General features: G+C 50.1%; 4 protein-coding genes and 3 long non-coding RNA genes across 14 annotated transcripts; 2 read left to right on the forward strand and 5 right to left on the reverse strand.

Moving 5' to 3' along the window:
- The first annotated feature begins 41,645 nt into the window (after positions 1 to 41,645).
- Positions 41,646 to 48,105, forward strand: LOC138104435 (uncharacterized). 2 transcript variants are annotated; one of them, XR_011148069.1, is made up of 3 exons: positions 41,646 to 42,027; positions 42,880 to 46,806; positions 47,401 to 48,105. It is a non-coding gene; the product is annotated as an uncharacterized lncRNA (long non-coding RNA). The 2 variants fall into 2 exon arrangements; XR_011148070.1 differs by lacking the exon at positions 41,646 to 42,027 and adding an exon at positions 42,654 to 42,765.
- A 2,780-nt stretch (positions 48,106 to 50,885) lies between these two features.
- LOC138104439 (semaphorin-3D-like) lies at positions 50,886 to 90,194 on the reverse strand. Of its 7 annotated transcripts, XR_011148076.1 has the most exons (9): positions 76,152 to 77,375; positions 75,583 to 75,743; positions 67,058 to 67,120; positions 65,292 to 65,411; positions 63,720 to 63,828; positions 56,538 to 60,913; positions 54,007 to 54,133; positions 51,737 to 52,030; positions 50,886 to 51,095 (listed from the first exon to the last, which is right to left on the reverse strand). XR_011148076.1 is itself a non-coding variant. In XM_069003729.1 (6 exons), the coding sequence occupies exons 1-6, from the start codon at positions 90,050 to 90,052 to the stop codon at positions 59,309 to 59,311; spliced, it is 558 nt and encodes a 185-aa protein (XP_068859830.1). In that variant the 5' UTR covers positions 90,053 to 90,194; the 3' UTR covers positions 58,582 to 59,308. The 7 variants fall into 7 exon arrangements, 2 of the variants coding, with proteins under 2 accessions (XP_068859830.1, XP_068859829.1); XR_011148078.1 differs by lacking the exons at positions 75,583 to 75,743; positions 76,152 to 77,375 and adding an exon at positions 73,726 to 74,804; XR_011148077.1 differs by lacking the exons at positions 75,583 to 75,743; positions 76,152 to 77,375 and adding an exon at positions 72,240 to 72,561.
- Positions 79,939 to 82,955, reverse strand: LOC138104800 (uncharacterized). The gene has a single exon (XM_069003991.1). The coding sequence runs from the start codon at positions 82,892 to 82,894 to the stop codon at positions 80,645 to 80,647; it is 2,250 nt and encodes a 749-aa protein (XP_068860092.1). The 5' UTR covers positions 82,895 to 82,955; the 3' UTR covers positions 79,939 to 80,644.
- Positions 90,195 to 97,694: 7,500 nt separating the features above from the next.
- LOC138104436 (uncharacterized) lies at positions 97,695 to 101,528 on the reverse strand. Its single transcript, XR_011148071.1, has 2 exons — positions 101,384 to 101,528; positions 97,695 to 100,460 (listed from the first exon to the last, which is right to left on the reverse strand). It is a non-coding gene; the product is annotated as an uncharacterized lncRNA (long non-coding RNA).
- Positions 101,529 to 103,191: 1,663 nt separating this feature from the next.
- On the reverse strand, positions 103,192 to 105,980 carry LOC138104801 (zinc finger CCHC domain-containing protein 10-like). The gene is made up of 2 exons (XM_069003992.1): positions 105,723 to 105,980; positions 103,192 to 104,195 (listed from the first exon to the last, which is right to left on the reverse strand). Exons 1-2 carry the CDS (start codon positions 105,812 to 105,814, stop codon positions 103,967 to 103,969), a joined length of 321 nt encoding a protein of 106 aa, XP_068860093.1. The 5' UTR covers positions 105,815 to 105,980; the 3' UTR covers positions 103,192 to 103,966.
- A 10,772-nt stretch (positions 105,981 to 116,752) lies between these two features.
- On the reverse strand, positions 116,753 to 118,347 carry LOC138104802 (uncharacterized). Its single transcript, XR_011148297.1, has 3 exons — positions 118,092 to 118,347; positions 117,884 to 117,968; positions 116,753 to 116,813 (listed from the first exon to the last, which is right to left on the reverse strand). It is a non-coding gene; the product is annotated as an uncharacterized lncRNA (long non-coding RNA).
- Positions 118,348 to 120,565: 2,218 nt separating this feature from the next.
- Positions 120,566 to 126,476, forward strand: LOC138104495 (thyroid hormone receptor alpha-like). Its single transcript, XM_069003792.1, has 6 exons — positions 120,566 to 120,618; positions 121,855 to 121,916; positions 123,627 to 123,727; positions 123,797 to 123,926; positions 124,285 to 124,484; positions 126,098 to 126,476. Exons 1-6 carry the CDS (start codon positions 120,566 to 120,568, stop codon positions 126,101 to 126,103), a joined length of 552 nt encoding a protein of 183 aa, XP_068859893.1. The 3' UTR covers positions 126,104 to 126,476.
- The last annotated feature ends 13,574 nt before the right edge of the window (positions 126,477 to 140,050 follow it).

The raw sequence follows: 140,050 nt of genomic DNA on the forward strand, positions 1-140,050 counted from the left end.
CTTCTCCCACAACACCGTTCCAGGGGAAAGCTGATGAAAGGGTGAAGATGCAGAGGAGCAAGTGCTGTAAACCCCCCTGGCACTCTGACAGAGCAGACCTTGCCATACTCCCAGCAGATCTCTTGGAGAAAGTGTGGGATGGCAAGGTTTTCCAGGAAAGCAAAAGGAGGGCAGAGATGAGGGAATAGGCTTCCAGTTATTCCTTTAGCTGAAAGCGTGGGGGAATTGAGAGGGGCCACAAGAACTGTTTGTGTAGGAAAATGGGAGTTTGGGGGCTGAATCGGAGTTTCTCTCTGGGGCATTTTTGAGGGAAAAGCTGAGGTGCTGTTTAAGGGAGGGAATGCACATTTTTGGGGTGGAAAAGGTTTAATCAATATTGTAGAGGAAGTAAAATGTTGGGGGTAAAAGTGGATGCAATCTGGAGGGGACAGAATGAATATTTTGAAGGCAAAATGGGGAACTCCGTAGTGGACAGAGGGGGAACATTTTGGAGGCAACACTTGACAAACTCTCTGGGGTGGAGAACGAAGACATTGAGGGAAAAATGAGGTGGTGAGCAGTGGGCACGTAGGGAAGGTTGTGGGGGTAAATCTTGAGAAAAGCCCCGTGGTATTCAAGAAATTCTTGGAATCAGGACGGAGGAATTCAGCGGTGGAAAACCAGGGGAATTTTGCGGGGGTAAAACTTTAAAAGATCTAAGAGTTGAGAGTGAGTGTTTTTAGGTGAAAAGGATGTCTTGTTGAAGTTGGGCATCTGGATTGCGGCATTTATGGATCAGAGGGTGTGTTTCCAGAAAGTAGAAGATAAAGAAGACTCCCAAAGCCTCGGTAGCTGTGTTAAGAAATCCCTGCCAGGGAAGAAAGGTACCTAAACCTCCTAGAAGTAGGGACTAATTAGCATGGGAAGGGAAAAACCCAGCCCAGTGGGAGAGAGCAGGCCGGGTAAGGGAAGAGAAGGATGCCCTTAAGAAGAAGCAGGGAAGGGGAATTTCTCGGTTTGCTCAAATGTATCAAAAAGTTTGGAATCTGGGTCTGTGTGGAGGCCGGGATTTTCTCGGCCACATCCAGAGCCCAGCACTAGGAATAAAGTAATTCCAGGCTTTACAACGCCAAAAATGCAGTACCAGAGAGTTCTGTTGTCCCGAGGACTTGGGGGATATTTGGCAAAAATTTCTGGGGGCCCAGGCTGGACCGAGCTTTTCACACTCCCCGGATTCACGGGATCGGGGATTCCAGTGTGCCCTGCACGGGTTTTTCAGGGAAGTCCCAAATCCGTGTGAGCACGAAGCAGAATCCCCTGGGAGCTGAAGGCAACGGGATATTTCTTGGGAATTTTGAAAGATTAGGTGAGTCCTCAGTGTTAGGTTGGAATGAACGCAAATTGTCCGGGAGTTGCTGGTTTAGGGATGGCCGGGTCTGGATTTGGATTTGTGGGCACCGAGCGTTCCTTGTGTCAGCTTTAGGTCTGGGTTGGTGGGAATTGTCGGAGAAAAGAGAAGGGAATTGCAATGCAGAGCTCCATTCCTGGAGAAAGGATCAGGATGGGAGAGGAAAGGCTGTGGAGCTGCTGGGAGCTCCTGGAGACCAAAAGGATCTGAGGTCCGGAGGCAAAAGCTGTGGAACAAAGGCTGAAAAGGGTGCGGGGTGGGGCGGGAGGGGGAGGAGGGCACCGCGGGGGGTGGGGGGAAAGAGGGAAAGGATCCCTGCTCCGGGAATCCAGCAGGGACCAGGAGAGGATCATTTTCCATCCACTGCTCTCAGTGGAATCCTAATAAGGAAGGTCGAAGGAAAGTGATTCATTTGTTTGTTCTTAGGTTTGGAATGAAAGGTGCTCTTCCAGAGGGGAATATTCACCTGTTAAAATTCTGTTGGATCCAGGAAAAGAGGGAGGCAGCAGCTGGGGAATGAACGGGTGGATTTTTGGTGGATACAGACAAAGGCATGGGCAGGGGCACTTAGGTAAAATACACTTCATGGGCAGCACCAGGAAAAGCCTCAACTGCCCTTTTTTTCCAAGCTCTGACATTCCAGAGGAGTAAGCAGCGGTCAGCACATCGCTCTCTAGAATTCCTTGGATGGCCAGTGCTTTGTTGGGAAGAGGTGACATTTGGAAAGGAACAAATCTGGGGATATAATTCCTGATAGTGAGGCCCTGGTTTTGATATCCTTCCAGCACCCGAACGCAACAGAGGGAATGCTGGAGGAGGAGGTGGAAAACGCTGTCGCTCCGTTGGTGGAATTCCTGGGAAATGGAAAGCAGCAGAAGCAGCAAGAACAGAGTTGGAAGCAGGCTCCAGCCGGGTAAGGCAGACACCAAATCCTTTGGAATTAGAACTGGGCAGGGGTGGGAAGAATTAATTCTTCAATTTGTAGCCCATGGATTCCTGAGCAGGATCCTGGCAGGGAAGACTGCAGGGATCGGCCTGGGGACTGTTCCCGGCTGGGGGCAGCGAGGCTTGGAATTGGCTGGAGGGAAGAAAGGGGGATCCTTTGAGCACAAGGATCAGCTGTGAAATGTGGAGATGGCATCAGACAATTCCTTGGGAGGGTTCGGTTCCTGGGCCAAATGGATCTCCTGCCTGTGAAGGAGCTCAGAGATCTGGGAAGAGCCCAACCAGCGCAGGGAAAGGACTGGCAGATAAAACTGCTGGGGAACGGTGGGGAAAAGCATCCGAACAGGGGGCCTCGTTTTGTACAGGAATGGTACAAAAAATTTTCCGAAAGAGCAGGAATCCCATGGGATTTACATATTCCTTGGAGACCACATTCCAGTGGGAAGTCTGAGAGACGGTAACAAAACCTAAAAACGCAATTGAGCCCAATCTGCCCAAAGCCTCCAATGGCCACATTCCCTGGGATTGCTGAGGAATTCAGCCGAGCTCCAAGCAGAAGGTGAGCCCCTATGGAATCCTTTCTGGGAGACCCTATCCAGCTGGGACTCTTCCTGGAGAAGGCCATGGGATATGGGTTATCCCAGGTCCAGAGAATATGTAATTTCCTGGGGAAAAACACTTGGATCACTGCATCACTTATTGTTTTAGGCTCACCAGTCACCCGGGCTATCCAAGTCCGTCCTCCCCAGCGGGGAGAGCGGGAGCATGTCCGGACATGGAGAATTTCTGGGAGAGCCCGGGAGAAGGAAGAAGGCTCCAGCTTCACAGATCTGTGTCATAACCCATCCTGTCGGCCGCTCCTGTTTAAACCTGGTGGATTGGGCCTCTTGGATTCAACCTGAGCAGCGCTAATTGCTGGGAATGAAGCAGCCTTTGGTACTTCTTTTCCACGAAACCTCTCCACCCTGCCCTTCAATCCTGTTGCAAACAGGGGAAAAACCTAAAACTCCGTTTTTCCCCCCCTCTCCCCTTCACTTTGCCTCCTCTTTTCTTGCAGGCTTTGGGCTATCCAGGCTTGGATGTGGATTAGGCAGAGCACCCTGTAAGCTCAGCTCCAGGTGGGATTGCAGCGGTGTTGGAAGCACCAGGGATTCTCCCAAGGTTTGGTGTGAGGAGCTGCATCTTGGGAGGGGCTGGGATTTTGTGCACTTTTGGGGTTTTTTTTTCCTGTTTGCCTTTTGGGCCGGCTCAGAGAAAAAGCTGAAAACCGAAGAAGCTGAGGGGGGTTCCCAAATTCCTTTCCAGCCCTTCAGAGGAGGCACAAAGCCACGTGCAGCTGAGGAAAGGGATGTGAGGAGAATGGCAATAATGGAGCCTCGGGACTCTGCACTTCATTCTTTTCACGTGTTTGGAGGTGCAGGAAATGCCAAACCCCACAGGAATTCTGTGTCTGTAACATTGGGTGCAACCTCTTGAAACCCAAGTGCTGAGAGTGGGGTTTTCCCAAGGGTAAATCCCGATGTGACATGGCAAAGCTTCAGTGAGGATTTCCAGGCTTGACTGCACAGCTTTTGGGAAAGCTCAGGAGCCAAACAATATCAGATTTCTATGGGATTTGGATCAAACGTGGCGTTTAAATGTGGGACAGCTCAGCTCCCCGGGTGAGAAAGGGCTTGGAGTAGCCAAGCTGAGCCATTTTTGAGAATTCCAAGCATTGTGTCCTTACGCTCCTTAATACAGCGTTTAAATAATTGATACAGAATGGAGACAGTATCAGGGGGATTTGTTAGCCTGGCAGGGATGTTTTTTCACCTGGCAGTGTGTTGGAATAGTCAAGACTCCTTATGTCAGAATTAATTGGTCTTCCTTCTTTTCCTTTCTTTCCTTTCTAGATTGTGGCTGAGTGGGAAGAATGTTTGGGGTAAAGAAACGAAATGCCCGAGGGAAGCTTCGTGTTCCTGTGGGGCTGCTTTAGGTACGTGCAGGTTCTGAGCTGCACCGCGACTTGAGGCTCCCACAGAAGCCTTCCGAAGCTGGAAGGGCTGGGAAAGAGAATTCCAGGAGAGGTGTGGGAAGCGCTTTCTGCCAGGTCTGGGCAGTGTTTAGCCAGCTTTAGTTAAGTTCCTTTTGCACAGGTTTCGTGTTGCTTTGATGGTGAAGTCACCAAACCCTGAAGTTTGCTAAATTACCCCTGAAAAGCTTTAATGAACCAATGCTGAGGGAACTGGGGATTGGATATCTGGGATCTTATGGCCCTTTGAGGCCATGTTGGGTTTACCCCCTGATTTTGGTGCCAAGGGAAACTCCCAAGTTAAGAATAATCCAAATATGAAGCACTTCTCACAAAACTCAGCTTTGCAAACCTTTATTTGGGCTAAAAAATAAGAGATGGGAATGCCCTTGGCAGAAAAGCAGCTGTGAGGCCCAGCAGGCTTCAAATGCCTGTCAGCAGGAGCTCCAGGAGAAATGGCTGCTGGCTCCGGGCATCCTGGGCTTCCCAGGCAGATTTTGTACTGGATTGCAAGGCAGTTTTCCTGCCTCTGGGGGGTGGCACCTGCATCCCACTGGAAAGGGAAAAATGTGGAGAGAGCGCCAAGCGGGAAGGCGGTTGCTGATGTGTGTCCTTGGATTGCAGTTCCTCCCGGTGGGTCTGTGCTGCTGGAAGTACAAAGGAGATCAGTCCTGGAGTACGTGTGGGTTCGCCGGTGGGGCTTGGGAGAGACGCTGGACGTGAAATTCCAGGGAAGTTCCCCTTGCTGGAGTGAGAAGCAGTGGAAGCAGTTTGCTGTCTGCTTCTTCATCCCCTTCACCTCGGTCCCCTGGGGCTCCAGGTAATCCCCTCTCACCTTTGCTTTTCCAAGGGTCTCTAAATGAGGGCTTGAGCTTTGGTGTTGCTCCCTTTTACAGGGAAGATCTGTTCCAGGAAAGGTCTCCTGGTCTGGACTGATGGCGTTGCAGGAAGAGCAGGAAACCCCACAGCTCCTGTGGCTCCCTCATCTGATTTTGCTGCAGGCCGCAAGGCTCATTCCCAAGTGTCATCCCCTGGCTCCGTGACTCGGTGAGGTTGTGTTCCCCCAAAGGCCAGGGGCCGCTTTGTGTTGCAGTTCACGAAAGTCCAGCTCGGTGGTGCTGGGTTTGGTTTTTGTGTGCCATGAAGGCACTAAAACTTCCCCTCCTTCACTGGCACAGCCCTGGAGTGGGAGCAGATTCCCCTTATCCCGGAGTTATCCCGCTCCTGCCCTGGATCCCTGTGGTGCCGTGTGTTCTCCAAGCTCACAGCACTGCTGGCTCTAAACAAGAAAAACAATCCCTGTTCCTTCTCTTCTCCGTCCTTGATGTTCCCAGGCCCTGCATCTCCCTGGCTATTCCCTGTGTGAGTCTTCATCTGCATCCCACCTTATCCTGATCAAATAAGGGCCTGAGATGTGTTTAGCAGCAAATGCATTCTTGTAAAGAAAGCCAAGTGCAAAGAGCATCCAGATGCAGGGAAGTCTTTAGAAAAGCACTCCGGACGTGCAAATGAGGGATGTGTCTTCCTGCATCTCCCGTTGTTTTTCTCTGTCAGGTTTTGGAGGGGTTTCTCTCCGTGATTTCCTGCGATCCAGGTGCGTCCCTTCTTTTGTCCAAATCCAGTGCCAGAGGATTGAACAGCTGACGAGGGGGGTCTGGGATGAAGACGGTTCTGCTAAAATGAGGGAAACAATGCTGGAAGATAAATGAGCATCTTTTTAATGCTTGGAATAAAAGCGCTGGAGAAGGGCACTTTTTATTTGATATGGTGTCATTCTCCTTTTTTTTCCAAGGATAATACTCTGCGGTGAGCAATCAGAGCAGAAATATGAAATGCAGGAGTCTTGCATTCCACAGTGAGATTAACTTCGCTTTTCTGCTCTCTTTCAGGACAGGAGCAACCACTGAACTCGTCCTATCTTTGGCACCAAGAGCTTTGGATGTTGGAGCAGCCAAAGCCAGCTTGGGCCCCCCTTGTCCTGCCCGTGGTGTGGATGAGTGACAGGCTCCTCTTCTCCTCTGTGCTGGGATGAACTGCCTAGGGAATGCTATTTCTGACAGCCCGGTCCTAGCCATGGCTGCTGGAAAAAGGCACAGGTGAAGAGGCAACCTGCCGGAGTTCCTTGGGGATGATAGAATTGTGGTGTTTGGCTGTGCCCAGAGGGGCAGGTTGGGCATTATTTGTGTGTCTGAGGACTGGTTTGGGTGTCGGGGAGCCCAGGAAGCTGAACTCTCAGTGCATTCCCAGCTCTCCCAGGGGTGGGAGCTGGTGCAGGGCTGGGTGACAGCCTCTGGTTGGGCTCGGGGCAGGCACTGGCCCCGGCACAGACACGGGGTGGTTTGGGGACGCTTGGGGAGCAATGGGAGGAAAATGAGGGATGGTGCTGGGCAGAGCGATCAGCCTGTGCTCGTGTCAGTGCAGCTGTGCAGGGCACTGGGATCTGGGTAAAACTCCAGCTCTCCTGGTGTTCAGGAATGCAAGGTCTGAGGGACTGGATTTACCTGGGGCTTTCCAGGCCAGCAGGAACAAGAGGAAATGTGGTGCCAGAGCTGCGTCTGTGTGTGTCTGTCTGCCTGCGAGAAGAGTGCGTGTGTGGAATGCTTCTAACCTTGTGGGTGTGAGTTTTGCCTTTCAGGCTTTTCAGCTACTTTTTAAACTTAGAGTAAAAACAACCCAGCTCTGCTGTCTGGGGTTTTTTTCCCTCCCAGCTGGGTTTTTTTATCTGGGCCCCGGCCGCTCTGTGAGGTGACGTTCATCGCCAGGGGTTGGGTGCTGACCGTGCCGGGGCTGGGCATTTGTCAGGCGCGATGATTTTGGGGCTCCCGGGAACCGCCTTCCCATGGGGTGCTCTCGAGACGAGAGCGAGGGTGGGTTTGTGTGGAAGCTGAAGGAGGCGGGTGGTGGATGAGTGTTTTGTTCTCTGTCTGCTGCTGTTGTTTTGGGTTTCCTGGACCAATAAGATGTCATACATTTTCCAGAAATAGAACAATTGTTAGGTTGTACTGCGATGGGGTTGGCTTGTGTTGCTCTGGATTCGTGTTTGCCGCTGCACTTGCACGTATTGCTCTGGATGTCACTTGGACTTTGACCAGTGTGCAGATGGATTGGATTTGTACTTGTGCTTGTGCACATTGTTGTTTCCACTTGCTTTGCTGAAGTGTAACTAAAAAACCCTCATTCAATAAAGTTGAAGAAACCCTAATAAACCCCCCTCCCCCCTTTGGTTGCTCTCTTCCTTTGGTGTGCTTTAGTAAGTTTTTTGCCATATTTCTTGCTTTGCTGCTCTGCTTTGCTTTACTTTTTAGTCTATTCCTCACTTGACTTTTTCCAACTCTTTCTCTTTTTCTCACTGTTTAACTCTTTCTGGATGTCTCTGTCACTCTAGTTCTCAGTTGCTCTTTTTCTCTTCAACACTACTTCTCTTTTAAACTCCATTTCTTTTTCTCTCAAACCCGATTCTTCTCTTTCTCTATTCCTTTTTCTCTCTATTTTTCTTTCTTTCTTTCTCTCTGACTTGCTTTCTGCCTTGCTTTCTTTCTGCCTTTCCCTTTCTCTGACTTTCTCTCTTTCTCTCTCTGACTTTCTCTCTTTCTCTGACTTTGACTTTCGAACTACCTTTCTCACCTTCCCTCCTTTGTTCATTTTTACCTTTCTACCTTAGTTTGTTTCTGTAGCAGCTTGGAAAAAAACAGAGACCATTCTTTCTTCAGGCACAATCTGCCCCAGGCTTTGTGTTGCTCTTTTGGGCAAGTTTGAAGAGAGTTTTGGGAATGGGCACAGGGCAAGACCAAACAGATCCATGCCCACACACTTGTCAGGGCAGACTTTCTGCCCCTTTTAGGCCACTGCCTCAAACATGAAAGCTCCCAGCTTTCTGGGAGGTGAAGGAAAAGCATTCCCACCTGCTGCTTCTACCTGGAGTCATGGCCTGGTCTGCATCTTTCCCAAGAGAGCAGAAGGCCCTTCTCGAAGTGAAGATCAATGGAACAAGTTGCTCTTCTCCACAGGGCTCTCCTTAAGGCTGGAATGGCTGCTGCCAGCCTCTGCACTTTCTGCCTCTCCAACTTTCTACCTTTGTTCATTTCTACCTTTTTGACTTTCTACCTTTGTTTGTTTCTAACTTGCTAGATTTGTCCCTTTCTGCCTCTGTTTGCTTCTAACTTTGAAACTTTCTACCTTTGTTTTTCTCCCCATTTTTACCTTTCTGCCTTTGTTGGTTTCTAACACTCTACATTTCTAACTTTGTGCCTTTCTAAATGTATTTTTTGCTTTCTAACTTTTACCTTTCTAACCTTGTTTCTAACCTTCTTAGAGTGGAGGCTCCTCTGGCCTCAGGCCCAGAGGGAAGCCAAAGCCTTAGGTTTGAATTGAAACCTTTGGACAAGCTGGCATCCATGAAGCCACAGCAAAGTGCAATAGAAATACGGATTTTTAACTTTTAGTAGAAATAGATGCCAAGTGCCTTAATCATGAAAAAGCTGTAGCAGAGATCTTCAGCACGGCTCTTGCTGCAGCAGTGTTACCTTTTCACAGAATTCTTTACTTTAGACAAAATCTAGATTGAATGGCACTGTTGCCATTTTTTAGATGGAGTGTTCACATAAACACTAAGAGCTGATAGAAACTGTAGATGCAAATCTGTGTAACACAGATGTAACACTTGTGTGAGGCTTACGACTGTTAGAATTAGACCAGGGTGGGTTAAGAAAAAGAAAACTAGAATCGTGTGTGAATCTTACTGGTCAATTAACAAATATAATCCACACTTCTGTAAGCAAAAAATATAGTGTATGGAGCATATAGAAGCAGCTGGTTTTGCCTGCTGCTGCTGCTTGGCTTTATCATGTAACCCCATTCAAACTCTGCCTTCAAGACAGCTGTGAGACTGTGAAATCAAGAACTTAGCAGAACAGCAGCCTCCTCTGCTCTTTCACCCTGGTCTGAGAAGGAAGGGTACCCTGTCAAAAGCTCAACACTCGCCTTTCTGACTTTGTCTCTAAATGTCTACCTAACTTTGTTTCTAATTTTTTTTTGTTTCTACCTTTGTTTTTAACTTTCAACCTTTCTACCTTTAGAAATTTGTTCGTTTCTTGTATTGTACCTCTTTGTTTGTTTCTAAATTTCTGCCGTTGTAACTTTTTTTCTAACTTTTTACTGTTTAAATTTCATTTGTTTTTAACTTTTTACCATTCCTCCCAGGGAGGGATGTGTGCAGAATACCAAAACCTGCTAAGGTCTTCATTTTGACATCTATAGACAAAGGCGATGGATTTAGATGTAGATTCATTTTGAAATAAGCCAGCCCTCTCTGTCTACTCTGTTGCATATAGGAATATAAGAAGCTGGGACTAGAGATGAGCAAGTTTTGAGCATAACGAGGCGGCGTTTTTCTGTAGGAAGGGAAGAAGCGAGTGCCTGGCGCCAGGAGCCGAGAGGCTCGGGCTGCAGGAGCTGCAGAGCGCCCTGAGCCGGCTTTTGCCTCTGCTCTGTCCGTGCCCCGCAGCGCGGCCCGGCCCCGGGCTGAGCTGGGCGGCGCTGCTGCCGCCTGGTGGCGAGAGCGCGGCACTGCCGGCCCCGGCACGGCGCCCCGGCGCTGCTGCCGCCCGGGGCCGGGGGAGCCGAGAGGGCGGCGGCCTCGGTGGCTGCCGAGCGTGGCAAGGGCAAGGAGCGAGCGGGGCCGCGTCTGGCAGCGGAGGGGAGGGGCGAAGGACGGTTCGGAGCGCCAAGGGACACGGGCGTGCATGAGCGGGGCCAGAGCGCTGCAAAGGAGCGGGCGCCGTGCGGGGCGGTGACCGCGACGAATGACAGCGCGGGGGGCGGCCCGGCGGGGCCGGTTTTGCCGGGCAGCAGAGGCGCGGTCGCAGCGCGACACAGGGCGGGGAGCAGCGGGCGAGCAGGGTCGGAATAGAGCCGCCCGCGTGCCGCTCTCAAGGGGGCGGCTCGGAAAGGAAGGCGCAGTTCGGCGCTTTCGGGACGGCGTAAGTGGCGTTTTTATTCGAACCTGCCAGGACCTTGCAGAGGGTGGATGACACTTCCGCCACACTCAAGATGGCGGACGCACTAGGCCCCTAAGAGAGGTGTCCCTGCCGATGCCTGCCGCCGGTCGCGGGGCCGTCGCCCGCCTCCGGCGCCGGTGACCCCACCACCCGTGTCCTCGCACCGGGGACCACCGCGGAAAATCGCGCGGAAAGCGCGGGGCCGGCGTCGGAGTCCGGGCTGGATTCAGGCAGCTGAATAGACAGAAGCCCTTGTGAGGGGCGGGGGCCTTGTGCGTACCACACTAAAGATGGCGGCTCGACCGGAAGTGGCTTCTGCCAGCACCCAAGATGGCGGCGAAACCGGAAGTTAGATCATCGCCACACTAAAGATGGCGGTCGTTTACGCTGTTTTCTGACCTTCTCAAGATGGTGGCAGGGAAGGCCCCCTCTAGCTGCGTCTATTCGGCTGCCTGAACGCGACGCCGACACCAACGCCAGCCCAGCGCTTGCACGCAATTTTCTGAGGCGTTTCCCGCTATGCGGACACCGACTGTGGGGTCAGCGGCGCCTGGGGTAGGCGGGAGCATTCAGGCAGCCGAATAGACGGAGCGGGGTCCTCCACCGCCGCCATCTTGAGAAGGTCGCATCGCCACATTGGTGTGGTCCCGGTAATTTCCGCCCTTCTTCGCCCGACGCGGCAATGGCGGGGAGTCCGGGGAGCAGCGCTGCCGGGCCGGGGGCACCGGGGCGGGTGCTGCGGGCTCGGAGGTGAGCGGGGAACGGGGACAGTCCCGAGCGGACGGTGGGGGCCGCGGGGGATCGGTATTCCGGCCCAGGGATGGGTGTCCCGGGACAGGGGTGGGGGTCCCGGCCCAGGGATGGGTTGCTGGACTATCTAATAAGATTATATAACGATCATACAAGGAGAACTATGTAAAAAATCCTCCCTTGTTACCCTTCTCCCAGCCCCGCTGTGTTTTCAGGATCCTGGGGGCAGAGTTTGTGTCTGGACAAGGCTCTCGGGCACAGGGTAGGATTCTTGGGGTGCAGGACCAGGATTTGGACTCGATGCTCCCTGCGGGTCCCTTCCAGCCCAGGGAATGCTGCGATCCTGTGCCTCTGGGGGTGAAATAAAGGGGATCGCTGGGGTTTTTGCCCGCTGTGTTCACGGCCCCGCCGGCTCCGGGCGGGTTAAAGGCGCAGCTGCCCCGAGACAGCGGGACCGGCCGGGGCTGCTCGCTCCCGGTGCTGCCGCCTTGTGGGGAGAGCCCGGAACTGCAGCCCGGAACGGCGCTGGACACGGGATCGGCGTGGAACAGCAGCCCAGGGAATGCTGAGGCACCCCAGGGAATGCTGAGGCAGCCCAGGGAATGCTGAGGCACCCCAGGGAATGCTGAGGCGTCCCAGGGAATGCTGAGGTGTCCCAGAGAGGGCTGAGGCGTCCCCTGCCCGGGGCACTCGGCAGCAAATCCCTGATGTTGAGCGGAAAAAGGAAGGTTCTGGGTTAGTGGGAGGAGGTTTCTGGAATGGAGTTGGGACAGGTGCTGATCCACGCAAGGAATCACGGGGTGGTTTGGCTTGGAAGAGCCACCAAGATCATTTATGCTCTGTTTGTTGTCCGATTCCGCAGCAAAGAACATCCAGAACTGGCACCTCACCCTCACGGACAGCAGGAATGTCTTCGATAGTTCTTGTTTTGGAATGGGAAGGGCCATTGGGAGCTCTGGCAGGACCAGGTAAGAACAGAAATGGGATCATTCTGGCTGCTGCTGGAGGTGGTTTTCTGCTTTCAGGCTGTTCTTCTGATTGATCCTTTCACAGCACTGTTCTAGGGCACGTTTGAGGGTAATTCCAGGAATTTCAAACCAGATGAAAACTGGTGGGGAAAAAGTGTGAACCCGATCCATTTCTGGTAATTCCAAGCTTCTCCCACAACACCGTTCCAGGGGAAAGGTGATGAAAGGGTGAAGATGCAGAGGAGCAAGTGCTGTAAACCCCCCTGGCACTCTGACAGAGCAGACCTTGCCGTACTCCCAGCAGATCTCTTGGAGAAAGTGTGGGATGGCAAGGTTTTCCAGGAAAGCAAAAGGAGGGCAGAGATGAGGGAATAGGCTTCCAGTTATTCCTTTAGCTGAAAGCCTGGGGGAATTGAGAGGGGCCACAAGAACTGTTTGTGTAGGAAAATGGGAGTTTGGGGGCTGAATCGGAGTTTCTCTCTGGGGCATTTTTGAGGGAAAAGCTGAGGTGCTGTTTAAGGGAGGGAATGCACATTTTTGGGGTGGAAAAGGTTTAATCAATATTGTAGAGGAAGTAAAATGTTGGGGGTAAAAGTGGATGCAATCTGGAGGGGACAGAAGGAATATTTTGAAGGCAAAATGGGGAACTCAGTAGTGGACAGAGGGGGAACATTTTGGAGGCAACACTTGACAAACTCTCTGGGGTGGAGAACGAAGACATTGAGGGAAAAATGAGGTGGTGAGCAGTGGGCACGTAGGGAAGGTTGTGGGGGTAAATCTTGAGAAAAGCCCCGTGGTATTCAAGAAATTCTTGGAATCAGGACGGAGGAATTCAGCGGTGGAAAACCAGGGGAATTTTGCGGGGGTAAAACTTTAAAAGATCTAAGAGTTGAGAGTGAGTGTTTTTAGGTGAAAAGGATGTCTTGTTGAAGTTGGGCATCTGGATTGCGGCATTTATGGATCAGAGGGTGTGTTTCCAGAAAGTAGAAGATAAAGAAGACTCCCAAAGCCTCGGTAGCTGTGTTAAGAAATCCCTGCCAGGGAAGAAAGGTACCTAAAGCTCCTAGAAGTAGGGACTAATTAGCATGGGAAGGGAAAAACCCAGCCCAGTGGGAGAGAGCAGGCCGGGTAAGGGAAGAGAAGGATGCCCTTAAGAAGAAGCAGGGAAGGGGAATTTCTCGGTTTGCTCAAATGTATCAAAAAGTTTGGAATCTGGGTCTGTGTGGAGGCCGGGATTTTCTCGGCCACATCCAGAGCCCAGCACTAGGAATAAAGTAATTCCAGGCTTTACAACGCCAAAAATGCAGTACCAGAGAGTTCTGTTGTCCCGAGGACTTGGGGGATATTTGGCAAAAATTTCTGGGGGCCCAGGCTGGACCGAGCTTTTCACACTCCCCGGATTCACGGGATCGGGGATTCCAGCGTGCCCTGCACGGGTTTTTCAGGGAAGTCCCAAATCCGTGTGAGCACGAAGCAGAATCCCCTGGGAGCTGAAGGCAACGGGATATTTCTTGGGAATTTTGAAGGATTAGGTGAGTCCTCAGTGTTAGGTTGGAATGAACGCAAATTGTCCGGGAGTTGCTGGTTTAGGGATGGCCAGGTCTGGATTTGGATTTGTGGGCACCGAGCGTTCCTTGTGTCAGCTTTAGGTCTGGGTTGGTGGGAATTGTCGGAGAAAAGAGAAGGGAATTGCAATGCAGAGCTCCATTCCTGGAGAAAGGATCAGGATGGGAGAGGAAAGGCTGTGGAGCTGCTGGGAGCTCCTGGAGACCAAAAGGATCTGAGGTCCGGAGGCAAAAGCTGTGGAACAAAGGCTGAAAAGGGTGCGGGGTGGGGCGGGAGGGGGAGGAGGGCACCGCGGGGGGTGGGGGGAAAGAGGGAAAGGATCCCTGCTCCGGGAATCCAGCAGGGACCAGGAGAGGATCATTTTCCATCCACTGCTCTCAGTGGAATCCTAATAAGGAAGGTCGAAGGAAAGTGATTCATTTGTTTGTTCTTAGGTTTGGAATGAAAGGTGCTCTTCCAGAGGGGAATATTCACCTGTTAAAATTCTGTTGGATCCAGGAAAAGAGGGAGGCAGCAGCTGGGGAATGAACGGGTGGATTTTTGGTGGATACAGACAAAGGCATGGGCAGGGGCACTTAGGTAAAATACACTTCATGGGCAGCACCAGGAAAAGCCTCAACTGCCCTTTTTTTCCAAGCTCTGACATTCCAGAGGAGTAAGCAGCGGTCAGCACATCGCTCTCTAGAATTCCTTGGATGGCCAGTGCTTTGTTGGGAAGAGGTGACATTTGGAAAGGAACAAATCCGGGGATATAATTCCTGATAGTGAGGCCCAGGTTTTGATATCCTTCCAGCACCCGAACGCAACAGAGGGAATGCTGGAGGAGGAGGTGGAAAACGCTGTCGCTCCGTTGGTGGAATTCCTGGGAAATGGAAAGCAGCAGAAGCAGCAAGAACAGAGTTGGAAGCAGGCTCCAGCCGGGTAAGGCAGACACCAAATCCTTTGGAATTAGAACTGGGCAGGGGTGGGAAGAATTAATTCTTCAGTTTGTAGCCCATGGATTCCTGAGCAGGATCCTGGCAGGGAAGACTGCAGGGATCGGCCTGGGGACTGTTCCCAGCTGGGGGCAGCGAGGCTTGGAATTGGCTGGAGGGAAGAAAGAGGGATCCTTTGAGCACAAGGATCAGCTGTGAAATGTGGAGATGGCATCAGACAATTCCTCGGGAGGGTTCGGTTCCTGGGCCAAATGGATCTCCTGCCTTGTGAAGGAGCTCAGAGATCTGGGAAGAGCCCAACCAGCACAGGGAATGCACTGGCAGATAAAACTGCTGGGGAACGGTGGGGAGAAGCATCCGAACAGGGGGCCTCGTTTTGTACAGGAATGGTACAAAAAATTGTCCGAAAGAGCAGGAATCCAATGGGATTTACATATTCCTTGGAGACCACATTCCAGTGGGAAGTCTGAGAGACGGTAACAAAACCTAAAAACGCAATTGAGCCCAATCTGCCCAAAGCCTCCAATGGCCACATTCCCTGGGATTGCTGAGGAATTCAGCCGAGCTCCAAGCAGAAGGTGAGCCCCTATGGAATCCTTTCTGGGAGACCCTATCCAGCTGGGACTCTTCCTGGAGAAGGCCATGGGATATGGGTTATCCCAGGTCCAGAGAATATGTCATTTCCTTGTGAAAAACACTTGGATCACTGCATCACTTATTGTTTTAGGCTCACCAGTCACCCGGGCTATCCAAGTCCGTCCTCCCCAGCAGGGAGAGCGGGAGCGCGTCCGGACATGGAGAATTTCTGGGAGAGCCCGGGAGAAGGAAGAAGGCTCCAGCTTCACAGATCTGTGTCATAACCCATCCTGTCGGCCGCTCCTGTTTAAACCTGGTGGATTGGGCCTCTTGGATTCAACCTGAGCAGCGCTAATTGCTGGGAATGAAGCAGCCTTTGGTACTTCTTTTCCACAAAACCTCTCCATCCTGCCCTTCAATCCTGTTGCAAACAGGGGAAAAACCTGAAACTCTGATTTTTTCCCCCTCACTCCTTTTCACTTTGCCTCCTCTTTTCTTGCAGGCTTTGGGCTATCCAGGCTTGGATGTGGATTAGGCAGAGCACCCTGTAAGCTCAGCTCCAGGTGGGATTGCAGCGGTGTTGGAAGCACCAGGGATTCTCCCAAGGTTTGGTGTGAGGAGCTGCATCTTGGGAGGGGCTGGGATTTTGTGCACTTCTGGGGTTTTTTTTTTCCTGTTTGCCTTTTGGGCCGGCTCCGAGAAAAAGCTGAAAACCGAAGAAGCTGAGGGGGGTTCCCAAATTCCTTTCCAGCCCTTCAGAGGAGGCACAAAGCCACGTGCAGCTGAGGAAAGGGATGTGAGGAGAATGGCAATAATGGAGCCTCGGGACTCTGCACTTCCTTCTTTTCACGTGTTTGGAGGTGCAGGAAATGCCAAACCCCACAGGAATTCTGTGTCTGTAACATTGGGTGCAACCTCTTGAAACCCAAGTGCTGAGAGTGGGGTTTTCCCAAGGGTAAATCCCGATGTGACATGGCAAAGCTTCAGTGAGGATTTCCAGGCTTGACTGCACAGCTTTTGGGAAAGCTCAGGAGCCAAACAATATCAGATTTCTATGGGATTTGGATCAAATGTGGCGTTTAAATGTGGGACAGCTCAGCTCCCCGGGTGAGAAAGGGCTTGGAGTAGCCAAGCTGAGCCATTTTTGAGAATTCCAAGCATTGTGTCCTTACGCTCCTTAATACAGCGTTTAAATAATTGATACAGAATGGAGACAGTATCAGGGGGATTTGTTAGCCTGGCAGGGATGTTTTTTCACCTGGCAGTGTGTTGGAATAGTCAAGACTCCTTATGTCAGAATTAATTGGTCTTCCTTCTTTTCCTTTCTTTCCTTTCTAGATTGTGGCTGAGTGGGAAGAATGTTTGGGGTAAAGAAACGAAATGCCCGAGGGAAGCTTCGTGTTCCCGTGGGGCTGCTTTAGGTACGTGCAGGTTCTGAGCTGCACCGCGACTTGAGGCTCCCACAGAAGCCTTCCGAAGCTGGAAGGGCTGGGAAAGAGAATTCCAGGAGAGGTGTGGGAAGCGCTTTCTGCCAGGTCTGGGCAGCGTTTAGCCAGCTTTAGTTAAGTTCCTTTTGCACAGGTTTCGTGTTGCTTTGATGGTGAAGTCACCAAACCCTGAAGTTTGCTAAATTACCCCTGAAAAGCTTTAATGAACCAATGCTGAGGGAACTGGGGATTGGATATCTGGGATCTTATGGCCCTTTGAGGCCATGTTGGGTTTACCCCCTGATTTTGGTGCCAAGGGAAACTCCCAAGTTAAGAATAATCCAAATATGAAGCACTTCTCACAAAACTCAGCTTTGCAGACCTTTATTTGGGCTAAAAAATAAGAGATGGGAATGCCCCTGGCAGAAAAGCAGCTGTGAGGCCCAGCAGGCTTCAAATGCCTGTCAGCTTGAGCTCCAGGAGAAATGGCTGCTGGCTCCGGGCATCCTGGGCTTCCCAGGCAGGTTTTGTACTGGATTGCAAGGCAGTTTTCCTGCCTCTGGGGGGTGGCACCTGCATCCCACTGGAAAGGGAAAAATGTGGAGAGAGCGCCAAGCGGGAAGGCGGTTGCTGATGTGTGTCCTTGGATTGCAGTTCCTCCCGGTGGGTCTGTGCTGCTGGAAGTACAAAGGAGATCAGTCCTGGAGTACGTGTGGGTTCGCCGGTGGGGCTTGGGAGAGACGCTGGACGTGAAATTCCAGGGAAGTTCCCCTTGCTGGAGTGAGAAGCAGTGGAAGCAGTTTGCTGTCTGCTTCTTCATCCCCTTCACCTCAGTCCCCTGGGGCTCCAGGTAATCCCCTCTCACCTTTGCTTTTCCAAGGGTCTCTAAATGAGGGCTTGAGCTTTGGTGTTGCTCCCTTTTACAGGGAAGATCTGTTCCAGGAAAGGTCTCCTGGTCTGGACTGATGGCGTTGCAGGAAGAGCAGGAAACCCCACAGCTCCTGTGGCTCCCTCATCTGATTTGGCTGCAGGCCGCAAGGCTCATTCCCAAGTGTCATCCCCTGGCTCCGTGACTCGGTGAGGTTGTGTTCCCCCAAAGGCCAGGGGCCGCTTTGTGTTGCAGTTCACGAAAGTCCAGCTCGGTGGTGCTGGGTTTGGTTTTTGTGTGCCATGAAGGCACTAAAACTTCCCCTCCTTCACTGGCACAGCCCTGGAGTGGGAGCAGATTCCCCTTATCCCGGAGTTATCCCGCTCCTGCCCTGGATCCCTGTGGTGCCGTGTGTTCTCCAAGCTCACAGCACTGCTGGCTCTAAACAAGAAAAACAATCCCTGTTCCTTCTCTTCTCCGTCCTTGATGTTCCCAGGCCCTGCATCTCCCTGGCTATTCCCTGTGTGAGTCTTCATCTGCATCCAACCTTATCCTGATCAAATAAGGGCCTGAGACGTGTTTAGCAGCAAATGCATTCTTGTAAAGAAAGCCAAGTGCAAAGAGCATCCAGATGCAGGGAAGTCTTTAGAAAAGCACTCCGGACGTGCAAATGAGGGATGTGTCTTCCTGCATCTCCCGTTGTTTTTCTCTGTCAGGTTTTGGAGGGGTTTCTCTCCGTGATTTCCTGCGATCCAGGTGCGTCCCTTCTTTTGTCCAAATCCAGTGCCAGAGGATTGAACAGCTGATGAAGGGGGTCTGGGATGAAGACGGTTCTGCTAAAATGAGGGAAACAATGCTGGAAGAGAAATGAGCATCTTTTTAATGCTTGGAATAAAAGTGCTGGAGAAGGGCACTTTTTATTTGATATGGTGTCATTCTCCTTTTTTTTCCATGGATAATACTCTGCGGTGAGCAATCAGAGCAGAAATATGAAATGCAGGAGTCTTGCATTCCACAGTGGGATTAACTTCGCTTTTCTGCTCTCTTTCAGGACAGGAGCAACCACTGAACTCGTCCTATCTTTGGCACCAAGAGCTTTGGATGTTGGAGCAGCCAAAGCCAGCTTGGGCCCCCCTTGTCCTGCCCGTGGTGTGGATGAGTGACAGGCTCCTCTTCTCCTCTGTGCTGGGATGAACTGCCTAGGGAATGCTATTTCTGACAGCCCGGTCCTAGCCATGGCTGCTGGAAAAAGGCACAGGTGAAGAGGCAACCTGCCAGAGTTCCTTGGGGATGATGGAATTGTGGTGTTTGGCTGTGCCCGGAGGGGCAGGTTGGGCATTATTTGTGTGTCTGAGGACTGGTTTGGGTGTTGGGGAGCCCAGGGAGCTGAGCTCTCAGTGCATTCCCAGCTCTCCCAGGGGTGGGAGCTGGTGCAGGGCTGGGTGACAGCCTCTGGTTGGGCTCGGGGCAGGCACTGGCCCCGGCACAGACACGGGGTGGTTTGGGGACGCTTGGGGAGCAATGGGAGGAAAATGAGGGATGGTGCTGGGCAGAGCGATCAGCCTGTGCTCGTGTCAGTGCAGCTGTGCAGGGCACTGGGATCTGGGTAAAACTCCAGCTCTCCTGGTGTTCAGGAATGCAAGGTCTGAGGGACTGGATTTACCTGGGGCTTTCCAGGCCAGCAGGAACAAGAGGAAATGTGGTGCCAGGGCTGCGTCCCATTAGGTTGCATTTCCCTCTTTCCCATTTCCATTTCCTCCTCCGTGCAGGTGTCCCCTACAGCCCATGAGCACGGGGCCGGTGACAACTCCCTGTCTGTAGAGGGATTCCTTATGGAACAAGGGCATATGATACCCCTGGAAAGATTGGACAACCCAGGGTTGCTGAGGAAAAGCCCCTGAACAGGCCCCTGACTGCAGGCAGCCCTGAGAGTCCTTGGCAAGGTATACAGCTGCCCAGTTCCCCCTCTGATTAGAGGCCATCTAGAGGGACTGGGCGTGAATCTTTGCAAAAGTAGATATAAGTTGGCATAGTTGAACAATAAGGGGAGAAGGATGCTTAATCGTATCGGGGTACGTGTCGTTTATGCGGCCAGCCCTCCGGACTCGGTCCCTAACACCTGTCCTCCTCCTGTCCCCCCGTGCCCCTTTTGTTGGACAAGTCTCAAATGGCAGCGCACATTCCCAAAGACTGTCTGCTTCCTTAAATCCACGGACCAGCTAGTGTTGTCACTCAACAGCTGAAATGAGCTTTCAGAGCCTAGAAACTAGCAGGAGTGACAAACAAAGGGATTTGAATCTGGAAATAGGTGAGTTCCACCCACCTGCTGCTGATGCAGAGACTGGGGCTCAGGGCGTCTGCGCAGCCCTTCCCTTTGGCACTGATCCTGCACTAGAATGTTGTGTTGTTGCCAAACCGGGCCTCAAACCAGGAGAAGGTAAGGCCTGACCGTTTGCCCCTGAACCTGGCACACCCACAGTGTGTTATCTGGAGAGTGTGCCTCAGCTGGTGTCACTTGAGTTTCACCAGAGTTGCAAGTTGGCTCCTGCTCTGGGCAATTCTGAGCGACCATCGCATCAGTTCTGCACTAAACACCGTTTAGCCAGACCCAGAGATTTGGCCACACAGTGACTTCTGAACAGAAAATCCAAATGCAGGAAAAGTGCTTGGACCATGGACGGGCCTGGGTCTTTGTGGGTCACTGTCAATCCCGGCCCTTACAGTCTCTCCTCATCTTTCTTGTAGGTTCCCTTCAGGCACAGGAGCCCTTGCTCACTGGTGTTTTTGACTATTCTCTGTCAAGGAAATGAGTTGAATTTCCTTGTCAAATCTAGTAGGCTTTTATACTCGGGCTTCTCTGCTGTGGGATTCATACTCAGAGACTGGTGTTTGTGTCTGGACACTTCCAGAAGGTGGATGTTATCCCTGGATGTATAAAGAAAACGCCTATCCATCATCTCTTAGGCAATGAGACTGTGCAGGTGACTGGCATGGCAGCCTTTCCACCAGTTCACCGGTTGAGCTGGTGCCAAGGTGAGCCCAGTCTCTAAATTTCCCTTGCATGCCTCAAGGCGTGCATCGTAAGATTCGTGCTTGTTGGAAGGACAGGATTGAGCCGGTCTCCCGTGCAGTGAGTGTCAGGCGACGTTCTCTTTGCTGCACATTGGTGACTCCAGGGGGTTCTGGAGTAATACAGACATGCTGGCTAGAGAAGGCACAAAAGAGTGCTTTCCTTTCAAACACGGGAACTGGTGAAAAAGTGTGGTTTGTCTCTCACTGCCTGCGTTCCTTTCAACCCAGGGAGGCCGTATGGAGCCGATGACTTCCTGCCTGTGTTGACACGTGTGCTAGCCCAGTGTGATGAGCTGGAGACTGAAATCGAATACATGACAGAGCTGCTGGATCCATCCTTGCTGTGTAGAGAAGGTAATGGATTTTTTTATTTTTACTAGAACTGCCTGAAGGACCAGCGAGGGGACGTTCTTCCTCACAGCACAGTTGCTGTTCCCCTTGTTTGAATAAGAATGCTGTTAAGGGGAGACCTAATGACAGGGATGTTGATAGTGTAGCAGGAGAATGTCCTCATCATTTGCACTGCTGGGTAGCTCGCAGAGCACAGGCCCAGCGGCCTAAAAATGTGCTGCTGTGCATTGCTTTAGGAGCAAATAGGTTGTAGTAGTTCTGATGTTACACCCTTCTTACAGATAACAGAAGTTTCCCAAGAACTCTCCTGGAACAGGGGAAGAAGAGAAAGCACACAGACTTTCAACGCAATACTCTAAAACCAGCAAGAGATTTAGTCTTGTCTATCAAATGTCAAAAATCACACCCATAATTATGGAATGCTAATGATATAATAATTATGCATAATTGTAATTACAGTTTAAAAGATACTTCAAAAAACACCCCTGACAGTTTACCTGCAATTGGCATCAAATATCTATTATCCATAGGAAGGAAAGCCTGGTGCCCCAGTGTATCAGGTACAGAGGATGAGCTGCCCAGGGAATGAGCAGCAAATGCTTTCTGCACCTGCCCTCACCCTGGGACCAGCAACAACCCCAGGTAATGCAGCGTTTGGTGCTCGAGGCACGAGCTCTGGCGTGCCCCAGGTCAGAGAGAGTCCAGCTGCGTTACTTCTGCCTGTCGCAGAAGCAACTTCGGGATCAGGAAGAGAGCTGCTTGTTGGGCAAGCTAGCTGGCTTCTCGGCAGAGGGAACGCAGCAGGAGCCGACGGGCTCGGCTCACGTTAGCTCGGAGACAAAGGAAAAGAGAGGCTGTTCAGGTCTGGCTTCTAACAGGTTTAATGCGATGGGATGATGATGAGGTCGGTCGGAGGGAAGGGATCGGATCGCTCCTTGGACCCTTGTCCTCAGTTTTATAGGGAATTTGAAAACCCCGGTGAAAGGGGAAAACAAGCAATGAGTTACAAGCCAGGGGGAGGATACAATTCAACAAGAACCACTGGGGTAAACCGAGAGGCGGGAGGTATAACAGAACCAGTGAACGACCGAGTAACCGAGAATTTTCCCGATCCGGGGGAGGTGGCTTGGACCCGGGCACAGCCCAGGGGGTGCAGCTTAGGCTTCTGAGCCGCCCCCTGAATCTGACTCTTCGGGGGACTCGATCCAGGGGAGGGGCTGGGATTGATTGGCACGCTGCCCCAGCCCTGCAGTGGGCTGGGTCACCCCAACACCCGGGTGTGAGCTGTGACGGTGAGGAGAGGGCAGCTCCTGCCGGGGGCTGTTTTAGGATGGGTTTCCTCAGCTCCCTTTTGCGTGGCGCTGCTGGAGGAGAGGGGCTCGTGGTGGGCTCCTGGGGGGTCTCTCACAGAAGGACGGTGGGAGCATCTCCCAGCGTCTTGGGGGAGCACTTGGATGTGGAGCATTGCTTAAAGGAGGTGCCAAGGGACGAACCTTTGTGCCAGGCAGCAGCAGGTGAGCCACGGTGTGGATTTGCAAAGGGGGGGGTGGGTGTCTTTCTCCTTTTCCCTTTTGATTTCATCTTGCCACACCTTCCCCAAGTGCCCCCAGAAAAAAGAGGGGTTACGAGGACAGAAGGAGTTTAAATTGAGGGAAGAAGCCCCATTGTCCCTGCTTTTTAAGGGTTTTAATTGAGGTAAAAATCGCCCTTTTCCCATCATTTGAGAGATTTGAGGAAAGCCCCTCTCTTTCTGATATTTCAGGGGATTAAATTGAAGGGGAGAACCCCTTTATTTGCCATTGTATTTGCTTAAATTGAGGTAAACACCCCCCGTTGCCTCAGTTCCAGGGGTTAAATTGAAAGAAACTCCAGCTTTTCCAGCATTTGAAGGGTTTAGATGGGGGCGTGCCGCTGCATTTGAGGGCGCTTCTGGCTGTGCCCTGGCACCGAATGTCTTGCGTGGGAGCACTCCCGGCCCCTGGGGAATTTCTGAGGAGGAATGGCAATTTGGGGGCTGGGCTGCCGACAGGGACCGACGGAGCCGCGCCGGTCCGAGCCGTGCGGAGCCGAGGCGAGCGCAGGCGGGAGGCGAGGCACGGAGCCGCGCCGCTCCCGGCCGTCCCGCCCGCTCCGTGCCGTCCGTGCGCGGGGCTCGGGCGCCGCCGGGTGCCCCTCGGCCCGGTGCCTCGCTTTTGTCCGGTGAGGGAATGCTTAGACATTCAAGGTTGTTGGAGAAATCCAAACTGTGGCACCGAAGCAACAGCGGACGCGTTTCTCCAGAGAGCTGCGGCAGCGGTTCCATCTCTGGCCTCTGGTTGCAGACTCAGCGCTGCGCTCGCTGCTGTCAGACGGGGGCAGTGGAGGAGTGGTTTGTGAGGCTTCAGTGAGAAATTTTCTTAGTTTCAGTGCAAAGCTGAGCTCGCCCAGAGGAAAGGGTGTCGCTTTGTACAGTTTAGGACAGGGGGACTGGAAGACCAGTCACTAAGTCTTGAAATAACAGGATCTGTATCAGCACGCCTGCGTTTCGTGGTAATCACTTGTAACTGGTAGATGGTTCAGAGGTTCAAGACAGCTTATCTGCTGTGTTGAACGGCGTGTTTTGTTATCTTTTGATGTGTAGGATGGTGCTAGGTTTGGATGGCTTTATCTAAGTTTCAGCTGGCACTGGGAGCGCTGTATAGAAGTATTTTACACACCTTTTTGGTCAATGGTTAGTCTTTTCTTTGTGCTGCAAAAATAAGGTTTCTAGTATGGCTTAACTTATAATGCAATCATTTACCAACTTGATGTCGGTGCTGTGGATTACTTTTTATCTTTCTGATTTTTGTCAGCGAATCCATTTTGTTGTTACAATAGGCTTGTAAGGTCTGGGGTTTTTGTGTCAGGTAGAACTGGACTTGTATGGATCAGAATCGAGACAACCATTGAAGCTTTTTCTTGCTGAAACTTCTCTTTTTCATTCACTTGCCACTCTAACACTTTCAGCGATACAATCATCATGTGGCACCAGCCCAGATAACCATACAAAATTAGTCATACAGTGTTTGTCTTTCTTTTTACTACCAGTGCTTGTAATTCTTCGGCTGGTACACTTCCTAGTCTTTCTTTTATCACTTGTGCTCTTGTTTCAACATTTCGAGCTATTGCCCTGTATTTCTATAACTGCAGGAGTATTCATTATAACCAATTTTGCTGTAGGGTGCGATATCACTGGGGTTGGCTTTGCCTTTGGTATTTAAATTTCGTCTTTGCGAGCAGGCAGAGCTTGGGGGATTGAGGGACAAAGGGAACTGGTTTAATCTCTCCCTCAGGCAGGAGGAGTTTCTGTGGTCTATCTCTTTCTTTAGCAGTGTTAATGTGTATCTCCTGAAGTGGTTCTCTTGATTGCCACACGTACACACAGAGGTAATTCACATATAGGAACAGAGTTTTCAAAAGGGAAGTTAAAGCATCTGAGCGAACTCTGTGGCTATCGCAGGAAAATCCAGGAACATTTCTTTTTGGTGGGGAGTAGGTAGAGCATCTGCTTTTGTAGTTACAGTTTGATTCACTGGTTATCAGTTTTCAGGAGTTTCACCTTCGAGAGGGATTTTGGTGTTTTGCTGAAGGCAGCCACTCCTACAAACTGCCCTTTATTTATGTGTAAATGCATTTGGGACGGTTGTAGCGACAGGGTTTTGTGTTAGGATTCGGTTTTGAGAATCAATTTTTAAACACTGGCTTCTGCTTGCCTCTTTGATTAGTCAAACAGAAGAGTTGTAAGTAGAATGCGTTCTAAATATAGTGCTTCTTAATGATATCTCAACAGATTTTAGCCGTGTAAGAGATAACACTTTTTATTAGAGTTAGTTTCACCAATTCTAATTTTATTTTTCTAAAACTTCAGTTTAGTTTTTGGCTTTTGTAGGAGTACAAGGGGCAATCAGAAGCTGTTGAAATGCAGGAATGTGGGGAAGCTGGCTCATGGGTCATCTAGCCCTTAGGATGTGTGGCCTTTGCTTGCTGTAAAGGAGTGTTAGGTTGATGGGTTGGTTGATTTTAGTTTTTTTGTGAGGTGTTTGAATTGCTGCTTTCCCCCCCTACCACTCGGAAAGCAGGTTTTGGCACTTGGAAACTCAAAATAGTTGTTACCTGTTTGTATTTCATATTTATGTAATCACAAAAAGCAAGGAAAGAGTCAATGTGACTGGTTCCCACTATTGCAATGTGAAGGTTTTTGAAAGGCTGGTGTATTTATGTTCTATTTCTCCACTCCAAGCTTGGCTTTTTCCCTCCTTTTCCAGTGTCTGCTGCATTGGGTGTCCCAAGGAAGGCTGGATTCCTCAGCAGCAGTCTTAGGAATTGGTGCTAATTCTGCTTTTTCTGAAGGTGTATCCAAGTATGCTACCAAAATGGCTGTTTTCTCCGCTGAAAAGCTTTCCCTCTATGACATCAGTGCATGCACGTGTTTTAATCATGTAGCCAGATGTGCTAAGAATTGTGCTTTCAACGCAAACACCTGCAGTAGGTTTCTGTTTGGTTTGTGTCTGTGAGAGGTGGGATTTGTGCTGGAGAGGTGCTCTTGAGTACAAAGGACGGAGTAAATCCGCTCCCTGGATGTGCAGTGAAGGACTGACTTGCAGGGAAGGGGAGCATTTATAAACCGCATCAATATTTCCCTGAAATTCTGGGTACTTGGAGTTGGCTTGGGCCTGTCAGGGTGAGCCATAAGCAACCCGAGCAAGCCCCTGAACCCTCAGTGGATGTTTGAAACACTTCCACAGAAAGCCAAAGCAGTAACGATTCCAGAGGAGAAGTTATAGGTGATTGCTTATGATCGGTGGGGAATTTCCTTGGGAATTACTAACCTTGGACATACAGCATTTTGGAGGTGGAATTTCAGTTTCAGCCACAGGCACCTGGATGAGAAGGAGAGTTCTTTGCCAGAGGAAGGGGAGTGTTCTTTTGCTAGTTAGTGCTATTAGTGAAGTGATCAGAACAAAAGAATGACTTCTTTTGGGATAGGCTTATTTATTATATGGATGATAAGCAAGTAAGAAGAATGAACTACATGGATAAGAAGCAGTAACAGAAATCAAGGTAGAAAGGCAATGCATCAAATCATTATTATGTGTTACAGTAGCGATTAGGAAGGGATACAAGAGCAGTTACCCTAAAACGTTCCTGTCATCCTGGTCTGAACTTCAGCTGGGGAGTCCCATTGCAGAGAAAGAGCAGAGAACCCCTCCTGGTAACCCTTATGGGAATGATCCAGACTTGCTCCAAGTTGGTCTCACTTTGATATTGTTTCTTGTACAAGGGTATGTGATCACATGTTTTGCTTTTCTTTTTTGTGACCTGGGGCTCTGTCACACCCGTCCACTGGCCAGGAGTCCAGGTACATTGAGCGCGCAGCTCCTGTTTTCCTAAAATTGCAAATCTGGGTTTGAAAAGACATATGTCTTTGGAAGTTAACATAGGGTTCAACTTGAGTTGATGTAGTGATCGACTTAGGTTCAGCTTAAAAAAGGCCCTACCGACATTTTATTGTATCTAATCCCTGCTTTCCCCTGCGTTTTAGTTCTTGCCTCTCTGTTTCACAGGTCTGTACATCGTAGAACACTTACCTATGTGCTGTCTGGGTTTGAGCTGCCCTGCCCCGGCACGTAGGGTCACGGTTAAGTAGAAGAGTTATAAAACTTAGTGGTTCATCTCTTTTCTATGGGTTTTTGGGTAGAAGACTTATGGGCCCGGTGTGGGAATAACTCCTAGCCCTCGGCGGCTCGTTGGCTGCCTCACGTTGTCTCGCAGGTCCCCGAGGCCGCCTCGGATCTCTGCGGTCACCGACGCTACCGATTTTCCCAGAGCGCCCCGTTCGGCGTCGAGGAGCGGCATCCAGAAGCTGCGTCGAAGCATCTTCATGGCTGGAATGTTTTGAGTCAGGGCTGCAGTCAGGGTGTAAGCTGAAGGCTGTGTGACTGTGTGTGTGTGTGACTGTGTCTGTCTGCCTGCGAGAAGAGTGCGTGTGTGGAATGCTTCTAACCTTGTGGGTGTGAGTTTTGCCTTTCAGGCTTTTCAGCTACTTTTTAAACTTAGAGTAAAAACCACCCAGCTCTGCTGTCTGGGATTTTTTTCCCTCCCAGCTGGGTTTTTTTATCTGGGCCCCGGCCGCTCTGTGAGGTGACGTTCATCGCCAGGGGTTGGGTGCTGACCGTGCCGGGGCTGGGCATTTGTCAGGCGCGATGATTTTGGGGCTCCCGGGAACCGCCTTCCCATGGGGTGCTCTCGAGACGAGAGCGAGGGTGGGTTTGTGTGGAAGCTGAAGGAGGCGGGTGGTGGATGAGTGTTTTGTTCTCTGTCTGCTGCTGTTGTTTTGGGTTTCCTGGACCAATAAGATGTCATACATTTTCCAGAAATAGAACAATTGTTAGGTTGTACTGCGATGGGGTTGGCTTGTGTTGCTCTGGATTCGTGTTTGCCGCTGCACTTGCACGTATTGCTCTGGATGTCACTTGGACTTTGACCAGTGTGCAGATGGATTGGATTTGTACTTGTGCTTGTGCACATTGTTGTTTCCACTTGCTTTGCTGAAGTGTAACTAAAAAACCCTCATTCAATAAAGTTGAAGAAACCCTAATAAACCCCCCTCCCCCCTTTGGTTGCTCTCTTCCTTTGGTGTGCTTTAGTAAGTTTTTTGCCATATTTCTTGCTTTGCTGCTCTGCTTTGCTTTACTTTTTAGTCTATTCCTCACTTGACTTTTTCCAACTCTTTCTCTTTTTCTCACTGTTTAACTCTTTCTGGATGTCTCTGTCACTCTAGTTCTCAGTTGCTCTTTTTCTCTTCAACACTACTTCTCTTTTAAACTCCATTTCTTTTTCTCTCAAACCCGATTCTTCTCTTTCTCTATTCCTTTTTCTCTCTATTTTTCTTTCTTTCTTTCTTTCTCTCTGACTTGCTTTCTGCCTTGCTTTCTTTCTGCCTTTCCCTTTCTCTGACTTTCTCTCTTTCTCTGACTTTGACTTTCGAACTACCTTTCTCACCTTCCCTCCTTTGTTCATTTTTACCTTTCTACCTTAGTTTGTTTCTGTAGCAGCTTGGAAAAAAACAGAGACCATTCTTTCTTCAGGCACACTCTGCCCCAGGCTTTGTGTTGCTATTTTGGGCAAGTTTGAAGAGAGTTTTGGGAATGGGCACAGGGCAAGACCAAACAGATCCATGCCCACACACTTGTCAGGGCAGACTTTCTGCCCCTTTTAGGCCACTGCCTCAAACATGAAAGCTCCCAGCTTTCTGGGAGCTGAAGGAAAAGCATTCCCACCTGCTGCTTCTAGCTGGAGTCATGGCCTGGTCTGCATCTTTCCCAAGAGAGCAGAAGGCCCTTCTCGAAGTGAAGATCAATGGAACAAGTTGCTCTTCTCCACAGGGCTCTCCTTAAGGCTGGAATGGCTGCTGCCAGCCTCTGCACTTTCTGCCTCTCCAACTTTCTACCTTTGTTCATTTCTACCTTTTTGACTTTCTACCTTTGTTTGTTTCTAACTTTCTAGATTTGTCCCTTTCTGCCTCTGTTTGCTTCTAACTTTGAAACTTTCTGCCTTTGTTTTTCTCCCCATTTTTACCTTTCTGCCTTTGTTGGTTTCTAACACTCTACATTTCTAACTTTGTGCCTTTCTAAATGTATTTTTTGCTTTCTAACTTTTACCTTTCTAACCTTGTTTCTAACCTTCTTAGAGTGGAGGCTCCTCTGGCCTCAGGCCCAGAGGGAAGCCAAAGCCTTAGGTTTGAATTGAAACCTTTGGACAAGCTGGCATCCGTGAAGCCACAGCAAAGTGCAATAGAACTACGGATTTTTAACTTTTAGTAGAAATAGATGCCAAGTGCCTTAGTCATGAAAAAGCTGTAGCAGAGATCTTCAGCACAGCTCTTGCTGCAGCAGTGTTACCTTTTCACAGAATTCTTTACTTTAGACAAAATCTAGATTGAATGGCACTGTTGCCATTTTTTAGATGGAGTGTTCACATAAACACTAAGAGCTGATAGAAACTGTAGATGCAAATCTGTGTAACACAGATGTAACACTTGTGTGAGGCTTACGACTGTTAGAATTAGACCAGGGTGGGTTAAGAAAAAGAAAACTAGAATCGTGTGTGAATCTTACTGGTCAATTAACAAATATAATCCACACTTCTGTAAGCAAAAAATATAGTGTATGGAGCATATAGAAGCAGCTGGTTTTGCCTGCTGCTGCTGCTTGGCTTTATCATGTAACCCCATTCAAAGTCTGCCTTCAAGACAGCTGTGAGACTGTGAAATCAAGAACTTAGCAGAACAGCAGCCTCCTCTGCTCTTTCACCCTGGTCTGAGAAGGAAGGGTACCCTGTCAAAAGCTCAACACTCGCCTTTCTGACTTTGTCTCTAAATGTCTACCTAACTTTGTTTCTAATTTTTTTTGTTTCTACCTTTGTTTTTAACTTTCAACCTTTCTACCTTTAGAAATTTGTTCGTTTCTTGTATTGTACCTCTTTGTTTGTTTCTAAATTTCTGCCGTTGTAACTTCTACTGTTTAAATTTCATTTGTTTTTAACTTTTTACCATTCCTCCCAGGGAGGGATGTGTGCAGAATACCAAAACCTGCTAAGGTCTTCATTTTGACATCTATAGACAAAGGCGATGGATTTAGATGTAGATTCATTTTGAAATAAGCCAGCCCTCTCTGTCTACTCTGTTGCATATAGGAATATAAGAAGCTGGGACTAGAGATGAGCAAGTTTTGAGCATAACGAGGCGGCGTTTTTCTGTAGGAAGGGAAGAAGCGAGTGCCTGGCGCCAGGAGCCGAGAGGCTCGGGCTGCAGGAGCTGCAGAGCGCCCTGAGCCGGCTTTTGCCTCTGCTCTGTCCGTGCCCCGCAGCGCGGCCCGGCCCCGGGCTGAGCTGGGCGGCGCTGCTGCCGCCTGGTGGCGAGAGCGCGGCACTGCCGGCCCCGGCACGGCGCCCCGGCGCTGCTGCCGCCCGGGGCCGGGGGAGCCGAGAGGGCGGCGGCCTCGGTGGCTGCCGAGCGTGGCAAGGGCAAGGAGCGAGCGGGGCCGCGTCTGGCAGCGGAGGGGAGGGGCGAAGGACGGTTCGGAGCGCCAAGGGACACGGCCGTGCATGAGCGGGGCCAGAGCGCTGCAAAGGAGCGGGCGCCGTGCGGGGCGGTGACCGCGACGAATGACAGCGCGGGGGGCGGCCCGGCGGGGCCGGTTTTGCCGGGCAGCAGAGGCGCGGTCACAGCGCGACACGGGGCGAGGGGCACAGGGCGAGCACGGAGGGAATAGAGCCGCCCGCGTGCCGCTCTCAAGGGGGCGGCTCGGAAAGGAAGGCGCAGTTCGGCGCTTTCGGGACAGCGTAAGTGGCGTTTTTATTCGAACCTGCCAGGACCTTGCAGAGGGTGGATGACACTTCCGCCACACTCAAGATGGCGGACGCACTAGGCCCCTAAGAGAGGTGTCCCTGCCGATGCCTGCCGCCGGTCGCGGGGCCGTCGCCCGCCTCCGGCGCCGGTGACCCCACCACCCGTGTCCTCGCACCGGGGACCACCGCGGAAAATCGCGCGGAAAGCGCGGGGCCGGCGTCGGAATCCGGGCCGGATTCAGGCACCTGAATAGACAGAAGCCCTTGTGAGGGGCGGGGGCCTTGTGAGTACCACACTAAAGATGGCGGCTCGACCGGAAGTGGCTTCTGCCAGCACCCAAGATGGCGGCGAAACCGGAAGTTAGATCATTGCCACACTAAAGATGGCGGTCGTTTACGCTGTTTTCTGACCTTCTCAAGATGGCGGCAGGGAAGGCCCCCTCTAGCTGCGTCTATTCGGCTGCCTGAACGCGACGCCGACACCGACGCCAGCCCAGCGCTTGCACGCAATTTTCTGAGGCGTTTCCCGCTATGCGGACACCGACTGTGCGGTCAGTGGCGCCTGGGGTAGGCGGGAGCATTCAGGCAGCCGAATAGACGGAGCGGGGTCCTCCACCGCCGCCATCTTGAGAAGGTCGCATCGCCACATTGGTGTGGTCCCGGTAATTTCCGCCCTTCTTCGCCCGACGCGGCAATGGCGGGGAGTCCGGGGAGCAGCGCTGCCGGGCCGGGGGCACCGGGGCGGGTGCTGCGGGCTCGGAGGTGAGCGGGGAACGGGGACAGTCCCGAGCGGACGGTGGGGGCCGCGGGGGATCGGTATTCCGGCCCAGGGATGAGTGTCCCGGGACAGGGATGGGTGTCCCGGGACAGGGGTGGGGGTCCCGGCCCAGGGATGGGTTGCTGGACTATCTAATAAGATTATATAACAATCCTACAAGGAGAACTATGTAAAAAATCCTCCCTTGTTACCCTTCTCCCAGCCCCGCTGTGTTTTCAGGATCCTAGGGGCAGAGTTTGTGTCTGGACAAGGCTCTCGGGCACAGGGTGGGATTCTTGGGGTGCAGGACCAGGATTTGGACTCGATGCTCCCTGCGGGTCCCTTCCAGCCCAGGGAATGCTGCGATCCTGTGCCTCTGGGGGTGAAATAAAGGGGATCGGTGGGGGTTTTGCCCGCTGTGTTCACGGCCCCGCCGGCTCCGGGCGGGTTAAAGGCGCAGCTGCCCCGAGACAGCGGGACCGGCCGGGGCTGCTCGCTCCCGGTGCTGCCGCCTTGTGGGGAGAGCCCGGCACTGCAGCCCGGAACGGCGCTGGACACGGGATCGGCGTGGAACAGCAGCCCAGGGAATGCTGAGGCACCCCAGGGAATGCAGAGGTGTCCCAGGGAAGGCTGAGGCGTCCCCTGCCCGGGGCACTCGGCAGCAAATCCCTGATGTTGAGCGGAAAAAGGAAAGTTCTGGGTTAGTGGGAGGAGGTTTCTGGAATGGAGTTGGGACAGGTGCTGATCCACGCATGGAATCACGGGGTGGTTTGGCTTGGAAGAGCCACCAAGATCATTTACGCTCTGTTTGTTGTCCGATTCCACAGCAAAGTACATCCAGAACTGGCACCTCACCCTCACGGACAGCAGGAATGTCTTGCATAGCTCTTGGAATGGGAAGGGCCGTTGGGAGCTCTGGCAGGAGCAGGTAAGAACAGAAATGGGATCATTCCGGCTGCTGCTGGAGGTGGTTTTCTGCTTTCAGGCTGTTCTTCTGACTGATCCTTTCACAGCACTGTTCTAGGGCACATTTGAGGGTAATTCCAGGAATTTCAAACCAGATAAAAACTGGTGGGGAAAAAATGTGAACCTGATCCATTTCTGGTAATTCCAAGCTTCTCCCACAACACCGTTCCAGGGGAAAGCTGATGAAAGGGTGAAGATGCAGAGGAGCAAGTGCTGTAAACCCCCCTGGCACTCTGACAGAGCAGACCTTGCAGTACTCGCAGCAGATCTCTTGGAGAAAGTGTGGGATGGCAAGGTTTTCCAGGAAAGCAAAAGGAGGGCAGAGATGAGGGAATAGGCTTCCAGTTATTCCTTTAGCTGAAAGCCTGGGGGAATTGAGAGGGGCCACAAGAACTGTTTGTGTAGGAAAATGGGAGTTTGGGGGCTGAATCGGAGTTTCTCTCTGGGGCATTTTTGAGGGAAAAGCTGAGGTGCTGTTTAAGGGAGGGAATGCACATTTTTGGGGTGGAAAAGGTTTAATCAATATTGTAGAGGAAGTAAAATGTTGGGGGTAAAAGTGGATGCAATCTGGAGGGGACAGAAGGAATATTTTGAAGGCAAAATGGGGAACTCAGTAGTGGACAGAGGGGGAACATCTTGGAGGCAACACTTGACAAACTCTCTGGGGTGGAGAACGAAGACATTGAGGGAAAAATGAGGTGGTGAGCAGTGGGCACGTAGGGAAGGTTGTGGGGGTAAATCTTGAGAAAAGCCCCGTGGTATTCAAGAAATTCTTGGAATCAGGACGGAGGAATTCAGCGGTGGAAAACCAGGGGAATTTTGCGGGGGTAAAACTTTAAAAGATCTAAGAGTTGAGAGTGAGTGTTTTTAGGTGAAAAGGATGTCTTGTTGAAGTTGGGCATCTGGATTGTGGCATTTATGGATCAGAGGGTGTGTTTCCAGAAAGTAGAAGATAAAGAAGACTCCCAAAGCCTCGGTAGCTGTGTTAAGAAATCCCTGCCAGGGAAGAAAGGTACCTAAAGCTCCTAGAAGTAGGGACTAATTAGCATGGGAAGGGAAAAACCCAGCCCAGTGGGAGAGAGCAGGCCGGGTAAGGGAAGAGAAGGATGCCCTTAAGAAGAAGCAGGGAAGGGGAATTTCTCGGTTTGCTCAAATGTATCAAAAAGTTTGGAATCTGGGTCTGTGTGGAGGCCGGGATTTTCTCGGCCACATCCAGAGCCCAGCACTAGGAATAAAGTAATTCCAGGCTTTACAACGCCAAAAATGCAGTACCAGAGAGTTCTGTTGTCCCGAGGACTTGGGGGATATTTGGCAAAAATTTCTGGGGGCCCAGGCTGGACCGAGCTTTTCACACTCCCCGGATTCACGGGATCGGGGATTCCAGCGTGCCCTGCACGGGTTTTTCAGGGAAGTCCCAAATCCGTGTGAGCACGAAGCAGAATCCCCGGGGAGCTGAAGGCAACGGGATATTTCTTGGGAATTTTGAAGGATTAGGTGAGTCCTCAGTGTTAGGTTGGAATGAACGCAAATTGTCCGGGAGTTGCTGGTTTAGGGATGGCCAGGTCTGGATTTGGATTTGTGGGCACCGAGCGTTCCTTGTGTCAGCTTTAGGTCTGGGTTGGTGGGAATTGTCGGAGAAAAGAGAAGGGAATTGCAATGCAGAGCTCCATTCCTGGAGAAAGGATCAGGATGGGAGAGGAAAGGCTGTGGAGCTGCTGGGAGCTCCTGGAGACCAAAAGGATCTGAGGTCCGGAGGCAAAAGCTGTGGAACAAAGCCTGAAAAGGGTGCGGGGTGGGGCGGGAGGGGGAGGAGGGCACCGCGGGGGGTGGGGGGAAAGAGGGAAAGGATTCCTGCTCCTGGAATCCAGCAGGGACCAGGAGAGGATCATTTTCCATCCACTGCTCTCAGTGGAATCCTAATAAGGAAGGTCGAAGGAAAGTGATTCATTTGTTTGTTCTTAGGTTTGGAATGAAAGGTGCTCTTCCAGAGGGGAATATTCACCTGTTAAAATTCTGTTGGATCCAGGAAAAGAGGGAGGACCAGCTGGGGAATGAACAGGTGGATTTTTGGTGGATACAGACAAAGGCATGGGCAGGGGCTCTTAGGTAAAATACACTTCATGGGGCACCCCCAGGAAAAGCTCCAGCTGCCCACTTTTCCAAGCTCTGACATTCCAGAGGAGTAAGCAGTGGTCAGCACATCGCTCTCTATATTCCTTGGATGGCCAGTGCTTTGTTGGGAAGAGGTGACATTTGGAAAGGAACAAATCCGGGGATATAATTCCTGATAGTGAGGCCCTGGTTTTGCTATCCTTCCAGCACCCGAACGCGACAGAGGGAATCCTGGAGGAGGAGGTGGAAAACGCTGTCGCTCCGTTGGTGGAATTCCTGGGAAATGGAAAGCAGCAGAAGCAGCAAGAACAGAGTTGGAAGCAGGCTCCAGCTGGGTAAGGCAGACACCAAATCCTTTGGAATTAGAACTGGGCAGGGGTGGGAAGAATTAATTCTTCAATTTGTAGCCCATGGATTCCTGAGCAGGATCCCGTCAGGGAAGACTGCAGGGATCAGCCTGGAGACTGTTCCCAGCTGGGGGCAGCGAGGCTTGGAATTGGCTGGAGGGAAGAAAGGGGGATCCTTTGAGCACAAGGATCAGCTGTGAAATGTGGAGATGGCATCAGACAATTCCTCGGGAGGGTTCGGTTCCTGGGCCAAATGGATCTCCTGCCTTGTGAAGGAGCTCAGAGATCTGGGAAGAGCCCAACCAGCGCAGGGAATGGACTGGCGGATAAAACTGCTGGGGAACGGTGAGGAAAAGCATCCGAACAGGGGGCCTCGTTTTGTACAGGAATGGTACAAAAAATTGTCTGAAAGAGCAGGAATCCAATGGGATTTACATGTTCCTTGGAGACCACATTCCAGTGGGAAGTCTGAGAGACGGTAACAAAACCTAAAAAGGCAAATGAGCCTAATCTGCCCAAAGCCTCCAATGGCCACATTCCCTGGGATTGCTGAGGAATTCAGCCGAGCTCCAAGCAAAAGGTGAGCCCCTATGGAATCCTTTCTGGGAGACCCTATCCAGCTGGGACTCTTCCTGGAGAAGGCCATGGGATAAGGGTTATCCCAGGTCCAGAGAATATGTCATTTCCTTGTGAAAAACACTTGGATCACTGCATCACTTATTGTTTTAGGCTCACCAGTCACCCGGGCTATCCAAGTCCGTCCTCCCCAGCGGGGAGAGCGGGAGCATGTCCGGACATGGAGAATTTCTGGGAGAGCCCGGGAGAAGGAAGAAGGCTCCAGCTTCACAGATCTGTGTCATAACCCATCCTGTCGGCCGCTCCTGTTTAAACCTGGTGGATTGGGCCTCTTGGATTCAACCTGAGCAGCGCTAATTGCTGGGAATGAAGCAGCCTTTGGTACTTCTTTTCCACAAAACCTCTCCATCCTGCCCTTCAATCCTGTTGCAAACACAGGAAAAACCTAAAACTCTGGTTTTTTCCCCCTCACTCCTTTTCACTTTGCCTCCTCTTTTCTTGCAGGCTTTGGGCTATCCAGGCTTGGATGTGGATTAGGCAGAGCACCCTGTAAGCTCAGCTCCAGGTGGGATTGCAGCGGTGTTGGAAGCACCAGGGATTCTCCCAAGGTTTGGTGTGAGGGGCTGCATCTTGGGAGGGGCTGGGATTTTGTGCACTTCTGGCTGTCCAGGTACAGGGATGGGTTCCTGGGCGATCTAATGATATTATATAACGATCGTACAAGGAGATCTATATAAAAAATCTTCCATTGTCATCCTTCTCCCAGCCCCGCTGTGTTTTCAGGATCCTGGGGGCAGAGTTTGGGTCTGGACTAAGGCTCTCGGGCACAGGGTGGGATTCTTGGGGTGCAGGACCAGGATTTGGACTCGATGCTCCCTGCGGGTCCCTTCCAGCCCAGGGAATGCTGCGATCCTGTGCCTCTGGGGGTGAAATAAAGGGGATCGGTGGGGTTTTTGCCCGCTGTGTTCACGGCCCCGCCGGCTCCGGGCGGGTTAAAGGCGCAGCTGCCCCGAGACAGCGGGACCGGCCGGGGCTGCTCGCTCCCGGTGCTGCCGCCTTGTGGGGAGAGCCCGGCACTGCAGCCCGGAACGGCGCTGGACACGGGATCGGCGTGGAACAGCAGCCCAGGGAATGCTGAGGCACCCCAGGGAATGCTGAGGCGTCCCCTGCCCGGGGCACTTGGCAGCAAATCCCTGATGTTGAGCGGAAAAAGGAAAGTTCTGGGTTAGTGGGAGGAGGTTTCTGGAATGGAGTTGGGTCAGGTGCTGATCCACGCATGGAATCACGGGGTGGTTTGGCTTGGAAGAGACCACCAAGATTATTTATGCTGTTTGTTGTCTGATTCCACAGCAAAGAACGTCCAGAACTGCCACCTCACCCTCACAGACAGCAGGAATGTCTTCCATAGCTCTTGTTTTGGAATGGAAATGGCTGTTGGGAGCTCTGGCAGGACCAGGTAAGAACAGAAATGGGATCATTCCGGCTGCTGCTGGAGGTGGTTTTCTCCTTTCAGGCTGTTCTTCTGACTGATCCTTTCACAGCACTGTTCCAGGGCACAATTGAGGGTCATTCCAGGAATTTCAAACCAGATGAAAACTGGTGGGGAAAAAATGTGAACCTGATCCATTTCTGGTAATTCCAAGCTTCTCCCACAACACCGTTCCAGGGGAAAGCTGATGAAAGGGTGAAGATGCAGAGGAACAAGTGCTGTAAACCCCCCAGGCTCTCTGACAGAGCAGACCTTGCCGTACTCCCAGCAGATCTCTTGGAGAAACTGTGGGATCACAGGGTTTTCCAGGAAAGCAAAAGGAGGGCAGAGATGAGGGAATAGGCTTCCAGTTAAGAATGGTTTGGTGGGTGTAGGAATGATTCTTGTATGTGTGATGCTTCCCTTTTTATTCCTGAATAATTAAAAAATTCTTGCTTTAATAAACCATTTAAATTTAGGAATTTAAATTTGAGAGGGAACAGTGCAAAAATAATACCGGGGGAGGTCATGGAATGATGGAATGGTTTGGGTTGAAAGCCCCATCTCTGAGCCTGTTCTGGGCAAGCTCGTGCCCATCGGCCACTCGGTGCAGGTGGACATGGAAGTCATGGAGGCGTTCAGGGAACGCTGATTGTTTTTCCCTGCCTCTGGCAGTCAGGTCATTACAAAGACTAATTGACCTCTTCCAGTGGGGAGACATTTGAACAAGAGGTGCCAAAAAGAATTGGAGCTTCTGCACGATGAAATCTGCAAGAATCCAACTTAAAATCCCCCCTGGATGGTCACCGGTGCGATTCCCACGGACTGGTCACCTTGGCCAGGAGTGTCCAATCCTGCTGTCAATGCACTGGACCAGGATGTCATTTTCATTTCATGTAAAGACCCTCTGGGTGCCCCCCAGTCACTGGAAGGACCGGACTGGGCTCCCAGGGCAGTAATTCCAGGTGTTCTCTTCATGGGAATAGCACAGGGGCCTTCCCCTTGCCCAGAGGAGCAGCCAGTGCCTCCCTCAGTCCACAAATCCCCAGGACAGAACACAGAGAAAGTAACAGGAATATGGAAATCCCCCACAGTGGGAGATTCTGGTGCTCTGGATTAAATTTTGGATTTATAATGTTAAAGGGAGGGGGGTGTGGAGGGGTTTTTCTCCCTCTCCTGTTCATTATTGTTACCACTGCTCTTGTTGCTCTCACTGTTATTATGTGTTGTCATTAATCTCAAATGATTGTATTTGTCTTGGTTTCCATTCTTAAACTGTTCTGAGCTGGAATTTTGTCTCTGGTCTCTTCCCCATCCCACGGGGGGTGAGGGAGCAGCTGCTGGTGCCCAGCTGGGGTCCAGCTGTGGCCCCGGGCACTTCTGGGGGCTCCGAACCCGAGGGACAGGAGCGGTTTTGGGCTCACAAAAAGAGACCCAGTGCTGCGTTTCGGGGGCTCAAAAGCAGGTGCAGAGCTTAAAAGCAGAGACTAAATCCTGCATTGTGGAGTCCTATTACCGCAGGCCGAGGCCCTAGGGTATATCACTGTGTCCCGCAGCCGCAGGGAGGAGGAGGAGGAGAGAAGATCCAGCAGGCAGGAATTGTGCAGCAAGATTCATTTATTTAATTATTTTACAAACTCTATTATAGACTTTTTTCTTCATAGTCTAATTGGACAAACGATCAGCCTCCCCTTGGGGGTGATTGGCTAAAATCCTAAAACATCCACTCTCAAAATATTTTTCTACTGTACCATTATCAAGACTTTTCAAGGTTGCAGGTGGTGGTTTGGTTGTTTACATTCCCTGCCACCTCTTCTGTGAGAGAGAGAAGTCTCTCACAGACTTAGAAAATAGCAAGAGAACCCTTGCTAACAGCATTTCTCTATCTAAAGAGTCCTGAGAGCAGGCTGGTATGGCCAGAGCTGGGACTCAGAAACAGTGACTAAATCCTGTTTTCAGGGCTTGAGGAAGAGAATGAGTCCTGTGTGTTTGGGCTCACAAAGAGAAACTGAAGTGCTGCGTTTTGCTGGACCTGAATTAAAGCCTAAATGCCGTGTTTTGATGCTCAAAGCGGGCTCTTCGGGCTAGGGCGAGTCTGTGTCTCTGAGCTCCGAGTCCTGCCTTAGGCACAGCCCGAAGCCGGGCTCCCCGGCCTCACGCAGAGCTCGGGAGCAGCGACTCAGCGCCGCGTCCGGGGCTGGCGGCAGAGCCCGGGGCCGCGTCGTGGGGCCCAAGGCGGGCTCCGGGAGGGGCTCAGGGCTGAGCGGAGCCCGGCCCGGCGCGTCGGGCCCGGCTCGGGATCCCGGGGCTGCCCGGGCGCTGGCACAGCCCCGGCTCCCCGCGGAGAGCCGGCCGGAGCAGGAGCGGCAGCGCCGGGCTCGGCCCCAGCGCCCGTCCCGGAGCGGCTCCTCCCGGTCCCGATGCCAGCCCCAATCCCGCCGGGGAAGAGGCGGCGCCGCCCGGGACCCGCAGCGGCCGCCGGCAGGACCCGGAGCCCCGGTCCCGGGAGCGGCCCCGGTGCGCGGGGCGGGCCCGGCCCGGGAGAGAGAGGCGGGGCCCCGAGCGATGGAGCCGCCCCCGTGCCGGGCAGGGCGGGCTCCGGGGCTGGGCGGGGCCGGGGCTCTGGGGCGGTCCCGGGCGGGGCCGGGGGCGCGGCTTCAGGGGCGGCCCCTAATCCGGCTCAGGTGCGCGGGGCGGGGTCCGCACAGGTGCGCGGGGCCCCAGCGCGGCTGCGCGGGGCGGGGCCGAGGGGATTTAAGGCCCGGAAATCGCCCCCGCCGCCATTTGCGCGCTCAGAAGTCGGTGAGGCTGCCGCCGGGCCGGGCTCCCCCTCTTTCCTCCCCCTCTTTCTCCTGCCCCTATCCTCCTCCTTCTTCCCCCGCTTATCACCTCTTTCCTACCCCCCCAGTTCTTTCTCTCCCCCACACCCTCCCTTTCCCTCCCAGCCCCCCTCCTGCCCTCTCCCCAGCGCCCCCCACCCTCTCTCCCTGCTCCCCTGCGCATCCCCGACCCCCCCAGCCCTCCTTTGTCCCCCAGCCCTCCTTTCTCCCCTCTCCGTACCCCGCTCCCCAACCCGACTCCCCTCTCTTCCCCTTCTCCCCCTCCTCTGACCATCATCCCTCGCCCTCACCCGGCCTTTCCCTTCCCCCCTCGTTCTCCCCAACGCACCCCGACTCCTCTCCCTACCCTATCTCATTCCTTCCACCTCCCCGTGTTCCTGTTCCCGCTTTCCCCCTCTGCACCTTGACCCCCCCCCACCTGTGCTCCGTCCTCGTCCTCCCCCCCCTCCTTTCCTGTCCCCCCACCCCGCCTCTCCCTGCACACCCCGAACCCCCCACCTGCCCTCCTTCTTTGACCCCCTCTGCTCCCTTATTCCCGTCCTCTGTCCCGTCTTTCTCCCGCAGCCGCGGGGCTCGGGGCGCCGGAGAATAAAGCCCAGAGGGCCGGAGCCCGGCGCCCCTGCCCTCGCTGGAGCCCCACACGGGGCCGGACCCGCTCGGCGGGTCCCCTGTGCAAACAAGAACACCGCCGGGGCTCCGGCTTTCCACACACACACTGGGGATCCCCTCCTCAGGAGGGGGTCCCGGGAGGGGGGGGTGGGTTTCAGGGAGGGTGGTGGGTTGGGGTGGGCCCCCTCCGGAGGAGGGGGTCCCGAGGGGGGGTGGGTGGGTTTCGGGGAGGGTGGTGGGTTGGGGTGGGCCCCCTCCGGAGGAGGGGGTCCCGGGGAGGGGTGGGTGGGGTGGGCACCCTCCGGAGGAGGGGGTCCCGGGAGGGGGTCAGGGTGGGCCCCCTCCGGAGGAGGGGGTCCGGGGGAGGGGGGTGGGGCGGAGGGGGGACTTTCCCCCCTCCAGTCCCCGCCCCCTCTCCCGGACCCCCTCCTCCGGACGGGGCTCCCCCAGGCCCCCTCCCCGGGGCCCCCTCCTCTGGACGGGGCCCCGGGGGGGAGGGAGGGGGGCGGGTGGGGTGGGGGGGAAGCAGAGGGGGTCACGTCACTCTGCAGCATGAACAGACATAGAGACCACAGGCCAAACCAACAGCTCCTCCCGTCGAGCCCCCCCACCCCACCCGCCCCCCCTCCCTCCCCCCCGGGGCCCCGGTCCGGAGGAGGGGGTCCCGGGGAGGGGGCCGGGGGGAGCCCCGTCCGGAGGAGGGGGTCCGGGAGAGGGGGCGGGGACTGGAGGGGGGGAAAGCCCCCCCTCCGCCCCACCCCCCTCCCCCGGACCCCCTCCTCCGGAGGGGGCCCACCCTGACCCCCTCCCGGGACCCCCTCCTCCGGAGGGTGCCCACCCCACCCACCCCTCCCCGGGACCCCCTCCTCCGGAGGGGGCCCACCCCAACCCACCACCCTCCCCGAAACCCACCCACCCCTCCCGGGACCCCCTCCTCTGGAGGGGGCCCACCCCAACCCACCCCCCCCCCCGGGACCCCCTCCTCCGGTGGAGGGGGCCCACCCTACCCCAACACACCCCCCTCCCTGAAACCCACCCCCCTCCCGGGACCCCCTCCTGAGGAGGGGATCCCCAGTGTGTGTGTGGAAAGCCGGAGCCCCGGCGGTGTTCTTGTTTGCACAGGGGACCCGCCGAGCGGGTCCGGCCCCGTGTGGGGCTCCAGCGAGGGCAGGGGCGCCGGGCTCCGGCCCTCTGGGCTTTATTCTCCGGCGCCCCGAGCCCCGCGGCTGCGGGAGAAAGACGGGACAGAGGACGGGAATAAGGGAGCAGAGGGGGTCAAAGAAGGAGGGCAGGTGGAGGGTTCGGGGTGTGCAGGGAGAGGCGGGGTGGGGGGACAGGAAAGGAGGGGGGGGAGGACGAGGACGGAGCACAGGTGGGGGGGGTCAAGGTGCAGAGGGGGAAAGCGGGAAGAGGAACACGGGGAGGTGGAAGGAAAGGTGGGAGACAGAGGGGGAGGATTGAGGGCAGGTGGGGGAAATTGGGAGGGGAAGGGGAGCAGGGTGAGGGGGCAGGGGGGACGCGGGATGGGGGGGGGGAGGAACGGTGGAGGAGGGGGGGGGGGATGGAGGGGTAGGGCAGGGTTGAGGCGTGTAGGGGGAAAGGGAGGGGGGATGGGGGGGACCGGGCCGGGGGGGAGGGAGGGGAGGGCTAGGGGGGAGAGGGGGGGGGGGGTTGGGGGGGGGGGGTGTAGGGGGTGGGGGAGGGGAGGCAGAGGGGGAAGAACAGAGAGGGTTAGAAGAAGAGAAGCAAACACAAATATAAAGAAAAAGAAATACAGAGACACAGAGATATATAGAGATACAGAACCCGGTCCGGCCGCAACCTCTCCCACCGAGCACCGAGCGCGCAAATGGCGGCGGGGCCGATTCCCGAGGCTTAAATCCTCTCGGCCCCGCCCCGCGCAGCCGCTCTGGGGCCCCGCGCACCTGTGCGGACCCCGCCCTTCACACCTGTGCCGGCCCCGCCCCGCCCCGCCCGCGCCTGTAAATGCCGGCGGATCCGCGCCCGCTCCGCTTTGTGCGCTGGATGCTCATTCTGCTCGTCCCGGGCTGCGGCGGGACCGTCGTTCGGAGCGCTGTGCGGAGCCCGGCCCCGGGGGCTGCTCCCGGCGCTGCGCCGAGCCCGAGGCGCTGAGGTGGGACCGGGAACGGGGTCCGGGGATTCGGGTCCGAGTCCTGTCGGTGTCTGCTGGGGGTCCCGGGCCGAGCCGCTTGTCCCTCGGCGGGCGGGGTGTGGCTCCCGGGCTCGGAGAACTGAGGTGGGATTGGGGATGGCATTAGGGATCGGGATCGCCGCGGCTGGTTAAGAGCCGCTCCGGGATTGGCGCTGGGGCCGAGCCCGGCGCTGCCGCTCCGGCTGCGGCCAGCGCGGGGCTGCGGTCCCGCCGGAGCTCCGGCTACGGTCCCGCCGCGGCCGCGGGGAGCCGGGGCCGTGCCGGGCGGGCGGCGCTTCCCCGGAGCAGGCGCTGGATCGCGCCTGGAAGCGGGCGGGGCACGGGGACCGCCCGTGCTGGCCCCGGCACCCCCAGAGGCCGCCGCTCCCGCAGCGCCGCCCGCCCCGTGGGGCGGAACCGGAGCGGCGGCGCTCCCGGCCCGGGCCCGCCCGCAGCCCCCGCGGGGACGCGCAGCTCCCCCAGCCCCGGCGCTGCCGAGGCCGCCGCACCCCCTGCGCAGAGCAGCGCCCGCCTCCCCCCGCCCCGGGGCCGCTCCCCCGGGGGCCTCCCGCCCGCCGCGCCCCCGCCCAGCGAGCGCGGCTGCAGCGCCGCGGCCGGGAGGAGCCGCTCCCCCGGGCCGGGCGCTGGCGCCGAGTCCGCTGCTGCCGCTCCTGCTCTGACTGCGCCCGCTCTGGGGCCGGGGCTCGGGCCGCTCAGCCGGTACCTGATGCTCTCCTTCCCCCCCCCCCCCACTTTCTCTGCGCCTTGCACTCTCCAGTGCAAAAACCTCTGGCTTTGAAAGTCCAGTGGAAACTGTTTCTTCTTTATTTCCAGAGCACAGCATCTCCTGAGTGGGAATGGATACACAAGGAGCACCAAGTCGAACCCTTATGTGAATGCCTCATCTGGGCCTTGAACCCACACCTGGCCATTCTCAGCACCCTGCTCCAACCAAGCCAATCTCAGCTCCTGCCAATGTCCTGCCTGGCATGGCAATGCCAAGTGCCAGCAAGGTAATTCCTTTACAAATACAGCTCCTTCTTTTATGCTAATGCTGCTTTACACCCCAGCCCCTGCCATGGCTACAGGGCAGAGCTCCATGGCCAGCACCTGATCATGGAACACCACAGGTGATCGCTTGGGGGACAGCACAAAACTCTTCCCATAGCCCTGATTTCCTGCCCTTTCCAGGATTTCCCCAACAGCTGTCAAGGTGCTCATTCCACGTCCCTTTCCAGGGAGAAAGAAGCAAGGCAAGTCCTGAGGGTTCACTTGCTCCATGGCCAAAGTTCTGGAGAGTGTCAGAGCTGCTCCTGCCTGCAGAGGGGCATTTCCCGCAGGTGAGTGTTCACAGGCCAAAATCACAGTGGCGGCTGAGGCAGCTTTTGTGGCCCAGAGCTGCACAGAGCTCTCAGTGACTCCTGCTCATTGCCAGGAGTGTTCCTTGGTGCTCCTTCTGTGTGTCCCAGCTGGCAGGGAACGGGGGGAGGGAGAAGGCCGGCAGCCCCAGGAAGGGAACCAGCAGCTCTTGTGCTTTGGATTTGCAGAGAGGAGCTGTGCCTGCAGTGTCCTGCCTGTGGCACACAGCATGCCAAACACACATCCCGGGAACGGGCACCGGGCTGCCTGGGCAGCGCTGGGATGGACATGGATAAAGGGCGGCCCCTCGGCCAGGGGCTGCTCTGAACAGGCACCCGGAGATGCTTCGGCCCCGACAGACCCCACTGACGCCCCAAAAATACCCCAAGGAACAGCTGGCACCGGGGAATGTCGGCACGGGCTGTTTGCAGAGGGGCTCAGACAGCAATTCCCGCTGCCGACCTCCCACACACCTGCCAGCTATGTCCCAGCCACCCAAAATGCCTTCCCTTCCAGCCTGAGGACATCATCCCTCAGCAGCGTTAAAGCCAAGGCAAGCTTCCCCCACAGCAATGAAATGCCAAGCAATGCCCTCAGAGATGCCTTCAAATGAAAGGTCAGAGGCAGAGAAATCTCTTTGGATTGAGTTGGCAGTTTTTGGGGAACCAGCTGGAACTGCACAACTGATGGAAAGCTTTCACAGGTGGCTCACACTGCAGGTGCCCTGAAGGCAGGGATGTGCATCCCTTTCCTGAGGGAAAAGAACTTCCAGAGGCTCTGCAATGAAATTGCTCCTGCAGGGAGAGAAGTCCTCCCGGGGGCACAGGGGCTGCCTCAGCACGGGCTGGGAGCGCGTCCGGCCAGCGCCTTCTCCTGCTTCCAAATATCACCCGAGCCCGAGCTCGGGGGGTGCAGGCAGCTGAATTCCAGGGAACTCTGTCAGGTGCCCCAGGGACATGGTGGGGGGGGCTGGGGGATGAGGGTTACAAACAGCAAATTCTATGGAACATGAAGTTGTCCTTGCCCTGACCCTGCTGAGCTTCCCTGGAAGCTCTGCTGCTTCCTGACACCTGCTGTTAAATAGGCAGCTCTGCATGGGAATATCCATGCTCCAGGAGGCACTAGGAGGCTATTCCAGTGGCAATTCAGGGCTTTGGGTAGAATTCATGTGAACTAGCAAAGCCTAACCCCAAATCTGGGCACCACACAGGGAACAATCTTTGTGCTGCCCTGGCAGCCAAAGCCCCTGGGCTGGGAAATGTCAGCAGGCAAATGGATAGAATGATTTAAATCCCAGCATCCCCCAAAGGGACAATCCACTCACCTCCCTTTGCTCCCAAAGTGTCCACTCTGTTCCCCACAGGTGCCCTGGGGATGCCAGGGAGGTCCCTTTGCCCACAGTGCCTTTCTCCTGCCCCTCTCCAGCCTGAGGCCTCTTCTCCCTTCCCTGCCAGCTGCTGCCAAGGAAGGAGGACACAGTGAGTCCTGAGTTCACCTCCAAATAGTCCTTCCCTCACCTTGAGATGATCTGAGACTTTACCCCCAAAATGTCCCCATCTGTCTCCTTCTGAGTTCCTCATTTTTTACAAGGAAGCATTCTTTCTCTGCTCTGGAGATTACCACAAGATTTGCCCCCAAAACTTTCCCCACCTGTCCACTACCTCTTTCCTCATTTCCACCTCAATATTCTCATTCTTTACCCTACAGACACTTTCAATTTTTACCCCTCAGAACTTCCCTACCTGGCCATAAAACCTCAGTTTACCCCATCAAGTGCATTCTCTCTGCTACAGATCACCTCAGATTCTACCCCCGACATTTTCTGTACCTCTCCACCACGGAGTACTTCATTTTTACTTCAAAATACTCCTTTTCTACCATGGAGATTCCCTCAAGTTTTACCCCCCAGATTTACCCACCTGTCCACAGCAATTCCCTCAGTTTACCTCAGGATGCTCCTGCTCTCTCCTAGAGATGACCTCACATTTTACCCCCTCAATTTTCCCTACCTGCCCAATTCTGATCACCTCCTTTTTACCTCAAAATAGGAGTTCTTTCTTCTACAGATTAACTAGGATTTTATGACCAAAATGTCTATTTTGTCCCCTGTATACTGACCAGATTGTAAAACCAAAACCACGCAAGTTCTGTCTGTCTTATCCCCAAAATGTTCATTCTGTCCCCTACAAATTAGGTCCGATTTTTTCTCAAAAACACTTACTGTTCCTCCATAATTACCTCAGGGTTTGCCCCCCAAATTCTACCTCCTCTTGACTACTGGTCACCTCATTGCTTCCTCAATATGTTCATTCTCTGCCCTACAGATCTTCCCACGTTTTACACCCCAAATTTCCTTGCCTAGCCCCAGTGACTGCCTCAGTTTATGTCAGTGTGTCATACTCTCCCTAGAGATTACCTCAAGTTTGACCCCCAAAATTTTCCTTAACTGTCCACAACTTATTACCTCATTTTTACCTCAAAATATTCATTCTCAACCTCTAGATTATTTCAAGTTTTACCCCCCCAAAATTCCCCTACCTGTCCACTACTGATTCCCTCTTCTTCCTTCAATATTTATTTACTTTCTACCACATAGCTTCTATCAAGATTTACCACCAAAGTTTTCCATCTGTCTACTACTGATGACCTCATTTTTACCTCAACATGTTCTTTCTACAGCTTATTTAATGTTCTTTTTACACAAGTTTCCCTACTTGCCCACAACTGATTCCCTCATGTTACCTCAGTGTGTTCATGCTCTCCCCTAGAGATTAGCTCAGATTTTCCCCACATGCTCAGTACTCATCACCTCATTTTTCCCTCCAAGTGATCATTCTCTGCTCTTGAGATTTTGTCACGCTTTGCCTCCAAAATTTTCCTTATTTGTCTACTCCTCTATGCCTATGCCAAAATATTCATTCTGTCCCCTACAGGTTACATCAAGTTTTACCCCCCAAATTTTCCTTCCTCTACAATATTAACTCTTTTCTGCCCCAAAAATGTGCATTCTCTCTCCTAAACATCACCTCAGCTTTTCCCTCAAAAATGCCACCTCGCTCCCCTCGACATCCCCTCCCATTTTCCTACACAAACAATTCTTGTGTCCCCTCTCAGTCACCCCAGGTTTTCCCAGTGAGGAGCTGCAAGGAATTCAGGCAGGGCCAATGACACCAGGGAACAGCTGTAAATTCAGAGGCAGAGAGAGAAGATCTACCAGGAAAGGGGAAAGGTTCAGAAGACATTTCTGCAATTAATTAATTAATAATTATTTCCAGTTCCCCACTGAGAAGAACACAACCTCACAGCTGTTAAGGCCTGACGGTTCCCTGCAGGGAGAGCTCAGCACACGTGCCCAGAGGCAATCCCAGCATCTGAAAGAAAGAAAGAAAGAAGCAGCAAAAGGTGATTGCTTCTCTTTCCAAGTTATTTCAAGTGCTCACACCCAAACCAACCTTTGCTCTTGATTCTGGCCGGGTGCATGGTGAGCGGTGGGCACAGGTCATGTCATCCATGCTGATGTGAGTGATGCTTTCTGGGGGAAATCAGCTGATTTCCAAAGTTCCCTTCCTGCCCCGTGCCTGATGTGCACAGGAGAAAACCCCTTCCCTGAAGGGACTTGTGCTCCCTCTAATCCCATTTGCCCAGTCTGTTCCATGGGGATATTGCCAGCCTGGGGCAGCAGAGGCACCCGCAGCTCTCAGCACTCTCTGCTCCAAGCACAGCTCTGGGCTCCTTTGCAGACTGCCTCTGCCGTGGGGTTTTCTCCAGGAGAAGCCAAGGAATTGCTCATGGAAGGGTGGAGATTAAGTTAGCCCAAAGGGAAGCAAAGAATAAGTACTCCAGGAAGAGCCCTTGGGAGCTGCTGGGCTGAGGTGGGAAGGGGACATTCCTTGCCTGCAGGGCCAATACACAACAACCTCCAACCCAAAGCACAGACTGGCAGGTGGGGTCTGACAGCACCACTCTGACAAACCTCCTTGTCATTCTTCCCTGCAGTGACTTTTGCAATCAAACTCTGAAGCTGACAAGCCCAGCAGCTCTGTCCATCCACTCTGGAAGGAAAGGATACTCCAGGGATGAGGCCCATTCCCAGCAAACGCTCCCAACACAGCCCGGAGGCACCGCTGGAGCTCGGGTGTGGAGCTGGGAAGGGCTGCCAGGAGCACGCAGCCCCCAGGTGGGGTGGCAGTGGCAGCAGCAAATTCCCCCAGGCTGATGGCACAACAGAGAGACAAAGGCCAGCAGTGTCCACGGGAGGTGCAGGGTTAATTCTGCTCCCTGCCCTGCCCCATCCCTGCAGGAAAGCTCCAGGGGGGAGAGAAACTCTCAGGGTGCCCAAAATGCAGCATCTGTCACCCTGATCCCGCTTCAACTCAGAGTGTGGGGCCAAGCTCCCCCCACAGGTAAACACTGAGCTGACCTGCTCAGGCTCAGACACAGCCCCAGTTCTCACCTCCAGCCTGCTCCTGGGGCTGCTGCCACATTCCTGACAAGGTGCCAAAGGCCCCTTTGGACAGGGCTCTCTCTGTCTCAGGTGCTGGGCACTGCAGGGACCAGGGCAGCCCCCTCTGGGGACAACTGGGGATTCATCCCACACCACGGGCAGGACCAGGGGCCCTCCAGTACAGGCTGGTGGGGCCAGAGCTCCTTGGGTTTGGCTGCTCAAACACCAAAGCTTTTGGCAAAGATGGGACAAGTTAAGTGGGTTTTCCTGTCCTGAGAGAGAGAGGAAATTGTTAAAATTAAGCATGGAAATTAAGTTCACTGTGGAAGTCAAAGGCTCCTGGCTTTCCCACTCCTGTTCTGATTGCTCACTAGAGGGCTTTATCCATAAAAAAATGAGAGGTGGCACCAAATAAAAGAACTCTTTTTCAACATTTTTCCCCTACTTTCTTTCACACATAAAAAGGATGTCCATTTTTACATAGTGCATTCTTTGCCTAATTTTAACAGAACTGTTTTCCTTCCAGGCCCCACTTGTGGGTTCTTCACTCCTTTGCCATCGGACTTTGGACAAAGGAAGAGAAGGATCGGCTCCACACGGGTGTCATCCAACGGGGAACACCCCCTGTACCAGCCCCAGCCTTCTCCAAGCACGCTGCCTCACTTTCCCCATTCTGGATGCTGGCTCCAATCCAGTCTGAGTTCTCCCCTGTTTTCCATGTCTAAGGACAGGAACTTGTCCTGGTCAGGGTGTAAGGCCTTAAACTGCACATTGATCTGGGGGGCTGTGACTGGGATTCCAGCAGGGAATTCACTGTTTTACAAATAAAAATTATTCCAGGGAGCTGCTGCTTCACCACACAGTGTCAGCAAAAGAGAGAAAACACTAAAGGTGTATCCAAAAACAAGGATGAAATGATTCCTCCTGCTTTTAGTGGGATCAGGGCTTATGCTGCCCTGGAATGACAAAGAACTTCTCCCTCAGCCCCCCAGAGAGCCCTTGAAAAGCCAAAGTGCAGCAGGGAAGGAAGGAAGGAAAGGCACCTGCTGGGGCAGCACAGGTCCAGCTGCTCATGGGGACTGGGAATGAGTGTGGAGCCAAAAGCACCTTCCCAGGCTGGAGGGGCTTGCCTAAAGCACCACCTCTGGGAAGCAAAGGGCTATGGAAGAAATGGAGTGGGAATTTACAATAATAATCATCATGTATCGGGAAAGAGCAACAACAGAAGCAACAATCATTCCAAGGGAGCAGGAGGGATGCTGAGCTTGAAACGAGGTTTGAGTGAGGCAGCAGCTCCTGGGAGTTCTAACCCACAGCTCCAGCTCTGCGATTCCAGGAGCACTGCAAGCTCCTACTGCCCCGTCCCCGGCTTTGCCTCCTGCCAGTACTCGGCCCCTCGGGCACGGCTGGGTGCGAGTGCTCCAGTGCTGCTGCCCCGAGGGAGTGGGAAAATGGCCATTAAGCCTCTTCCCACTGGACTGGCTCCGAGCTCTGGCTGGGGAAAACATTTGGCACCCCTGGCATTTCAATGAAATCAGTTTCCATCACTTTGAAGAGGCACTGAATAAACCCAGGGCACATAAGTAAACCTCTCCCCATAAGGACAGCCCCAGGGAATACACAATTATTCCTATGCCTGGCCAAACAAACCAGCAGCCAGGTTTTGGGAAGAGACTCCAGACTCTTATCTCCTTCCCTGGCTGTAAAACACTTGCAGAGGCTTTGGAGTTCATACAAGCTTGTCAGGATTTGGATACTTCATGTAAATTCCATTCAGATACTGGAATGGAAGTGTCCTAAAGGCACCTCCACTCAGACTTTAATTTTAAGCCCTCTACCACCAAAGAATTTAGATGTTCTTTTCTTAGGAACACCCCACCTCTGCTTCTTTAGGTGTCTCCACGTGGGACATAAATTAAATGTGGACAAATTTTAGAATGCAGCTTCCAAGTCAAGTTACCTGCTAGGAAATTACTTCAGCTCTCTGGTACCTTGGGCTGTTTTAAACACAGCCTGGCCCTTCATGGCTGAGGCTCTGAGCTACACAACTTGTGAGTGGGCAAGTAGCAGCAGCTGAGGTCTCATCCCAGCTGTACACAAAAACAGGGAGTGGGGGCTGCACTTGGATACGTGCAGGCAGGGTTGGGCCCCTTCTGAAAGCTTCAATCCCTGTTTTCCAGAGATTCAATCAGGGATAATGACATTTTCACAAAGCTCTCTTAAGGCACGTGAAAACCCGAGTAAGAAAATGGAATCAAACCCTTTGTTCCACTGGCCTCACGCCCCAAATTCCAACGGGACAGACAAGTCCCTCTCCTCGGAAGGCAACGTCTCCTACCTGGATCTGTGCCTTCCGCAGCCTTTGGTGGCCGCTGTCTCCATCCTCCCACACCTCCTCATCTTCCTCCTCAGCAGGCCTGGCTTCCTCATCCTGCAGAGCAAGCACAGGGACAGTCACCAACCTGCTCATCCCAAACCTGGCCAGCAGGGATGGACTGCTGGGACCCCCTGGACGGTCACCCCTCTGCTGGGCACCATCCCTGCTCTGCAGTCCATTCCCGTTCCTGGCCTGGCATCTCCTTTGAACGGGATGTTAAACCACAACCACTTGCTCGGCTGGGTTTTGGGACAGCAGAGACTCCCCCAAGGCAGTGGACAAAGCTCCTGTTCCCACACCCTCTGCCTCCCAAAGCCCTGCTAGGGCCAGGCAGAGCAAAGGAAATCCCTCACTTCCTGCTGGAAATTTCCTCTTGTGCCCATAAACCCAGGGAAATCGTGGCTGCCCCATCCCTGGAAGTGTTCGAGGCCAGGCTGGCCGGGGCTTGGAGCACCCTGTGGATGGAATGAGGTGATCCTTAAGGTCCCTTCCCACCCAAACTATTCTGCCATTCCAGGATGATTCTGTGATCTCTCCCTGCATTTATTTTGCATCGCTTCCTCTCTAATTTGAATTCCCAAATCAAAATGAGTTTTTAAAGAAATCATTTAAAATTATCCCAGGAATAAAAAGGGGTGCATCAAACATACAAGAATCATTCCTACCTCCATCAAATCATTATTAATTGGAAGCCTCTTTCCTCATCTCTGTCCTTAGTTTTCCTTTCCTAGGAAACCTTGTGATCCCATAGTTTCTCCAAGAGATTTACTGGGATTGCAGAAAGCTTTGCTCTGTCAGGGAGGCAGGGGGGTTGACAACACTTGTTCCTCTGCATCTTTATCCTTTAACCAGCTTTCCTTCAGAATGGTGCTGCAAGAGAAGTTCAGAATTACTAGAAATGGATCAGGTTCACCTTTTTTCCTCACTCTTTTCCAACTACTTCCAAATTCTTGGAATTATCCTCAAATGAGGCCTAGCAAGCTACTGTGAAAACATCGGTCAGAGGAACATCCTGCAAAGAGAAAACCACATCCAGCAGCAGCCAAAACAATCCCATTGCTATTCTTACCTGGTCTCCAGGTGCTCCTGCCAGAGCTCCCAACACCCATTGCCATTCCATGAGGGTGAGGAGGCAGTTTTGGACGTGTTCTTTGCCATGGGATGGGAAAACAGAGCCCAGAGGGTCTTTGTGTCCCTTCCAAGCCACCCCATGATTCCATCAGCACCTATACCAATTCCATTCTGGAAAGCCCAATTCCATTCCTCCCATCAACTCAGAATTTCTCCCTTCCTCTCTCTGCTCCACATCAGGCATGTGTTGCCACGTGCCACAGGCATGGGATGCCTCAGCATTGCCTGGGAATGCCACTCAAGGCTGCCCTTGTGGCCTCAGCGCTCCAAAATGCCCAGCTGGCTCCCGTTCCAGCTGGGAATGTCCCAAACAGCAGCGTGGGGTGTGCCCTCTGCCATCCCACCATTGGGGCAGCTCCCATAGAATGTGACTGACTTACTGGGTTTGCAATTCCTGGCTTAAAAGTCAGGTGGTGGAATATCCTCTCCTGGGAATATCCAGAAGACCAGAAGGCTCCCTGGAAGCCACAGGTCAGGGACAGAGTCAGATGAACGATCCTGAACTGGTTTTCAGGGGATGCATCCCCAGCCTGTGGCTGCAAAAACTCCAGAGCTGTTCCTTCCCCTTGGGACAGCCAGGGAAAACATCCCCAGCATGGATTTCTGACAGGAAAAACCTCACTGCTCCAGGCTACTTGGCTCCTCCCAAATCCAGGCCAGCACTCCAACAGGCTCTAAGGACAAAACAACAGGAAAGACCATCTCAGGGCACACGCCACAAGCTGGGCGTCACATTCCTCACTGGAACTGGGCTGTTCCCACATCCCTGTGACAGTTGGGAGCATCTCCCGTTCCTCGCTCTTCCATTCAGGACAAAGAGACAACAAAGCTGTCAAACAGCCAGTGTGTAACCCCAACAATCCAGGGAAAACCACCTTGCTCTGGGGAGAAACATCATGCCCAGTTATGGAAAAAACCAAAGAGCGGTACTGGGAACACTCCCAGGCATGGAGGCTCCCAGCTCCGGAAATGCAGCTCACAGGCTTCTTCCCATGGGAACCCCAGTATTGCCCGGGATTGGGCTCAGGGAAAAAGTCCTGCCCATTCCACCACTCTGGCACAGACACCCCAGGAAGGTGTCCCTGACCATGGCAAGGGGCTGAACAGGATGGTCTGTAAGGTTCTTCCCAGCACAGACCACTCCAGGAGTTTAAGGTGGATTCGAGCAGCTCCTGAGGACATGAACACCACCCACACCTCCCACCTGGCTCAGCCCAGAGTCCATCCAGCACTCACAGAGAGCTGCTGGGAGCTGAAATTCTCCCTGCTCCCCCTGCCTGGGAAACCCTGCCTCCAGCTCCTGGGAAAGAGGAGCTGCATCCTGCTGGGTGCTCCCGGCTCTGGGCAGCTGCCGCCTTCAGGCGGGGGGATGGCTCGGGCAGCTCCGGTGACTGTTCCACCTCGATGATTTTGTGTTTTCCTGCATTTCCCTGGGCTGGAGGGGAGCAGGGGGTGCGGTGGGAGTGCGGGAAGGCAGCGGCAGGGAGGGCAAGGAGTGCGGCCGGGCACCGCACAGCGCAGGGGGGCTTCTGCTGGGAGTGGAGGGGCGCGACCCGGACGGAGACGTCCCCGCCGCTGCCGGCCACTGCCCATGGGGCTCCTGCCCGCCCCCGGCGCCACTGACCCCACACCCCGTGTCCCCACACTGGGAACCACCATGGAAAATCATGCTGAAACCTCTAATCCTGAGCCTGAGCCTTGACCTTTTACCCCCCCTGACCTTTGACCCCTCGACCCATTCCTTGACAACTTGACCTTTGATCCCTGACCCCTGACCATCCACCTTTACACCTTGAGCCCTGCCCTTTGACCCCCCCCAACCTGAGCCCTTTGACCCTTGCCTTTTGACCCATGACACCTGACCCCAGGACCTTTGACCCCCCTGAGCCCTGTGACCTTTGCCCCAACCTTCTACATGTGACCTCTGTGCTTTGACATTGACCACCTTGACCTTCGACCCCTGGACTTTCACCTTTGATTCCCTGACCCCCCAACCTATGCCCTGACTTTTGTCCCTTTATCCCCTAACCTTTAACCCCCTCTACTTTATACCCCTCACTGCTATTGCTGCCTGGAACCCCTCACTCCTGCTCTACACGCCCCAGCCCTCAACCCGTACCTGTCACTCTCCAGCCTGCAGCTGTCATCCCTAACTTTTTGGTGTGGGGCTTGTCCTCCTCTGAGGGTTCCAGGGTTATCCCAGCACCAGGGTTACTGAGCTCTGCTGCAGTGAGGGTTCCAGGGTTGCTGCACTGTGCTGCTGGTGGGGGGAAAATGGTGCTGTCAGGGGTGGTATGAGGGCTGGTGCACCTTTTCCCTGTATTCCTAACCTCCACTGGGTACTCTCCACCCTGTTAGGGAGGCTGTTTGTTTGGCTGCACCCAAACCTTGGCGATGAACATCACCTCGCAGACAGGACGGGACCAAGGAAAAACAAAACCCAGATGGGGGAAAAAAAACCTCACAGCTGGCTGTTTTCTTATTATAAAGTTAAAAATCAGTTGAAAAAACTGAAAGGCAAAAATCCCACACACAAGGTTAGAACCAGTCACACACGCTCTCACAGACTGACACACGCAGACACAGACAGACACACACTCTCACAGACAGACACCCTTCTTCAGCTTACACACTGACTTGCAGCCCTTACTCACAACACTCCACCGATGAAGACGCTTCAACACATCTTCCAACTGCTGCTCCCTGACGTGGAAGGGTAGATTCTGGGAAAAGCGGTAGCATCGGTGACTGCAGGGATCAGAATCGGCCTCGGGGACCTGCAAGACAACATGAGACAGTCTACAAGTAGCTGACAGCTCGGAGTTATCCCCATACACCAGGCCCATAAGTTTTCTACACAAAACCCCACAGCCAAGAGATGAACCACAAAGTTTTACAACTGTTCAACCCAGCCACGACTCTACGTGCCAGGGCAGGGCAGCTCCAAGTGTAAGCACACCAAATAGAAGCAAAGATGACACGAGGACTTGAGATAACTCTCCAGAAGATAAATTCTAGACCCGATATGCTTTGAGGCAATGGAACCTATGGAACTACCACAGTGAGGAGGGTCTAATACACTTCATAGAGAAGTCCATGGCCCATGAAAGAAAAGATACTACCAAAAGTGAGAAGGAAGATGGAGGAGAACATCTTGTGTACTTCTCCTGGTCTCCAAAAGCAAAACTGTAAAGATGCCGGAATGAGCCCGATCTGGGAAAGCACGCGAGCAGAGACCCCCGCTGCCGCTACGGCCCAGAGCGAGGCCCATAAAGCACCGAGATGTAACAAAGGCCTGTGACACGGGAGAGGATGGACACAAACTACAGAACACAGACACCCATGACATAGCACAGACACGAGCTGAAACTGCCCAGCAACGGGCACAAGATTGCTAGTGGTGCCATGAGGATTTTTGCCTTTTCTTTTATACCCCTGTTGTACCTTTTTACAAATTCTGTATTCCTAGTGCTTTTTGCCTACCTTCTTGGACTTGTTTGTCAAGCTGAGAGACTCAACATTTTAGAAGCTTCGTAGCTAGGGATCAGTGTGCCCCAGACCCCACGGTCCTCTCCAGAACACATTCTGTAAACCAAGATAGAACCATCCAGGGGAAGGTTCCTTGGGGAGGGGGGCTCACTTGAGCCTCTCATTGGGGAATCTTTGATAGATATGCTAATTAGTAACACCTATAATGTTACACCTAATGTTGGGGGAGAGGGGGGGACACAGAGACTCGGCGGGGTGCATCTCGATGCATATGACCTGGACGTGTGCACCTAAGGATCCTTAAAATAAATACCAAGGTAAAATCCCTTTTCCCCTTCGAACCGTGTATGACTCTTGATTTTAAGGCCAGGAAAAGGCATCATTTAATCACGTTTCCCTCATTAGAGGAGACAATTAAATGACCACTCAGGTGCACAACCACTCCTGCAGAGCACTTCACTAGACCCCGTTTTGCAATAACTCCCCCAGGCTGCAAAGCCCCGTTTGCCAGGGACCTGAGAGAAGAATTCGGTAGTTTTAAAGGAATGTCAGCAACTAGGAATACACCTGAGAGGAGTTCAGTAGCTGGGAGGGAGCCCAGGTGACAAATAAACACACAGGCCCCAGCAGAACCAGCTCGTTCCAAAGAGTGGCACTGAGGAAGGGCCTGGGCAGTCCCACAGGGGCAGGTGGGTGCCTGGCTGCCAGCACTGGGAACGTGGGAATGCTTCAAAGCACCGGCACTCCTGAGAAAATGACCAAACAAGGCCGTCATAAGGCAAGAGATGAGCCGGGGGGACAGTGGGTCCCACACCTGCCCCTTTTCCCTTTCCACTGTACAGCATCTGCCCAGGCTGTGAGCGAGCTTTGGGCAGAAGCACTCAGTTCTCCCCCAGAATCCAGTGAACCACTTGCTCATCTCCAGAAGAGAATCACAGGCACAGCACTGAATGCACCGATACCCGGCTTACACCTCTCAACACTTTCTCGCTTTGGTTTGTTCATTGAAAAATGGCAAAAAAGGAAAAAAGTCAGCCCAGAGCCCAGGAACGTTAAGCGACTGCTCTTTTACAAAGTCCAACACAACCCCCCCCCAAGGATGAGGCTTTACGTAAGAGCCACCTACTCCGTCCGGACGGGATTGTGTCCGGACCCGCGACTCTTCCCTCGCTGACCTTCGGCAGCAGCCGGCGGAAGCCAATTCCCCGAGCACGGCAGCCCCGCGGAGCCGCCCAGAGCCGCCGGCCGCCCCCAGAGCCCCGCAGCCCGTGCCGGTGCTGGCCCGCTCCATCCCGGAGCGGCTCCGGCCGCAAACCGGGAGAGCAAAGGGGAAGGAACAAAGCCCTGACAAAGCCAATGAGCGGAACACCATTCAACCCATCAGCGGGGAGGGCAGCGCAGCGGCCCCGCCGGCCCCGAGCCCGCCCCGAGTCCCCGTTCCAGGGAATGCCCCGGGTTGCGCTGCCCGGGGAGGGACCCCCGCCCTCCCGGGGTGTCCCCCACAGCGGGGCGCGAGCGCGGGGAAAGCCGCGGGTCCCGGCGGGAGCTGCGCCTGGAGCGGCCGATGCCGCCCTCGGGCCGGCCGGGGCCGCCCAGGGGGTGCCGGGATGTGCCGGGAGTGCCCGGGGCGGGGACGGCGCGGCCCCGGCGCTGCCCCGGTGCCGGCGGGAGGCCAGGCCCGGCCGCGCTCACCTGCGCTGGTCGCTCCGCTGGGCCCGCACCATCTCTTGGCTGCCGCCACCGGCGAACGACGGAGGAGCCGCGGAGCCGCCGGCGAGTCACGGAGCGCCGGGGGGGGCGCGGGGCGGGCCCGGCGGAGGGAGGGGGGGGCGGCTGCCAAGCGGGCGGCCGATCCGGAAAGGTCCCGGCGGTCCATGGCGGGCTGGCGGCTCGCAGGGCTCGGGCAGGGCCGCGGCTGCGCTGGGCCCGATCCCGGCCCGGTCCCGCCTGGCGCTTCCCGGCGGCTCCCGCGCCGCCGCCGCCGCCCCGATCACGTGACGCGCGGGGAACCACGTGACCCCGGCGGAGCGCGCGCGCAGGGGGCGTGGCGCGGGTCAGGCCCCCCCTCCCCGCGGGGCGGTGGGAGAGTCACGTGGCGCAGCGCGCGCGGAGCGACACGGGGAACAGCGGGACAGACCGGGAAACACCGGGACACCCCGGGACAGACCGGGACGCACCGGGACACACAGGGACACACAGGGACACACCGGACACCCCGGGACAGGCCGGCAGAGGAGCAGCTTCGGGGTGACCCAGCGGGGGCCGCCCAGTGCCTGAAGGGGCCGCAGGAAAAGATAGAGAAAGGATTTCCAAGGGACGGAGGGACAGGACACAGGGAATGGCTTCCCAGTGCCAGAGGGCAGCGATGGATGGGAGATTGGGAATTGGGAATTCCTGGCTGGGAGGTGGGGGAGACCCCGGCAGAGTTCGCCCAGAGCAGCTGTGGCTGCCCCTGGATCCCTGGCAGTGCTCAGGGCCAGGCTGGACATTGGGGTTGGAGCAGCCTGGGACAGTGGGAAGTGTCCCTGCCCGTGGCAGCGGTGGCACTGGATGAGCTTTAAGGTCCTTCCAAGCCCAAATCGTTCTGTGAGTCTTAGAGCCCTGAAATTCTCATGACAGAGGTGGAACTGCAAGAGCTTAAGGTCGCTTCCCAAAAAACCCCCATTGCACGAGTCTGCAGCTTCTGGAGCCCTCGGTCCATTGAAATGCAGTTTCAGAGGAGCTCCGAGGAAATGGTGCTTTGGGGAGAGCAGAGCGGCTGGAACAGAGGAACAGGAACAGTCTCCTGGAGCGAGCCCTTGTGTCTCAGAGAGCGGGATCGGCTCGTTCCTAACGCACCTGGTGACTCCCAGAGCGGAGGATGGAAACGCAGCCCTGGTCCGAAAGAAACCCTGCCCGGGAGCGCGGGCTGGGATTGGGAGCCGGCAGAGGGAGCTCGGTGTTAAAGAGGCTCTTTTGGCTGTAAAGGTGCGCCTTTGTCTCTCTGCGAAGCACCCGGCCGTAGCGGCGTTTTTGCTGCTGTCTCCTGATTTTATTAAACTTTCATTAAACTGTCCCTTTTCTTCAACTTTCCTTCAAATTCTACAAAGAGTGAAGCTCGTTTTTCACGGCCGCGCGGTTGGAGCGGCACCAGCGCTGATCCCTCCGCGGGCAGGATCGCATCACAAATAGTCCCTCCTGGCGGATCACTCCGCGTGGGGCCGCATCACCGGTGATCCCTCCGCGGGCAGGACCGCATCACAAATAGTCCCTCCTGGCGGATCACTCCGCGGGCGGGCGCCATCACCGCTAATACGAGTATTTATAAATTCAAAAGAACTCGTTAACGCAGAAGAAAGCAAGTACGCTTCATGCTGGGTGGGAAACATAGGGTCTAAGGGATAAGAATTTTAAAGCTGTCAGAGACCCAAGGAAAGGCGCAAAGGGGAAACAAGAAAGAGAAGGGCTGGGACCCCTGGAAGCATCGCCCCCTCCATTGCCGCCTGCCCCCCCCAAGCCCAGGCTCCTGTGGCGCCGCTCGCAGCTGCAGCGCCGCTCCTGAGCCCGAGGTCCCGCCTGTCCCGGCCCTCAGGCAGCGCCCGCGGCTCCACCGCTTGTCCCAGCGGGGCGGCTCCGCCGGTAGCCCCGGTGTTCCCGCCGCCCCCTCCAGCCCCTGCGGGCCCAGCGGTAGCCCAGCCCCCCCTTACGTTGTCCCTGTGCCCGTCCCTAGCCCAGGGTTTTAAAAATCCTCAGGATATTAACTGTGAATTTACGTTTTGTATTAAGAAGACTAAACATCATGGAAACAGCTGAATTTAGGACAAACAATAGGCCAATAAATACAATACTAGTGCTTTAAAATAATTAAATAACCATTTGTTCTTGCATCTATGTTGCTTCCAAATACTGGCAGAATTCCTTCAAATAAACAAACTGCTAGTTTTTTTGTTTTGTTTTGAATTTTTAAAGATTGCATTTTGGCAGTCATTCGGGCAAATCTGGACATTTGTTCCATTCGTCTGAAGTGAAAAAAAGCGATACATCTATCACATTGCACTTTCTCTCTTAGGAAGCCAAAACTAGGGCCCTCCAGGGAACAAGAAGTTTAATTACAAACTATCACTGTACAACAAGACAGATTATTGGGCAATAGTGCGTTCTGAAAGGTATTTGTCATAATGAGGAATGGGCAGGGTAATTGGTGTTTGCCAACTGACAGGCACTCGGTGATCGATGCATCTGAAGGGCCAACAGAAATTCTCCATCCTTGCTTAGGCTCTGCTGACAAGGCACTTTCAGCACTTCTCTCAGTGTTTGGTATCTCTCATTCCAAGTTCCTGCTACGTCCTGAACAGTTTTGGTGAGTGGTAATTTGTAATAGAGGATGGATGATCAGCAGGTGATTCTTCAGTCAAAAGGACTAGTTTTTCCAATTTATCTGTGGGATTTACTTGAAGTGATATGTCATGTAGTACTCAGATGACCTATTTCTACAAAGAATGAAAATTACTCAGCTGCATTAACTTACATATATGAGTGAAAATACAGTTAGATATTACTTAGCTCATAAATGTATAACTGAATAAAAAGTGTTCTCTGAAGGATACAAGTAATCTTTACTGCCATTTGGCGGTAGACAGAGAGAAGTGACACACCAAGGTTACTCTGCTCATCAGTGGCAGAGATGGGAAATGATCTCACCTGAGCTCCAGGGCAGCATCTTATGCATGAACTGTACTGCTCTCCTCGTTCATTTGGGAATAAGGTTAGCATCCAAAGATAGAGCAGAAACACATTCTCTGGTCAGGCCTGTAACTCTTTACAGTGCTCCTTGTACATTATTGTGAAGCACTTGACACCAGGCACAATCAAAAAAGGGATACTAGAATACCCTGACCCTTAATTTTATCTAGAGCAAAAAATTGTTACGTAGCAAAGTTCATGTCTTAGGTAGCTAAAGGAGAGCAGCTTCTTCATTTCACAAGATTTAATAGAACAGTCAAAGCACTAGAATGCTACTGAAATTAGGAAATGCTGCAATAAATCACAGAGTTCTACTGCTTGCATTAAAAAAAAAAAAAAAAGTTAAAGTTTCTGGATTCCCATTTTAAAAATAGACTTCACAGTCATTAAAGAGTACTAGGGGTCTCTGAGAAGAATAAGCACAGGCTTTAATCTATTGTTTTTAATAAAGGAAGTCCTGCCCCATCTGTAGGGTCAGAATCACAAATCATCTATCTTATTATCTGAGAATAAAGACTGAACATTAGTCATATTCTTTTTATAACACAGAGTGACCGATACTTCAAAGCATTGTCATCACTGCTCTCTGGCTGTAAATGAAAACGTCATGGTGCTTCACTCTCATCTTGTATTCATATGCTTGACAGACAAGTTAAATGAGAATTGTCCAAAGCTATGAACCAAACCATGACAAAAGTAGCTCTTAGAGTGGTTTTAAATCACTCAAGCTGACATTCCTCGGCCCCAAATGTCAGACCACACAGTGCTGCGATGCACGCAGCAGGCAGAGCGCACTGTCCTGTTCCTCGGCTCCCAGCTTCAGAAGTGGCTACTCGAGTAAATAGAAACCTCAGAAACGTAGTTATGGAAATAGTGCATGTCAGCAGACTTCAAAGGGCAGAACATATTGATAATTGCAGAAAGAGGCCCAAAAGGGCTTCAATCACTCCCTGTCCCTGCAGGTTTTTTTGTTGTCCTCTTAAAGGAGCAATGACTGGGTGAGGATGAAACTGCCTTCCTGTCCAGCTGACAGAGGCTTTACAGGCATTCTAATGCTTCTGTTTGCACGGCTGCCCTTCCAGCTCTGTGCTGTCTGCAGCCTGAAGGCTTCCCCAGCTCTGAGAGCACAGACCAGCACTGGAAACACGACCAGCGCCAGAGGAGCTCCAGCGGTGACATCTGCTGAGCCCCCGGGCTCGCATCCTGAGCCATCGCAGGTCCGAGGGAAGCACCCGGCTCTGGTGGCTCCTTACCTGCCAGCACTGAAGCAAACGGCTGCTGGGGATCGAACGGCATTTCAACCTGCCAGACTCCAGGTTCTGGGTATCCAAACGGAATACCATTTCCTGAGAATAAACACAAATTCATTATCCTGGTGTGGCTACAGAGAAAAACTCACTTAGACAGCCTGTTCTGCTAATGTACAAAGTAAAGATGTGTTAGATCGTGCAGCTGTCATCACAGCATTGATGTTTACAGTCTGTGTCTGTTTTACATCTGTATATTTTCATTCAGTGTTTTACTGTATCCTGGTCACTCTATAGGGAAACACAAATCTTAAAAAAATACAATTATTTTCCAAAAAAAGGAGATGCATTGTTCATTTCTACTCCAGTGAAAAGCTGGATTGTACTTAAAAGGCATTGGCTTCTATTTGGGAAAGTGCTGATAGACTGTGTTGCAACAGGAGACCCTGAAGGGATTCTGGCTGACTCAGAAATTTCTCCAGGGACTGCTGAATAATGTTCACAGCAGACACAGTTCAGACTCTTTTAAAATGAAAGAGCATATGCTCTCTCTTATTATTTTTAACAAGGCTAACGATACAAGAGATATCAGAATAGATTTTTCCTTGTCGTTTCCAAATACCGTGTGATTAATTCCTGGGCCACAGAACAAGGGCATAGAGGAAGATAAAGAAAATAAATTATTTAAAAATTATTCCCTATGTTTTCAGTGGGTAATCAACAAGTCGATTCCTGTAAGCATCCATTTGAAGCTTTCTTATAGTTCAGAATTGCCAACAAGGGCTCTTTTACTTGCCCCTTTCAGTGGTTTCCTGAAAGCACACTTAAGCTGAAATCCACTGTGAGTCCTGCTGAAGGCAAATTGATAGCTCAGAGGAGTAAAGTGAACTCTCTGCAGGTATAGAGACTTGATCTTCAGAATTGTCCTGCCATTAAGAGAAGGGAGATTGCCTAGAGAATGGCTTTTAACATATTTTCATTCACCATGCTTTCCTATCTACTGTGATACTTAAAATCCCTCTAGTACTCAAAAACCCATTCAATGTGGATTTAATGTCTATTGTAGAGAAAAAACTTTAGAAGCTAGTTTAAAAAAAAAATCAAAACACCTCCATGGTTTAAACGATTAAAAATAGGTGAAGTGATTTTAATTATTTGTTTCCATACCTCTGACTTGCAAGAGGCCTGGAGAGTACGAATGACAAGCAAGTATGTCCAAAGATGGCCACATAGGATTAGACTTCACAACACATTAATTCAATTCATCCTTAATGGACATCAGATTATAAATGACCAAACCTTTCTATGTTATTGAGGTGCCTCCTAAACTCTCTAGGCTCAGAAGACAAAAGCCCAGGATATTGAATAATTAAGCTCCTTAAGAGAAAAGAAAAATCAATTCCAATCCGTGAACATAAATTCAATTTCCTCCAGCCGTCCTAGCTCATACAAAGCAGAATTCAACCAGCAAAAAACTCGTTACCTTCCCAAACCTGTGGAATATCCAGCAAACCAATTTCTCAGGCTCCTACAGTGAGCAGAGCAAGGACAGAACTAAACTGATTTTTTTTTTTTTTTCTTACAATGCTACGCTGGTGTCCAATTGTCCTTAGTTCTAGGATGTGCAACCCTGAGCTGCTCAGGGAACCCTTGCCTTATCACATGCGAAGAGGCTGTCTGCAAGCCCAGCAATACTCAGGGGACCAAGGGAGTTACAGATCAACATCAAGTATTTCAGGCTTCACCCCGACAAACTAATGGACACTACCAAGCATTCACACAGAATTAACCTCCTGCTTTCACTTCGGGCAAAGCTTTCAAAGAAAAGAGCATCCCTTGGAGAGCTGTGGCTAACAGCACCAACCGGGCCAAGCCTCTTCTTCACCAGCCAAGAGAAGTTTTGGCAGCGACTCGAGCAATAACAAGACAAGGACTTTAATCCCCTTTAATTGTGTGATTCTGTTGGGGATTTGTGCTGCTTCAAAAGCAGTGTCTGCTGTGGTTTTGAGTCACCTGATCCACACTGTTTTCCTCTCTGTTTTCACAGCTCTGGCATTGGCCAGGAGAGCACTGTGCAGATCCACGAGCAGCTTTCAAAGGTCAGCAGAGCACTGCCTGGTTTCACAGCCTCCGTGAGGCTATCTCAGGGCCTGGCTCTCCCAAGCATCCCACAGCTTCCTGGAGAGGTTGCTAATTACCAGACATTCATTATCTGTTCTTATAACCCAGAGATTTAAATTGAAAAAAAAAAACCAAATTAAAAAGGGGAGGGACGGAAGAATGAAAAAATACTAAGAGAATGGATCTGCACTAAAAGTGCTTTGACTTATCCTGTAGGACTCCTGGCTTCAGTTCCTACAAGGAGACATTTTCAACTGCCTGTCAAATTCACATCACTGGGCCTATCCTCAGCACCCTCCAGCCTTGTCACATTTATATGGAGAGGTGGTGGAAGGATGGTGGCTGAAGGGTGTTTGGGGCTCCAAGAAGGAAAGGGAAAATATGCCTGATGCCATTCAAGGCTGATAACTCAGTAGGAGGCTGTAGAAGAGCTTCTCTGTCAGAAGAGGCAGGAGCAGTGCTGAACACTGCCCAACCTACCACTGCAGCTGAGCAAGCAGGAGGAATGTGGGAGAGGCAGGACTGGGAGACAGTGAGGGGATTAGGAAACACGATGCCAGGATTCTTCTTCCATTTCCTTTCTAAGGTAATTGGTCCTGTCTAACTGAGACAGACCCCTTGTCTAGACTGGCTGCCGGACTGAACAGTCAGACCAAATCCATAATTTCATAAGGTCTGGTGAAAACAACCTTCACAAATGAAGTAGTTGAAATGAAGTAGGGCAATGGTAGAGTGAATAAGGAATCTTGCTAATGAGCCAGAGGTAAACCAGAGCCTTACTTACACTCTTGCTGAGAGCTGTTCTGTTCCATTCAGCTGTGTATTTGATCATTCAGCTAAGAAACCAGCATGATACAAGGGATCTAAAATTTCAGTTGCTTCAACCGGAATATCTAAAGTAGAAAAGCAAAGAAGCCAACAAATTATTTCACTGTAAGCCAAATTATACAGGATATACCAGACAATACCAGGAGCATTAATGGTTTATTAGGGAAAGAACACCACCAAGTAGATCTCTCATAGCTTCAGTTTTCTGTTGCATAGGCAGCCCCTCTGGGTTGGTCATCCAACACACAGATTGGGGGGTACATAATTATGGGTCTCAGTCTGGGCAAGCTTAATCACTTTTTTTTCCATGAGGACCTTCCCTCGATTCCATGTGTCAGTGATAGAACAAGGGGGACTGGCTTTTAATGAACTATGGTAGGTTTAGATAAGATAGCAGGAAGAAAATTGTTTCCTTTGAAGGTGGTGAGGCCCCGGCACAGATTGCCCAAAGAAGCTGTGGATGCCCCATCCCTGGAAGTGTTCAAGGCCAGGCTAGATGGGGCTTTGAGTAACCTGGTCTAGTGGAAGGCATCCCTGTCCATGGTAGGGAGGTTGAAACGAGATAATTTTTAAGGGCCCTTTCAACCCAAACCATTCTATAATTCTATTATTCTGTTTCAGGTTATTGCATTTATTAACTTTAAACCTCATTTCCTATATTCCTATAGAATTTCACCAAGCCCTGAAGAAAAGAGAAAGCTATTTCTATAGCAGCATAGGAAGCCTGCACCACAGGCAAGCAGAGGGACAGGTCACACACATCTCAACACTGTCTGAGAACAGTATCAGTGGGATAAATACAGCCAAGGTGTGATACATATAGGAGTTCAAAAGAGACTTGTGTACTAAGTGGCTGCTTGACACAACACTAAAATTCTTCTGTTGTGGGGGTTAGGTCTCAAACATTTACCACTTAGGATAGTGATTTCTTTGTCACCAGTAAATGAAGACCAGTCAGCTGCTAACTTCAGCTCAGGAATATGCCACTAGTGATGGAGGACATCCAAGACCTGCTTGGTGACCAGACTGCAACACACTGCAAAGTCCTGAGATGCTGTCTCTGGACTCAGGCTTAGAGAACCTTTTCAAAGTGTTTATTACTCTCACGCACAAGGCACAGGAAACCCTCTGCGGTATATGTACATTAAAGACAGAACCACAAGTTTCATCTTGAACTCTGAATGTGTGTGCGCAAGGAAAGTATGTGCAGAAATGACTTACTAGAAAGGAAGACATCTGGGTCAGATGTTCTCTTCACTTAGTTAATCACATGGAAGTGTCATTCTGAAGAACTTTGTGTATTAAGCCTGAGGAAAAGTGCTTTGTTCAAAAGCGATATGCACATAGCAAATGTGAGAACAAGAGTTCCCGTCTGACCCACAGAATCCACCACTTACCCTGTTATTTATGCAAGCTGCTGTCAGGTCATTTTTTACACACTCACATAGTATTTTCCAATCTATGATGAATGCTACACAAGATGAGGGCTATTCCTTGACATGTCAGACTAGTGAGAAAGTTAAATTACCTCTTTGTGAGTTCCAAGCTCAATGTATCCACAGAGAGGGTGAAACGCTCCTGTGCCACAGACATAAACATGGGTCCAGTTGTACGGCTGAAGAACTCGGATAAAATTGGCACACTCTGTCTGTTGGGAAAAGAAAGATAAAGGTTACTTTTCATGTTTATTCTTCTCTTTCACATTATACATAGAATATAAGTTACAGCCATATAAGCTTATATAAGTTACAGCCATAGCATTGGTGTATTTAAACTCAGAACTACTGTAGCAGAAACTGTTTACAAGTAGTTCAAACCTGTTAGGACTATAACTTGACAGTGGCTATCTACCAGGCAGTTCATCAATCAGACTTGCAAACCTAATTCTGCTGTATGCTTACAGCCACGAGAAACTGTCTGCTCACACCACGGTTTGGAGGGAATCTGTTCAGCCAGTGTTGTAGCAAACACCACCCGTCAACAATTGGGCAGAGGTCGCAGAGCCACTGGGTTTGTCTGGCTACCAGTCTTCCTGCCTTTGCTCCCAGCTCAGGGTACTGCACATGCTTTAATACCAAAGATCACATGATTAAAGCGACTGCGGTGGGCTGAAAGGCTTCAACACACTTCCAAGGGCATGCTTTGTCTCTGCACCAACCACATCTTACTGGTGACTTTTATTTGGTCATTTCTGAGTCCAGTGGGACATCCTGGCTCTAGCTGGGCTTGCTCCATGTTGTTGTTGTTGGTAAGTAGCACAGGCATGCTTGCAAGGATGATACATGGGGCTGGGGGAAAAGCCTTGATTTAGCCTTGCCCAGAACGAAATGAACACAAAAACACATAACAGATACTTCAGAGGGAACACACAGGATTTGTTCATATGTTCAAGCCATCACCCTGCATCTAAGTGAGAGTCCGAAACAACTATTTCCCTCTCAGGACCTTCTCCTTTTTCTCTTAGTGTAGAAATAGACCAGCACAAATCTTCCACATGCACCAGTATCAGAATATTTCCAATGCTCAGCATTGTTTAGGTTCTGACTGCTGTAAAGGTAAGGGTAGTAACAAGTTAGAATAAAAAGCTAAACTCTTCAGGCAGAGAGCTGAGAGCATTTTGAGCTGGAAGATACCTTGGTAACCGACATGCTGGAGATTTTTTTTGGAGAGAAAAGGAAGAAATTTTATTTTACAGCCAGGAAATGTTTACATTTAGAGTGGGCTCTAGACACATGACGTAATCTGTGCTGCACAAAACATATAAAAGTTGTATTGTGTACACGTATGTACCTTAAATATACTTCCTAAAGAAGATTTGTGGTTTCTGGCAAAAGCCATTGAGTCTGAGATTTTTTTTTAAACCCCAACTGCAGCTGTCTGCAAATTAAGTTGATTTGTACACTGCTCTACTACTGTTTCTTTAATGAATTATAATGAAGTTACATTCAGGATACACCCAAGAAAAAAAGAAGCATTTTAATGTGAGAAAAGAGGATTCCAGGGAAATACTGCCTGGTATACATTTTTGAGGAAACGCCATTCATCTCTCAGCTGCATTTATTACACAAAAGAACAACATATCATGATTGATGCCTGCAAGATTGAATTTTTTTAAGTATTAATATTTAGAAACCAATAGAAATGTAACTTTGTTTTTCAATTAAGAAAAAACACTTAGGACATTAGTTCAGAAGAAGTGTAACAAGAGCTTACTAAAGCATTTTTTGCATTTAATAAAAAATACATAGATATGCATAATCCTCAGCCATAATAAAAAACATACATCATACTTACATGGGCATCTTTCCCAGCTAATTTGCATAATTCTACCTTTTCTTTTGCTGCAGGCCAGTAAATCTGTAATAGAGTTAAAACAAGACAAAGATGATGAAGATTATACACTGTCCTGTGACTGTAGATTATTCCAGGAATAAACAGTTAAAACAGATTTATGCATGTTGAAGGACCTTGCATGTAAATTGAAATGAACATGACTTCAAGTACAAGATCCCATTACAAAAAGTTAAGAGGCTTTAAATCAACCCCCCTGATTCTTGTTTATTTCTTCATTGGCTACATGTACTTTTAAAAAGCATTCAGTTAATCTGGCTGGGGCACCTTGTCACCATTATGTGTTTCTCTCAAAGTTATGATGAGCCAAATCATCTGGAAACTAAACTGATTGCAAAGCCAGGCAAATTACATTTGTAAGAATTTGGTCCAGTGGACTTGGCAGAACTGTTATAAAAAAAACACTTAGCTCTTTCTGCCAATTTTCAAATGAAAATAATTAGGTTCAAAAAACTAAGGACAGCTGAAGGGAAATTTGTAGAACAAAAAGTACATTTGGCAGGAATCAACAGTGCATGGTTTAAAAACATCAACATTAACTGAGTTTACTGAGAAAATGATACAGAAGTTTAGAGAAGAACTGTGGACCTTAGATAATTGCCAGTATATATTGATACTGTTTCTCTTTCTTTTTTAATCTGCCCTGCAGAATTCTACAAAATAGGTTTTGATGTAGATAAATCCAGATGACAACATACTATCAGTTACTGTAATCCAAATTGTGTTGGTGAAGAAATGTCAGTGAACAACAGTGCAGGTTCTGCCTCACTGATTTCAATTAAGCAGTCAAAACTGGATATGATTGAGTACATCTGATTCTATTAAATTTAAAATAGAAGCTAAATACAGATTCTTCTCGAATCACTGTGTTAAATATGGATATTTTGTACTTCTAATTTTGACAAGAAAAAGCAATTGTTATTTCTCATGACTAGTAATAAAAACACCACAAATCACACTACTTTTTAAGCAAATATTGATTAGTAAATTGCCTGAAGTCCCAGGCACCAGTCAGCAGGTCATTAGTAGTCACAAATGCTTTATAGTAGTCTCCAGTCATGCTTTACAAAATCTTAAATAGCAAATGTATAGGAATGAAGAATTATTATAATATGCACTAGAAATAAAAACAACATCAAGGAAGGACGCACAACTCAGTGGCATGCAAGAGGAGTTGACTGCTGTCATATTCCCCTTCACCCAGCTGTTGGCACCTTACTGGAAGTGGCTTGACATACCCAGGCTCAGTCCCACATAGGTAAGGAAAGCAAAAAGCAAGTGGCCTCCCTCAAGTACCTTTATCACTTTCCAAAACCTACAGTCACTGTTTCTCTCAATCTGGAAACAGTCTGGATTTTACTTCTTTCTCTTTCCTTCCCAGTGAAAATGGATGTATTGGATTTCTGCAAGGAAATTAATTTCCTCTCAAGTGAACTCCGTTACCTTCCTGATAAAAAAACCTCTTAGCAGAGACAATGTAGTTTAAGTTACTTAAACCTTAACCCTCTGCAACAATATTTACATGGAGTCAGAGATAAGACAGTGTAACAGCATTGCAGCACTGGAGCACAAATTTGCTTTCCCAGAGCATTTTCTCGGAAAGATCTGGTCAAAGCACCCAGGTATGGAAATGCAATCAGCCATCCCAGGGATGTGTGGATGGCACAGAGCACAGTGCCAGGAAGCACAGAGGAAAGTACTGGAAACATCATGAAGGGCTGAAGGTAGGTCCAGTCTGGTCTCCACTGCAACACAGATAAGTTTAAGAAGAAAAGCTGATGAAAAGCGACCCGTGAAGAAAAGCTGATGAAAAGGAACAGATAGAGGAACGTAAGATCATGGATCTCCAAATACATTTGGCCACGGAGATTTGTCTGAGATCTGATCCTCAGTTTTCTTGTACATAAACTTTATGCCCAAGATCCCTGAATCACTTACAGGAAAGCCTCGAGGTCTTCAAGGGGTTTGGGAGATTTTTGGCCAAAGTTTAGTTATCCAATGAGGTAGACAAGATGTCCCTTTGTAGGCTTTTGAAAATGCCCACCTGTCCTTGCCAACTACACAGAAGAACTGGAGGAGTTAAAAACAGAGACATCTGCTTCAAGGCTTCAGAAGTGTTAATGGACTTGAGTTACCCTCAAATCTTCTACAGATTCGTTCATGGGAATCAGTGTTTGTCCTACAAGGCTGAAATACACACATCCCCCCTTCTATGATAATTGACCACAGACAATTATTATTTAAAAAATCAATTGTTTTACTCTCTAGTTACTCAACAGCCTCAGTATTTAGCATTATATAAGGCCACATTAGACAATGAAAAGTGAAGCTAAGTGATTTAACTTGAAAATCAATTTGCAATTATATATGGGGGAGTAAAAGTGATATTTATTAGCTTACCATATGAGAAATGAGAGATTCCCAGAAACTGTCAGTTCTAAATCGTAATAGATCAAGAAAATTGCATCATTTGATGAGTTGCATCATAAAAATTGCATAAAATAATGAGCTGATGTGCTGAGCAAAAAAGCATGAACTTCATTTTTTATTACAGGACATGCTGTGTAACAGTGCCACAAGCCTGGTTCCCTCAAACACTGGCACAAGCAACATTATACATGTGTACTGACTTTTCTGTAGGGGGTGAAATTAAATTGTACCATTATATTTTATTCCAATGTGTTACTTAGTTTCGCAATATGCCAAAAAAGTAAGACTGGAGGCTCCTGTAGTTTCTTTCAGATTTAAAATCATTTAGCTTGTAAATGGTTTGAAGCTTTGAAGTTGGTCTTTTTTTTTTTTTTTTTTTTTCTATTTATATGCTTTATTCACAATGGTAACATCTTATTAACAAATTCTCTTTTATTCCCAAATTTCTCAATAAGTAAAAACCTCAAGGAATGGAAAAAAACCCCCAGATAGCCAGGCCTTATATATTAAAGGTGACAACAACATTGACTTGTAAAGTTACAATAATTTTGTGTTACAATCAGTACAAATTATATACTTAATATACTTTATAGTTGTATGTATCTGAAATGTCTGGAGAAATCTTAGAATAGCTAAGTGGAGTTACTGAATTTAAGGCAAGAATGCAACTAGTTGGAATATGTGAACTGTATACTTAAACAGGATTCTTTTCTTTTCTTAATCTTCGGTTTATTTTCCTTTTAAAATAACCATATCAAAATTCCAAAGGTCAGCTACTGTCATGATTTCTAGATTTTCTCTTCTATTGCCCAATTAAAAGAAAAAAAACAACCTCACCATTACTTTTAAATCATTCTTCAAATATTTTCTTAAATTTAGGAATGGGAAAGAAATTAAATTCTCCTAATAAATGGAAGTTAATAAACTCTTTTCTATCAGAGAGAAAGAAGACCTCCCAGGAGTACAAAATTAAGCAGTACATAAGTGTAGGACAGATAAGGTATCACTTTAAAGGGTAGCTGGAAATTGATTTCTGATTAAAACAAAACATTTAAAACCACAGAGGTCTTTTCCAGATCAGGAGCAGTGAATTTCTAAAAGTAACATTTTCCCTTCCTCCAAATATGCATTTTACTATAAGAAAGGAATGAAAAAGGAAGTAATTTTTTTTAATACATTATTTATATATAAATAAATTGGTATGTGAATGCTATATATATATATATATATATATATATATATATATATATATATATGTATGTATGTATGTATATATAAAAATAATATCTGGATCCACCACTAAGAGCCAAATTTCAGCTGCCATCTGTCATGAATTAATAATACTGGTATTTTACTCATTTTCATGTATGCATCTTTCTCTATCAGATTTTGTTCCTAGCCTAACACTTAAGATTATAAATCTTCAGGAGAAGGGGTGCTCAAAGATAAAACAGTGAAATCTGATTACAAAAAAATGTGTGAAAGTACAGCTTTTTCAAGAATCACTTCTAATTAGGCTACTAAATCTAGGATGGTGCAGAACTTTACAAAATGAGTGGAAAATGCTATCTATTGTCACAATACAAAAGAGGAAGATCACAAGCTATCTAAACAATTTAGAAGCCCACTGGGTCTTTTTTCATCTGTTTTTAAGGTTTCAGAACAAGTTTTTAGTTAGGGAAGAAATAATACAAGTTTCCAATGAAAACGGAGTGTGGCAGAGAAGACAACAGAACTTGGTAAACAGCCACTATCCCACTCTAATATTGTACTTTTCTTAAATAACCTAGCTGAATTACATTAAGGTGGTAGAGCTGCTCTTCATCAGGGCTCCATTTAAGTATTCACTACATTGTCACACGGAAACTGATTAGCTCAGCTGCCAAAAACAGGCATTAGTACAAGAAAAAAAAATGGTCTGATAAGTAAAGAACTTGAGGTACAAAGTTACTCGTGCAGTTCCCCAAGAAACAGTGTCAGAGCTCATCCTATTTCATGCACCCTTCAGTAGCTTTGGTAAAAACCCAGAACTCTCCAACAACCCCTGCAGATGACACAAGGTTGGGAAGCATCACTAAAACAAAAGAAGTTAAATTATGCAGGAATAATCAAAGGGCTCTGAAGACCAGAATTATCAACAGCCAGAGGAAATGGGTATAAACTGCTAATAAATAAATATAAATAATAGATTGTAGATTTGAACAAAAATCAAATCTGAAACATCGGCGTAACAAGGATCTGTTCCACAGCAACAACATTCCTAAAGAAGTTGCATGAAGTATCCCAAAGGGCCGCTTACAACAGATGATGATTTGGGACCCTGAGCCAGTGCACGCTGGGACAGATGAAAACAACTTGTTCCAAAGCTGCTGCTGGGGATCTGACATGTTTATCTATTTGGCCCACATGGGGCTGTGTCTTCTAGCACCGACAGCTCCTGCAGGTTGGCAGCTTTTCAAAAGCTTGTCAGGCCTTGACAGCATTCCTATTCCTGCGGAGCTGGGCGGGTCGCGCTGCAGATCACACCGCGATGATCGCGCTGACGTGCAACCCCGCGGGCACTGTTAGCACAGCCACAGAAAGGGGCACCATTGCTTTGCAGCTATTTACCCACTGTTTACCCAGCTGACAACATTTTGTATTTCGTATTTATTTAGCGCAAGGAGTAAAATAGAAAAGGCTTTTGCAAACTCACAAGAAACTTCGATGTACTGACGTCATGTTTCCAGCAGGATCCCAGAGGTTGGTGCTCCTATAGAATTTCTTTGCCAGCTTTCCAGCCTCTCATGCTATTAAACATCTCTCCGTTTTACACTGCACTTCTGGTGGTAATGGCACAGAGGCCTTCAGTAGAACTACTTTCCTTTGCTGACCATCTTTATTTTACTCACAGGAAGAAATCACAATTTTTCCAGTTTGCAAATAGCTTGCAGAATTTGTCAGGGACACTTCATAATGCCATTCCTGCAACAGGAGCTAATGGCTTCTGTACAGGAAAACTTCAGAGAAAATACATCCCTGTTACAGAAAGAAGATTATCCATTGCTATATTTTATATATTTATTGACTATAATCACTTTCGCTTTCTGCATTCATCTGTCATTCTGGAGGACTTGCTCATTACACTGTGGTACTTGCTGTTGTTTTATAATGAGGTTTACAAGCACTGGAAACCAGACAGATTTTTTTTCAAGCTGCCAGCTAAGGAAATTTTCAACCTATTACACAATACATTTCATAAAAACTACAATGATTTAAGAAATTCTGACTCCAGCAGAACTACTGATTTATTTCATCAGGAAAAATACACCAGGAAATAAAGCTATAACTTAATATATGGAAGTCAAATTAACTAATTTAGGTAAATTAATAGGTTTTAAAAAGGAAGTTATTAAATTATATATATGTATACATTAGAGAAGGGAGCAGGATACAATGCTTTGGATCCTTCTTTGCCAGAAATGTCTTAATATAGAGCATTAGACTCTAAAATATAATCTTGCCAAGTAATTATATCTACACATGAGAATAAATTGTTGGGGATCCTGACTTAGCTTTTGGAGGTATCAGTAGCTCCTAACAAAACAAATATCTGAAATTGAGAGCTTTATCAAAGTAAGAAGTTCATGTTCAGCTTTGTTTTAAAGAACGGAAACCCCAAACTATGCACAATCTTGCACTGCAGTCTCAAAGCTGTTATGCCTCTCTCGCCCCATCAGCGTGCTTTTAACACTCCTTCCACAAAGTCCACAAATGAACACATCATTTATCGGCAGAAACTTAATATTCTAATCAATTTCTACTCGTTTTAGTAGCTGTATGTAAGCAGATCATTTTTTCCAGATGACTCGTACTCCAGAGGAGTACAAAGGACACACTTCAGACCCTTGTAGTCCCAACATGTGTGGTTTCCCCACACTGGGAAGGCCTGGAAGTGAGCCGCCTGGCCCAGTGCCAACCCAGACCACGCTCAGTCTAAACACAGCACCGGCAAGTGCTACTTTCTGACACTTCACTGCTACTGTAGAGTATCCTTTAGCTTCCTCCTCAGGGGCTGAGATTTTATACACAGCTCCTCACGCAACTTCCTTCATCTCATCCCTTCCCTCCACTGCAAGATTCAACCAGCCAAGCACAGTGGAATTAAAGAGAAACACTCATGTGACATTGCCTTGTGTTACCTGGGCATTTAAGCAAGAAGATACATTTATAAAGTTGTTGAATGCCCATGGAGACCTGGGAAATCAGCACACCAGGACGTTCTGCAAGGCTTCTCAGTCAGTTCTACCCATTTAAATATATTTTGCCTCAGTGCTTTTTTGTGAAAAGTTAAATATTATCTGAATAGTTAAACTATTATTTTACTACTAAAAGAAGTATTTGAACCTGCACACATATTTAGTCCAGATACGCAAGTGGTTAGGAATTTTATTCCCTCCTTTCTGGTTACCACAGATACGTAAGCATGCATTCTCTATTCATCTTAGGAAATCCAAATTTTCTTTCCAATACAAAGTGAGTCTTTTCTCTACCACATCTATACCAAATGGCACTGTCTGACTGCACATTAGTGCTCCTGGCTCCATCTGTGTTCTGCTCTTCTTGGAAAGCACAAGGTCCGTAATGAACAGCGCTGGTTTGGCCAAAGGGAAAATGTCACCAGCTTGGACTGAGGGGTGGCTCACACAGAGTGCTGCCACCTCCAGAAAGGTCTGGGCTCAGAAAGCCCCACTGAACATAATGGGAGGTGACAGCACTCAGCATCTCTCAGGAGGCAAGCAGAAGCCCACAGAAACAGAAGTCTGCTTTTCACACAAACAAAATCTGTCTTCTACAGAAAGCCTACACCAAAAATCAATTTGTGGTCTGAAAATTTGCAGTTGTGAGTAGTGCTGTTATTAATGCAATATCCTGGGAGGGGTAGTGGATTTTGAATCAATTACTGAGATGACAGAAGCAAGGTAAGTGCTTGATAAAGCATGCCAGGAAGAAATTTCCTGAAATACCCAGAATCTGAGTTTTACAGAAACTGCCATGTGCAGCATTGCTGAAGTCCAGATAAGGAACAAGATATTCAGACTGGTACTGTATCTCTTCTATACAATGACAGCAAGCGTTGCTCTCAAACGTGAGGGCAAAATAGTCTCTTCTTCCACCTGTTCAGCTCCTGCCTGCAATCACATTAATTCAGGGTCAGTTACCTCTTCAGAGCTGGCAGCAGTACGTAGTAATTTAAAACCACCCTCTGGTGCCTAAAGAAAATACCAAACACAGCTGAGAATTCAGATTTTCTTCCTATCTGGGACAAGCAGGAAACCAGCTTTCATGTGTTCCTGTTGCAAGCATCTGGTTTCCACTCATAGCAGTCAACTGTGCTTACAAAAGCTCCAGTTCACCATGTCTGCTAGAAATATCGAAGGCTAAATTGTCATCTTATTATCTCAAGTTAACACACTGTCACCGGGCACAGGCAAGGGACTACAGCAGATCCCAGTGGAAGCTTTTCCTAAAACTAGTCATTCTAGATATTAACCAAAATGTTAAAATTGCCACTTTTATTTTACTATGATTTAAACCATCCAAATTGCCTCTGCTCTGTTCAGTATTAGAGTAAAGTAATCCCAGGGATGCCAGGAAGCAATGAAAGAGCTGTCTTCAGTTATTTCCTTCCAAATGCTTTGAAATGAGGAGGGTAACCATGACCAGAGGAATTGAGAAGTGAACACTCTGAGCTGCATTTTTCCTGTCTGCTGATATTTTGATGCTATTTTCATGCACTGCAGGGCTCTTCCACACAGCTGATCTCTTGCAGGTCATCAGTCACAAAGGACATCAATCAGCACAAGAAACTCAATTGATTAAAGATAATCTGTATAACTACGGCAGGTGAGATGATCAAATCTTGGTAAATTTCATTGCACAACGAATCTGCAGTTACCCAGAGAAGAAAGAAAGAAATAAAAACACAAAACCAACCAAACAAAAAGAATTTAACAAAATTTAACTTAGGAGATAAACTCCGTGGAAAAGGCACTGACCTTTTTTACATTTTTGTTTACATCAACCAAGTTGAGCAGGAAGATGTGGTCCTTTGCCCCGACTAGTAGCCGGCCCCTCTCCTCATCCGGCAGCAAGGTTCGAAAATCAAGCCCCTCTGTTGAGCCCAGGAATGGGATGCAGCTGTTTGAAAGCAGCAAGTCTGTGGGAAAACGAAGAAAATCTTTATAATCAAAATGTTTATATATGACTCATCAGTGTCTTTTATAAATACATGCAACCAGCATGGAGTGTACCAGGGAAATGAGTGCAGTCTTGGAGCATGTCTTTCCAGAGTCATAATACAATTCCTGTTAACTTCGGGTTCTCTGGGGTTTTTCTTACTTCCAAATTGGGCAATATTTACTTGCACAAAATATTTTTCTACATAAAATTTTCTTAACAAATTATCTGTAAGGCATAAAGGAATGAGAAATTCAACAGAAATTAGAAACCAAGAAAGACATATCTTTGCAAGATGTGTGCTATATCTTTCCTTCATCCCAAGAAAACGAATTCTGTTTATATCACCATACTCATGGATACACATGATCAAGGATCAATACCTCACCGTATTTGGTGCTCCAGATATAAAGCAGCGAAGAAGGTCAATGCCAGCCAAGAATAATTAGGAGCAGGAAACAGTGGGTAGGAACATTTGAAGATCATCCAGTTCAACTCCCTCACTATGAGGAGGAACATCTTTCACTGGACCAGCTCGCTCAAAGTCCCACCTAACACAGCCTTGAACGCTTCCAGGGATGGGGCATCTGCAACTTCTCCGGGCAACCTGTACCAGTTTCTCACCATTCTCATCATAAAAAATGTCTTTCTTCTATCCAGTTTCTATCCACTCTCTTTTAGTTCAAAACTATTGCCCCTTGTCCTGTCCCTAAAGGCTTTGGTTAAAAAGTCCTTTTTTCCTTTTTTACATCTTTTTCACAAGCCCCTTTTATATATTGAAAAGTTGCAATAAGGTCTCCTCAGAGCTTTCTTTTCTCCAGGCTGAACAACCCCAAACCTCTCAGCCTGTCTTCATACGGAAGGTGTTACAGCCCTCTGATCATTTTCAGGGCTCTTCCTTCCAAGGTCCATGTCTTTCTTGAACTGGGTGCCCCAGAACTGCATGTAGGACTGTAGGTAATTAAGAAAAAAAAAAAATGCTCTATGAAACTAATGAAAGAACCTATACTGTTGCAAAAAAGCTAAAAAAGCTGTAAAATAAAAATTCTGTAGCATTTTGCCTAATGAATACTCTGTGGACGTAATTCTGGACGAGGACACAAACAACATATAGAAAAGAGCACAAGAATATTTAAGTCTTGTTGGGTAGTCATTACTTTGGGGAAAAGAAAATAAACATGTGAATCAGTTCTTCCACAAGCCAACTCTCCAAGCTAAACTATTTGGAAATCTTCAGACAGAAAGGCAAATCCTGTATTTAATGGGAAGATAAAATTAAGGGTATTTCCACCTTCCTGGCACTGGATGGACAATGTAGCATTCCTGCTAGAAAACCCAGACTTACCGCACAAGTTATTGGCATATCCTGATCATGATGAAAATTCGGGCCAGTGTTTTGGAGAAAAAAGTCCTGAATTAAATAAAGGGAAAAAAACCCCACCCAAACATTTTTCTCCAAGGTCTTACACAAACCAAGTGACAGGCAAGAAAAGATTAAGTTCTAGTCCTGGCTAATGAACAGAACCATGGGAGAAAAATATTTTATCATTATTAATCTGACTACCTGGTATATAATTATGACAATTATTTTTTGGCTCAGTCACTTCTACTTAAGTTTGTGTACTTTTGTCTGGCTCAGTGCAGGATGTTGTTATGGTACAATCTGAAAACAAACTGTCATGCATTGCAGCTCCTATTCCCCTAGGTGAGATTTATTTGGCAGTACTTTGGGAAAAAATCTTGCTTCACACTGAAAAATTTTATCTGATGCTGAGCATTACATTACTATACACCAGCACTGTCCTTTCCCACATACCTTTCGTGAAGGCAAAGATGTCAGGATTTGTTTTCTAAACCAGTAACACTTTAAAAGATGTTTATTAATTGCCAGCAAGACCACTTTGGAAGCAGCTTATGGTTAACATGGTACTATAAAAACCTCAGTCCTCACCTGCAGAACACAAGTAACTAGCATACAGAATATGAGGAAAAATTCCTTCTCCTCTGCAGTCACAGGAATTTGATCTAAGGATAAATTACATGCTTGTGCAAATGCTCTAAAGCACTTTCAGCACTTAAAGCCATGCAAAGCATGGGCCTCTGCAAGAGTGTCAATTGCAAAAATATGTGGATTTGATTCTTCTCCACATACATGAAGGACGATGACTGAGACTGCTGTCTACTTCCAGTTTCCTTATTTGAAAGGAATGATCTCTGAAGAGACCATCCCAAATGGACATTTGTCATCTGTTGTTTAACAGTTCTAGAATTTCTCAGTAAAAAAAAACCCACCTAGAACAGCTACAACAGTGAGGGAAAATGCTGCCTCATGACTGAAATGCCCAAGTGGGAATGAACCCTGCCTGATGCCTTGTACAATCATTTATTTCACTGCATCGTAAGGAAAACATCTGTAGAATATTCCAGATTGAAATGACAACACTGCACACTCCTTTCTTACTGGTGCAAATGACAACACAAGCTGCAAAGTGGTGAAGAATCACGTTTGGTACCTACTATTGAAAACAGCTTGGAAATAAGACTCTGAGCATGGCCACTGATAAGATTATAACTGTAATATGACCTAATAAAACTTTACCAGCAAATATTAACAGAGGGTTGATTAAATTTCAGCTAGATTAATAATTGTTCTCAGTCTATAAAACAACGCATTTTAATCTTACGCATTGAAATTTCCCTTCACAGCGAGACATATTTACTATCACCAAGGATATTGCACTGGAAAAATTTACTGTGAAAAGCACATTTCCCAATGATTCTCAAGCTTAGAGCAAGCTGTTGATTTGAATCACTGCATCTCTGTAGCCTGGCTAACACAGAACCAGCATTCTCACAAGGTACAGTAACAAAGTTACAGGGATGGTCTTTCATGAGTACGTGTTCAGCACTCAGTTTATGGTCTCTATTTGCTGTTTTCCTCAAAATTAAATACTTTTTTCCAGCCCGGTGATTAACTAAGTATCCAGCTAACTCCCCTTCTGGGTTAATATTTCACTGCTGACTGATAGAAGCTGGAATAGTGACTGGGTTTTATTCATTTCACACAGTATCTCGGTGGACTTGGCTCAAAACAGCATGATCATTGCTTACTTATAAAATCTCCAGCAGCAGAGCCACAGCAAAGAGACTTCAAAAGTAAAAATCTCATTCTGTTCTGATCATATGTATTTGCATTTATAAAACATATTTACACTTGTTAGCATCAAGTCACATGTGTGGTGACCATGTTGCCATTCCTCAACTCCAGCATGCTGTCACAATGCAGCAATGTAGAACCACTTGGTTCAGAATCAGAATGCCCTTTGTGACTAGGTACAGATTTTTTTTAGTGACAAGCCATGCCTAAATTAGCAGAAAGGGAACATCTCAGCCACTTTCAAAACAGTTACAGACAACTTTGAAGGACTCTGAAACTAAAGGCTGTATAACTTTCATATACAGGAAAGAACAAAGGTTGCATCACTTGCCTTTAGGGAGGAGCAAGTCCTTTCTCATGTTGGAGAATACACGTGAAGGTTTACATGGGCATTGTAGAAACTCAAGCAAATTTCTGGGATAAAGAAAAGTATTTCTCGCATGACTGCAGCAATTTATCCAATTCCTAAGGTATGCTGAGTTTAAAGTTGACCAGTTGACCCCAGATGTATTGGTAGGAAGGCAAAGAGAATAAATACTTCCGGACTACTACCAATCTCTACAATGTAGTGCAAGAAGTAAATGACATTTTGTTTAGCTGCATGTCACCATGGACAAAGCCGTGCATGTGAAGTGGCTCTCACTGATATACAATACTATTAGGCCTGGTGAAAAACGTAATATTCATAGAACAGCAGGGCCTCTCCAAAAGGATACAGACAACTGGGAATAGAGAAAACATGACTTTCTGTGTTCACAGTTTTGTGTTAAAACCTTGGTTATGAGAAGCCCAGAAAAGAGCTGTGTACTAAACCACATGTTTTGCAGTTAGGGACTTCTCTGTTCATCTTTCAGGACGGAATTGTTCCCCAGGAGGGTATTACAGTTATAAAAGTGACTGTGAAAAGAACACTTTTCCAAAGATTCCTAAAAAATTCAGGAGTACTCTGCTGTAGAATTTCAGGCATTTCAGGGCATTTTCACATCAACCTTCAAGCATCTCTATGGGTTTGCTCAAGAGAGAGCACACGCAACATATCCAACATCTCTGTTTGCAAAATGGCATTATTTCAGGCAGGTATATAGGAACGACGTTCTCTAAGATACAGAGGCTTAAATATAAAGAATGTCACGTTTCAGGCAATTTGAGACACTTCTCTCCTTTTATTAATTTTCCAAACATAGCTATCCAGATATTACTGAAAAGGAGACAATCTACTATAGTAGGGTAGCTCAATTTCCTAAACTAAGACCAACTTTGCAAAATAGTTGTACACTGATAATAATAAAGGACCTCTGGAAGCAATGCTAATAAAGAATTCCTATTAGAAAAATTTGGACTACCTATTCTCCTATGGTAAAGTGAGCTACAGGTCACTGAACAACTACATCAAGTCCCTAACAGGCCAGTTTCATGTCTTTGAGGTGTGCCAAGCAACCTCTCTCAGTTCGTAGTCTTCTGTAAGGATGTGCAGGTGGAGCCAGTTTCTGCCTCGTAGACGTAGGAACATCACAACAGCACCGTGGTAAACTGGAAGGTGAAGGGCAGGGCAATGCAGAGATGTGTGTCTGCACAGTGAATCCGTGTGCCGCAGCATCTTCCATCCACGGGAGCAGGAAAGCAGCTTCAGGATTGCCAGTGAAAAAAGGAAGAATTATGCAGTGCTCACGTGGCTGCCATCGGGTGTGAGCCCCCCCAGCACAGCTCTGTGCAGGGAATTCCTCTCAGTGGCCGGAGAGCAGCATCCAGAGGCGAAATCGCAGCTGACCGTAAGCTCGCATCGCCTCTGCGTGGGCGGCCGGATCTTGGGCCAGGTGCTCAAAGAGGTTGAGCGGCTCGACCGCTCGCATTGCCGGCGGCAAGCTGATCTCTGCAGGAAGCCTCTGGTTGCCTAGGACAAAGTGCTCCAGGCGTTTCAACTGCAGGCAGCGGCGCAGGTATGCCATGATGTCCCACAGCCGCCGTGCAAATTCCCTCCTGCGCCACTGGGACAGCGGTACGGTGGTCAGCACGTGCATGACCACAGTCTTCCAGGTCGAGCTGGAAAAACCTGTGCCCCTCAGGATGCAGGTGAAGAGCTGCAGGCATTTCAGGTGCAAGCTCTCACATGGCACCTGCCTGGCGACGTGCTGGAAGAATTTTGCCTCTGCCACAGCGTACGTCTCAGGCCACGCTGTGCTTGCGATGGAGTCGGCCTCGGCGGGATGGCTGCTCACAAAGATGCTGGAGCTGCCTGTCTGGGCCTCTGTGGGCTGGCTGACCGCAAAGATGTCGGAGTCCCCGTGGCGCACCCCAAACAACATCTTCACCACCAGGCTCTTCTTGCCTTTGCTCAGCCGGAATTGGCAGGACCGGCTGCAGGGCTGAAACACCAAGTGCCATGAGTACGACTGAGGCAAATGCAGCCACGAGCATCTCACCAGCTGGTAGAACCAGTGGGAGGTTTTCTCCACGTCCAGGTAGGAGCCGGTGCAGAGTGTCTCTAGGAGGCTGGGCTTCTGCTTCCGCCGCAGCTCCTCCTGCGAGTGGTGCAGGAAGCACAACAGCTTCTCGCCCAGCTGCTCCCTCTCGCACGTGCACACCAGCTCCACACGGACGCAGAAGGTCCTTGCTGCCATCTGCCCTGCACTGTTCAGCTCCAGGTGGAAGGCGTGTCCCGGTGGGGGATTCAGTGGGACCAGCACGCGGTACACCCCATCCTGCTCACGGGGACTCCAACCCTCAAAGGCACTGCCCACCCCGATGGCTTCTTGAGGCACCGGGTAGAAACTATTGCTCACGCTGTCAATAAAGACACGCGTGAAGCTCTCCATCAGCTCAGCTGCCACTGAGCGACCTTTCTCCACGTCCTCGACGGGACACTGTATGCGATCCACTAAAAGGATCCCTCGCTTATTCCCAGTGTCACAGGCGTCTTCTTCCTCTTCAATTCCACCACGGCTGCCTTTGCCCTTGCCAGCACTGCCTTCTTTTTCACTGGCAGCCACATTACCTTGTTCTCCTTCTTTTGCATCTTCATTCTTCTCTCCATTCGCATTTGCATCACCCTGCTTCTCATCTCTGTTTGCAGCACTGGTCTCTTCATTTCCAAGGTGAGTGGTTTTTTCTTCAGTTGCAGCAAACCCACTGTGGTCTATTGCCTTCCCACCATCACTGTTGTCTTCCTGCCCCATCCAATCACTGCTTTGTTGTTCACTGGCATCACTGCTTCCCTGCACCTTCACATCTGCTTTTTCTTCCTTTCCATCTACCTCGTATACTCCTTTATTTACATCATCACTGTTGCCTGCCTTCATATACGCATCATCGGTTTTTTCTTCATTTCCATCTCCGTCTTCCTTTCCAGCATCCTTGTCTGGCTCCACCTTCACATCCTTGTTTTCTCCTTCATTTACTTCATCTAGGTCTTCCACACCTCCAGTAACATTGCCAGGTTCTTCTTCATTTCCTTCGGCAGTATTGTCTCCTGGCATATTCCCATCACTCCAGCCTTCATCTTTCTTTGCATCATGGCCATCGTCACTTTTAACATCACTGTCTTTCTTCAACTTCACATCTTCATCTCGTTCATTGGCATCATCATCGTCTCCTTCGTTTGCAGCCACAGGACTGCCTTCTCCTTCATTTCCGCTGCCGCTGTCATCTGCCTCCACAGTCACATCTATGGTTTCTCCATCTCCCTTGGAATCCAAACTGTCTTCTTCCTTTTCTTTTTCCTTCTCCTCTCCCAAGATCTTGCAGGAGCTCTGGTCCTTGCCGCTGCTGTTGGTTTCGCTGGCTTCAGGACTCCTCCTGCAGCTAAACCACAGGCCCAAGAGGAGCAGGAGTCCAGCAAGAGCCCAGAATGGCCACTGCTGCAGGGCACCAAAGAGCAGGGCTCCCCAGCCCTCGTCCTGCTGCTCCGGGGGCCCTTGCTCCAGCTCCTGCAGCAGCCGAGCCATCTCGCGGTCAAGCAGCTCCTCACGCTCCTGCATTCGCCGGTGCGTGGCCTCATCCAGCCCATCCCCAGCTGGCTGGGGGTACTGGATCAGGCTTTGCACGAGCACGAAGAGCAATGACAACAAAGCCATGGTCTGCAAGAGGACACACAGAAGGGGTTCAGTAGGGCCAGCATGGAGGCAGCCAGTGGGGGGCAGGAGCCACAGGGACGTGGCAGCAGGAAGGAGAGGGCCCCCGGCAGCTGGCAGGAGGCAAGGCCTGCACCGCTGCCCCAGCAAGCACCGAGCCTGAGCAAGGCACTCCCACCAGGGGCTGGGCCCTGGATGCAGGGACAGAACACACGCCCCTGGTGCCGGCGCTTCTGCCCCAGCCCTCCCCCAGCCCTGCCTCCCCACCGCCTGTGTGCACTCACCGCTTGCCCAGGCTCTACTGGGGCAGCGGCAACCCATGGGGCCTTTAATAGCTGCCCCCATTGTGACACGGCCCCTGTGCTGTCACAGGCCCCAGAGCGCATCACAGGCCAGCCCCACCCGCCATCCCCAGCCCGGGAACTCATCATGGCCCTGGGCACCCAAAGCCTCAAGAGACACAAAGTGCAGACCCATCAGTCGTGAACCTGGGAACCCCAGAGCTTCCCTGTACAAAGCAGGCACAAGCGCCCTCCCACACAAACCCTTGTCAAATATAAATATGGGTGACATGATCCATGGATGCTCTTGGTATACGGGTGCAAGCTTTATTTAATCTTGGAGGGGGACATTTTTTATTAATAATATTTATATTGATTACTTTTGGGGCAGTATGTCATATAAGCTAATGTTTTGTTACAGATTTAGTGAGAAATCTTTCTGAAAGAAATCCAGGTTGCTTGAATGATGCACAGGAAGATCTAACACCCTCCTTTAAGAGGCCCAGTAAGTTAATTACAAAATTTTGGTGTCTTCAGCAACCTCTCAGCTCTTAAAACTCTATGGTTCAACACAGTGCAAAATTCTGGGATAGCCAGGATTTTGTTCAGAAAGTAGAATGTCTCCTTTTTCAAATTTGTAGCAAAGATGTACATCTGTCACTCCCACCATCTTCAAAATTGTCTGCCTTAAACAGAGTTAACCAATCTCTCTGACTTGTTTGATGTTGCGCTGGTTAAATAAAGGAAATTCTGACTCTTTCTGCTATCTCTGTGTATTTATCTCCAAAGGACTGTGAGTACGGAAGAGTCATCCCCTATATTCCTCAGCTCTTCTTTGGGGAACTCACCTAGAAATGGAACTGCAGAAATGGGGAGGGAGGAAAAAGAAACAGGATGTGAATCGAGCACCTGCATAGTGACCACAGATGTCCACTGCTAGACAGACACTGACGTCAGGCAGATCGTGCCCTCCAAATAGTGCTCAGAAAGAGAACAAGTTTGGGATTTCTGAAACTGCTCTGAATTGGATTTGCTTAAACACATGTCATTAGTAAAAGTAATCAAAGAAAGAGTTTTGATCCCTCTTCCAAGCTGATGCCACTTATCATGTCTCTTCCCCCTGCATTCTTCTAGGGAAGCTGTTTTTGATGTTGTCCCGTCCTTCTTTTTATAAGAGAGCAAAAATCCTTTGTTAAGTATTACTCTTTCAGTTCTGTTTCCTCTCATCTTCTGAGATATAGTAAAGTGAACATTCAGCAGAATAGTTTTGTATTTTTTGAATACAATTCTTCTTTTATCCAATTGAGGCCCTTCTGTGATCACGAAAAAACAGCCTCCAGTCAGTGACATCAACAGTTTACACTCATAAGAGCTTGACATGGGTCAGTTCTCCAAGGTTATTCTTAGTTCAACTGCTATGTAAGCTGTTGATGTCACTGACTGGAGGCTGCTCTTCAGGACATGATATATATGATAATTATATGACAGAAAATGCAACATAGAGTTGAATCTGACCTTCAAGTTCACTAGCTTAAAAAAGGAAAAAAAATGTCTGCAAGAAATTTGCTGCTTTTCCCATTACTAAGATGTAATAAATGCCTTCAAGTTTATACTCAGTCGACGGCATATACACATGGACAGCAGCACCCATCCATCTTCAAGCTAGGGTACATTTTAAGTCTCAATGATCACTGCCTCCAGAAAGCATTTTTGAGACAAAACAGGCAAAGTCTTTTGCATATCTAGACAATCATCCAATACTAGGATCTTCACTCTCACATAAACACTTCATGTTTTTCCATAGAGGAATCTGAGATAGATTTTTCTGACAAATAACAGACCACCAAAAATTAATTAAACGACAAACAAGGGAAAAGCACCACTTCCTCACTCAGCACATTTTCCTTGATTTTCATTAAGCATTCAGATTTACAGACGCTGATATTGCCACAAGAGCAGTTTTTTTCTGGTTTTACTTCCTCTTCTAGTAGAGCAAGCACAGCTGCAAAATGCAAGCTCATTTCTAGGCTCTCTTACACATCACCAGTTTACCACATTCCAACCAGTCATAGCTGTGCAACACCCCGTCAGGGTACTGGGATTACTGCAGTGTCACAGACAGCTTAAGTGAGGCTCATGGAGCTGTACAGTTTTAACTACGTTTTAGATGTATAATTAAATGATGCATGACATGGAAATAAGCCAGCTGTACTGAAACTGAACAAACTAACTGCTGTGATGCAACAGTTAAGCATCTCATCAGTTATAAAATGAAACAGGTTTAAAGCAAAAGCAATATAGAGAACAGAATGCTTGACACTGTTAAATAGCATGTTCAAAGGATAATTTTTGAACATTAAGGAAATGTACTCACCCAGTCAAATTTTCAAAAGAATTCATGGCACCAAAATGTTCTCTGTTTGCTTTTTCACCATGTTTTAAGAATGGATCACTCTTAGGGGGAAGAAAATCCGGTGTGCAAAACACTGCGGGAAACTAAACAATCCTTAAACATGGCTAATTGCCATGTGGAGCTGATGGTTTAGCACGGTCATCCTTCAGCAGAGGAGAAAGAACTGCCTGTCTTTAGTTTACTTAGGTAAGATGAAAAAAGTGAGGAGTGTGAATTTGATCTCGCTTCAATTTACTTCAGTGGAAAAACTCTTGCCATGACTTCAGTGAGAGTGAGACTGCACCTTAATTCATTCTATATGGAGAAAAACAAACCAGCTGAGAATAATGCTTTTGTTTATTAGATTTAAATTACTACCATAGTCGTTTTGAACAGTGCTAAGTAAATCCTGCTTTAAAAGCCAAACCTTGCCTTCAGTCGTGCTTATTCCTCTGTACTGTGTCACAGTGCAGGATTCCTGGTCCTCTGACCAAGTCACGGCTGTCACAGTAAGCATGGTTTGCTCTGGGGAATGGCCACATTCCCACACGGGAATGATACATGTTTGTGGATATCACTGGTGACAATGCCCAAATCTGGCCTGGTGCATGCCCCCCAGCCAAGAAACTAGGGTGCACACTTTGGTAATATAAATGCATTCACTGAGAACACAGACTACACTTACTGAAATGTCCATGAAAAGCAGCCAAGTAAATCAAATCAATAGGGTTAAATTTGCAATTTCTCTCTTTCTGCAGGAAAATTTTAGGATAGCCACAAATTGAGAAAAATTTGATTTTTTTTCTTCTTTTTCTCAGAAGGCAATCAACCTTCTGGGTCTGGCTATTCTTTACTTCTCCCTATGAAGTAAAATCTAAAAAGACACACACGATATTTATGGAAGGACCTCCCAATGAATTAGGAAAAATTATTACTCAGAAGATAAAACAGAAACAAGACTGTCTACACTGTATGAATTAAACATACGAGAATTAGGACACAGAGCCTTCCATCCTTTAGTAACAGAACTGATGCTGTCCTGAAAATGACATGAATGAATTAGACTGGTGTATGAAAACCTTCTGCATCTGCTCTAGAGGTTGGAATGAGGATGTCAAATGAGGCAGCAGACAACAAGGATGTGCTGCTTAGGGAAGCTGTGGTTGTGAAGTTCTGCAGTTTGGATGAAGGTCACAGGTTATCTCCATCTACATGAAAATGAGTGATAAATATACACTGTCGGTCTTAAGACTGAAAGAGTACTAGGCAAAGAGGGTTAAAATATGGAATATTACTCAAAATCATCCCCTGGTTTTCTAAAGATCCTAATCTTCTATTAGAAGACAGTTTGTTACCTTCTCCTAATATTAAAACTACAGTAATAAAAGCACCTCAATCTTGTAGAAGTATCTAAGATACACAGATTAAGTAAGGTATATGCACTGAGAGCACCCTAAAAACATCACAAGAGGAGTGACAATTTCTGGGATAGTAATGACATGAACAAGTATCTAACTTAAGTCTGAGTGAATAAGAGAATTTTTCAACTAATGGATATGGGAAAATGTGAAAAGATGAGATACATGATTAAAGATCATAGTGGATTTGATTAACACAGGTGGAGAATATATGACTTTGATTCTGTACTACAACGTATTTTAATTGATTTGTGTGTAGTTTTAGTTTTATACATGCACAATTTTTTTAGAACACATCTTTAGACTGGGACAAACAATAAAGGAAATCCATTGTACGACTTTACATTGATCCCGACATCATTCACTGGAATATCTTAACATTTCCTGCACAGATTCCCATTCGTTAAGATGACGACCTTGAGAAGAAGGAAACCTATAGCTGCCATTCAGAGAAGGTCTAAAATTTTAATTGCTGTTTGAACACAAAGGAGCTTTGACATGCTGTGGTTTATTGAAGCACTCCTGCAGTTATAGACACATCTTTAACCACCCTACCCTCTCCCTCTTCCTCCATCCACCACTGATTGATGCAACTGGAAAACTCAGTAACTGCAAAGTCCTGCTTACTTCCAGCTCTCCTGCCCCAGCAAATGCTCAGCTCTTCTGGGAAGATGGAGCTATGCCATAAACACATTGCACATGAAAGGAGACGAAACCTTCCCTTCAAAGACACGTGTGACCAGGTTTTTGGAACTGCCTGATGTGGCCAGTTCTCATCTGTTTTCCATAAAGAAGGAGAAGAGCCCTGTATTCTCCTCTTCATGATAGTTCAAGTATTAATTCCAAAGAACAGAGATGCCAGGACTTGTCAGTGACATGACTAACAATTTTATGACAACTGGCAAAACAGTTCATTTCTCCTACATCTTATTCTCAGAAACCTTGGAATTGTTTTGTCTGAAAGATTTGGGGGGAGGAAGGTAGACTTAATTCTCACAACTATATTAAATACTCAGTATATGTGATATCCTGTTGTCAACACACAAAATATAGTTTGATTATGATAAGCCATACTGGAATCATTTACAGTACATAAGTGTGAAAAAACAGCATTAAATTGTTTCTTGTTCCATGTGGAAAAATATACACCTTCCAACCCCCCAAGAAAGTAAGACAAAGCACAATAAATTCTGGTAATTCTCTTTCTTCCGACTTTTCAGTTCCATCACAGCTCTCAAAATTAAGATTTATGTGCTATTTTGCATCTGCATCTGTTGTTGATTTTCCCCCCCTACGGGGATATAGGTGAATAAGTTTGGACAGGAAACGGTATCCCTCAAGCCAAACTGAAAGGTTTATAAAGTTGCTAATAAAAGTTTGGATCAGGGCCTAAATATCAATCATCTGCTCATTGTCTTTTTAAACGAGCTCAGGCATTTCCCCAACTGTTCCCAGCAGGTCTCTGCCACTATTTTAAACTAAGATTTCAGCCATTTTTTTTTCCCTGTGTTGACCTCAATAATTTTTCTTTCTCCCCCTCTTTACCTGCCAAAGGCATCCATCAGGATTTTGCCAAAGGCTATCTGCTTTTGAAGTTGAGAGGAATTCACTAATCGTGAGTGTCAAATCCACAATAAATGCCGTCGCCATGTGGTACATGCTGCTTTTGGGAATTATCTCAAAAGGCCTGGCTGTGAGAAGGCCGGCTGTATGTTAGGAGGGTTTTACTGCTAACTTTCGTAACTCACGTCAGGTCTTTCAGTTTCTCTATTCATTGGCTTCAGTGAGTGCAACTGTTTCCCAAAGTAATAAAAATGTTGTCAAGATCCCTTGATCTTGCTTCCTCTGTCTCTCTCACACAAACACATCCAAACACATTTATATACACAGTGGAATAGCATGCGCAGTGGCACGCAAATCTAGCAAAAGAGAAGCTTGTAAATAAATAGCAAGTCATTCTGCTTACTCAATAAATTTCTCTGGGTGTTAAACTCATGATAAACATATCATAAGCCCCAATGAAGGCTTTACAGCCTGTCCCATCACACCATCCTGAGTGTAACTCTGCAATGCATAGGAAGACATAAGTTTGAAAAACAGAGCAGAAATAGCTCCCATAAGGGCAAGGTGCTGACACAGCTGAAACATAACTAATGGGAGAGCACTTGTTTTCACTAAAGAAGAAAGTATCAGTGACACACCTCTGTGCCTGTGCAGGTGTGCTGTACATTCAAAGCAAAAAGAAATCTACCTTCTTTAAAAACTTGTCCATTAATACATAAATATGTCTGTGTTGAAATCCCTCGGTACCATTCTTAACAAGAACTACACACAAGACTAAGAAATTCTGCAGAGAAACACGCTTTTGTGATCCAAAGAGGCAAGGAGAAAGAAAACCACCTATGAAGAGTTTAACATACCCACTTAGTGATAGAAAAAGAATTATTACAAAAATAAATGTCAGTCCCCTTGAAACACTTGAGTCAGCTCTCTCAACTTCCTCTGATGCTGTAGGAAGGTGTGAACGTCCTCCATGTCTCACATCATCCCCACCAGCCACATAGGAATGTCTCCAATGCACCTCAGAGTGTTTCAAGTACCACTCCCCTCTAATTTATGTAGAGTCTGTTAACATCCTCTTGGAGCAAACAGAAATAATACTTTTAAAAGACAGTTATACTTCAGAAACATGTGCCCCGACACAACAAAAAGCCCAGATTTTAATACTGCCCCGAGGCAGAATTCATCCATCTTTAAGGCTTCTATTATGTATTTCCTGGTTAGTAATACAAAAGAACTGCTGGCAGTATCACATCAAAACGAAAGTGGCAGAATCAGAAAAACTTCTGAAAAGTTTACCTTTATAGGAAAGCTTCAGTCTTGGGATATTTTGTTTTGACATTCCAGTGACTGGAAGGAACAGCATCACTAAAGACAGCGGGCTGCAGGCACGTGGCACTTGCAAAGCTCTCATTCTGCTCTCCTCTTCTGTATCTTCTTTTGTACTATGGTGAAGTATCTCCCCACTTTTCAAACAATCCAAGTTTGATCTGGAAGAAAAAAAGAAAACATCTGCAGATCTGCTTTACTGCATAAGTAACAATTCTGTAAGCAAGCCAGACCTATCTTTAAGGAGCACCTCAGTTAATTTCTTTGCTACAAAAGTATTTTTCCTCTAGTACAAGTAAATATGTTTTGTTTCCTTAATACTAAATTTACACATTTTGACATTGGAAAAATATGTAAACTTTTCAGACACCAGTGTCTAGCCTAGCTAAAGTTTAAGCACAAATTAAATTAATGCAGTATCCATAAAAAGAACATCTGACATTCAAAAGTGACCATGCAACTTGATAGTTAATACCAGTCCATTGGATATCTTATATGTTTTATAGCTCTTTTTGTCTCAGTACAACAGCTATTGTGTGTTTATGCTATGACTAGAATGAACTGTAATGTCTCAGATGCCATGGGGGTACAAGCTGAGTTAACAGTGAGTACATATCCATATCCATCAAAAACTTTTCATAAATAAACTAAGAAAACTGGACAGAGCAAGCAGTTGTGTTTCGTTTTAATAGAGAAAAAAGTCAAAGCGGATGATGGATTTAAAAGTGTTTTCAGTATGATATTTCCAGCAGAATAACTGCCTCAACTCATCCACCAAAATGTCCTATAAACTTTAATGAGTGTTTCAGGCTGGAGTCAATAGGCTGATATGGGATTTTGTTAGCACAGTGTGTAACTAAGCCAGCTTTGCAACACTTTTCACTTAGTAAGAATCATTCGTAGTCCATAAATCTTAAAGTTTTTTACAAACGAAAGCAATTATCACTGCCCTTATTTTCCCTATGCAAAAACGGAACCATAAAGCTGCAATGAACCTATTTCCTCAAGGTCACACAGCCAGCACAGGAGTTGAAAAGAAAACAGCAACAGCAGTCCTGCTGTCCTTTGTACCCAGCTATCAAGGATCCCTTTTGCCCAATAACTCGACTTTTGCACGTGAAATTATTTGAAACGGCATCTTGAGTTCTGAAGGCAAAACTTCACGGTTAATAAATCACAGAGATCAGAGTATGAAAATATTTGTGAGACCAGATCCTTCCCCCTGCAAGTGCCTGATGCTAGAGGTCAAGGGAGATGGCTGGTGAAATGACAAATGTCAGTGTTTGAGTAATGCTGGAAAACCAAGGAGTAAGGAAATGTTATGGTTAGTCGAGAGATTAATGGCTCATGATGTGCCATGAAAATTCTTTTCTGAAAGGAACTGGAGCTGCCTGATTAAAAGAGCAATCCTAGTGCCCACATCAGCCAGCACTTGCACAGACACCAAAGGATAGGTTCCTCACAAGTCCATGAGAGATGCAGCACAGCTTGTGGCCCCTGAGCCTTTCCACTGGTCTGTTATTTGAACTCCTGCAGCACTAGGTCTTGCAATTCTGTGAGCTACAGCAGCACCCAGAACCAATTCAGCACGTCCTGATACAGGCAGTTCATCCTTCCTGGCATGAAAGGATGGAAACAGAATCCCTTCAGTTCTCTCTGACACAGGAAATCTTGCTCAGATGGGCTTTCTGAGCCTCCAGACTTTCGCTCAGTAGCAAAAGACAAGGAAGTGTGCAAGAAAAGCATGATGGTGAAAAAGAGGGAAACAATCCGTAAAATCCCCAAAGCATAATTCCTATTGCAGAACACTAAGCTTCTTTCTTCTCAGTCCCCTCTTCAACACTCATATTCAGTGTCTGAATGCACTACTCTTGGCCAAGCGTGAGTACACGTTCATGAAATGACATGGAGAGAAAACAGACAAACATGAAATGCCTGTTTCATCTTTCTCTTCCCTTTATTACAGTATCAGATCCTAAGAGAACACCCTTAATTTCTTCTGTGCCAACACATCTATTTGAGGGTGGACCACGAAGGACTGAAGTGGATTAGACCATCCCAGGGTTAAATCGCCTTTAAGAAATTTATTTAGAGGTGAAAAAGGGGAAAAGAAGGAGAGGGGAGGAGGGGGAAGAATATGTGAAAATGAGACACCAGCCCTGTTCATCTTCAGCAGGATGATAGTGACAAACCATACTTCAAAAAGAAGCAATTAAGAGGGAGCCAGTCTCACTGCAAGTATGTTGAGAAGTCATGGCCTGAAGCCATGGGCCTCAGCCAACAGGGAACTCACCAAAGGATATGGGGCTCATTTTCTTGAGGCAAATTACTGTGAAGAATCAGGACTAAATTTGACTAAAAAACCAGTTGTGTCAATGCACTGTCATTTGCTGAATTGATTGAGAATCAGCACCAAACTCGGGCCTTCGGCCATAGCTCACAACCTCACTTTTTCATGTAGGCTTTTTTTGCTAATGGGAACCTTCCTTTGTTTTGGTTGGTTTTTTTTTTCCTTTTCCCCTTTTATTTGAATAAAGTCTGTGAAAAACCATTTGCTTTCACAAGGCAGTTAGTTTACACTCGAGGCAGCTGCTCTGTGAGCTCGAGCCAACCCTGTCCTGTCTTTAGATTCATTGCAATCTGGCCAGATTGTCACATATATTTTTAGTTTATGATGATCCTCTAATACAATTCCACACAGAGTCCTTCCAACAGTCTAGCTCAGGTTAATGAACTTCAGGCCAACTAACTTGCCATTAATCATCAGGAAATGCCCTTCCTCTCTGTAACACATGCAATGTCAATCAGTGTCCTGTGCTGAAAAGACCCACGGTCACGCAGCTCAGTAGCAAACAGTTCCACGGGCAGAAATAAAACATAAAACCTAAACGCAAATTTGACTCCCCCATTCCTTCCTCCCCTCAAAAGTAAGAAGAATTTGGTCAGAGAAGGAAAAATTACTGGTTTGTTCAGTTCTTCGATACTTCAGCTAAGGACCAACACATTGTAAAACCTCCTCACCATGAACAGATCCAAAATAACTGAGGAAAAAGAGTCTGAAATGAAAAATGCTGAGGCTAAAGCTGGTTTCCCACCTTGGCTTCAGCTAGGAAATAGCACCGCACTGTGTTCATTATCACCTGCAAGACCGACCAGGGAAGGAAGCCAGGCATACACCTCGCTGAAACAGGGGCATTTCCAATGGAATAAAGAAGCTTTTATTTGCCCCATGTAGGGGTGGGAGGCACAAGGCTGAGGAGGGGCTGAGCAGCCTGGCTCCATCCTGCTAGGACCTCCCTGCGGGGCCCATAAATTGGGAACAGGCCGTAGGTTAAATGCCAAAAGACAGAAAGCTGAACTGCTGGTGCCCGGCCATCCTGACAGAGAGAGGGGCTGGACCTGACTGGCACATGTGGGATGCCACGTCTCTGAAATGAGGTGTCACCTCCCTGCAATTGGTCAGATTTAGTGGAGCCTATAAAACAGATTGCTCTGAAGCTACTGTCTGAAACAAGAAAACCTGGGGCCAATTTACTAAACATAATTTATTCCAGGCCCTTTGTGGCAATAAACAGAGCTCTTCAGCCTTCTCAAACACACAGACAGTAAGGAGTTCTGTGCTTATGGGAGCTTTTTCAGATCGTTCAGCTCAAACCTATCTAAATGCAAAGTCTTGCATTCACAAATACTGTGTAGTTTCCGACTTCTCCTGGCATCATGAAGTCCAGAGCTGAAAGGACTGTGACCCATCTGCAAACACACGCTTTATAAACTGTATTCGTGTAACTCTTGGTTAGTTCTGTAAAATAAAAACCTTTATGGAATTGGAGGATAATTTAAAACCTGTTTCCAACACTAGGTTTCCGAGGTCATTTTGAAATTCAGAATTTTACATTCAAATAAAGAGTTACGGCTCAGTTTTAGTGAACCTAACAGCAATGCTGCAAATTGTGACAGCTGAAAATCTAGAGCAACCCAGTCATCATAAGCTTATAAATTCATTATAAACTTAATGAGTAAGTTGCCTAGGCCACGTAGCCTCAATATCTAATTTACTATCACTGATGCTAGAGTTTTTCTTTCTTTTCCTCATCTATCCTTGTTTGAGATGATCTCGAGGTTTTATTTTGTCTATGGAGTCAGAAGCCAGCAAAAGATGTCCCTTCTAGACATCAATAAAATAGCATGAGTGGCCTGTCAGACAAACACACTGCTTTAAAAGATTTAAAACTAATCACCTACAAGAAGAAACAAAAATTACCCCGCCTACAATTCAAATTGATTGAAAGGTACCTTATCTCTTTATGATCTCTTCCTTAAGTATATGTACTTTATATACATGCACACAAATTTAAAGCATGTTACTTTAACTGCAAATATACAAATACGTGTCCAATGCATTATGTAGATGTCTCACCTTGAAATTATCACACATATTCCAAAAGAAAAATTACTATTGAGTGGTTCAAAACTATACTATAATCATGAACTGGATATTGAATTGTCTTTGTTAATAAGAGAGAAAACGATAAGCATACATGACTCAGATTAGTAACTTATAAAATCAAATAGACTAAAAATAAAATTGCATCATTAGACTTAATATTCTTAACTTAGTTCTGCAATAACAAAGATGACATTCATCCAGAGCACAATGAAACTATGTTCTTGTGCCACTTAGATAGATGGTCTGTTGATATATTATTTGGCAGAAGATGCTTTTCACTTTACCGTGTTCTATTTTATTTCATTGGCACCTCGCGCGTTGCGCCGGGCGGCTCATTCGGGGACATGCGCCGGCTCCCACAGCGCCCCGCCCGCCGCCGCTCCCCGCTGCTCTCGGGAGATCGCACACCGCAGGCGGCCCAAGCCCCGTCTCGCCGACGGCCCTCGCCACCCGCCGCCCGCCGCCGCGTTCTCCCGCTCCCTACCGGCACGAAGCGGCGCCGGAATCCCTCCTGTCCTGGAAAAGGTGCGCTAAAGAAAAAAAAAATGAACTCCGAACTTTCCACAAACGTCCCAAAAAACGAAGCCGCTGTGAGGGGCTTCGAGCTGGGCCTGGTCCCTCAGGGAACGGCGCTTTCCATTGGCTGCCGGAGTAGCCAGGGCTCCTATTGGCTGCCGCACGCTGCGGCGCTTCCGATTGGCTGCTGCCCGACCCGCCGCCCCCGGGCCGCTGCTGCTGGGGGTCTCGCCAGGCGGGCTGCAGCCAGAGCAGGACACAGCGCAGCGCCAGCAGGCGTCCGGCGGTGCTCCGTGTCTGTCGGCGTCTGCACTTCAGACAGACAAATTGCATCCAAATTGCCGGCGATTTCCACCACCTGCTATTTCTCCTCTCTTTTCCTGGATGGATTTGACAGCGCTTTCTTTCCCCCCACAGAGTGGGAAAGCAAAATGCTCAGCTGCCCCTTGGCCATCTCCGCTTCCTTCCACAGCTCCAGCCTTGTCCCTCTTTCTCTCCCCTTTCCTTTGCACTAGGTTCTCCCTCCTCCTTTCCCAGGCAGCTCGCAGCAGAGACATTTCACCCACCGGCAGCACCTGCTTCCTCTCACTCCGTCCCAATTTGCCCACTTTGAACTACTGGAGCCGCCTGCCCGCGGAGCCGGACCCGCCGCGCGCCTGGGTAATGGTGGCGTGAATGATCGCAGGGATTATTGGGGTGGGCTGGGCCTGGCCAGGTGCCTGGTGCCAGCAAAACCGCTCTGTCCCTCTCCTCCTCACCCTGGGCAGGGAACAGAACACATCAGGAAAGGCCCGAGGATCGGGAGAAGGGCACAGAGAGATCACTCACCGGTCACTGGAATAAGAGACACGACTGGGGGGAATAAATTGAATTTATTGTCAAACAAATCAGAGCAAGAGAATGAGAGGTAAACCTGCAGGGCTTTAAGCCTAGGAACGAGGACTTTTTCCTCGGCAGCTCGCAGCTGTACGAGGGGGATAAAGGATCCCCCGAGCAGCGGCTCTGCCCCCCCTCAATGGGGATGTGTCCAGACCCGCCGGTCCATGCCGGGCTTCTTTTTCAATTTCTTAATGAATTAAGGGAAAACTCCCTTTAGTCACCATTTCAAAGCCTTGAATCAAGGGGAAAACGGAGCTTCCCTCTCAATTTAGACCCGTAATTGATGCATAAGGAGGGTCTCCCCTAAATATAAACCCAAAGAAAAAGTGAATCAAGGGGGACTTTTGCTCAAATTAGCCTCCTAAAATGAGGGAAAATGCAGCGTCCTCTTCACTTTCCCTCAAGAAACACCATTTTGGGGGCTTTTGGACACGTTTTTCCTCTATGAAGGTCCCTTCAAATGAGGGTCCCCCTCGATGGAACTCTCATAATGGCACATAAAGGGCTTCCCTTTAAAACCAGGGACGGTGGTGTTTTGCCCTCAGTTTTAACCTTAAGATTATGAAAATGGGGCGGTTTCCCTCAATTCAAATCCATCAAACAGCACCATAAAGGCTTTCTTCTTCCAATTAGACAGGAAAATAATGCAAAACAGTGATTCCCAGCCAACTGAGATACAAAATCATGAAAACGTTGTGTCAATTGAGACCCTCCAAACAGTAGATGAAGTGGGATCCTCCTAAGTTCAAGCACAATTAAAGAAATGGAGTGTTTTCCCCTCAATTAAAATCCTTTTTCTTCTCGTAACCCCCCCCGCCCCCCTTTTTTTTGGGGGGGGGGGCGAGGCACTGGGAGCACTTCCTCCTCCTCACTGGTCGCACTTGGGGCTGCTGCACGTTGGAGAGTGGTGGGAAGTTTCCTCCCAGTTCCCTCCCAGCGTTCCCAGTATCTCTTCCAGTGCTCCCACTGGCAAAACACTGGGGGGCACTGCATGGTCTGATGATGGAGGGGTGCATTGTCGAGGATCACAGAGGGGCCCGGGGGGTCCCAGGCATCCCTGGGGGGGTTCCAGATTCAGCAGTAGGATTTTTCAGACTATGAGTGAGCTATGTGGCCTTTGGAGGTGTCCCTTCCTCTCCTGCTCACAAGAGAGCAGCTCAGAGGTGATTTGGCTCCTGAGCGTTTCAATTTAGGCCCCCAAAGAGAGGAGGAGCTGCTGCCCACATTACACCTTACAGCTCTGCCAAGGGGCATCTAACCCCATGTGTGCTCAGGAGGTGGGGATGCAAACCCCAAATCCCATCTCCGCCTCCCTCTGCAGTCCTTTAAGGGGTTCCTCTAGTCTGGAAAACCAGTTCCATAGCTATAGTAAACCCAGAGTCTCCTGAGTGAGAAACCACGTACTTGTAATTCCTCTGCAATAGCCTCATCCCACCTCCAGCAGCCCCTGGGAAGTTGCAGGCAAGAACACCTAACCTGGTAAGCAACTCCAATTCTTGGCAGATTTCCAGGACAATGCAAAAACATTTCAAAGTATTTTTTCAAAACATCTGCTTATTGTCCTTTAATGCAAAATAGTGATTCCATACCAGTCCTAAGAAGAGCAGGCCCAGAGAAGACCTTGCTCTCTACAACTCCCTGACAGGAGGGTGTAGCCAGGTGAGGACTGGCTGCTTCTCCCAGGCAACCAGTAACAGGACAAGAGGAAAGGGCCTCAAGCCGCACCAGGGTTGGGCATCAAGAGGACTTTCTTCCTGGAAAGGGTGGTCAGGCCTTGGCAGGGGCTGCCCAGGGAGGTTTGGAGTCCCCCCGTTCCTGGAGGTGTCCGAGGAACACCTGGACATGGCACTCAGTGCTCTGGGCTGGGTGACAAGGTAGGGATTGGGCACACGTTGGACTCGATGACCTTAGAGGGCTTTTCCAACCTCAGTGGTTCTGTGATTCTCATGATTCCAAATTCATTTGCAAAAGTTCTCACACCTCTAGTCACACCTTAGCAGGTGTGTAGGCCCAAGCTCATACATTTGAGAGATTTACTGCCTCCAGTGGGATCTACACCGCAATTTCAGGAAGAGGCAGGACTTGAGCCGTTACGAGAGAAAACTTTGCAAAAGCATTCCCTGGAGAGACATCCTGAAGGAAGGTGTCTCCCCCTCTTCTGACCATAGAGGGAGCTGAGTCTCCAGCGTTAATTCTAAAACTTTCGAGCTCCAAGTCTGACTCCCAGAAATTTTATTGGCCCCGCTTCCCAGCACAATACTCAGGCCTCACATGTCGAGGAAAAAAGCAGTGCAGATTAAACAATTAATGCTTCTGGGTACTGTTCTCCCTCTAAACTACACACAATCCCAAAGGAACAAAACCCTTAAAGAAGATGGATTGCTCTCACTAGCACAAGAAGGAGAAATCTGACAGGGATCTACTTCATCATTCTGCCAAGGCTTTGTCAAACACCTCAGCTCCTGCACTTCAGGGAATAAGAAGTGGCTTATAAGAAGTGACTTTTATGTCAGTGAGCATGTTATTATGGATTAATCTCGCACTGGAGAACAGTCTTCATACCCTACTGCATCACCCAAAGAGTCTGGAGGCTGCTGCCTAGTGAGCTCCTGAGTTGTATCTTCCTTGTCAATCTTATCAGCCCCTTGTTTGATTGTAAAAACGTAAACAAAATGCAGCAAGCATTGGCCCAACGGCTCAGGACTTGCATATCTCTTCCAAAGAGAGGGAGAAAAAAGAGTGTTTCTCCCAAATCACAGAGTTTAAAAGTTCATGTTATCTACATATATTTTTAAAAGAAAAAGAGGAACAGTAAAATATCAGGTAATATGCCAGTGGTGCTCCACTCTATTTCTGTTCTCTTCTTCCACTTGTAGCATCTCTAAGAATACTTTAAAACCAGCCAACCAACCAAAACAACAAAAAAACGACGTTGAAATGAAGCTGAACAAGAAGCAACCGGGCTGCTGGCTTGTGGGCACTCCACTGCCTGAGTTCCAGTAAGGGAGTTTATCCTCTCCGCAGTTTTGAGCCAGATCCCAAAGTACTGAGCATCAGCTTCTAGCTTTTTTAAGAATTTAACTGTAAGAAAAGCTGCTGGGGAGGGCCATGCTCCAGGCATATTCATGGGATTTCACCCGTGCAGCTCTCTAAGCTGAACTTGTGTCTGTCTTTTCCTCTACCTTGCTGGGCTTGGCTCATGCGTTTCTTGAGGGGAAGGCCCTGCACTGATCAAAGCATGGACTGACCTCAGATAAACAGCTTCTGTCAGTGTAGATCTATCCTAAATGGACCATTTCCCAAAGTAATTCAAGTACCTGAATTTCACTTACTCAAAACTGCTTTTAAAGAAACCTGGTTTAACACATTCCGTTTCTAAGAAACTACTGGGCAGCGCTCCTTCACTCCCTGTCAGTGTTATTCTCTGACCCTTGGAGAAAGGCTTTAAAGCAACAAAGGGCTTCTTAAGCACCAATAACTTGCTCAGTCAAGAATTCAAATCAATAGCAAGGGCAGAGCCTGACTTCAAAACCTATTTTAAAACAGAAGTTAAAAGCAGTTGCATTGCCAATTGACAAGATTAGAAAGGTTTCCTTAGCAGTTGTGATTACAAAGGAATGAACTGTGCAGGGAGAGGACCGAGCATGGAGCAAGTGGGGAGCAGGGGGGAAGAAGGGGGAAACCTTCATTTGCACTGTGGGTTTTTAACCATCATGATCATATCTCAACCAGTCTAATCTCAAAAAAGGAAAAGCTTCCTGGACATTTTTCATTTCAGCAAGAGCCTAAGGAAGCCCTCAGCAGCAGGAGATTGGAATAACTGCAATCCCTTGAGCAAAGGGAGCAGGGCGTGCTCCTCAAAGCCAGACCTTCATCCACAGCACCCAGAAGGTAGCAAAACAAGGCTACAACAAAGCCTTAAGTGGGGAATGGGTTATCAAGGGTTTTATAAGGAAAAGTCTGAAAAACAGGACCTGGAGGGTGAGAGAGGAAAGAAATAGTGAGATAGCTGAGGCCTCTTGGAAAAAAAAAAAGGGGGAAAAGGTCGGGATTAAATTCTAACTCAGCTGGAGCTGATCTTAAATGTAATAGGGGGAAATTGCAGCAAGAGGAGACTTCTTTATAGCAGCCAAGTACTGGGATAAATTCACTATAGAAACAGAGAAATCTACATCAGCAGCAGCTCTCTGCAAAGAGGTCAGGCATCCATTCCTCATGGCAAAGCAGGGCACAGGGAACTGTGCCAGACAACCTCCTCCCCAGGTTGATCCCAGCCCTAATTTCAAAAAATTGCACAAAAATGTAATTATGCATTAACACAGCAAAGTCTTCTTTCCAGCTTATCAGGCTTTGAGATGCCTTAGATTGAGATGCAAACCCAGCTCCTACCACTGTGCTGTGCTCGGACTCTTCCCCCCTTTCCCCGACCCCATCTCCTGAGCAACCAACAGCTCGCAAGGAGCCGGCACTCCTGGAATTTCACACTCGGCATCTCTTCCAAGCTCAACAGGTGAACAAACAGGTACTCCAACACCTCCTTCCTTTGTACTTCGGGCAGCACAGACCCACTGGGAGAAACTGGAATCCAAGGGCAGATGTAAACATGGGACTCCTGCTTGCCACTGTCTCCACCCGTTCTCCGGCTCCTGGGCTAGGAAACAAAAGACAACAAACATTTAAAAACCATCCTTGAGGTGTCTTGAGGATGCCCGGGCCTGGAAGAAAGACCTTCCCATCGCTCTCTTGGCCTTTTCCCACTCTGAGGAACTGTGCAAATGCACAGCCACACCCAAGCTGGACAGCCTGGGATGTTTTCTGCACACCAAACACCACAGTCCCAAGCACCAGGAGCCTGAAGATGCCCTGGATTGCAATTCACAGCATCAGTGAACCCTGCACAGGACAGCCAAGTCCTCTGTGTGCAGAAGAAATAAAAGTTGCTATTTTTAGTGGTTAAAATACTCGTGGGAGTTATTGGCTGCTTACACCCGTGGGCTTGGTAGGGCCTCCCATACTTACGGATTTATCAGAAGAAGCAGTTTCAAGTTCCTTCCTTTTGGAGCCCAACTCCAAATGGGAAACTTCTCACGAGTGCTCGTGAGAGAGGCAAGTGGAACTTCAGGAGCTCAGGAAAGCGACTCCCTCCCCTGAGTCCTGTCTCACCTGCCCGAGCACCCAGTGCTTTTATACCACCTCTCTCCCTGCTTTCCACGTTCATTTAAGTGTAAGAAACCTGCAAGTTCTCGCTCCAGCACCAGCCGCCTCTTCCCTGCGCCCCTAAACTGCCGCACTGCTCAGGCGCTGCTCCCCTCGGTTGCGCTGCCCCTTTGCCACGGGGCCGAGCTGGGACAAACTCCCGCTTTTGTTTCCCAGGAAAGGCTCTGCAGGGAGGTCCCGCCGTGCCGCCCGCAAGTCCCGGCCCCAGCCCCGCAGCTCCTCCCCGGCTCCGTGCCCGCGCCGGGACCGCCTTCACCCCGCGCAGCCCCCGCCGCCCGCTCCCGCCCGGCTCTGCTCCGGGGCCGCCCCCCGTCGGGTCTTTTCCCGGCACACGCCGCGTCGCCGTTCTCCGCTCACTTTCCACCTCGCTGCAGCCACAGCAACAGCCGCCCTCCTCCATTATCACCACAACCCTCGCCCGCCGCTGCCGCAGCCGGGAACCGAACCTGGCGCTTCCAAGCCGCTCCCGGGCACCGCCGGACGGTACCCACGGAGCAGCAGGAGCGGGAAGGTAAAGCCAGTGCGCATGCGCAGCGCTGCCCGGCTCCGCCCCGCCCTTCAACACCACATGACGTAACCAGGTACAGCGCTGCTCGTGCGCTTCCCTTCCCACAACACCGCGCATGCTCAGCACTGTTTCCATGGCTCCCTTAATGACCACACGACAAAGGGCTTCCCCGCTGATCAGTGCGCATGCGCACCGCGGAGGGATCCGCCGGAGGGACTACTTGTGATGCGGTCCTGCCCGCGGAGGAAGCACCGGTGATGCGTCCCCCAACCGCGGAGTGATCCGCCCGAGGGACTATTTGTGATGCGGCCCCAACCGCGGAGTGATCCGCCCGAGGGACTATTTGTGATGCGGCCCCAACCGCGGAGGGATCACCGCTGACGCCGCCCCGCCCGCCCCGCTGCTCTCGCTCCCTTTGCCCGCTCTCCCCTCTGCTCCCAGCGCTTCTCCTCGGCTCTTTTCCTCCCGGGCTGCAGCGAGCGCTCCCCTCAAGGAGCAGGGGCAGCTTTGCTCGCAGCGGCAGCGATTAAACAGAGCAGGCCCGCAACAATTCCTGCTGAGCCGGGCTTTGATCACATTCCTGAGCCAGCACGGGAGCAGCGCCTGAGGCAGCAGCACGTGAAGGCGGCTGCGGCTCTGGCCGGGCTGGGGAGGGGATCCTCTGTAAAATAAGAACATGGAGAGACAAAGGAACCAGAAAGGGCAGGAAAAAAAAAGAAAAAGCCAAGACAAACTAAACTTTTTAAAAAAAATAATCCGGAGACCCAGGGACTTCCGCCTGGAGAACTTCCTGGGGCGCAATCCTGCCCCGCTGGGAGGCAATGCCAGGGCAACTCCAGCTGCAACCTGCACACACCACCACAAAGATTTCGGATATTTGCAGGAAGCATCCACTTAGCAACTGCTGGTTAATAATTTATTCACTTTCCCATTAAATGCTACATTCAGTCCACAAGACTTAAACACCTTTCTGGTAGTTTTATTTACACTCTGCAGTGTGTTCTGTAAAACACAGGAGTGCTCACAGACACACACACACACAGAACATAGGGATTTCCAAACATTTAAGTAAGTTTAAGTTTATTCCAAAGGAAGTCTACGCACTACTTTTTCCATAAAAATTATAAAAAAAATACTTTACTTGCTGTATTTTACCTAAACTAAGATACTTGAGAATTCTTCCACAAGTGATGCCTCCTCCCCACAAAGGGCACTCCGACAAGAAGAAATTCAGGAGACTGCATCACCAAATAAAATCCTAATGGCAACTGCTTCAATGCACCAGAAGAACAAAGAATTCCCACTCTGCATCCAGCAATCCCTGCGCTGGAGCCTGTCTGCATCTGCGTTTGTAGGGCTTGTGGGGCTTTTGCACTCACTTCCTTCTCCAGGGCAGTTCCCACAAAGAAAGAATGACTGAATTTCTGCAGACTGCCACTCGGAAATCCTGCATTTCACACAGCCAAAGGGAAACACTTTGCTTTGAGCCCTTTATTTCAAGGAGTCTCTTTTTTACTGAGCATCCAGTGAGAGCAGTGCCCAGTTGTGGCTGTTATTATTTCTCTGCTTTTGCTGCGTGGCAATATTGTGCTGGAGCTCTGCAGAACACCCACGGCAGCCCTTGGCTCACTGGGGCACACCGAACTGACCAAAAAAAAGGCACAAAGATGAAACTCCTAAAGCAGCAGCAGCCCCAAGTCACTGAGCTGCTGCTTCCCAACACCAACACTCTGTGTCTCAGCAGACACTTGCAATACACGAGCCAAGGCCACAGGGCAGTGAAAAGCCCAGAGCCTGCGGGCAGGACAAGCACTCCGTTGATCAGGAACAAACCAACACAGCTCAACTGCATGGTGCACTTAGGACTGGACCTGGAAGCATCAGGAAAAGCCATTGGAACACAAGCTCAGCAGCACAGAATCCATTTGCCACCAGCTAATGAGATGGGAGGCTCTGTGTGGGACACGTTGTGCATTCAGCTTCAACAATGCCACAGCTCCACAGCAGCGCTGAAAAACTTCTGCTTTTACCAGTTGGAGAGGATTTTCTCAATGGAGGTGAAGGTGTCATTAACAGAGGAACAGCACACGATGCGCAGCATAACCGGCAATAAAAAGCTTTTGCTTTCCAGCATGCAAACATCCAGGTTACTGGACTTCAGCTCATAGAAACGAATCTGATGATAGATTTTTTTAGAATTTTTCTTGGAACTAAAAAAGTAAAATCTTCCATAAAAGGATACAGCACAAAAATACTCTCTCAGTAAGTCTCAGGAAGCCATTTAATACCTTCCATGTCCTAGGAACAACTAGGCAAAACACTTGGAAAGTGTGAGCAGTAGAAATGTTGACCATTGAATGTTTGGCAGCCGTGTGCTCCAGCCCCTGGGAGGGGCTTGTCCCCCACTCCACACCAGTCCTGCAGCTCCCCAGCTATTTCTTCTTCTTTGGGGGCTCATCCTCAGAGCTGCTGTCGCTGCTGCTGCTGCTGGAGGAGCTCGGATGCGAGTCGAAGTCGGAGGAAGAGCTGCTGGAGGAGGGGGAGGAGCTGTCCTCACTGTCACTGTCCTCGGAGGAGGTAGAGGAGTCCTGGCTGCCAGAGGAGGAGTCGCTGGCTGAGCTGTCGCTGCTGCTGCTGCTGGAACTGGTCACACTTTTGGACCTGGGAGAGAACAAAGAGCTGAGCACAGCCCTGCCAGAGCCCATGGCACCGTGTTCTCTGCTCTGCTGGAATAATCCAAAGATCAATTAGTTGCCTTGAAACTTTCCAGGCCTCACCACCTAAGCTGAATTCCTGTGCCCTCCCTCCCTTTTCCCCTCCTGGATGAGTGGATTTTGGCCATTTGAGCAATGGCAGAGTGGCCCCAGGGCATGACATAGCCCAGCAGGACTGCAGAGAGGGGAAAGCTGGCCAGGATCTCGTTCCCAGCCCTGAGCAGGGGCTTTACTGGCCTGACTGTCCTAAACTACCCGAGCTCTGGGGACAATGAACCAGGCTCAGTCCCTGCCTCACCTCTGCCACCATGAAATTCTGGCACTGCAAGAGTCAGGGGAGGTTTCAGAAGTGATTTCAGCAAGGTCAGAGCTGTTCCCAGCAAAAGCTGTTCTTGGACTACTCCTGGCAGAAGAACCCAGAGTACCTGCCACTGCAGGATGCTTGTGACTTCCAGGTGGAGGAGAAGGGTGGAAACAATCCAAGATTAAGACAGAATGATGAACACAGCAAAGAGGTTTTTTCACGTTCGGCCCTTCCTGGGCTGTTCTCTGCTTGTTGTTCTCAAGATCAACATCTCCGAGTAAGGGGGGGTGATGTGAATTCCAAGGAAGTACAATTCAATTCTCCCCTAGATCTTTCCCTAAAGTACACGATACTGATTCACCTCCCTTCCCACCAGAGTCAATCAAAGAGTATCCCAAAACGTAAATTATGATCATGCGGAATCTGGTCTCCATTAGAAAAATTAATGTAGTATTTTTTATCAGAGCTTTGGTTAAATGTAACAACTCAGGAAGTGCCTGTGCTCAGGTTATTGAAGAGTACGAGGTTTTCTCATCGTATCAGCCCTGCCAGCTGACAAATGTGGGTGTGCACTAAGGCACAAAGCACCAACGTTTGCACACTACGGCTGTGATCTGCTATCTCTGTGTGCAGACACAACCACTGCTCATTACAGATAAACCCACAAGGCTGCTCCAACACTGACTTACCTGGGGAAAAACCAGCACTAAGAGGAGAAAATAAAAAGCATGGGAGTAGTAGTTTCACCCTGACCAGCTCCATGAGATGGGCAGGAATCAGAGGATCCGCTGAGTAACTCTGAACTTGCTTTTCCTGATCACCTTTCACAGAATCCATAGCAGCAACCCATGGACAGCCCGTGTGTAGGTTTATTCCAAAACCCACTCCCAGAAACATCAGGATATTGCACCTAAAGCTGCCTCTGCCAGAGGGAAGCAAGAGCTGGAGCTGCACTTGGATACGTGCAGGCAGGGTTGGGCCCCTTCTGAAAGCTTCAATCCCTGTTTTTCAGAGATTCAATCAGGGATAATGACATTTTCACAAAGCTCTCTTAAGGCACGTGAAAACCCAAGTAAGAAAATGGAATCAAACCCTTTGTTCCACTGGCCTCATGCCCCAAATTCCAATGGGACAGACAAGTCCCTCTCCTCGGGAGGCAACGTCTCCTACCTGGATCTGTGCCTTCCGCAGCCTTTGGTGGCCGCTGTCTCCATCCTCCCACACCTCCTCATCTTCCTCCTCAGCAGGCCTGGCTTCCTCATCCTGCAGAGCAAGCACAGGGACAGTCACCAACCTGCTCATCCCAAACCTGGCCAGCAGGGATGGACTGCTGGGACCCCCTGGACGGTCACCCCTCTGCTGGGCACCATCCCTGCTCTGCAGTCCATTCCCGTTCCTGGCCTGGCATCTCCTTTGAACGGGATGTTAAACCACAACCACGTGCTCGGCTGGGTTTTGGGACATCAGAGACTCCCCCAAGGCAGTGGACAAAGCTCCTGTTCCCACACCCTCTGCCTCCCAAAGCCCTGCTAGGGCCAGGCAGAGCAAAGGAAATCCCTCACTTCCTGCTGGAAATTTCCTCTTGTGCTCGGAAACCCAGGGAAATCGTGGCTGCCCCATCCCTGGAAGTGTTCGAGGCCAGGCTGGCCGGGGCTTGGAGGACCCTGTGGATGGAATGAGGTGATCCTTAAGGTCCCTTCCCACCCAAACTATTCTGCCATTCCAGGATGATTCTGTGATCTCTCCCTGCATTTATTTTGCATCGCTTCCTCTCTAATTTGAATTCCCAAATCAAAATGAGTTTTTAAAGAAATCATTTAAAATTATCCCAGGAATAAAAAGGGGTGCATCAAACATACAAGAATCATTCCTACCTCCATCAAATCATTATTAATTGGAAGCCTCTTTCCTCATCTCTGTCCTTAGTTTTCCTTTCCTAGGAAACCTTGTGATCCCACAGTTTCTCCAAGAGATTTACTGGGATTGCAGAAAGCTTTGCTCTGTCAGGGAGGCAGGGGGGTTGACAACACTTGTTCCTCTGCATCTTTATCCTTTAACCAGCTTTCCCCCAGAATGGTGCTGCAAGAGAAGTTCAGAATTACTAGAAATGGATCAGGTTCACCTTTTGTCCTCACTCTTTTCCAACTACTTCCAAATTCTTGGAATTATCCTCAAATGAGGCCTAGCAAGCTACTGTGAAAACATCGATCAGAGGAACATCCTGAAAAGAGAAAACCACATCCAGCAGCAGCCAAAACAATCCCACTGCTATTCTTACCTGGTCTCCAGGTGCTCCTGCCAGAGCTCCCAACACCCATTGCCATTCCATGAGGGTGAGGAGGCAGTTTTGGACGTGTTCTTTGCCATGGGATGGGAAAACAGAGCCCAGAGGGTCTTTGTGTCCCTTCCAAGCCACCCCATGATTCCATGATACCATCAGCACCTATACCAATTCCATTCTGGAAAGCCCAATTCCATTCCTCCCATCAACTCAGAATTTCTCCCTTCCTCTCTCTGCTCCACATCAGGCATGTGTTGCCACGTGCCACAGGCATGGGATGCCTCAGCATTGCCTGGGAATGCCACTCAAGGCTGCCCTTGTGGCCTCAGCGCTCCAAAATGCCCAGCTGGCTCCCGTTCCAGCTGGGAATGTCCCAAACAGCAGCGTGGGCTGTGCCCTCTGCTATCCCACCATTGGGGCAGCTCCCATAGAATGTGACTGACTTACTGGGTTTGCAATTCCTGGCTTAAAAGTCAGGTGGTGGAATATCCTCTCCTGGGAATATCCAGAAGACCAGAAGGCTCCCTGGAAGCCACAGGTCAGGGACAGAGTCAGATGAACGATCCTGAACTGGTTTTCAGGGGATGCATCCCCAGCCTGTGGCTGCAAAAACTCCAGAGCTGTTCCTTCCCCTTGGGACAGCCAGGGAAAACATCCCCAGCATGGATTTCTGACAGGAAAAACCTCACTGCTCCAGGCTACTTGGCCAAATCCAGGCCAGCACTCCAACAGGCTCTAAGGACAAAACAAGAAAGAAGGGAAACGATGCTTTTTACTGGTTTCAGTTGAGCTGCACATTTATCTTTTCCCATTTTGCATTTCAACGATGCAAAAGTGAGAAGGAACTTGAGGAGATGTGCTCGGTCCGAGAGAAATAATTTTGGAAAAACTCACCTCACTGGATACTGCAGAGACAGTAAAATTCCAAATGGATTTCATGATCCTGACAATGCCAAGTGCACTTCAGGGATAAGCCACAAGATCTTACAGAAAAACAGACCCAGCAGTACACATCCAGGAAAACATCTTGGAATTAAGGGGATAAAATCATGGTTTATTTTCCTGCATCTGTTTGATTTTAGGATCCCTAAAAATGTTACATTCCTAGAATCAGGTGGGGGGGGGTAAATTAGAGGTAGTTTGTGATAAAAAAATTGTGGTTATAGATAGGGCAGATATTTATGACTTACATAACTCCGTAATGTAAATATGTCATATATTAGGGCACATAGATATCTATTTATATATAACATTTTTTATGTGTGCACAGATATAGTTTATATCAGACACTGTGCCTGTCTGAGGGCCTTGCTGCTTAGCTCCCAACTCATTCCTGATGAAAACATCAGGCAAAAGTTGTTTGGTTTAACTGTTTCCTCTTTTCCTTAATAATTATTTTACTCACTTGGAATAACCGAGAACAGCTGTTATAGATGTGCAGCTCCCAGTGGGACCAAGGCGCTTTTCTGCACAATGCAGAGTGGCTTTTAAGAGATTCATTAGTCAAAGAAGTGAGGATTAGGATTTCAAATGCTCTTGGGCAATCAGGCTGGCCAGAGCTCCCTCCTAACTGTGGGACAGCAAAACCCCACAGCCAAGGGTAACCAGGGATTGTGGGGATGGAGAATTTAATGCCACACAGGTGGCAGCTGTGCCAGTTCAACTGATAAAAAAGTAAATCCAAGATTCCTCTAGAGGAGTATTGTTCCTGGATGTGTGTAAATACAGGGACACCTCTTTACTCTCAAGCCAGGGAGGGTTGCGGTTGTGCTGCCAGTTTACCCTTGAGATTTCCAGGCTTTATTTCAGCTCCCCTGGCCGGGCCTGATGGGCAGGGCCGGAGCCGTCGGGTGGCTTTGGGTGCGCCGATGCCGTCACGGCCCAGTGGGGGTGGGAGCTTAGGCTGTGGTGGCAGCCTAGGAAAGGGATCAGATGTCTCCTAGAACGGCCCAGAGTCTAGGAATGGAGGGGGAACTGAACTGCTCCCCCAGAATGCTGCCGGGCTACAGTTCTGGGCCAGGCCCGTCAGAAAAGTGGCATCGTCAGTGGCACCTCAGTGGTTATTGTCCTTGGAATGATCAGGATCAGGATGAAATCATGTTCATGCACTACTGGGAAAGCAAGGAGCAGGATCAGTGCTGTAACTCTCTACACTCTCTCCAGGAGTGCCTCAGGTCATGGCAATTTAATGTGCAGAGTAGTTTCCTGTGCCTACCTGGGCAGCTGCAGTTATTGCACAGGCATTCAGGGCTGACAGTTCCCTGCGGGGAGAGCTCAGCACATGTCCACAGAGGCAATCCCAGCATCTGAAAGAAAGAAAGAAAGAAGCAGCAAAAGGTGAAATCTTCTCTTTCCAAGTTATTTCAAGTGCTCACACCCAAACTAACCTTTGCTCTTGATGCGAGTGATGCTTTCTGGGGGAAAGCAGCCGATTTCCAAAGTTCCCTTCCTGCCCCGTGCCTGATGTGCACAGGAGAAAACCCCTTCCCTGAAGGGACTGTGCTCCCTCTAATCCCATTTGCCCAGTCTGTTCCATGGGGATATTGCCAGCCTGGGGCAGCAGAGGCACCCGCAGCTCTCAGCACTCTCTGCTCCAAGCACAGCTCTGGGCTCCTTTGCAGATTGCCTCTGCCATGGGGTTTTCTCCAGGAGAAGCCAAGGAATTGCTCATGGAAGGGTGGAGATTAAGTTAGCCCAAAGGAAGTAAAGAATAAATATCTCATTTTTCCATCAAAATGCTCATGGTCTGCCCTACAGATTATTTCAAGTTTTTCCCACAAGCTTTGCCCTACCCATCACCTCATTTTTACCCCAAAAAGTAATTTTCTATATCCTCAAGAATGTCTCAGTGTCTATCCCCAAAATTTTCACTGTGTCTCTGCAAATGACTGCCTCAGTTTACCTCATGATGTTCATTCTCTTCCCTGGGGATTGCTTCAGATTCTCCTTCCGAGCTGTCCCTGTCTGTCCACTTCTGATTTCTTCTTTTTTACAAGAAAGTATTCATTCACTACCTCTGGAGATTATCTCCAGTTTTACCCCCCAAAATTTCCCTAACATTCACTCTTCATTGCCTGATTTTTACCTCAGTATGTTCATTCTCTCCCCTAGAGATAACCTCCGATTTTACCCCCAGTATTTTCCCTACCTGCCCGCTAACTATTTACTCTTTTTGACCTATAAATATTCTCTTTCTGCCCTGGAGATTTCATCAAGTTTTACTATGAAATATTTCACTATCTTTCCAGTACTGTCTCACTTTACCTCACGATGTACGCTCTCCCTGCCACACATCCCCCCAGATTTCACCTCCAAAATTATTGCTACTTGTCCACTACTTACTACCTGATTTTCACCTCCGTATGTCCATTCTCTGCCCAACAGGTCATTTTAATTTCTACCCCCAAAACTTTTCCAACCTGTCACCTAGTGACTGCCTCAGTTTAGCTCAAAAATGTTGTCTCCCCTAGACATTACCTCAGACTTTACCCCCAAATTTTTTCCCTGTCTACAAGTTACTACCTCCCTTTAACTTCAGTATGTTCATTCTCTGCACTACAGACTCAAATTTACTCTCAAAATCTCCCTGCCTCTCCAACACTGATGACTTCCTTTTTACCTCAAAACATTTATTTATTTTCTACCATGGAGGTTACATCAAGTTTCACCCCCAGAATTTACTAATACTTCCACAACTGATTCACTCAGTTTACCTCAAAAAGTGTTCATTCCCTCACCTAGAGATGACCTTGTATTTTACCCCCAGAAGTTTCCCTACCTGTGCACAACTGATTGCTATAGTTTACTTCAAAATCTTCATGCTCTCCACTACAGGTCACCTCAAGTTTACTTCAAACATTTTCCATACCTATCCATTACTGATTATCTCAATTTTTACCTCAAATAAGTCATTCTCTACCTACAGACACTGGATAGTAAATCATACAAAGATCTAAAAGTCTGCACAAGAAACAGCAGAAGGTTTTCCATGAATAACACAAGTTCCTTTTTTCCTCTCCTCCACCTAGGACTGCTACCAAGAGACAAGAGAGTTGTTATCAACACTCGAACCTCCCAAGCGTTGTTATTGCTCAGAGAGCTGCGCCGGCACTGAGCTACTCCCATGCGCCTGCAGGGCTTTGGGGAGGGGCAAGACCGTCCCACTCCTGCCGGGAGAAATTTCAACGCCCTAAAAAGTCATTTCCCTTCTCTCTCTCTCTGACCCAGGGCCAAAGCAGCTGTGTAGAACAACATGGACTATTCATGGAAAGGATGAGTCAGTTGTGGGAAAAACACTAGAGAAAGACTATCACCCCAAATTTCAGGGTGAAAACACACTGCTTGTTAACAGGAGCACACAAACTCATTTAAACCAGAGAGGAAACTGCACACCAGGAAAAGAGCTGAAAGATATGCTCTGCCTTGGTTGATAATTCCAAAGGAAATTCCCCACCGATCATAGGCAATTATCTATAATTTTACCTCCATTATCACTGGATTTCTGACTTGGGTTTCTGTGGAAGTGTTTCACAGATGCCTTGAGGGGTCAGGGGCTTGGTTGGATTCTTTGTGGTTAGTCCTGACAGGCCCAAGCCAAACCCACCCACCTACATCAACGCTCCACCCCAAATTTGCATGAAATACTGATAACAATTTATAAATACTCCCCTTCCCTGTCCTTCCTTACACATCCATAGAGCAAATGTACTCTATCCATTGTTCCCAAGAGCACCTCTCCAGCCCAAATCCCAGTTTTCACAAACACAAACCAAATAGACCTAAGACAATTATTCCATCAGTGCCTGCAATTCTGAGCTCCCTGTTCCCTGCCACTCACACAGCAATCTCACCTCAGCCCAGAGACTCCCTGTCCCCAAAGGGAAACACAACCTGATGGGGCACAGCTCTGGCACCACATTTCCCCTTGTTCCTGGAAAGCCCCAGGTAAATCCAGTCCCTCAGACCTTGCATCCCTGAACACCAGGAGAGCTGGAGTTTTACCCAGATCCCAGTGCCCTGCACAGCTGCACTGACACGAGCACAGGCTGATCGCTCTGCCCAGCACCATCCCTCATTTTCCTCCCATTGCTCCCCAAGCGTCCCCAAACCACCCCGTGTCTGTGCCGGGGCCAGTGCCTGCCCCGAGCCCAACCAGAGGCTGTCACCCAGCCCTGCACCAGCTCCCACCCCTGGGAGAGCTGGGAATGCACTGAGAGCTCAGCTCCCTGGGCTCCCCAACACCCAAACCAGTCCTCAGACACACAAATAATGCCCAACCTGCCCCTCCGGGCACAGCCAAACACCACAACTCCATCATCCCCAAGGAACTCCGGCAGGTTGCCTCTTCACCTCTGCCCTTTTCCAAAAGACACAAGTAGGACTGGGCTGTCAGAAATGGTATTCCCTAGGCAGTTCATCCCAGCAGAGAGGAGAAGAGGAACCCTGTGTCCCTCTGACTAACCCCACAGCATGGGCAGGACCAGCTGGGCTTTTTGTATGCAAAATTTTAAAATGAACTGAAGAACCTGAAAGGCAAAAAACACCACACACATAAGGTTAGAGCCAGTCAACACACACACAGACAGACACACTCTCAGACACCCCTTCTTCAGCTTACACTCTGACTGCAGCCCTTACTAGAAACACCCCCCCCTAAAGAAGATGTTAAAGCATCTTCCGTCTGCTTCTCCTTGATGTGGAACAGTAGACCCTGGGAAAATTGGTAACATCAGTGACCATAGGGATCAAAATCTGCCTCGGGGACCTGCAAGACAGCATGAGGCAGTCTACAAGTAGCTGACAGCTAGGAGTTATCCCCACACCAGGCCCATAAGCTTTCTACCCAAAAGCCCACAGACAAGAGAGGAGAGTTTTAAAACTGTTCAAATGAGCCACGACTGAATGTGCCAGGGCAGGGCAGCTCCAAGCATAAGTGGCACATGGACACACAGTGCATCAAATATAAGCAAAGATGACACGAAGACTTGAGAGAACGCTTCAGAAGATAAATTCTTGAGACCAGGATGCTTTGAGACGACGGAAGCTATGGAACTACTGCAGTGAGGAGGGTCTAGTACACTGCATATAGAAGTCCAAGGGAATGGCACATGAAAAAAGATACTACCAAAACTGAGAAGGAAGACGGATAGGAACATCTTGTGTACTTCTGGTCTCAAAAAGCAAAACCATAAAGATGCCAGAATAAGCCCAATCTAGAAAAGTATGCAAGTACTCCCGCTGCCGATATGGCCCAGAACGATGCCTGTAAAGAACTGAGACATCACAAAGCCCTGTGACACTGAAGACAACGGACACAAACCACATCACAGAGACACAAATTGAAACTGCCCAGCAGTTTCACCTGATGGGCCCAAGATTCCTAGTGCAAGATGAGCCAGAGGCCCACGATGCCGAAGGAAAGAAGGCTCTACGGCAGTAGTATGTGACAGTGAAATGTAAACTCCCTATGAGAAGTTAGTGCCAAAGCTGGTAAGAGGATGCTCAAGAAGTGCAGCAGGCCTAGAGAAGGAGGCAACGACTGCCAGGTGATACAAAGGGTTCCCTAGAGAAGGATTCTGCCGCCAAAGGCTGAAGTGACATCACAAAACATGACCGACCGACAAATGGCCAAGATGCAAGATGCCCACGTGTTATGCTCAAGAGTGTGGCTACACTGAAGAGTAGGCAAAATTTAGACCATGGCAATCATGCCAGACCCGAAGGCAGGCTCCTCGGGTGAAAAGACGGACAATGACATCAAGACTCAAAATCCAGTGATGCGAAGCTCACGAGAACATGGAGATGGGTTGGAACTGCCCGGCCCGGCAAAGGCTCGAGTGATGCTGAAGAAAAACTCCCTTAACCTCCAAGGGGCCCGGCCCAATACAGCCCTCTCCTCTCAGCTAACTTCAAATTGCCTCCTGTGATTCCAAAGGTGTTTGCCTTCTCCCAACCAACAGTCCCCACACTTAGCTCTCTGAAGACCAGCAGACGAAATCCATCCTCGACAGAAAACATTGCTTCAGCACCGTGGACGTCAATACATGGCCCACAGTCCACTTCGGCGGCTGCAAAAGACAGAACAATGACAAAATTCAGACTGTGATGACACGTCCCAGAAGTGACCCCTTGCACAACGCCCCTCTCCCTCATAACTGCCGAGGCTCATCGCTTACCGGCCGTTTCCAAACTTAGGCTCTGCACCTACTTGTGGTACCTAAGACAACAAAACAAACTGTGACTATCGCCCTCCAGAAGAATAACGCGCGGGCTCCCTCTGCACCGCTGGCCCAGGCTCACCTCAAATCTTCATCCGACTCCGGAGGTGGCCCGGACGATGCCTGCAAAGCAAAAAGGGACACGCTTCGCATGCTGCCACATACCTCTCACCTATCAGTCGCCCCACCTAAATGCCAACTCACCTGCTCGCCTCTGTCCCTTGGCATGCCTAGGGCAGCAGCAGCAGCACCTGCAGAGAAGCAAAGCAGAAAAACATGCTGAGAGACTGAAACCACAGCCTCCCCGCTCCAACTGAAGTACACCACACCCATACCTTAAGCTTACACGCACCTGGCCTCCAGCATCCCCAGGGCCAGGACACCTTCCCAGTGGACCACCTAAAATGCACAAACAAAAACGGATGCTTAGAGCTGCACCAGAAACTGATACCCAAGCAGTAACAACTCATTCTGTCCACCAGTCACCGCTCACCTCGCTCCATCGACCTTGACCACTGCTATTCAGCATTACTTCCTACAAATAAAGATGAAGAACAAAGCTGTAACACGGTCACCATTTACACTTGCCCTGCAAAGACAAACGGTGACTGACCTTCCTGTGGGAACCACCTCACCTGGTATGGGGCACTCTGTCACAGGTTCAATCCCTCTGCAGCTGAAAGAAAGTTACGACAAAAGTCAAAGTACTGCATGAGAACTTACCAGCTCCAGACATCTTGTGTCAATCTAGAAATACCATCTTGAGTCCAACTAATCCCTACATTACAAATGTCAAGTCCCTAGGACTTATCCTATTACACCTACACCCAGACCATGTAGCAGGGCAAAGCAGCCCCGGCCCAAACACACAGACACCTGTGACACAGGAGATGACAAACAAGGGGATGCAACAAGGAGAGGAAACTCTCAGCAAGAAGAATTACCAATGAGATGACCTAGATGAGGCCGATGAGGCTCAAAGAACTCCGGCAGAAAAAGACCCTAACAGAAGGACTTATGCCAAGAACCGCAAAGATGGATGCCCGAGAACCGTACGGTTGGAATCCTCCACCTATCCTCGCATTCTCACAAGTCCTAATCTGTTATAATGGATCGTTGTGGTGCACAGCTGTCAATACAGCTCAGAACAAGACTGTAAAAGGTGTCTGACTCGATATTGCTAAAGAGAGATGCGATTCCGATGCATGTCCAAGCTTGCAAGTCAAAGGTTCAAGAGTACCAGCGTCGGGCCAAGGAATGCAAAGGAGACGCTAAGGATGATGCCCAGCATTTCTGATAAGCCCCTCAAAGGGGTAAGGCAGAAGACATGTGACACGATGCCCAAAAGACACAGAACACACAATAGACAAGTGACACAACACGCACCAGGACTGCTCTGCCCTGTACACCTCAGCATTGTGATCAAAAGTGAGACTTTCCCTTTACACGGCCTAAGGGGCCCTCTCGTGGACATCCCCATCTCCAAAGCTAATTCAAAAATCCCTCCCACCAAGTCCTGACCCAGCACACCACTCTCATCCCCCTCCCTGAGGTGTAGCCCTCGACTTAGCTCTCGGATATCCAGGGATGCAAATCCTCATCAGGTGCAAAAGAAGGCCGCCTCGTCCTCTGGGGAGTTCCTGCCCTCAGTGAGCTGTTCTCTCTTAGTCTACTACAAGAAAGAAAACCAAACATCAGTGCCTGAACTCAGCAGCACATCAGCCAAAACCCAACAATCCCACTACTCACCGTCTCCTGAGAACGCCCCGGTCCTCGGCTCATACACCGTGGCCGCACTCCAAGGCTGCCGTCACAGGGTATACCTGGGTTAAAAGGAGACAAGGTGATGGGGCATTGCTGAAACTTGAGTGGACCCTCGCTCCTCCCTCCCTCCCCGAGTCGCTGCAACTCCTCAACCATTGCCAAAGGCTGCCCAGATGGCACCTTCAAACAGAAAAGGTACAGGCTTCATCGCAGAGTCCTGTAATAGTTCTGGAAGGCTCACAGGGGCAGCTCAAGGGTGATAAACTGGCTCCATCAGCTGGTCCATGAGGGGGTTCAGCCCCTGTAGGCATAATACGAGTGGGCCACCTAAAACACACAAATGGATGCTTAGACAATGCATGCTTTGAGCTGCCCCAGAATTTGGCACCCAAGCAATAACTGGTTGTGTCCACTGGTCACTGCTTACCTCACTCACTTGACCTTGACTGCTGATATCCAGGTTTACTTCCTAAAAATAAGGACAAAGAACAGCCCTGCAACATAACCACCATGAAACACCACCCCTGAAAAGCTGAATGATGACCAACCTTCCCAAGGGAGAAGGGGCAAAACAAAATGGAAAGGCACATACCAATGTAGTGTCCAAAAGTGCTGCATTGCCGAGGCAGGTTCCACCTGAAAGTGCTCGACTGTGACCTCTGTCTGGAAGGGTGTCTCTCATGTTGGAGTAGCAATTTGAATGCTGCAGACCACCTGTAAAACACAAAAAATCAAAGGCTACTTATAGTTTCATCACTAATACAACAACTCCAGTAACATCCAGTTCTGTGCTGGAATCAATACTCATCCAGCTCATGGTCCCCCCGGTGCCAATACCCTGCTGCTTCAAGCACTTCACATCTTCAAAATGAAAGTCCCAACAGTGAGGTAAACGTAGAGCCCAAAGTCAGGCCATAGCTTGGACTTCAGGCACCGACCCACCTCGTTGCTGTGCTCCTCTGGCCTCCTCTGTTCATATCAGGTTTACATCCTATCCATCTGCAAAAGAATTATTTGTCAAAGTTACCCAGACAGACAGGGAAAGCTTAGCCTTTCCCAAGTTCTCATTCCTCAAAGCAAACTGCCTAGGATCCCACAACAGTGGGCCTTAGGACAAACTACTATAAAACTGCAAGACACCACTGCACCACTCCCACATCTGCACTGAACACCACACAGACTGGCCACAGTCACTCTGTCCGAGGCATGGCTCAGGTGGCTAAGCAAAGCAAAAGGTTCCCTCTAAAGTCTCCTTTCTTCTCCACCTACCCCCCCTCAGGACTACTCTACAGGGCAGAGCAATTCCAGGCAAGACACAAACTCAACACATTATACTACAAACAGTAGGACACAAGGATGATAAAAAAAGCTCTCGGCAAGAAGAACGATGGCAAGAAGAAGAGACGACGCCAAAAGAGACAACCGAGGGTGTGGCAATGGTGGATGAAGGAGGCTCTAAGGAGCAGAAGAAAAGACTGTAACAGTGACCTCTTCTAAGAACTGTCAGTCACAGTGATCAAGATGGCTGTGAGAGACAATGCCACATTTAGAATGCTCCCATCTCCTGACAATCTTACAAGCCCCAGGACATTACAGCTCACGGCTGGAAAGGATGGATGGCAGTACAGCCGGGAACAAGGCCTCAAAAGACATCTGACTCAATGCTTCCAAGATATGATTCCAAGATGCGGCCAAGCCCACTGGTAAAAGAACAAGTGACACTGGCATCCTACCAAGAAGTATGAAAGTTCAAGAACCTAGAGATGATGGCCAATGCTTATGATAAGCCCCTTAAGGATAAAAGGCACAGAGATCTGATCCGAGGGATGCCAGAAACACAAAACACACACGGGACGAGACAACACACACTGGAACTGCTCTGCGCTGCACACCCTACAGTTGCAATCAAAAGTAGGGCTACTCCCTTTAGCTTGCCTAACAAGCCCCTTGGAGAGCATCCCTTTCCCCTACACTAATTTTTACATCTCTCCCAGGAATTTCCAACCCACTACCCTGCTATCATCCCATCTCTAGGTCCTGGCCCCCAACTTAGCTTTTAGGTGACCAACAATGTGAATCCACACTGGATGCAAAAGGAGTCCACCTCAGCCCTCTCCAAAGGCACTGTGATCACCAGGTTGGCATCTTAGTCAGCTATGACAAAGAAAACCAAAATCAATGCACCCGTGGAGTGGCATACAAGCCAAATCCCAACAAGTCAGCTACTAACTGGGACCCTGCTCCCACTCCCACTCATACTTACAGTCCTTAGCTTACCTATCAGAAGCCTCCATCTCCAATGTCATCTTGGACCCAGGGTAGCTTCCTCTTGCAGCAAAATGAATCTGCTGAAAAAACTGAAGTATCGTACCTGACACAATCTGGAATTTCAGGAAGTTGCCATGAACCATGCACTTAATGCTATCTTCTTCACAGAGTCTTCAAAGCCTCTATTACTTCAGATACCAAAAGTACCTGCTGAAAAAAAGCTGAGAAAACCCAAAAGACCCCCTTCACAGAAATAAGAAGACACCCTTACCCCCACTAACCCCACAGAGGAAATGGGCCTCTTTTACCCAGGACTGGGGTTAATATACCCCTGGCCAGGCCCGCCTCTCGTTCCCACAATGCCCGGGAAAAGGGAGGAGGCAATTTTACCATCAGGGATAAAAGCACTGGGAGGAGTTGTAGCTGTTTGGCTGCTCTGACTTAAATTCCAGGGGAGTAAGGGGCTCTGTAGGTGCCTTCTTTTTTTACTACAGCCACACCTGCCAAAAGAGTAGATAACAGGTAAGAGAAGAAGCTTCTTGTCTCAGCAGCATAGGCAGGTGAGTTGGGTAATTCCTTGTTAACATGTGTAATTGTTCATTAGTCATTCCTGGGTAGTATGCTGTAGGCAACTAAGTAGGCAAGAGAAGAATAGTAGTAGTATAAATGGTGTAGCTCCTGCTGGGGCTTCTAGTTAGGGCCCTAAGTGTCATGAATAAGAACAAGAAAAGTAATGGACTCTTGGGCAGCATTAGGTTATATATGTACTGGGCTCGCTCCCTTGTGAGAGATTTGATGCCAGGGCATGGGTAGAAGTGTGGATTTAAACCCTTAAAATGCTGAAAAAGGGGAGTTTGCTTCAACTGAACCCCTTAAAATGAGGGAATAGGAGATGTTTGCCTTTACTAATGCTATTGTAACTAATGGGTTCTCCCTTCTGAATCACCTGAAATACTGCAGCCTTTGGTACTTCTTTACCTCTCTATCCTGCCCTTCAATCCTGTTGCAAATGCGGGGAAAACCCAAAACTCTGGGTTTTTTTCCCCCCTTTCCTTTTCATTTTGCCTCCTCTTTTCCTGCAGGTTTTGGACTATCCAGGCTTGCATGTGGATTAGACACCTTGGAAGCTCAGCTCCAGGTGGGGTTGCAGCGGTGTTGGAAGCACCAGGGATTCCCCCGAGGTTTGGTGTGAGGAGCTGCAGCTTGGGAGGGGCTGGGATTTTGTGCAGTCTCTCACAGACTTAGAAAATAGCAAGAAAATCCTTCCTAGCAGCATTTCTCTATCTACAAAGTCCTGAGAGCAGGTTGGTACGGCCAGTGCTGGGACTCCGAAACAGTGACTAAATCCTGTTTTCAGGGCTTGAGGAAGAGAGCCAGTCCTGTGTGTTTGGGCTCACAAAGAGAAACTGAAGTGCTGCATTTTGCTGGACCTGAATTAAAGCACAAGGGCTGTGTTTTGATGCTCAAAGCGGGCTTTTCGGGCTAGGGCGAGTCTGTGTCTCTGAGCTCCGAGTCCTGCCTTAGGCACAGCCCGAAGCCGGGCTCCCCGGCCTCACGCAGAGCTCGGGAGCAGCGACTCAGCGCCGCGTCCGGGGCTGGCGGCAGAGCCCGGGGCCGCGTCGTGGGGCCCAAGGCGGGCTCCGGGAGGGGCTCAGGGCTGAGCGGAGCCCGGCCCGGCGCGTCGGGCCCGGCTCGGGATCCCGGGGCTGCCCGGGCGCTGGCACAGCCCCGGCTCCCCGCGGAGAGCCGGCCGGAGCAGGAGCGGCAGCGCCGGGCTCGGCCCCAGCGCCCGTCCCGGAGCGGCTCCTCCCGGTCCCGATGCCAGCCCCAATCCCGCCGGGGAAGAGGCGGCGCCGCCCGGGACCCGCAGCGGCCGCCAGCAGGACCCGGAGCCCCGGTCCCGGGAGCGGCCCCGGTGCGCGGGGCGGGTCCGGCCCGGGAGAGAGGGGCGGGGCCCCGAGCGATGGAGCCGCCCCCGTGCCGGGCAGGGCGGGCCCCGGGGCCGGGCGGGGCCGGGGCTCTGGGGCGGTCCCGGGCCCGGCTCAGGTGCGTGGGGCCGAGGTGTTTGAAGCCCCGGAATTCGCCCCCTGCCGCCATTTGCTCCCTTAGAGCCTGGGGAGGTTGCGGCCGGGCCGGCCTCCCCGGGCGTGGCCCAGGTGAGGCCCCCGCTCCCCCTCTTTCTCCTGCCCTTATACTCCTCCTTCCCTCCCTTCTTGCATGCTCACACCCAGTCCTCCCCGGTGGCCACAGCTCCTGGGGGTCCCTTATGGCTTCACACCCCTCCCTGGGTGTCCCCTCTGTGTCCCCCACGGCTGGTCTGGGCTGACCCCCCTGTCCCGCAGGATCCAGCCCGGGATGCTGCGCGGTGCTGAGCACTGAGGGGCACCATGGGGTGCGCGGCGTGGCCCCCCAGCCGTGGCCCCCCGCGTGGCGCCGGAGCCCCCTCGGTCGGTGCTGAGCGCTCCTTGATGGAATTGCAGTGAATGGAACAGAAGCCCAGCACCCTGGACCCGCTGTTGGAGCCAGAGGACACCCGGTGAGCTCCCACCCCAGCACGGGGACATGCGGCGGACACGTGTGGCACCACGCCTGGCGTGTCCCAGCACATCCCTGTATGGCCCATACCTGGCTGTGCCCTCTGTGTCCGAATGCCGTGTGTGTCCCCAAGTGTCTCCATGTCCCAGTGCCCACTGTGTCTCTTGCGTCGTCGTGCCCAGTGTGCCTTCATGCATCCCTGCGTGGTCACGTATGTGTCCGTGCCCTGGGTACCCCCTGTGTCCCCATGTGTCCCTGTGTGGTTGTGTATATGTCCATGCCTCGTGTGTCGCTGTGTCCTGGGTGCCCTTTTTGTTCCTGTGCCCATGTCCCCGTCCACCCCATGTGTCCCCACTCCTGTTCCGAACCTGGGTGTCCCCATGTCCTGTACATCCCCGTACCCCAGGTGTCCCCCAGCCCCGCTGTACCCCACATGTCCCCAAGTGTCCCTATGTCACGTTCTGGGTATCCCCACACGTGCCCATGTCCTGCGTGTCCCCCTGCCCCCCCACATGTCACCGGCTAGGTCCATCCCCTGGTGTCCCTGTGTCCCCACGCCCACATGCCCCCACTCGTGCCCCGCCATGGTGTCCCCCCACTCGTGCCTCTCCTAGCCGCCCCCTCCCCTCACCCCCCACCCCCCCCCGGGACTATTTCGGGCCCCCGGTGGGGGGTGGCGGCCCGGGGTCCCCTTGGGCTGGAGCGGCCCCGGGGGATGCGGGGTCCCCGGGGCTCCCCCCCCGCAGGTGCCGATCCCCGCGGCCCCGGGCCCCCCCCGCGGGGACGGGCGCGCGCGGACCCCCGCCGCCCGCCATTGGCTGAGCCCCGATGACGTCACTTCTCCGCTCAGCCAAAAGGACATTTTGTCTTTGACTGGGAAGGAGCCCCTCCCCCACCCTTTTCCTTCCCCTCCCCCACCCTTTTCCTTCCCTTCCCTTCCCTTCCCCCGCTCGGTCCCAGCCCCCCCAGGGCGGTGTCGTGTCCCGGAGGGGGGGGTCCCGACAGGGGTGTTCTGGGTGGGGGGGGTCCCCAGGGCCCTCTCCTACCCCCCCCCATCCCGCACTCCCGGGCTGGACCCCACCTGTGACATCGCTGCACTGGGACCCCCGGGTGGGGGCTGCCCATTTCCCAGCAGAGAAGGGGGTTCGAGGGGGGTTTTGGGGGAGCTGTTGGAAGTTTGGGGGGGTGCAGCGGGAATCCGTGGGCACCCTCTCAGCCTGTCACCCCCCTCCCGTAGGTGGCTGGATGGGAAGCGCAAAAGAAAGAGCAGCCAATGTTTGGTGAAGAGCAGCATGTCAGGTACGGGGACCCACGGCACCCCCCGAACCCCCCCGGGCACCCCATGGCCCTGCTGGGCACCCCCGGGTCCCCCGAGTACCTCATGTGCTTGCCGGGTTCTGCAGGCACTCCGTGTGAGCACTGTAGGGGCCTCGAGTCCTTACCAGGGACCCCTGGATACCCTTCGTGTTCCTTGTGGACATCTTGGGGTCCCCAAGTCTCTTCAGGCAAGTCAGGGTGCCACGGACACCCCATGTCCCTGGCAGGCACCCTGGGGGCCCCAAGTCCTTGCCAGGGTCCCCTGGCCACCCCATGTATGACCTGGGTCCCCCAAAGTCAATGGACATCCCTTGTCCCCCATGGTCACCCCAAGATTCCTGTGTCCATGCAGGTACCCCAGGGTCCCACGGACGCCTCATGTCTCGACCGGGTCCCCTGGAGTCCCACGGACACCCCTTATCCCCTGTGAGCACCCCAGGAACGCCAGGGTCCCGTGGACACCCCATGTCCCTGGCAGACACCCCAAGGTCCCCATGTCCCCCAGGCACCCCAGAGTCCCATGGATACCCCACTCCCATGTCCCCCCCTGCACCCCACATCCCTGCAGGGTCTGCTGGGGTCCCAGTCCCCCACATCCCCCTCGGCGCCTCGTGGGTCGGGGTGCCGCCATTGGGGCGGCAGCGCCCTGGGGTGGGCGATAAGGGGGGCCCTGCGGGCACTGCCCCCCGCCCTGCCCCATTCCCGGCGGGGAGCAGCCGGCGCCGGCGGGACCCGATGGGGGGCCAGGGGGGAACCCAAGCGTCCGGCTCCCGCCCATCCCCTGCACCCGCCCCGCTCCCGGAGGGAGGGAGCACCCAGGGACCCCCGCATCCGGCACCTGCAGAGCGCCAGAGTGGGCTCGAGGGGTGCCCACGCCTGGGTTTGTGGGATCCCGGGTGGGTGCGGCGGTCCTGGGGTGCTGGGGACACTCCCCTGAGTTACAGGTGCTCCATGCAGGGGGGACCCAGGCATCTGGTCCCTTTCCCATCCCTCTCACCCTTCGGGGATCCCCAATTCCAGCCCCCCCAAAACACAAGGGTGGGCTCCCGGGAGGGACATGAGGGGCCCAGGGTGCTGGGGACCGCCCCATGCATCATGGGCAATCTGTGCCTCAGTTTCCCTGAGCAGTCGGTGGTGGGGAGGCTGGGGGGACTCTGGTGGGGGGCTGGTTCCTGGCCTGCCAGGCGGGGGGACCACGGACAATGACAGGGACAGTGGGTCTCTGTGTGCCAGGGGGACAGGGACCCCCCCCGCTGCCGGTTCCCGGCCAGATAATGGGATAATGGGGGCTTTATTGGCGTGGGGGGCTCAGGCACCCCCCCCCCACACCCCCAGTGTTAACCCTTCCCGTGCCAGGGCAGGGGTAGTGGTGGGGCAGACAGTGGGTGCAGACAGAGGGGAAACTGAGGCACAGGGAGGGGAGGGCTTACTGGGGGTCCCTGGCATGGGGTGTGTGGGGTGTCCCTGATGTGAGGCATGCAAGGGGGTCCCTGACTCAGGATTCCTGGAGGATCCCTGATGTGGGGTGTGTGGGAAGGTCCCTGCTACAGGGTGTTCCAGGGGTCCTTGACTTGGGGTGCCCTGAGGGTCCCTGTCATGGGAATCCCTGTCATGGAGCACCCCATGAGTCCCCGCTGCGGGGGTCCCTGCTCTGGGGTGCCCTGGGGGTCCCTGACCTGGGGGTCCCCGCAGGGTACATCCCTAGTTACCTGGACAAAGATGAACAGTGCGTGGTGTGCGGGGACAAGGCCGCCAGCTACCACTACCGCTGCATCGCCTGCGAGGGCTGCAAGGTGACTTGGGGCAGGGGGCTAGGGGGGCTCAGCAGTGCTCACTGGGTCACTCCCCCATGCCCTCCCCAGGGCTTTTTCTGTCGGACCATCCAGAAGAACCTGCACCCCACCTACTCCTGTGTCATCGACAAGGTCACCCGCAACCAGTGCCAGCTCTGCTGCTTCAAGAAGTGCATCTCCGTGGGCATGGCCATGGACCGTGAGTTGGGGGGCGTGGGGGGGCTCGGCTGGGGGGCAGGTTGGGGTCCCGACACCCTGGGGCACATTGGGGTACCCGGAGTAGCTGCAGGACTGGGCTGGTATGTGATGCAGCAGTGGGGTAGAATGCATGAATGGGGGGTCCTAGCTGACTGGGGGGCATCCCAGATGATAGTGGGGGGCTTTTGGGAGGTGGGTTGGGGTCCTGGTGCTATGGGGCAATTTGGGATGCCCAGAGCAGCCACAGGAGGAGGCTGGGGGGGGGTCACCATGGGGTGCTATGCTGCAGCTGTGGGATGCATGGATGGGGGGTCCTGGCTGATGTGGGGGGATCCTGGCTGATGCTGGGGGTCCGGCAGTGGTGCTGGATGACTCGAAGCAGGTAGCCAAGCGGAAGCTGATCGAGGAGAACCGGGAGTGGCAGCAGAAGGAGGAGATGATCAAGTCCCTGCAGCATCGCCCCAGCGCCGAGGAGTGGGAGCTGATCCGCCTTGTGACAGAAGCCCACCGCAGCACCAATGCCCAGGGCAGCCACTGGAAGCAGAAGCGGAAATTCCTGGTGAGGGGATGCAGTGGAGGGACTCTGTCACCATCTCGGTCCCCCACCCTGGCCCCCAGCCCTAGCCAGGATCTGCTGAGCACTCACACACTCAGCACACACATGGTGGCAGTGCCAGGGTTTGGGATGTCACCGGTGTCCTTGGGCAGTCGAGGGGGGTTGGGACATTGCCCAGTGTCCTTGAGCTGGTCACCCCTAAAGAGTTCAGGGGTGAGCAGTGACCGAAGGGGACAGCTGTGCCCGCGGGTGGCCCTGGCCCTGCCATTGGCCCTGTCACTGGCCCTGTCACGCAGCTTCCTCTTCTGGCTGCTGCACTGGCCCTGCCACGAGTGTTCCCCGGTGACATGGAGGCCCCAGAGGGGGGGCAGGGTCACATCACACCCCCCGGGGTGTCTCAGGGAGGGGGGACAGGGTCACACTGCACCCCCTGCCACTGTCCACCGTGGGGGTCCCAGAGTGGGACACGGTCACACTGCACCCCCAAACCCCACTGTCCATTACGGGGGACACAGTCACACCACACCCCCCCAATGACCCATCTGCTGTGGGGGTCCCAGGGGTGACACGGCCACACCACGTTCCCCAATGCCACCGTGGCAAGTCCCTCTCTGCCTTCAACCTGGATGACACCGAGGTGGCCCTGCTCCAGGCTGTGCTGCTCATGTCCTCAGGTGTGCGTGCACACCAGTAGTGGGGGAATGGGGTGGGTACCCCATGCCAGAGGAATCAGGGTTGGGTGTTGGGTGGGCACCCCAATGCCCAGAGTTCTCACTGTCCTGGGGAGGTGTTGGGTGGGCGCCCTGATGCCAGAGATCCCCAGCAGCTTCAGGGGGAATTGGGAGGGCACCCCATGCCCAGAGGCTGTGCACGGGGATTGTTGTGTTGGCACCCCCTTGCCCACAACCCCCAGCACGTGGAAGTGCACTGGGTGTGCACCCTAATGCCCAGAGTCCTGACTGTCTTGGGGGTGTGTTGGGTGGGCACCCTGATGCCAGAGCCTCACAACATCTTCAGGGTGTGTTGGGTGGGAAACCGTGCCCCCCCTGGATTTTGGGGGGGTTTGGAGTGGGCACCCCAATTCCCAGAGCTTCAGGCAGCTGTGCCAGGCTGGGAGGGGTCCCAGGAGCATGAGGTGGGCACCCCAATCCCTGGTACCCAGGCACAGGTCCCCTTGGTGCCCTGGGGCCCCCTGCCAGGCTGACGTGGGTCTGTGGGGTGGGCACCCCAACACCCAGGGGGTGCATGGGACACTCAGCCCTGTGGGAGGGAGAATCCCTGCAGGTATGGGATTGGGAGAGGGACTCTTCCATGGGCAATGAGTGCCAGGACAAGGAGAGGTTTAAACTGAAAAGGGGAGATTGTGATGGGGTATTGGGAAGAAATTCCTCCCTGTGAGGGTGCTGAGGCCCTGGCACAGGCTGCCCAGAGAAGCTGTGGCTGCTCCATCCCTGGAAGTGTCCAAGGCCAGGTTGGACAGGGCTTGGAGCACCCTGGAATAGTGGAAGGTGTCCCCGCCATGGCAGGGGGGTGGAACTGAGTGAGCTTTAAGGTCCCTTCCCACCCAAACCATTCCATGATTCCACAATCCCCTGATGATTCCCTGATTCCCGCAGACCTGACGGGGCTGATCTGTGTCGAGAAGATTGAGAAGTGCCAGGAGATGTATCTGCTGGCCTTTGAGCACTATATCAACTACCGCAAACACAACATTCCCCGCTTCTGGCCCAAGCTGCTGATGAAGGTGATGGATCTGCGGGGGGGTAGGAAAGCAGAGACCCCCCCAGTTTCTTTCTCTCTCCCCCACACTCTCCCTTTCTCTCCCAGCCTCCCTCCTACCCTCTCCCCAGTGCCTCCCACCCTCTCTCCCAGCTCCCCTGTGCATCCCCGATCCCCCCAGCCCTCCTTTCTCCCTGCTCCCCAACCCGACTCCCCTCTCTTCCCCCTCTCCCCCTCATCTGTCCATCATCCTTTCCCCCCCCTCGTTCTCCCCTGTTATCCATAGGAAGGAAAGCCCGGTGCCCCAGTGTGTCAGGTGCAGAGGATGAGCTGTCCAGGTGCCGGGGGCGGGCGGGGCTCTCCCGGCGCGGGGCCGCCCCCGGGCACCGAGTGCCGCCGGTGCCGTGGGTCGCGTGGCTTCTCCGGTCCCCTCGCACCGTGGAACGGCGCCAGCCCGGAGCGAGTCCCGGTAATGGGCGCTGGGGAACACGTGTGGCTTGAATGGAAAAAAACCCAACCCCGACCTCCCAGGCTTTTTGCCTCGGGGCTTTGTTGCTGTTGCCTGAGCCACGCCTTTAAATACCGACGAGGGCGCCTGCTGGAAGCGGTGTTCCGTGGTTTTTGTACTCTCTATTTGTGGTGTTCATTTTTATCTGGATGCACAGTTGGGCTTTTTGGGCAGAAGGTGCCCCTCAAACCACAAGGCTCGTTTCAACCTTGTATTCTATTGTTTGGACGATCCAGGGTGGGTGAGGACTTTGTCTTGTTACCGTACTAGGGAATGGAATGCAGGAGGTTCTTACAATTTTGGTATTGAAGTTGGAGTGTTGAAGGATATCGGTCTGATGGTAGTCTTAACCTATGAGCTACAGGCATTTGTAAAAAAACTTCAGCCTTTCCTTCCAGCAGCCCTATACATCTAAAAGCACGTGCATTTCTTAACAAGTCTCTGTGTCATAGTGACTTTAAAAATTAAAACACGTGTGTTCTGCCTTACCTAGGACTGGGGCTTTTTTCTACAAGTTCAGTTTGAGCAGATGTTCTTGTCTGTGCTTTTAACGTGAATGGCCTTGATTTTGCAGCAAAGTCAGTGAGATGGCACCTGAATGCAAGGGTTTGGGTTTGTGAAGCTTTGCAGAATGATGGCCTATATTTATATTTCTTTCAGAAACTCTCCGTATGCTGCACACAAACCTAATTTAGAGAGTTTTACTGAGACAGCAGATTCAAGCCCTCATTGTTAGGGGACATCTGTAATGCCATTGTCTGCTTGACATTAATTCTTCCAGCTGTGCATCTATGTATTGTAATTGCCCTGACTTTTTTGGTCACAGTTTGTTTTCTGCAGTGCCCTCGTGCCTGCGCAGCACTCGCGATGCTGCCGTTGAACCTGGGCTGTGTGACAGATGGGGCTGTCCTGTATCAGAAAATTACGGGAATGTATGTAGACGTCAGATGGAATGCTGGTCTCTCTGCTCACCCTTGGCTCTGTAATTTCGTCATCCAGCCATGGAGGACCTGTCAGCCATAACTGGCCAAGGTAGTGGGGGAGCACAAGCTGCAGCTCTGCAGGAGATAAGGGACCTCTTGCCCACAGCAGAAACAGCAAGTAAGTGCAATTCTCAGAACTCTTTACTGCGCCCTTAACTGCAGTATTTCCCTGCTCTATAATCTGGCCAAAGTTAGGTAGGTTTTAATAGGGATAGACACATTTCTACCACAAAGGTCACCTCTCTGCCAGATTTCAAAATTTCCCTTCTGAAGCTAGAGATCCTCATATAAAAGGTTGCCTGAATTTATGTAACATGTGCCAAGCAGTCTATTTTTCCTTTAATAATATTCCTGGAAATAGTGGAACTGTTTTGGCTAAAGCAGATGCTGAACTGTTCAGAATGAAATTCTCAGAGCTAAAATCTGGCCAAGTAGAGTAACGTGCCATTTTGTTAACACTGGGGAAGGCTGAGCTCCATGGCAGCAGGGAGGGGAGGTGGCACTGCTGGTCGGCAAACCAAGGAAAGCAACAAGCGCTGCTTTTAGGAAACTGCCAGCTTGAAGCCAGTGAGGAACATCCTTGGGCTCCTGCACTCTGTGTTTTTATGTTCACCTTAAATAATGAACAGAGAAACCCAGAGGCACCAGCGCTACTTCCAGTTACCTTGAACTGCTTAAACACGTAGTTTAAATCACCCAGGCTCCGTTCTCCCCACCTGTATTGCTTCTGGGCTTAAGGCTGGATGTATCTATGGAATCTATAGTTATGTATTGGAGTTTGGCCTGAAGTAATTTGTGTTGCCGACTTGGTACTCTTTCCCTGCCCTGGAAGTCTATCTGCAGAACCCCTCTGTGCCAGACAAGAGAGTCCCCCATAGATGTTTCACTATACAGTTATATCTTTTGGTCAAAGCCTTACAGGGCTATGATGTGAATGAGGACAAAGCTCTGTTTTTCTTCTTTGCTCTCTGCCCTGTCTTCTTTCTCTGTATTTTAGGACCCAAGTAACAGGGCCATAAAGCTCCTGTTCTGCTTCCTGGTTGTGTCACCGAAACTGCAGGAAAAACAAAAAAGCCTCCAGCAACATTTTTAATGTTAGAGAGTCAAGGCACTACTTTATTCTCTGGCCAGGATGTAGCACAGAAATCATCTCATCCACACATAGCCCGGGTGTGCCGAGAGAATCATTCCATGACACATGACCTTTACTAGAATTTTCAGATCTTTTTTACAGTCAAAACTCATAGAAACGAATTGGGTCAGTGTTCATTGGTCTCAAGTTGTGTAGTTCCTAGTATCTGGTCTCCTATTAGATCTGTGTTTCTTCGCTTCTGATGTTAATTAGATCTTCAGGGGTAGATGTTCTTAGATGGCCGCTGACATCTGTTCTGGTGATGTTCCCTCAATGGCTTTATCTTATTGGGGCTACTCCTAGTCTTTTGAAATGCTAAACCCATCAGGCCTCACCTAGAGAAACAATGCCCTGGAAAGAAGCTTCAGTTCCCTTTCCCTGAGGCAAAGATGAGCAAACCTGGCCAAAGTCATATATAAAAAATTTTTAAACTGGTATGTTTTCCAACAGTTGTATATAATGCTTTATTACATAAATGGGCTGGGAAAAGCTCTGGTACCCCTTACCAAGTTGGCTTTGTCTCAGACAATGCTGTTATTTTGGGGCTAGACATGAAGCTCCTGTCTCTGGAATTGAAAATGAATATAGGAATGACTGAACAAACAAACCTGGTACACTCTTAAAAAATTGTGTGCCCATTGACCTCAGCACCCCAAGCTGGATTCCCATGCTCTTTCCAAATTCTTGCCGTTCAAGTCCTTTCCATGCGCTCACTTGCTACTCAAACTTTTTTTTTGTTTTGTTTTAAATGATACTGGTACCAGAGCACGGGCACAGCACTTCTATGAGCTGCACAGCACTTCTATGAGCACTTCTATGAGCTGTGAATATCTCTTTTTATGGATACAGTGTGTGCATGCTGTGGCTTTGGGCACAGGGTATGTCAGTGCTAGTGCAAGGCTAATAACAGCCTCTAAAGATAATTTGAGAAGTTGCTTACCTTTCCCCAGGGAACAGGACATGTCTTTGTATTTCCACCTTCAGATACACAACCCACTTGTGGGCTTGACTGCATAGCAAATAGAGTGTGAGAGTCATCCTTGTTTATATGGATTTTTTTTTCCCCCCTCTCTCCTTTATGTTTTGCTTTGCCCTCTCGTTTGCTTTCTGCCTGTTTTCTCTGAGGCTAGTGATTTCTTGGCAAGTTATTGTTCATAATCAAAGAAAGGTAGTGGGCAAGCAGCAACTGCTGTCTTAGGTAGCCCAAGCTGATCCTGCCGCTGCTTCGGCAGGAGAAAGCAGCTGTTTGAGAAGAGCACAGCTGTCCTGGGCTTTGTGCACACACGGGCTGCTCAGAGCAGCCCCTTGACCCCATGCTGGCTCTGTGACCTCTGCCACTCTGACTGGTAACAGTGATGGCAGTTTGTGTTGAGGCTTTGTTCTCTGCTCCACAGAGAGAAACATTAAAGTGCAGAGTAACTAAGTGGCTTTTCAAAGGCTACAGAATGAATCAGTGAATGAATAACAACCCCCAGCGGCTCCAGGCCCCCTTCTCTCTGCAGAACAATGCCTTTCTCCCTGTGTGAAGATGTGCACGTAGGATAGGTTGCATACAGAATTATGTATTTCAAAAGAAATTTGAATATTAATATTTATATTGTAGTGATGCCACTGTCCTCTAGGCTCTGTAAATAGCAGCACCACAACAATGTGAATTATTCCTTTTATGCAAAACCCTGGCCAGTGAAATAGCTTGCCAATACAAAATAAAATTGCTGCACAAAAGTTTGACAGCTACATTCATTATATATGTCAATCAAAGGATCCTAAAAGCTTTATTGTCCCTGTACAGAGTCTGAACAATCTGCTAGCCCAATATGCCGCAAAGCTATTTTCTCTCTACTCCTTTCATTTAAAAAATAGCCACCAATAACTTTTGACAAACAGTCTGAGAAAACTGCATGAGCAGCAAGGAAATCTTAGATTTTCTTGGCTATCTGTGGGCTGGAGCCTTCCACTCACTGGGCTCTTTCAGATGTCACAGTAGATGAGATCTGGTCAGAAACACGGAGCCCTAAAATTACTCTACAAAACCCAGGCTGGCTGGGGTCATGGGGAGGTAGGGAGGAGAACTTATGCTGAATATAAACGAATTAAATAATTTTTGGTTAAGGCTTTTTGTTGCTTTCCCAGGTATGGGACATTCAAGCTCCTCTGTCCCAGGTCTCCCCCAGGTTAGGCTGGACCTGTCTTGATGAGCTCTTGCTCTCATCAGACCACCCTACAGCTTGGGAGTGTGAGGCCATGTGTATTTCAGCTGGATTCCCTTTTTCCATCGCGCTCGGTCCTGCGAAGCCCAGCTGTCACTTATGGCTCGAGGTGTTGTAAGCGGGGCAGGGGTCGGGCGGGAGCGGGGCTGTGTCCCGGGAGGCGGGTCTGGCGGCCGGTGCTCCCGCACGGGCGGTGGGGCCCAGGCCGGGCCCTGCCGGGAGCGAGGGCCCGGCAGCCGCAGCGCTGCGAGCCCAGCGCGGCCCCGCGAGGGAGCAGCCGGCGCGCCCCGCTCCTGCCCGGCCCTCACGCAGGCCGCCGGAGCCTCCCCGGGAGGGACGGACCCCACACCTTCGCTCGGCCCTGGGGAGGCCACATCTGGAGTGCTGTGTGCAGTTCTGGGCTCCTCAGGACAGGCGAGACATGGAGCCTCTGGAGAGGGTCCAGCTTAGAGTAACAAAGATGATTAAGGTGAATCTCATGTATGAGGAAAGGCTGAGGGTGCTGTCCCTGGTCAGCCTCAAGAAGAGACGCCAGAGAGGGGAACCTCATCAAAGTCTATCAGTATCTGAAGGGAGAGTGCCAAGAGGATGGAGCCAGGCTCTGGTTGGGTTTTGCCCAACAATAGTACAAAAGGCAGCGGGCAGAAACTGATGTACATGAGCAAGAACTTTACTGTGTGGATGACCAAGCACTGGAACAGATTGCCTAGAGAAGTTGTGGAGTCTCCCTCTTTGGAGGTTTTCAGAAGGTATCTGGACACAATCCTCAACAACCTGCTTTGGGGGACCCTTGCATGTCTGGGAGCTAGGTGACCTCCAGTGGTCCCTTTCCAATCTTTAACCATTCTGTGAAAGTGTGACATTGTAATCTTGTGCCATGACAGACCAGACTAAATCTGATTTAGGAGGGTGTCATAACTTTGATGTCTTTGTTCTGGGCTGTAGCTTAAATTGTTTCACAATTCAAAATATCTTGGAGGTTGGTTGTTTCCTGTAAGCCCTCAGCTTGCTTCTTAGCATGTGCTGGTGCATGGCTTTGCTCTCAGACCCTGGTCATGGGCAGTGCAGCAGCAGTACCTCAGGAGGTTACTTCCTGCATGCATATCTGCCTGTGCCTTTCTGACAGCTGCTTTTGGGAGGAGATGCTGCTCCTGGCCTGTGCTAAAGGGCTGACCTAAAAGTGTAAAGAATAGCCTTGCTCTTGTGTTTGGGAGCGAAGCATGGGGATGCTCTGTGAGGATGCGTGCAGAGGAGATACTGCAGCAGGACTGCTGATCGTGACAACTAGTGCTTCTACTGAAAAAGCCTGGTGAAGAAACTGGTAAAATGGAAACTTTTAAAGAATTGAGGTGTTAATTCATGTGCTGAGAAAGCTGTGCTGCCCACTTACCATCCCAAAAACTGTGTAACATTTCCCTGAGGTGCACTGCTTGCTGCTGCATCATTGCTATGTCTTTGATCACAGGCAAAATTACCATGCTTTTGTAATCAGTAGACTCCACAAGTAGTTTCAAGATACATGGGAGTATATGGGAGTAAAAAGACATAGACTGACACTTCTCACAGTGTTGAAGTTTACATGGTGTGGTGTGTTCTCTCCCCATGCAGCATTGCCCTCCTGTACAGAGCCCTTTTATTCATGTTTTAAATAATTACCACTGTTGTGGCAATGGCATAGAAGTTGTTTCAGTGCAATTTGTGGCGAGCACCAAATATTGTGCAACAGAATGTCTGTTACCTGTGACAACAGCTACCTTTCATAACTACCTTTGATTTCAGGTTTGCAAGACTGGACTAAGCTGAATGTAGGTGGTGCTGACAGGATGCAAAAAGGCTTTCTGTAAGCAGAGTGGGCTGTGCTTTTCTCGCTAGTCCACCTCTGGCCAAGGACGTACTTTGTAGTGTGTGGGTGCAATGGTAAGGACACTGCAAACACTTTTGCTCCTGTGGTAGGGCTAGGAGCTTGGTGTTGTACGTGGAAAAAAAGCCTTCACAAGTCTGAAGCTTCTGCTGTGAGCATCACTGCTTCATCTTGTTATTCTGGCCCTAAAGGAAACCCTCCTGAAGGAATGCTGTAGCCAGCCCCTCTGTTTCTGTGAACAGGAGGTAGCGGTGGCTTCCCAGGGGGGATAAACCAGTCTTTGGTGCTTGCCTGTCTCACTTCTCTGCCTTGTGGGAAAGCGTTATGAATCCCTCTGTTTGGGTGATTGCTCACGCTTCTGCACCCTCAGACTTCATCTGTAAACTTTTAGCAGAAATTATGCACTGATGCTGGGATGGTTCTTGCCAGCTAGGAACTGTTTTCCAGTGTCACTCACTTGTAGTTGGCATGGGGAACTGCTGTGGCATTTTCTCGATGTTTAATGTGACCTAATTGTGTACTTCCACTGTCTGGGAGGATCAGCTCTTCTGGTGTGACAGCTGCCATAAAATCAGCGGTGCGTCTCCGGCATTTGCAGCTGGTTGCAAGGCACAAGTTCCTTGATTTTGCTGCATCAGCCCGGTGAAACCTTGCGGGGCTGTGTGTGCAGCCAACTGCCTTTTGTTACGCCTGGTAACAGCTTGGCAATATTAAAAAAATGTAACCTCCAGCTGTTTAATTGGCTCTAGGGAAATAAAAAGGCTTCCTAATAATCTTCATATTTACTTGGCACGTTTGGTTTGAAAGCAGATGGGTTGATTTACGAGATAAATGACAAAGCAAGAGGAGAAAAAGTGTGTCAGTGGCTTTACCATTAGAGAGGAAGGCATTTCTGATATGTGGTTAATCACGATTAACCTTTCTAGGTTTTGGTTTTTTTTACAAGTCAGCTTCTTGGACCTTCTGCCCGCCAGCTTGCTCAGCCAACTGATTCCCTCAGTGCCCATTGTCACCTCTCCCTATGACCTACAGGTAGGGGAAGGTGCAGAGCTGTAATGAAGGAGAGGGGCTGAGGTGGCCATTCCTTCTCAGTTGTGCCTTCTTTGCCCACTCCAGACTTGTGCAAGAGCCTCCCCCTTGCAGCACTCACCCCCTCCCCGTGGCCAGACCAGTAAATCCCTATGTCCTTTTGGATGGGCTGGGAATGCTCCTTCCTGAGGCACTGCTGCTTGAGGCACTGGCACTGAGCAGAGGAGGTTCTCCAAGCAGGCTGGTGCTGAGGCTGTGCCCTCCCTGCCAGAACCATGCACCCCTCTGCCCTGGCAGGCAGCTGGCAAGTTGTGAAATATGGTTCAGCACTTTTTTTTTAATATTAACTTGTGCAGCTGTCTTGGAAAGGATTAGAAATCAGTTCTGGAAAAGACTATGGTAGATTTTAGTGAAGAATTCTGCTGTGTCTTTAATTATTTATAAGCATCAGGATATAAGGACACCGTGTTAACCCTTCAGCAGTGAGAAAGATTACAAATAATCTAATCAATGACATACGCAAATTTACAGATTGAGTAGGTTTAGTTGCAAGTTCTGAGACTTAGAAGTGAGGAAATACCAGAAATAAGGTTTCTGCTTATTATTTTGTATGTCAGCGTGTTTGGTGAGGCAACTGGATTAGATGAACACTGTATGACCCTTTCGACTGAAAGACACCATTCTACATTTCTGATGGCACAGGCCTCTCCTAAGGGCTCACAGATTTGCTTACCACCCCTGCTGGTTGCTCTCACCACCTTTCACTAGTGGGTTTTGCTCAGGGGATGCATCAAGGGCAGGTTCATGCCCACAAGGCTCCTGCTCTATGGCCCCAGGGCCAGGCAAGGCTGCAGCAGCACTGTGGAGGGGTTACTGGTTTTGGCAGCTGAATGGTGGCAGGAAAAGCAGCTTCCCTCCCTGCCACGTGTTTCTAAAAGGCTGCTGAATAAGTCAGGGAAGCCAAAGTAAGGCTCCTTTTTGGGCTCAGAAACCTCTGTGCTAGAAGAACCTGTCCCTGCCAGCTAGGGCCCCCCTTGTCCTGCCCATGGTGTGGGTAAGTCACAGGCTCCTCTTCTCTGTGTTGGGATGAACTGCCTAGGGAATGCTGTTTCCAGCAGCCTGGTGTGCTGGAAAAAGGGAGAAGGGAAGAGGGAATGTGGTGCCAGAGCTGCGTGCCATCGGGTTGTGTTTCCCTCTGCGGACAGAGAGTCTCTGGGCCGAGGTGAGATTGCTGGGAGTGCTTGGATGAGCTGTGCAGGAGACAGGGAGTTGGGGCTTGCAGCTGCTGCTGGAACCATTGCCTTAGGTCTGTGTCTGTGTGAAGTGGGATTTGCGCTGGAGAGGTGCTGTCGGGAACAAAGAGCGGAGTAAATCCTCTCCGGGGATGCGCAGGGAGGGAGTGAGTTGCAGGGAAGGAGAGTATTTCTAAGCCGTGTCAATATTTCCCTGAAAGCGGGGCTGGAGCAGTGAGGGGGGTGCTTGGGTTTGGCCTGGGCCTGTCAGGAAGAGCCATAAACGAGCCAGCCCAGGCCCTGACGCCTGCATGGATGTTTGACACACTTCTACAGAAAGCCAAGGCAGTCATGAATGCAGAGGACAAATTGTAGGTGACTGCTTACGATCTGTGGGGAATTTCCTTTGGAATTACCAGTCAGAGAGTGCATGCAAGCAGAGCACATCTTTTGGCTTTTTCTGGTTTGTCGTCTCCTGTCTGGCTATAGAGAGTTTTGTGCGCTGCTGTTCAGGAAGCAGCGTGTTTTCAGCTGGAAATTTGGGGTGGGTTTGTTTCCTCAGGGTCTGGGGTCTTTCCTGAGAGAGTCACCCTCCCATAAATCCCCCGGGTTGTTCTACACAGCTGCTTTGGCCCTGGGTCAGAGAGAGAGAAGGGAAATGACTTTTTAGGGCGTTGAAATTTCTCCAGGCAGGAGTGGGACGTGGTCTTGCCCCTCCCCAAAGCCCTGCAGGCGCATGGGAGTAGCTCAGTGCCGGCGCAGCTCTCTGAGCAATAACAACGCTTTGGAGGTTCGAGTGTTGATAACACCTCTCCTGTCTCCTGGGGCCCAAGGTTCGGTCTCACGGCCCCGGACCGGTGAGGGAGAAAAGGAACTTGGGCTATTCCTGGGAAAGCTTCTGTTATTCCTTGTGCAGCCTTTTAATTCCGTGTTCTGATGGACTGTCCGCTGTCTTTCCAACAGGACTTGTCAGAGATTGAGATTTGGGAATTGAATTTGGGTCCGTTCACTACAGAATCTTGCCAAGCCTGAAGGCCTGGGGCGATGACTGCTCTCAGCGAGGGCTCTTTATGAATCCTCTGTCAGATTTCCCTCAGTGCTGGGCAGGGCTTGGAGGTGGGAAAAGAAGATGGGGAGAGGAGTGGGGGCTGCTCCTCGTTGTCGGGGCGCCGCGGGCGCTGCGCAGCCTTCCTTCCCCTTTAACTTCCCAATTGCTCCTTTTGTGCCTCCTTTTCCCCTGGGGATGCGCCCGGGCCGCCGTGTAGCGGCCGCCGTGGGAGCGGTGCCTGCGGGCGGCGGGGTTTCCCGCGTGATTGACGGGGCCAGCGGCCAATAGGAAGGCGGGGCGGGCCGAGGGCTGGCCAATGGGGAGGCGTGGCGCGGCCGCGCGCGGCCAGTTTGAGTGGGCAGGCGCGGTCGGCGGGGGACAGGCGGGCATGGACGGGCCCGGGCGGTGAGCGAGGAGCGGGGGAACGGGATGGGGAGCGGGGGAACGGCATAACGGGACGGGGAGCGGCATCGGGGCGGGCCCCGTCCCCCGGAGCTGTGCGGATGCCGCGGCCGTGGGGGTGGCAGAGCCTCCGCCCACCCCGGGCGCTTCCCACCCTCTGCGATCCCGGCCTGAGCCGGCCTCTTCCCTGCAGGGATTACGAGGCTCAGATCCGGAATTACCGAGGGCCCGAGCCGCTGGAGCCGTGGGACGGGGTGTTGCCCCGTCCCTGGCTCGGAGCTGACTCCGGAATGGTTTGCAGGTCCCTGCAGTGGGCAGGGGAATGCCTCCTGCTCCAAGAGAAGCAGAGCCGCTGGCCCGGGCTCCTGGAGGAGTGGGTGAAGGTGTTCGTGGGTGACAAGAGGTACAATGAATTGCTGCCAGGCAGTCCAGGATTGTTCCCAAACGTCATCCCCTGGCTCTGTAAGTTGGTAAGGTCTTGTTCTCCCCAAGCCCATATCCAGAGCCTCGCTCTGGGAATAAAGTAATTCCTGGCTTTCCAATACTAAAAACGCAGCACCAGAGCAGGGTTCTGTTAACCTGATCATTTGGGGGATAGTTGGCAAAAATTTATGATGGGCCAGGTTGGACTTAAGCTTTGAACACTCCCTGGATTCACGGGATAGGGGATTCCAGCATGCACCACACAGGTTTTTTTCAGGGAAATCCCTTGATCCCCTAATCCGTATGAGTTCAAAGCAAAAACCCCAGGGAGTTGAAGGCAACAGGATGTTTCTTGGGAATGTTGAAGTCTTCAGTGTGTCCTAATTGTTAGGTTTGAATTAATGCAGATGGTCCAGGATTGTGTGTTCAGACTTGCTGGTTTAGGCATGGCCAGGTCTGGATTTGCATTTGTGGGCACCGAGTGTTCCTTGTGTCAGCTTTAGGTCTGGATTGGTGGGAATTGTCGGAGAAAAGCGAAGGGAATTGAAATGCAGAGCTCTGTTCTTGGAGAAAGGATCAGGATGGGAGAAAAGAGGGTGTGGAACTGCTGGGAGCTCCTGGAGTGAGGGAAAGGATGCAAGAGTTGGAGACAAGAGCTGTGGAACAAAGCCTGATAAGGGGGCAGGGCAGGGTGGTCACTGCGGGGTGGGGGGGGGGGGGGGGGGGAGGAGAAGAGGGAAAGGATCCCTGCTCCAGGAATCCAGCAGGGGCCAGGAGAGGATCATTTTGCATCCACCGTTCTCAGTGGAATTCTAATAAGGAAGGTCCAAGGGAATGATTTGTTTGTACTTAGGTTTGGAATGCAAGGTGCTCTTCCAGAGGGGAATATTCACCTGTTAAAATTCTGTTGGATCCAGGAAAAGAGGGAGGCAGCAGCTGGGGAATGAATGGGTGGATTTTTGGCGGATACAGGCAAAGGCATGGGCAGGGGCACTTAGGTAAAATACACTTCATGGGCAGCACCAGGAAAAGCCTCAACTGCCCTTTTTTTCCAAGCTCTGACATTCCAGAGGAGTAAGCAGCGGTCAGCACATCGCTCTCTAGAATTCCTTGGATGGCCAGTGCTTTGTTGGGAAGAGGTGACATTTGGAAAGGAACAAATCCGGGGATATAATTCCTGATAGTGAGGCCCAGGTTTTGATATCCTTCCAGCACCCGAACGCAACAGAGGGAATCCTGGAGGAGGAGGTGGAAAACGCTGTCGCTCCGTTGGTGGAATTCCTGGGAAATGGAAAGCAGCAGAAGCAGCAAGAACAGAGTTGGAAGCAGGCTCCAGCCGGGTAAGGCAGCCACCAAATCCTTTGGAATTAGAACTGGGCAGGGGTGGGAAGAATTAATTCTTCAGTTTGTAGCCCATGGATTCCTGAGCAGGATCCTGGCAGGGAAGACTGCAGGGATCGGCCTGGGGACTGTTCCCAGCTGGGGGCAGCGAGGCTTGGAATTGGCTGGAGGGAAGAAAGAGGGATCCTTTGAGCACAAGGATCAGCTGTGAAATGTGGAGATGGCATCAGACAATTCCTTGGGAGGGTTCAGTTCCTGGGCCAAATGGATCTCCTGCCTTGTGAAGGAGCTCAGAGATCTGGGAAGAGCCCAACCAGCACAGGGAATGCACTGGCAGATAAAACTGCTGGGGAACGGTGGGGAAAAGCATCCGAACAGGGGGCCTCGTTTTGTACAGGAATGGTACAAAAAATTGTCCGAAAGAGCAGGAATCCAATGGGATTTACATATTCCTTGGAGACCACATTCCAGTGGGAAGTCTGAGAGACGGTAACAAAACCTAAAAACGCAATTGAGCCCAATCTGCCCAAAGCCTCCAATGGCCACATTCCCTGGGATTGCTGAGGAATTCAGCCGAGCTCCAAGCAGAAGGTGAGCCCCTATGGAATCCTTTCTGGGAGACCCTATCCAGCTGGGACTCTTCCTGGAGAAGGCCATGGGATATGGGTTATCCCAGGTCCAGAGAATATGTCATTTCCTTGTGAAAAACACTTGGATCACTGCATCACTTATTGTTTTAGGCTCACCAGTCACCCGGGCTATCCAAGTCCGTCCTCCCCAGCAGGGAGAGCGGGAGCGCGTCCGGACATGGAGAATTTCTGGGAGAGCCCGGGAGAAGGAAGAAGGCTCCAGCTTCACAGATCTGTGTCATAACCCATCCTGTCGGCCGCTCCTGTTTAAACCTGGTGGATTGGGCCTCTTGGATTCAACCTGAGCAGCGCTAATTGCTGGGAATGAAGCAGCCTTTGGTACTTCTTTTCCACAAAACCTCTCCATCCTGCCCTTCAATCCTGTTGCAAACAGGGGAAAAACCTGAAACTCTGATTTTTTCCCCCTCACTCCTTTTCACTTTGCCTCCTCTTTTCTTGCAGGCTTTGGGCTATCCAGGCTTGGATGTGGATTAGGCAGAGCACCCTGTAAGCTCAGCTCCAGGTGGGATTGCAGCGGTGTTGGAAGCACCAGGGATTCTCCCAAGGTTTGGTGTGAGGAGCTGCATCTTGGGAGGGGCTGGGATTTTGTGCACTTCTGGGGTTTTTTTTTTCCTGTTTGCCTTTTGGGCCGGCTCAGAGAAAAAGCTGAAAACCGAAGAAGCTGAGGGGGGTTCCCAAATTCCTTTCCAGCCCTTCAGAGGAGGCACAAAGCCACGTGCAGCTGAGGAAAGGGATGTGAGGAGAATGGCAATAATGGAGCCTCGGGACTCTGCACTTCCTTCTTTTCACGTGTTTGGAGGTGCAGGAAATGCCAAACCCCGCAGGAATTCTGTGTCTGTAACATTGGGTGCAACCTCTTGAAACCCAAGTGCTGAGAGTGGCGTTTTCCCAAGGGTAAATCCCGATGTGACATGGCAAAGCTTCAGTGAGGATTTCCAGGCTTGACTGCACAGCTTTTGGGAAAGCTCAGGAGCCAAACAATATCAGATTTCTATGGGATTTGGATCAAATGTGGCGTTTAAATGTGGGAC

The sequence above is a fragment of the Aphelocoma coerulescens genome, chromosome 1A (genome assembly GCF_041296385.1).
Source record: "Aphelocoma coerulescens isolate FSJ_1873_10779 chromosome 1A, UR_Acoe_1.0, whole genome shotgun sequence".
NCBI classification, from domain to species: domain Eukaryota; kingdom Metazoa; phylum Chordata; class Aves; order Passeriformes; family Corvidae; genus Aphelocoma; species Aphelocoma coerulescens.

What these genes read in the sequence shown, in the direction of transcription:
- LOC138104800 (XM_069003991.1), bottom strand. Translation starts at nt 82,894, where the DNA reads ATGCAGGAGCGTGAGGAGCTGCTTGACCGCGAGATGGCTCGGCTGCTG.
- LOC138104439 (XM_069003728.1), bottom strand. Translation starts at nt 90,052, where the DNA reads ATGAGAGCTTTGCAAGTGCCACGTGCCTGCAGCCCGCTGTCTTTAGTG. An exon ending in ACTGAAGCTTTCCTATAAAG is followed by an intron (nt 75,744 to 89,937) that starts GTAAACTTTTCA and finishes GTTTTCCCACAG; the next exon opens with ACTTGCTGCTTTCAAACAGC. An exon ending in TAAACAAAAATGTAAAAAAG is followed by an intron (nt 67,121 to 75,582) that starts GTCAGTGCCTTT and finishes ACTCTATTACAG; the next exon opens with ATTTACTGGCCTGCAGCAAA.
- LOC138104801 (XM_069003992.1), bottom strand. Translation starts at nt 105,814, where the DNA reads ATGAGGAAGCCAGGCCTGCTGAGGAGGAAGATGAGGAGGTGTGGGAGG. An exon ending in TGCGGAAGGCACAGATCCAG is followed by an intron (nt 104,196 to 105,722) that starts GTAGGAGACGTT and finishes GTTCTCTCCCAG; the next exon opens with GTCCAAAAGTGTGACCAGTT.
- LOC138104495 (XM_069003792.1), top strand. Translation starts at nt 120,566, where the DNA reads ATGGAACAGAAGCCCAGCACCCTGGACCCGCTGTTGGAGCCAGAGGAC. An exon ending in GGTGAAGAGCAGCATGTCAG is followed by an intron (nt 121,917 to 123,626) that starts GTACGGGGACCC and finishes GGGTCCCCGCAG; the next exon opens with GGTACATCCCTAGTTACCTG. An exon ending in TCGCCTGCGAGGGCTGCAAG is followed by an intron (nt 123,728 to 123,796) that starts GTGACTTGGGGC and finishes TGCCCTCCCCAG; the next exon opens with GGCTTTTTCTGTCGGACCAT.